Genomic DNA, 144,179 nt, shown 5'->3' with positions numbered 1-144,179 from the left:
CCTTGTAGTCCTGCCCTTGTATTTCTGCCCTGCTTCCTGTCCCTGTGTTCCTGCTTTGCTTCCTATCCTTGTATTCCTGCTCTACTTCCTATGCTTGTATTTCTGCCCTGCTTCCTGTCCCTGGGTTCCTGCCCTGCTTCCTGTCCCTGTGTTCCTGCCCTGATTCCTGTCCTTGTTATCTAACTAGTTAATTGGTTGTTATCACCAAGGATAACCAAAAAAAATGAATAGGTAAGATTGAATAACAACTGCCTCTATATCAAAATATCTGACCCCAATCCAATCCAGGGATGAAAGGTTAAATATGACGCATGCTGTTAACAAAGAATAGAATATACTTCAAACCCTTTTCAACAGTCAACTTAGTGATTTGCATTCTTGTCTATTTGCTCTTTAAATCATGGCAAAAACTTAGCCCACCCAGAATCATAATTATAGTGCTAGAGGTAATTTTATGAAACGTTTGTGTACTTGTCATATTTCAATGGCAATTACTAGACCAAATATGCTTATGAAATAAAGCAAAAGACAAAATATGAAGTTGGTTTCCTTTTTATTTTCATTTAAATTAAAAATTTGTTTTTGGAAAAGTCCTAATATTTTTGGAGAAAATCCTGGAACCAATCAAAACTTTATAGCACACGTGCTATAATGTACAGCTACTTTAACAATATAGCACGATGATTACTTTATAGCACGGTGTTATAATATACAGCTAAGTTACCTTTATAGCACGTTCATTTTGAAATTCACAATGAATTGAGTAAGCATGATAAAGTTCAAAATAGTTTCATAAAATCTCTTCCTATGTTAAGTTATAAAAACTTGGTCATCTAAACATTAAACCAAGAACGAATAACTCCTTGATGTATAATTACGCAGAGCAGTTGCATTATGGTTAAAAAAGAAAATACAGGGTGTCCCTGAAAAGCATTATTTTTTTCTACTACAAAATATCTATCTACAGGGTGAGAAATAGATAAATTATTGGTTAAATTAATTAATGTCGGAAGATTAATTGTTTAATGAGAACTTAGATGCTGGCACGGGAAAACGCAAACGCGTGTGGGGAAAGGCTAAATTAAAGTTAAACTTTATGTTTATAAATTTCTGATTAAATAAGTTTAGTTTCTCAACAATTTTCTATCCCTTATTTCATCAAACCAAACTATTTTTAATCTTCCTTGACTCTCTGTACTCCAACCTGTACTGAAAAAGCCCTTATTTATGCGAAATTACTGGAAAAACCATGTAGCTTCCCTAGTTTCGTTTTTACGCCGAAGAAGGAGATTGCTACGTTTAATTCTTTTATAGCATTTCAACAAAAGATACCCCTGATTGAAAAAATGGGAGATTTTAGTCTAAAATAAAATTTACTTTAATTTGATGTGCCTTATAAGCATTTATCAATTTATCTAAAGTACATAGAACTATTATCATGCTATTTGTTTTAAACGTTTAAAAACTGCAAGTACCCCCCATTTTTTACGGGTTTGCCAATTAAGCGGAAGCAATAGCTGAACCAGGCTATTAAGATTTACCACGCCAGGTGTGGAGCCTCTTTCCTCATATAACTTGTCTAGGATAGAATCAGCTGTTTATTACTGACTTAATTTTTACTAAATTCCTCCCAGTCCCCACCAGTATAGAGCTAAATATAAAAACAGCTAATAAAAGAAATTACATGACGGACAAAAATTCCAAATGGTTTCTTTGCTTGGCTCTATATTTAGTCTAACGTCTAATAAGTTTAATTTTAGATGTTCCTCGTTTGAAGGAGTGCTGGATTACGATATATGATTGTTTTCGACTAAATTTGTTGACATAATTAATTTATTTAGGTGCTTTGTTCGTTCTTTGGGGTTACAGTTTGTATAGTCCTGTTTTACTTTAGTATATATTACTATTTCAGACTTGTTAACGTTAGAGATGGGCATCGTTTTGTCAACTGCAAAAAAAAATTCATGAGACGAATGAAATGTTTCGTAAACCAACGTTCAGAAGAAAAAACGTACGATGGACGATTACAACTTGGATTGTTTAACGAAAAAAACGAATGATTTAAACAATTGATTTTGTTGGTTCTTTAAATTATCGTAAATTTTCCATCTATTTCGTTCGTTTTTAATCGAAAAACGAACGAAATGGGTCGTTCACAAACGATGAACGAACAAAATAAAAATAGCCGAAAACACTCTATTAGACGTTGGACTTTACATACAGCACATTGTAATTGTAATTGTTAGTGACCCTCTATTTACGGAGGGACATGTCTGATTCACAATGGCACCTTTTAAACCTTTAACTGTATGTCACTTTTCTTAGAGAAAATAAGTTATACATCGGACATGCCATTCTATCAAAGCAAGAATTCTTAAAATAACGTCTTTCATGTACATGAAAATGGTTACGAGACAATTGAAAGAACCGGATTTTTTAGCGCCAAACTTTAGGGTTTATCTAAACCAAAAGTACACTCAGATTAAACTTTGTAAATAGCCTTCACTCCAAAACTTGACAAACATCCAAAGATACATATATGCAAAGCATACACTGTAAAACCGTGTACTTTAAAGCGTCACATTTTAATATTCGTGGATATATTTAAAAATTTAAACTTTTTGAGAATAAATTATTAAGAATTAGTATTTGACAAACATTCAAAGATACATATATGCAATGCATCCACAGTAAAAAGAGTCACATGGAAATATACATATCTTGATATATTTGAAGATTTTCAGCGAAACGTTCATAGATTAATAACAATGCAGATAGAGCACTGTCGTCTTTTAATGATTTAAGGGTTATTCGTTCGCAATAACCCTGAGACAAAAGCCTAAAGGAGTTACGCGCAGTCTTCATTGAATTACAAGCATAGAGAATAGAATATATAGAGAGGAATTAAAAGAATCTCTCTGTATTTTTTTAAATTATTAAATAACCACAATAAAGTAAAAATAAAGTAAAAATTATACAGTAATCTAATTAGATGGTTAGGAACATATTTCTCAAAAGAAATTTGTCAATTAATCAATGCTAAAATCGATTATTTCGTTTGCATTATGATATTGAATTTCTTAATTTCTTTGAATTTATTCGCAGATTTCTTTAAATTCTTCAAATTCGTCTTTTCAATAATAATTTTAGAAAATCTGCGAAAATCTTTGTGAATAATGAGAAACCAGAATAATGAGAAAATAGAAACTAATAAATAAACCAAAATAACTTATTTTCGATGATAAGATTAATTTTTATTTTCTCAACATGTTCCAATGCATGACGTCTGTAGTTTATTGTTGAACTTTTTTACATTATATGTCGTCGTTATTTAATAATAAAAAACAAATTCTGAAAACGTATCCACCCCCAAATTTGGAGTTTTGAACGTCGAATTTGCGCTCAAACTCAGGATTTACAGATCTTTAAAAAGTTTAATATGTCTCAAATGAATCCGAAAGAAGCTTTCCATCACACTGTATACTTAGTTCAACTACCTTACATAGCCGGTCACTCCCTTTCAGTGCATTTAAGTAAACATTTCTGCAAATATCATAAAGCAGAAGTGCGTACAATTTTTATTTAGTTTTATCATCTAATGGTAAAGCAAGTGTTCAGGAACACGTAACATTTTTTATCATAAGTCAAAGATTTGCATGAATGAAACAAAGAAATTGAGTTTTGCCACCAACTAGAATTTTCTAATCCCTATTAAAACTGATAATGTTAACTTTTTAATTTTGTACTTAGACTACTTAATTCTAACAGTATTCATAGTTTAAAATATCAATGGTCTACAAAATTGTGTCTCAAAGATATAAAGATTAAAAAATCAGGGTTTGTGGCAAAAACTCAGTTTTTGTGTTTTTAACAGAAGACACATAGACAAACAGCATACAGAGATGTAAACAAAATTGCTACACTTACTCTAATTCGATAGACAACCCTCTATACAACAAAAAAACAATTTGAAAAACTCTGATTTTTGCGAACAATCCCTTTTTTAATTAAGGGGTCGGTTGGATATCCTCTCTTTAATCACCGGAGCTGTGAATTCAGAAATTGATATTTTCATGGAGGCGACAAACTTTCTCAACTCTTTGATCAGGTGAAGCAATCTAGTAATACTTAAATTAAAGTGATAAAAGAATTGAGGTTTTGTGTCAAACCTGGTTTTCTAATCCTTATATTTTTGCAACCCTATGTCGTAGACCTTACATATTTTCCATGGTGTGCTCCTTGATTGGAAAATAAAATTGAGTTCCGGTTTACGTTGATTCATTTATCGATCCAGGTTTAGTACGCACTTTAAGATCATATTCACATACAGACTTACCCACATAATATTCGATGAACATATTCAAATACAGACTTACCCACATAATATTCGATGAACATATTCACATACAGGGTTACCCACATAATATTCGATGAACATATTCACATACAGGGTTACCTACATAATATTCGATGAACATATTCACATACATACAAATATTCTATGATATTTAATGACGACCGATACTTTTTTAATAATAACAATCTAAATGAGTGCCTTTTGTCTTTTAGCCTGAAAAACCTTTTTGTGCTAAATTGTTCGGTAATTAAAGACTTCTTATACTTTTATTCATTTCATTTTTTTTTTCAATTTGACCATAACAAGTATTAAATAATAAGGTTAATTTTGNCATCATCATCATCATCATCATCATCATTTTTATCATATGTATATCATCTTCTATGTCTATATATATTTGACTTGTAAAACGTCTGTTTGTCTGTGTCTGTGTGTTCGTTAATTTTCAATAAACTTAAACGGCTAAACCGATTAGTTCCAAATTTTGTGTGGTAACTCATATAACCACAGGAAAGGTCTATGGCTAGGGATAGGCAATAGCCAGATTGGGTTTACAGAAGCTTTTAATGTTTTTAGGCTGCTAAAAGGTTTTACGACAATATGAGAAGGTTCCAACTTTTTAAAACTTTATTCTGTAGAAGTTTGATTTTATCTGTATTATATTTCAACTAGGATACCATGTTGGATGAAAGCAAACTTCTACAGAATTCAATTTTAAATCGTTAGACCCTTCTCAGATTGTCGTAAAACTTTTCAAAAGTCTAAAAATATTAAAAGTTTCTGTAAAACGAATCTAGCTATTGCCCATCGCTTTCTATGGCCCGGCAGAATAAAGATTTCTGAAAAACTGCTTTGCAAACTTCTAGCTACAATGTGATCCATTTTTAAAACTTTTTCCTAATATACTTTTTTTAACATTGTCCATTTCAGGGCCCCGGGACTGCAATTACAATAATCAACCAATTCTTCCAGGTTACATTTTCTATTGTGTACAACTTGTAATGTAAAACTTGTAAGCGTTAATTTAATCGTGACCCGTTCCGTGCAAAGATGACAATTTCCGATTCACAACGGTACCTTTAAAAGATTGTGTCTGCTTTGATCAAGAATGGAAAAGATGTCAATTTTTATAATTTTGTGATTTCTTAAATAAAAGTGACTTGCGCATTCCACATGCAGAAATATAAGTGAAATTTATCCGAATTAAACACATAAAAAGTGACAATATATTCTACATTCTTTTAGTGCAGGGCCAATTGAAATTACGCTTACAATCCCTTTAAGTGCAGTTTCATAGCTTTTCTTTTTAGATTGCTTCGGAATTATATCTAAAAAATGGTTTAAAAAATAACAAAATATGTGTATTATTTACTTAATATGCAAATACAATTGATTTTAAAACTTGAAAACACCTTGAAAATTTAGACTTATTGCGGTTACAATATTTGGAAGTGAGTTTTTGCCACAAATCCCTATTTTATAATACCGAAATCTCAACAGCCAGATGATCCACCAGAAATCATAGTTTGAAATATCAACGGTCTACGACATTTGGTTTTAAAGAAATTGAGATTTAAAAATCCGAGTTTGTGGCAATGACTTAATTCCTTTAAAAATATGTTTATATATGTCTGTTAAACTATATTCAGGTGGTTGAGACGATAGCAGGCATGCAGGACAAGTTTCTAGGAGTTTTCTCCCAGGTATTAAAAAAATACTGGATTTCCAATAACAATCACTCTCCGCTAAAACCCACTATGTATTCAGTCATATTACTGCACCGAAACCTTAGTTTAGGGTGTGCAATACTCTTACTGGAAAGAGATGATTTATTTGTTGCACTGTCCCGAGTTAACCATCTATAGTCCGTATTTGTTGCACTGTCCCGTGTTAACCATCTATAGTCCGTATTTGTTGCACTGTCCCGTGTTAACCATCTATAGTCCGTATTTGTTGCACTGTCCCGTGTTAACCATCTATTGTCCGTATTTGTTGCACTGTCCCGTTTTAACCATCTATAGTCCGTATTTGTTGCACTGTCCCGTGTTAACCATCTATAGTCCGTATTTGTTGCACTGTCCCGTTTTAACCATCTATAGTCCGTATTTGTTGCACTGTCCCGTTTTAACCATCTATAGTCCGTACGAATACTGAACAATTTTCCGGTCTAGCTTACTAAAGTCAGTCCGGTAGTTTATAGTCACACCACAGCGCTTTCATTTCCCGTGCCGGTACAACAGGTACTGTATATGCTTTCAGTCGCACTGTCCAGTCTGGCTATACAGTTTAGAATCGGCCCAGCACGTGTTTTCTTAAAACTTCCTTCTGTTTTGAAGGTAAGATAATGGCAGACCACATTATTGAAAACCCAAGATTAAGATATTCCGTTAGTGATTGTTTTAACCGGAATATTATATATTTTTTTCTTCCGGAAAAAATGCTTCGTGGATCAAAAACGATATAAAAGTCGTCACTGTTTTCCTTAGTTTTTTTGGGATAAATTATAGTTTCCACTTTTTGATATTTGTTTTCAGGAAGGGAATCCTATTATGAGAATTACAGAGGTTCTGGTCGCTAAATCTTCCAGGAAAACCAGATTCAAACATTTTAATTTCTTTTCAAATTTTCAACAAAAAAATGTTATCACTTTTGATAGGCAAACTCCCAGTAATTACTTAATAATTTTGTATTTTTATTTATTTCCCATCATTTATCTGGTTTTGAACCATTTTAGCCTCTCCAGGTAACTGTAGTCAAAATAAAAATGTTTTTTAAAATATCAAACATTTAGATTTCATTGTTTATTTCTTTTAGAATCATTCCTGCTAAACTCAAACTAGCGATGCGTATAGAAGAAGAAAGCAAAGACTTGGGAAGGTGAGAAAATTACTAAACAAATTAAAAAAATATGAAAAATAGAAAAAAAATAATCAATTAATTTAATTATTTTTGATTTGATTTTCAGTTGTTTTGTGGTTTTTAGGTTTCACACTTTTTTAGTGTGTGTGGGGTAAATATCTAGAATGGGAGAGGAAATATTCGAGTGTATTGGAGAACTTATTGAAGCAAAGAAGGATCTTTTAGACAAGGAACTAGATTTAATCAAGGGAGAGAAGCTAGTAGTGGAACCATATAGACAAAGTTGAACCACATCTTACAAGAAAAACGTTAAAGTGCTTCTCTCTGTTTATTATATCTGGTTAAAGGTTACTGAACTTCTTACTTCTACCTTAGAGTTCCTTCAGAACCTGTCCCCTGAAGGGGTCAATTTATTACAGGTTATAAAGATAATATTAGAAATAATAATGAAATAATAATAATATTAATGATGAGAATAATAATAATAATATCAATTATGTTAATGATGATGATAAAAAAAATAACATCAATTTTAATTATGATAATTATGATAATGATAATGATAAGAATGGAAACAATAACAATGATGACAGTAATGATACTAATAATAATAGTAATATTAATAAAAATAAATAATTATCAAATCATAATAATAATAATAATAACAATAAAAATATTCAGTTAATACAAACAGTAGGGGATGGAGAACTATATAAACTATTAAACCTTGGACCAATACAGTTTAAGGTAAACCAATTTATGAAATTTTTTATCAATAATTTTGTTATCTATGCCATGTTTAAATTCCATCTTTAAAAAGTCTTTGTATAAATGTCTTAATATTCCCTTTGTCATTGTTTATGAATTTTCTCTGAAAAGTTAAAAATCCAAACTCTGGTTGAGAGTAAGAATACCAAATTTTTTAAAATTTTAACGAAATGGTCATTTGTTTGGGTAATTTTAACTGATATATAATAGAAAATAGTATTTATGATGTATTAGTCCTACTTTTTGAAAGAAAGTTGTGGACAGAGAAAACAAATTTGAATCATGCCTTTTTTCTTTAAATTAAAAATATTAATATTTTTGTTGTTGTTTAGGGTTCCGATATAGGTGGACAAAATATAAACTCCGCTCTTACATCTGCTTTGAGAAATAATAATCCAGGGTATTTTACTGTTTCATGTTTAAAAGTTGTTTGAACTTTTTCAACGGAACCGGATAGTTTTCTACGACCCAAATCAAACGCAAAATCCACCAAAATTATGAGCCAACATTATAAATAGCAGGCCTTTAACTAATTACATATGTATTGTAAAATATCAACTGTCAAAAAAAGTTCAATTTATAATTCTTAATAATAAAGCTTTTTATTTTTATTTTTTATAAGTTTTTTGGGAATATCATTGAAATCTCTTCTAGTTGATACTTCCAGTCCTAGATACTCAGGTAAAATTGTTTAGAATTTTTATTTTAAAATTGTCCGCAGGATCTCTAATTTTTAAAGATTTTCAAATCTTGATTTGTGTCTTTTTGCACTTCAGTAAATATATTCCTAATTTATATGTATGTTTTCTTTAAATTTATTTCTGAGCATTGTCTTTATTTTGATTATGTTGGTCTTGTTCTTATCCAAATCGATTTTCTCCAGTCGTCAATTGACTTTCTGCATGATAACGATAATTTTGGCGCTCTTGTAATTCATATTTAATTCATTTTTTATACATTGTATTTATTATTGATTTGCAAAGTTCTTTTTCTTATTTTTGTTCAAATTTCATTCTTAAATGCATGTTGTCTCTAAGTCTTATTTATTATTTATCTGCTCCTATTTTAGCTACTCTTCAGGTTCTAGGACTGGACAAGTGAATTCTGCTTTGGCAGGAAAACTGAAGAATGCCATCTTGGGAGTTCGGAGTACACTTGTTGCACGACAAGGAGAAATCATCTTAGATACATTTCTCCCTAATTTAAAATTAGGAACTAGGTAATCCTTAAATACAATTATACTGAAATTAAACATTTTTTAGATTTCTCGTCATAAGTTCTCATAAAAAACCTTTAGTTTTTTATTTTGTTTAAGGTGTAAGAATGAGATTAGGATAGAAAAATCTCGGGTAGTTGCGCGGGTGCGCAGAACCAGTTTAGTGTCCAGCACTGTAGGGTTCACTGTGTACAACAGGTACAGTTGGTTCCGTTAAAACTAAAATTTCTTTGTATTGCTTAAAGTAACTGTTGTCGGAGTTTCAAGTGGCGTGGCTCTCCATTTATGTCTGATGAAGAATAAATAATATATTCATGCTTGTTTCTTATTTTTTTCAATTGTGACTCCTCTTCAAAAGTGCGCATTTCTGTTAAGAAATTTATGTGGAGGAAACAGATTAAAATTCAACATTTTTTAAGGCAGAAAAAAGACGATTTATTCTACATTATTGATCAAATAAGGATAGTTAAAGAGTACCGTGGTTTTGATGCCCCTCTACATATAACTCATATAAGTGTAGACTCATTTGAAATTACAGGGTGTCCCAATAAACATGGGAATTAAGTGACGAATTAGATATTGTCTTTTTAAATAATTCTTTGATTTAGTATAATGATACCTACTGAGAAAGCTGTAATCCGTAAAAGTTTCGTCTGCTATGTTAACATTGTGTTTGTTTATGTTTTGACTGCATACGGTTGTACTTAGTAAAACAAGAAAATTACAGTATTCAAACAAAGTAAACTTGTCAGTCTTCACTGTTCATCTTGCGGAGACATTATAGACTCATCTTTACAGTCTTTTACCCTTTTCATAAAATAAACTCTAGCAGACATAATGACATCATGGTTTTTGAAATTTGGTATTACAATGCTAATTCATAACAAAGACGCTATCGAATTCGTCACTAAATTCCCATGTTTTTTGGGACACCCTGTACAAGGATACTCTCTGTTTAAATACTAGTTTCTATGATGATTTTATGATATATGATTTTATTACTCTCTTTTTGTTATTGTTTGATTTGTGGAAGAAAATCTTTTCATAATTTGTATTTTTATAATTTCCGTTAACTCAACTTGAATAGTTTGGTGGCTCAATCTGTAATGTTTTTGTAGAGGTCAGCCGACCCTGGACATAATCAAGTTTGGACATTTGCACACCGACCTCTTCCTTAACGGAGGTCTTCATCTCAGCCTCGGGCAACCTGTATTCAACAAGTGTCTTCAGAAGGTAAAACAAATTTATCATTGAAAGGGATTTTATAAGTAAATCAAGATGCCATTTTATTTTAAGATTTTTAGATAAAACGAGTCAAAATATACAGTGAGTACAGTTTGATAAAAGTATTTTTTTAATGTACTGTATAGATCATTGATAATCCTGATGATCACACTATTATTATTATTTTGATTAAAAAGTCTAATTTTTGTTTAGGTTGAGACTAGAATGCCACTTGTTGTATCAGGAGATGGTGAAGCTGAGATTAGTGCTAAAATAATACTCAGTAATATTAGAATACAGGTAGGTCAGGTACTACAATCAGAACAAGAAAACTGCGGAATAGAAGACGACATTAATATTAATCATCAAGTGTATATTTTATATATTTGATTTTAACAAACCCTTACAGTCCGTTTGATTTAAAGAGACTGTAAGCATAAGTTCAAGTGACCCTCCATGATATACAAAGAGACCCTTTAAAGCTTTGGTTGATCAAGTATAAATTAGGATGTTAGGTACTATCCCGGCCCCTATAATGGCCTTTTCCAAGCGGCAACTTCCCAAATGTTCAATTTCCCAAGCAGCAAGTCTTTCCTAGCTGCAGCGCTCGGCCCCTAACCTTATATAGCCGCATTGCTTGGCCACCTTCCGAATACTAGCCGCATTGCTCGGCCACCTACCGCATACTATAGCCGCAGCACTCGGCCCCCCATTGCAGCCTGCGGCGACTTAGAAGGCCTAACCTAACCTTTGGGAAGTTTGCGCTTGGGAAAATACCTATTTGGGAAGTTACCAATTGGAAAATTGTCCTTTGGGTAAATGCCTTTGGTATATCACCTAAATTAGATATCCGGTAAATTAACCGGTTATTCTCAACTGTGGTTCCACGCAGGAAACCTGGAGAAATTAACAGAAACAAATTATTATTATTGATCAGATGAATTGATGTCAAGGGCACGTAAACAATATTTTAGTCTTCTCTTCACATTATATTTTGTCTTTTTATCTTCCTTAATGACTGAATGTTTTTTTATGATAAAGAAGTTTTTTAAAAGTGTAAAATTATTTTTGGTCTTTGATATCAAAGCTGTTTTACAGTTATTAATGCAATAATAAATCATGCATGCAGCTTTATCATTCTACATGTAAACATGACAATGCCCGATTTACAACGATTTATCTGATTAATAATGTGGATGTTATTATCGTTTTATTAGGGTTAAAATTGTTTAATTGTGATAATTTCTAGGCGTTTTCCTGCAGTACAAATGCACAGGTCACTTTTGTTGAGAAACCAAAATTTAACAATTTTCAAAATGATAAATATTGGTGTCTATAGTTCATGCTTGATGAGACAACGCTTTCAAGGGTACCTTTGTAAATGGGTCAAATTGGCTTCTTTGCACGAGAAACACTTGAAATATCGCGCACTCCCTGTAAGCCTATTTACGAATTATCAAGTTTATTGAAACGCCCTGCACTTTTCAGATGCGACCTGTGGCTGCCGATATTGTCCCGGGCATTAAAAACCCGATCAGAAACCTACCGATAGGCGAAATAAGGTCATATATCTACATATTACATGAAGTTGTAATCTCTTTTTGTTTGTTTGGATGTTCGATCATAACTCATAAATCCCTTGACCAATTTGCCTAAAATTTGTATTTGGAACTCACGGTGAAGTTAACTTGGTTTTGAGATTCTTAGTTAACTGACGTTTTTTTCAATCAATTTTTTTTAAAGTTCATAAAATATTAAAACAAAAGTGTAAAAAATTATTGCAATAGAGTTGCAGTAGTCCCTTTAAAGTCCGCCCCCAAAATAACAATAAAAACGTTATACTGAAAAAGTTTTGATGTGATAAGACGACATTTATAAATGTCACCAGCAAATTATTTTTGATTCCTTTGATAACAACAATGCCTCCTACAAATTTTTATATATAAAATATAAACTGCATAGATCCCGTCTTGTAGTTGGGTACAACTGTATATAAACTATGTACTATATAGAATAGATCCCATCTTGCGGTTGGGTATACACTATGTACTGTACAGACCCCTTCTCGTGGTTGGGTACAGATGTATAAAAACTATGTACTGTATATAGATCCCGTCTTGTGGTTGGGTGCAGCTGTATATAAACTATGTTCTGTATAGACCCCATCTTGTGGTTGGGAACAGCTGTATATTTTAACTATATACTGTATAGACCCCATCTCGTGGTTGGGTACAGCTGTATATAGACTATGTACTATATATATAGATCCCATCCCTTGGTTGGGTACAACTGTATATAAACTATGTACATATATAGATCCCATCTCGTGGTTGTGTACAGCTATGTATAAACGATGTTCTGTATAGACCCCATCTCGTGGTTGGGTACAACTGTATATAATCTATGTACTATATAGACCCAATACCGTGGTTGGGTACAGCTGTAAATAAAATATGTACTGTAAAGACCCTATCTTGTGGTTGGGTACACCTGTATATAAACTATGTACTATATAGATCCCATCTCGTGGTTGGGTACAGCTGTACATAAACTATGTACTGTATAGGGGGTTCAGGTGTATATAGACTACGTTCTGTACGGACCCCATCTTGGGGTTGGGTACAGCTGTATATAAACTATGTACTACTAAAGATCCCATATTGTGGTTGGGTACAGCTGTATATAAACTATGTACTCTATATAGATCCCATCTCGTGGTTGGGTTCAGCTCTATATAAACTATGTACTGTATAGGCCTCTCTTGTGGTTGGGTACAACTGTATACAAACTATGTACTATATATAGATCCCATTTCATGGTTGGGTAGAGATGTATATAAACTATGTACTGTATGTAGATCCCATCTTGTGGTTGGGTACAACTGTATGTAAACTATGTACCATATAGATCCCATCTTGTGGTTGGGTACAGAGCTGTATATAAACTATGAACTATATAAATCCCATCTCGTTGTTGGTTACAACTGTTTATAAACTATGTATTTTTAAAGATCCCATCTCGTGGCTGGGTACAACTGTATGTAAATTATGAACTGAATAGGCCCCATCTTGTGGTTGGGAACAGCTGTATATAAGCAATGTACTGTATATAGATTCCATCTTGTGGTTGGGAACAGCTGTATATAAGCAATGTACTGTATATAGATTCCATCTTATGGTTGGGAACAGCTGTATATAAGCTATGTACTATATGTAGATCTCATCTCGTGGTTGTGTACAGCTGTATATAAACGATGTTCTTTATTGACCCCATCTTGTGGTTGGGTAAAGTTGTATGTAAACTATATATTGTATAGACCCCATCTTGTGGTTGGGTACAGTTGTATGTAAATTATATACTGTATAGACCCCATCTTGTGGTTGGGTACAGCTGTATATAAACTATGTATGTAAAGACCCCCATCTTGTGGTTGGGTACATTTGTATATTAATTATGTACTGCATAGACCCTATATTGTGGTTGGGTACAATAGTATATAAACAATGTATTGCATAGACCCCATCTTGTGGTTGAGTACAGACTGCGTCTCCAAGGAACTCTAGAAAGTGTGAATGTTCACAAATTCAAACTCAGGAAAATAATTTTATTTTACAACTTTATAAAATTATGGCAACAAATTTGCGGGAAAAAAAGTTTAAAAGGCTTTAAAGAACACATTTGCGAAAAGAAGTGTTTATAGAGCTTTAAATAACGAAATTTGCAACAACAACAAAAAGTATTAAAAAGGCTTTAAAGAACAAATTTGCCAAAAAAGTGTTCAAAAGGCTTTAAAGAACAAATTTGCAAAAAAGTGTTTAAAAGTCTTTTGAGAACAAATTTGCGAAAAAAGTGCATAAAAGTCTTTAAAGAACAAGTTTGCGAAAAAAAGTGTATAAAAGTCTTTAAAGAACAAATTTGCAAAAAAAAATGTTTAAAAATCTTTAAAGAACAATTTTGCGAAGACAAAGTGTTAAAAGAAGTCGTCTATCCTGACGGTAGCTTAAAATCAAGGAAGGTTGATTTGATCAAATAAAATCCTTAAACAAATAAAAGTAAACATTTATCTTCAGTGGAACCCATGAAACTCTGGAAAGACGACTATTGGACTCAAGTCATGATTTTAAATAGTCCAAAGAACATGAAACAACGTAATTGAGCAATTTACTCAGACTCACTTAATAATTGTTGATAATGATAAAGATAGTGGCAAAATATGTGTCAACTTCTTATTCCGCAATTTTATAGATTTTATATATTTTGAAGAAAAAAAAGTTATTTTCAAAGCGGATGTGAAGTTAAACTTCTTGGGCTAAATCTCTTCTCCTACTGTTCGTTTATAGGTAAAAGGAAATAATAAATTTATTTCATTTTTTTATCTACTCAATTTCTTCAGCCGTCGCCCGTCGTTGTATATATAAATACTATGAATACGAATATCGATTTCAATTTTGATTTCTACCAAGCTTTAAACAGCATGAATACACGTAAACTTTAATATAAAAGTCGTCTCAATTTTATTTATATAAATGCCGACTCCTGTATCCTATATTATTATTTTAGAGAAAATTGTTATGAGTGAATTGAAGAAAGGAATAGGGAAAACAGTTCCAATATCCGCCAACCCTGCTCTAGAAAATATACAGGAGATGATCAAATCCAGGTATTGAACCCAGAGGGACAGAATTTAATGAATTTGATCTGCCTAATGCTGGTTCAAATTTAAATAACCGATTTGAACCGGCAGAAGATAGTTCAGCGACGTAGATTTATAATATAAATGCAGAAACCAGGAAAAACAAGATAGTAAAATATTGAAAATAAACTTTCTTTCAAATAATAATAAAGTAGATAAAACAATAAGTTTCATATATATATAGGTTTGGAACTGAGTTATATCTTCCACTAGTGTTTTCTAATAATAACCTATTTGAACCTGTACAGAGAGTTATCAGGAAAACACAGAAGTTAATAAATCTTAATAGACAGGTAACACAAATCACAAATGCCTTTTTTAGAGGGTAGGGACCGGGGGGGGGGGGGGGCATGAATTTTGATATACTTGCACATTTCAAAAAAATTGTAGCATGCCATAATTAAATTATACAGTTACAAAGTTTTGGCAAAATAACGAACCAGAAGTTTTACACAAAAATGGTAAAAAAAATTATAATTTTAAATCCTTTGTTTAAGATTGGCTAATTCTTGAACTTAAAAAAAATTAGCTGTGACATTAAGAAATTGATGTAGGACATGATATTTTTAAAACTTTTTAATTTATTTCTCTTGTTTAAAATGCTCAGAGAACAAACTTAATAAATTTAGCTACGTCGGTAAACTACGGCGCCTGTCGGTTCAAATTTGAACCACCCATTCAAATTTCTTAATTTCCAGGAATCGTTGATTAAAATTTGAACTAGCGCGGCGTAGGCATTTCAGGGACCCCTCAAATTTATTAAATTATTTCGTAGAAACCTTTTTTCACAAGTTAAATAAAAATGGACACATTGAATGGTTCTTAAATTTAAAAAAAAATTGTTGAAATTTTCTGTAGAATATGAATTTAAAAAATTATTTGTTTTCAGTTATTCGGACGGGTGTCAGGTCTTGCAGGAGAGTTTAGAATTCTGGATGTTTTATAATTCGTTTCAGAATAGTTTACATCAGTACTTTTATATACTGTACTGTACTGTACAGTGTACAACCTTTCATCAGAGCTTTTATTGTACCGAGCTGCCAAACTGTACTGTCACGTCCTTTGTTCTTTTACGTAAATCATAAATGAAGGTTAATTTAATTGGACTCATATTTAACGACTTTTACAACGTTGCCTTTTTAAGCCTTTATGTGATCAACTACAATCCTTTCTCTATCTTAGATAAATTAAATTATTTTCTTTCTCTCTGCTGCATCAATATCCAAATTGGTATTTTTTATCATTTCGACCCAGAAAATGCAGGTTTTAACGGTTTTTCACTGGAAATTACGTCTACAGTCGTACATTTAGAATTTTCAGAATTTTTAGAATTTATAGTATGTTTGTGCATACTGTTATAGGGACCTTTTTGATCGGTCTGTTGTACAATCAGTTTTTTTATGGAATTGTATTATTGTATCACAGGACCTGCTTGTTAGAGCTTAGTTGGGGTTTTTAAAGATCTAATTCATGAGAATATATTTATAATAAGAGGAAAATTGTTTTATAGCATTTAAACTCAAATTTTTTTAATGGAATTTGTCTTTAATTTTTTCAAAAAAAAACTTTAATTTGGAGCAAAGAATAAACATAAGTAGATCTAGATAACAAATAATTAATATTAAATGATACATATTTACTATTTATAACATATCAATCCTGCCATAATATTAAATGATACTATTTTATTCAGAGATTTTATAAATCTAAAATACAAGTTTAAGAAGTTATTTTGGGACCAAATTCGTTGATTAAACGAAAAGATTTTTCTTTTTTTATTAATACTACTTTTCGTTAAGGACTATGAGGATATAAAAAGACACATGAACATTGATTTCCAAACCTGAATTTTTCTATCTGCAAGAGTGAAAAAGACAATTAACGATTTTTCTTGTATTTGCTACAACAAACGATATAGGATAAGCCAGAAATGAATCATCCAACGAAAACAATGTTTAATCTTAATATTTTAATATCTACACATTTTATTATCTTGTTTAACAGCCCACTTTCACACTCCATAGTCCACAGATTCTATTTAAACTATCATCCAATACCTATTAGGTTTTCGCGGACGCTTCTTTTAAATAATATGATAAAGGGTTATCTACAAAGGATGAGACTGTAAAGACGACCCAAGTCTCTAAAAATATAGCAATTTAAAGCTTGATATTTGGTTTCTGCATTTGATTAAGTATTGGATGGTTTACTGAACAATTAATCACAAAAATATGCCAGTTTTGGCCAACAAGGAACCCTAATTGCATAAAAACGAACTAAAAAATTCTGTGCAATCAACTATAAAGTCTCATCCCGTGTGGGTAACCCTGTTGTAAACCCATTGAAAAGTTATCAAGACGACATTTGATAAACTCTTTCGATGACTCCCGAAGTTCTGGGTTAACTGTATGTAGTAATATCGAACTTATCAAAAGTATTTTTCAATTAAAAACATTTTGTCAAAATAATGAGCAAAATGTTAGAAATTTTTATGAAATAAAATTAACATTTTTTTATTCGAACAAAATGTGAATAATTTCGAAATTCTTAGGGTGTTAAATAGCTGTGCAGTGCGATTAGAAAAACGCATTCTTGGATTTTTTACCTCATGATCTGAGTTATTCTTATATGATAAAAAATACTTATCATATTTAGTACGTTTTCATATAAAACATTAACTGCAAAATTAGCTAGTTAATAATTACCATATTTTGAAGATATCTTGTCATGTATTGTATTTTTGCAGTATTAGTTATTTTTTGTTAAATAACCTTATTTGTGTTTAATGTTCTAAATGTATTATTTATTTTTTGATGAAATAAATGTTGAGGTTAGAAATTCATGTGAAGATTAATTAAGAATATTTATGCTGTGGGGCGTAAAATAAAAATAAAGAATAGAGACATAGAACGATTCTTCCTAATTGTCATGAAAAGTCGTTAAGGATAAAAACAATTTCAAATTATTTACATTCTTAGCTAACTTCATGCTTAATTTAAATAGCAAAAAGACTCCAATTCTTACAATATTTTATGGTTCCCACTGTACTATTCTAAATTTTATATTTCTCATTTCAAGAGTTTTTCACAGAGCAGAGAATCTGTATTTTTTTTTATCACGCAGTATGTGTTTCAAATTTAATAAACTGGAGATTTCGCTGAACTATCTAACGCTCGTTCAAATTCTTAATCACCGATTCAAATAATCATGAATTTTTAACTTAAAATCAAATTCAAGATTTGAACCAGCGGTAGGTAGTTCAGCGACTCGACGAGCGGGGGGGGGGAGTAACAAAGTCCTAAATTGGTAATCACAGCCACCTAAACGTGTTCTGCGGTATGCGCGCTCCTCAATTGGTAATCTCCACCACCTCAATTGGTAATCAGACAAAAAAGGGTAACATTAAATCGTAAACTTCTTAGAAATAAGACCATATTGACCTCTGTTAATGGCCCTATGGTGTGCAATATTCGTAAAGCTTTCTTGATTGCACCTCAGTTTCGAAAATAAACCTATAAATTTGCCACATGAAGCGCTAGAAATAAAATTACGTTTTTGAACCTTTGCGCATGCGCGCTCCTCAATTAGCAATGGATCTCTAGAAATAATTAGTGAACAATTAATACTTCATTTTACTAGTGGCCGCGATGAGACCGATTTTTCTAAATTTTTTGTTCTTTCTATGCATGTAATAAGTTTTGTTGTAGATGTTGATCTCGAGTAGGCGAATACAAAAATCTAAACACTGAAAACGTTTTTTGAAAATATCTTCTAAATGAAGATAGATATTTCTTTGTTCGTGGTGAGTTAATTTTTAGTAAACAGGCAGCCCTACCTTTTAGTATCTTAACTCCAATCATGAAATGTAGTCATTTAATTGGCGAATTTAGCATTTAAAATAGGAACATAATTTTAGGGTAGGATTGTCACAATCGTCAGCTACTTTGTCGGATAAAAAAATGTATTTAGATTTGAGCATATATTAACTATTTAAGTTATAAAACCATTTTAATTTTGGCCATACAAATTATATATAAAAACGTGTTTAATAGAGTAGACTATAACAATTTTTTTGCACAATGAGCATAATCAAAAATAGATTGTAAATGTTAAGTTTGGCAAATGTTTCAGGAATGACTAGAACTGAAATTCAAGGCGACAATTGAAATCTATTATCCCTCGTCCGCTATGCGACCTAGCACTTGGCCTGGGATCAGTTTCTGGATCCGGCATGGGTTCTGGCCTAGGATCCGCCCTGGGAGTTGCCGAGGGATCCGCCCTTAGATCCAGCCTGGGATTTGGCATACGATCCAGCCTGGGATTCGGCATAGGATCTAGCCTGGGGTTCTGCAGAGGATCAAGCCTGGAATTCTGCATAGGATCCAACCTGGGATTCGGCATAGGATCTAGCCTGGGGTTCTGCAGAGGATCAAGCCAGGGATTCTGCATAGAATCCAGCATGGTATTCGGTATAGGATCCAGTCTGGCATCCGCCCAGGGATTTGGAACTGGATTCGGCATAGGATCCATCCTGGGATCCGTCCTGGGATCCACCCTGGGATTCGCCCTAGGGATCCGCCCTGGGATTTGGCATATGATCCGGCATTGAAACCACCCTGTGTTCGGCTTCGGGATCCATCCTAGAGGTGGGATCACGATTGACGGACATTCCAACCCGTCTTGATACAGGATCTGGGTACAGAGGACCACCTTCTTGGAGTGGTTCTCGAGGGGCAAGATTTGCATTAGGTCGAGGACGGATGGCTCTATCCTCATGATAGTTAGGCTGGTTCCAAACTTGAATGCGTCTGCCATTATTGTCAACTGCCTAAAGATTTTAAAATGTTAGATATTGTTTTAGATATTATGCTTATTTGCATGTTTGCATTAAAGGGAGAGACTGGCTAGACATGGCAGTTGAGCTGAAAGTGCAGTATTGAAAAGAAATCTTTCAGGGTTCATTTAAGGCCTATGACACATTTTACGGTGTATAATTGTTTACCAAGAGAGCAATTTTAAAGATTAATTTGCGCCTTTGCTGAACAATCATACAAAATAAAATGGGCTCAAATGAATCCTGAAAAATGTTCTCTAAAATACTGCACCTTTTGCTCAACTTTCATGTTTATTGTCTAGTTAATCTCTTTCTTTAAATAATTTAAAGTTTTGAAAAAATCAAACCAAAGTGTGGTTTCTTAATCCATTACCGTTGAAGGATTTCTTGGTAGTGGAAGGTCGTTGTTCTGAGTAAAATTTCTGAGTTGTGGATTTTCATAAATTGGACGATTAAAGACCACAGTTTGGCTTAGAGATTCATGTTCAATTTCACGTTGATCATTGAGAAGATGATCATTGAGAAGATTATCAGTTTGAGGTTTAAGATCAATGAGCAAAGGAGCAGAAGGATCAGTGTTGTGAGGACTGATTGTAGGAGGTTCGTTTTCTTTTACCATAACAGGAACATAGTCATTTTCGTCTTTGTTTTCATAAGTTGGATGATTTTCAAGCTTTCCTCTCTTTTTGTTCTTCTTCCAACAACAAAACAACCCCACACATGCACATACTAATAGAAATGTGCCAAGGCCAACACAGGACAGGATTATTTTCATAGTTTCAGGGTTGGCCAAATCTCCAGGAGAACTAGTAGAAGTTGATAAAAGCGGAGTGGAAGAACCAACCTAAATAAAAAACAATGCAAAAGTAACTGAACTAATTATAGATCAAGGCTGTTATGAAAAGTTGCTTCAATTTTTTAGATTTTTCAAAAAAAAATCGCGGATTTTCAAGAATTAAAATTTTTTTTACAAAATTAAAAACCTTTGAAACACATTTTTTTAAAATTTTTATCATTCATAAACCTTCCCTGGAATAATGCGAGGTGCCACAAAAAATTTGGGCCCGATCGGTTTAGCCGTTTTGACGTTTATTGGATACAAACAGACAAGCCAAATTTATATATAGATTCATTGATTTTTGCGTTTTTGAAGTCTTAAATTCTAATTTTCAAATTCATAAAATTATATTTTAAAGTTATAGTTGTGTAAACCTTTGATTTTTCAGGCGTTCATTTTTTGATCTGGCAAAATTCTTCATTCTAATTTTAAAACTTTTAAAGAATTAGGATTAGGACATAAGGATTAGACAATTATAGTTTTAGGTAAGGATTAGACAATTATAGTTTTAGGTAAGGATTAGACAATTATAGTTTTAGGTAAGGATTAGACAATTATAGTTTTAGGTAAGTGTTCAAACAAAAATTAAAACTCATTTTGATATTAAATAAAGAAGTTAGATAAGGGTCGACGAGATAAAGCAATGTTATGACGTGTTTAATGACTTCATACAATTTCTGCGAATTTTGTATAAAACAGGTTTTCCTAGTGTGTAAAATGTGGTAAAATATATGAACGTGTAAAACCGAGTTCAATGTGATTTTTGTGTAATTAAGACAGGATCATGGTTTCACGTAAAACTAACTGCAAATATTTTTTCAAATATTTTTTTCCCACGGGCAACGCCGGGTCCTTCAGCAAGTAGTTTATACAACGGGTACCTTTGTAAATCGGACATGTCCCTCTTTAAATAAAGGGTCACTTGAAATTAAAACTGTAAATCCTTTTGGATTACTTTGTATTTTTTATTTGGATTGTCCTTTAATGTTGAATAATTGCATTTCATTATAGAAAATTTTTCTTCTTTATAAACTGTTCTTCGAATAGTAACTTCGTAAATAATAAAAATATATCAAAACAAATAAGCATCAAAAACAAGAGCGGATCATATCTTCTATCTATTTAATGAAACAAGATATTCGTATATTCCAAACGACTGGACCGAATGGGCTGACATTTTTTAAGGGAACCCAGGGGTACACTGGGGGTAAAATAGGCTAAACAAATCTAATATTTGTATTTTTCAAAAATCAAAATTTTTTTTTCAAATTTTTTTTAAATACCACGGGCAACAATTGGAGCTAGTATATATATATATATAATCATAATATCATAAAACTGCATTTATTAATGGGACTTTGACCGTCATTTTAGGTGAATTTCAATTATGTGTGGTATGTCCGATTCTCGCAAACACTGATGTATAAAGTTTATATATAATTAACAAAGAATCAGATATCCATGTTTATCTCTTTATTTATTGATTATTTTCAAATGTGGTTTTTATTGAAAAGCGAATTGCGTAAACGAAGAAATTGTCAGAATTTAACTCTACTTTTTAAGCTATAAAAACAACGATGTTTTTTATTTGGTAAACGTTTATATCGCTCTTTACAAAGGGTACCCCATTGAGAATTGGTAATCCCCGAAGATCACTTAAAATTACAACCATAGTCCTTTTAATAGTAATATTCACATTCCTTTATGATCAAAGCATAAATACAAAAAGAAACTTATAATTTCAAGCGGAGTCAATCTTTTTCTATCTGTTTCAATCTGTTTCTATCCGTTTTCCATCTGTTTCAAACAGTTTCAATCTGTTTTTAACAGTTTTAAACAGTTTAAATCTGTTTCAAACAGTTTCAATCTGTTTTTAACAGTTTTAAACAGTTTAAATCTGTTTCAAACAGTTTCAATCTGTTTAAAACAGTTTCAATTTGTTTAAAACAGTTTTAATCCGTTTCAAACAATTTTAATCTGTTTCAAACAGTTTCAATCTGTCTCAAACAGTTTCTATTTGTTTCAAGCAGTTTCAATTTGTTTAAAACAGTTTCAATCTGTTTCAAACAATTTTAATCTATTTCAAACAATTTAAATCTGTTTCAAACATTTTTAACCTGTTTTAAACAGTTTCATTTTGTTAAAAACAGTTTCAATTTGTTTCAAGTAGTTTCAATTTGTTTAAAACAGTTTCAATTTGTTTAAAATAGTTTCAATTTGTTTAAAACAGTTTCAATTTGTTTAAAATAGTTTCAATCTGTTGCAAACAGTTTCTATGGTTCAAACAGTTTCAATTTGTTTCAAACAGTTTCAATTCGTTTTAAACAGTCTAAATTTGTTTTAAACAGTTTCAATCGGTTTAAAGCAGTTTCAATTTGTTTCAAACAGTTTCAATCCATGGAATAAAAATTATTTTTGATTTTATTTGTTTTTTACCTTAACACATTCTCCCTGTATAATCCTATAACCAGGAATACAGTCACTGCACAAGCTTCTGTTCTTAGCGCACCCACCTTCAGGGACCTTTCTTCTGTAGTAACCATAACAGTCGATACAGATATGGCAGTAGGACAGATCTGCGTAGAACCTACAGAACTCATTTTCATCACAATCAGTGTCTTTTTCACAATAGGTTAACCCATATGGCAAACGGTTGTAACCGGTTATTTTTAGTTTGGCATTGGCGGCACTTTCAGTTTGGTTTGGATAACAAAAAAGTATGAGTATTATAGTTCTAGTACACATGGTGCAAAAATTATGGCGGAACTGCGAACAATGTTCCATCTTCGTCAAGCAAATTCCGGAATATTCTTTAGTTTGTATACATGGGTGTGTATAAGAAGAGATAACCTGTTCAACTAACTAGCACAGCTGTGACTTCTATGAGGGAGGAAAGGCACATCGCATATTTTTTTTCCGTCAGGACGGTCAAAAAGTCATCTTTTCGGAAGAGAGCTAACCTTTTTTTGTGTCAAAAATCATTATATTTTCTAATTTTCAGCCACTTCATACCATTTGTTATTGTTTAGAATATTTCATTCTATATTTTAGAAAGAATTGAATAATTGACAAATTTATTTACGGTTCAGACAAAAAACGGAAAAACGGTTGCGTTGTGCCTTCCCTCCCTATATGTTGAAATATTATAAAGTGTTGCAATATAGGAAAGGAAATTTTCGCGGGCTTATCGGACATTTTGTATAGAAGTAAGGTTTTATAAGAAATATTATCTATTAATGATTTTTATTATTTGTTATTTATTATTTCTGTACAAAAATGTTAACGGCACATTTTCGGAGAAAGACAATTTTCGGAATTCAGCAAAATTTTCAGACTATGATTGCTCTGTGCTTTCAAGTTTAAAATAAACCTTCTTTGTATATCTTCTAAAACATATAGAATTTTAGTCAATCTGGGCCAACATCATTCTTTTTCATTATATATATGGAATATTAAATGAATCATGCCTGTAAAACTCGGTTCACGACAATTTACCGCAATATCTTTTAAGAAGACGAATTATCTTTCTTTACTTTGATTTTATTGTTTTGCATGCTTAAGGTCAATTTCAGTGATTTCAATTTTTAAATGAAAATATTAAAATTTGATTAGGATAGATTATTGAATGATAAATCAAACTACTTCTGATAGAAAAACTTTAGTAATATACTTTTAGGACAGTTTTTGTTCTGTTGCGAAAGGTTAAAGTCGCCTTCGTTTACACCCGATTGTTAAAAGTTAATTAATATAAGAACACATTTATTCTACTTTATAGTATTGAACAAATGATTTTAAACCTTCTTACACCCGGTAAGAAGAAATCCCAACTTTCTTTCGTTATATCAACTTATTACAGTGAAAATCAAAAAACTCTAGAATAAGAAGACAGCTTTTTAACTCAAGTATGACGTTTAATAGCTTAATCAACATAAGGCACACAAATTGTGCATTTTAGATAAACCCATTTCACTATCAAATTGATTTGATAAGCTACAAAAAACTATTTGGGTTGTATCCAAATCAAATACACTTATGTAAAGATTTAATATCGTATTCCTATTCCATTGTTCCTGGTCTCCACTGGTCTCCAACCGAATGTAAAATATGTAAGATTAAAAAATCTGCGAGATCTCTACTAATCTGTTCATAATTTCGATTAAAATGCGCGTAATTTTGGTGTTCGATATTACGCACAAAATGTTAGTGATTTTTATGACAATTTACACAAACATAAACTTTCTTTAAAAATTTCTCTCTTTTTCTTTTTATTATTTTTTGTTTCCCTTTTTTACTTTCCACTTCCTCTTTGTGACCGAGAGTTGTGATAAAGGTGGGAGCGTGTCGTTTCCAGTGAAAATTAGACTGAAGGAGAAAGAAAAATTTATGTGACTTTGTGACCTTGTAACTTCTCTAGTATTAGAAAACAAATTTATTCGGATGCTTATCAAATATTCAAAACATTTTTGTTCTACTTAATGCCCTACAATTAAATTGTGATCGAAAACATTTAAGATTCCAATCTTACGTGCAATTTTCTTTAGTTAGACGTGTGCTTTACAGGGCGGCAGGATCTGCTCATACTAATGCAACGTTTGTTGGGTGAATTGATTTCTGAGGTTCTCAAACATCAAAAACGTAAATGTATCTTTATTTTAAACTGTTTAATAATAAAATAGAAACATCACAACGTTTAAATAAGATAAAAATACAATTTTTCCATGTAGTGTAAACAAAATAATCAAATTTAAAATGTTAATTTGATTATTTTATTTTTTTGCACTGTGGGCCATAATGAAATCTGTTTGGACTAGACAATTACGCGAATAAAACTATCTACAAGAATAAAATACATTATATAAATAAAAAATCAGTTTTGGGGAAATCAGAAAAAAAGATTTTTCCAAGAAATCTTGGTACATGTTACATTTATCAGCTCATAAGGATATTATTATTTAACTCATGAATTTCTAAAAAGTTTATAGATCTCACGTGAATTCTATGGGAAAAAAAATATACAAATGTCAAAAATGCGCTATTTTCACAAATCCACAAATATTGTTTTTAAACTATTTTAGATTGAGAAACCATTATGTCTGCATATGCTTGTTTGTCATAAAGTGGTGGAAGAACATGGTTAGCCGGAACCATAAATGCCTTGGGGTCTAGGTCGGCGTATGTCACATCACCGTGATGTAAATTGTCAGAGGCGGTTAGATGGTAGGAGTGGCGTTTCTTGCTTGGAGGGCGGGGTGGCAGTTCCGTAAGGTATTGGGATTTAGGACGGCGATCCGAGGACGGGTTCTGGGTGGCGGAGGACGCAGAGGAGGATGAGGATCTGAACTGAGTGGATTTGAGGATAGGAGGAGAGGGAGAGGAGGGAGGTGTCTGGGAATCTATTCCGGAGTCGACATGGATCGGTTTAGTCTGAAAAAAAAATCATCATTGATAACAGTAAATTTTTCAATTATAATCAGTTATTTACTGAATTTTAAATGAACAATCATTGAACAGTGGTTGCTAATTTTGGATGAAATAGCGCTAATCTATCACAATATCCACAATGATAACTTTACATTTGACAAATCCCTCAGTTATAGCTATCTCTGGATTCAAGATTTTGTACCGGCTGCAGTAGTATTTTAGCGATCCCTCTCCGGTTTCTTAAATTCTTAAATTTCCTAAAGAGTACGAATCTGTAAGATCGATGCATCATATGATATCCAAGAGGGATTAAATGAAACTGTAGATCTGCATTAGCGCTAATCTACAACGCGACGCTTGAGCTTGAGTAACAACTTTTAAGTGTTTAATGAATAAGGACGTGTTTGATTCCTCGAATTTAGTTATCCCTGTAATAGAGTACGATCAACCACCATGGGATATCCAAGAAGTATTCATCTAATCCGTAAATTGCAAAAGATAATCGGGATTTACTAATCAAAAGTTTTGATCTCAGAACTTTTTATAAATGTGTAATGTGTAATGTGTAATGTGTAATGTGTAATGTGTAATGTGTAATGTGTAATGTGTAATATGTAATGTGTAATGTGTAATGTGTAATGCGTAATGTGTAATGTGTAATGTGTATTGTGTAATGTGTAATGTGTTCTGTGTAATGTTTAATGTGTAATGTGTTATGTAAACCCCATTTTATATTATGAAAGATTTTTTTTTAACTCTTTGTTTGGAAAAATTTAGGTGTTTATTTATTTCTTTGAGTTAAGAACAATGATAAGTAATGTTTTATTCATATAATGTTATTTTTAAACGTACAAATAGATTTTACATGACCATCAAAAAAAATAATGCCTTCAACAGTTCACAAAACGACTGATAATCTATTTGGAAAGATGTAACAAACTTTAAAATGTTGCATTTGCATTTGATTAACAAAGGGTAGGCGGTATATCTCTCAGATGATATTGTTAAGCACTTTCACATAGGCATTTTCCCAAGCTGCAACTTCCCAAATGTGAAATTTCCCAAGCTGCACTTTCCAAGTCTGTCCTAGCGCAGCGCTTGACCCCATAGCCTCGAAGTTCGACCCCCCCCTCCTCCTTTGCTAAGGCCTAACATAACCTTAGGAAAGTGGTCACTTAGGAACTTTCATATTTGGGAAATTGTTCCTTGGTAAGTCGCCTTTGGGAAAATACCTCAGATTAACCATTTTGACGGAAGAGGTCGTTTCCCAGTTTGTGAAATACTTGAAACTCCACGGGCAACGAACCGAGTATTTGAGCTAGTATTAAAGTATATCTACATCTTGTTAATTAACAAATTCAAGTTGAATTCCTAAGAGGTTCAAATTCAATTATCTAAATAGAAATAATCAAATTATAATTTAACATTCAACAATTATGCCACAAATTGAGCAGATAGGATATCATGGGTGTCCTCGGGCCAAAATTAATAAATAGCAAGAACTTAGAAACTTTGAAAATACGTTGACAAAGGTTCAACAACCACTGCTCTTGTACGACGGAAGTGGTTCACGATCAATATACCTTGTCTCTTTCCCAGGGTTATCCCCAAAGGATTAGACTTGAATCTTATAATCTGGAGTAAACATATTCTTGAATCTTATAACCTGGAGTAAACATATTCTTAGATCTTATACCTGGAGTAAACATATTCTTGAATCTTATAAACGGGAGTAAACATATTCTTGAATCTCATAAACTGGAGTAAACATATTCTTGAATCTTATATCTTGGAGTAAACATATTCTTGAATCTTATAAACTGGAGTAAACATAATCTTGAATCTTATAACCTGGAGTAAACATATTCTTGAATCTTATAACTTGGAGTACATATATGTAATTTAACAATGAGTGAGGTAATTTTCCATGGAGAAAGGTTTATTTTCTGTGTAAATTGGAAATTTTATAGGCCACAATAAATTAACTTATACATCAGCTCTTGATAAACTGCATTTTACAGCGAAGAAGCAAGGGGAGGGGGATTTCTTTTGTGCTAGAAGTGGTAGTGGGGGGCGGGAATACAATTCAATTCTGTTTCCATCTATATTCTGTGGAACTGGCACAAAATTAAGTAAACACTGAGGCATGCTTAGAGTAAATGTAGAGTTTACATTAGAAATACGATGCAGCCATTCTCAATTTTTCTACAGTCTCAGAAAAAAATACAGTGAGGCACATAAAACTGTGGAATAGGGGGACGACTGTTAGACTCGAGTTTTTAGAAATCCAATGAACTTAAAACACTGTAATTGTGTATTGTACTCCGTCAGACCCATTTCACTTAACAAGTTGATGTTAAAGCTACTGGTGAAACTTCCTTGGACATATAACAATTTTCGCGGTTTCTCTGTAGAAGGAAGAGACAAAGGTTATATTAAGCGGACGGAATGCGTAATTTCAAGTGATCTTCATTTAAAGAGAGGCATTCCCGATTTTCAATGTTACCATTTCAACTTATGCTTTCAGTCCCTTTAAAAAGCAAAAGTCCAAATTCATATTTTTTTTTTTTTTAGTTTTCTGACATTATTAACAAAGAAGCCATGGACACTTTCCATAATCTCTAATTTTTTAATCTGAATATATTTAGAAATTAATTGTGTAAACCTTTGATAATTCAAATAGTTTTCAATATCAAAGAACGGCATAGGGTTGCAAAGATATATGAGAATAAGAATATTTGAGTTTGAGGTAAGTGTTCCTATCATGTTATTTTAGTTCTGTTTTCTTTGGTCCAATTCATTCAGTCAGTTGCAATCAGAAAGATAGTATTCACAATCACGGATCCAACATCAATATTAAAGATTTATGTAGAAAACACTGTTCACTGCATCATACAATATCACAAAGCCATCAGAAGAAACTAGATACATTTACTGATAAATTTGTGAAAAATGGACTGGATTACCACCCTATGCAACAACTGCCGCTCTACACTTGAAACCTGCCCTAGAAAACATTTCAATATCCACCCTGTACAAAACAACTATGACGAAAGCATATACTAGGATAAGAATACTGGGAAATGAAACAATTATAATCTAAATTAGACAGGGGAAAAAAATTGGCTCCGCAAAATTTTCATCACAGACTATGCAGAACAAATGTTTCAACAACCAAATTTAGAGAACTATGGTCACGCAGAAATGCCTGAGTGGGACGACAAAGCTTTTTAACATCAATGCTACAAAAAATGATAAAAAAACTGTCAATGAAAAAGTATCTTTTGAAAATGAAACTTTCTGGAAATAACATACAGAAACAGTCGTAAAACAAGGACATTTACTCTGCCTGGCAGTGCTTGAAAAATCTGACATGATCTGCAGGAAATCTTACATGTTCAATCTGAAGAAAGGTACACTGAAACTCAACTCCTGTTTGGACACCCTGCCAACACAAACTAACCTTCTACAATGGGGAATACTAAGTAAAAGTATTTATTCATTACAAAATGTTTAGAAACATTTTAGATTCTATCTTTTACATAAAACATCTTGATTATGTAAACTTTAAATGATTAATATTCACATAGTGATATTTAAAGTTTACATAATGTCCAACAATGTTGTTGTGTCAATGATTAAAGGTGTAAAAAAAGTTTTAAATAACAAATGTAAAAAGATCTTCATTTAAGAAGTGAAAATGGGTTCCAAAGTTAATGCTCGATGACTTTAAAACCTGGACAGTGGACCCTTAGTTTTTACTGTGATGGGACACTCATTATTACATACTTATCGTTAACATAAACTAGAAGTATTTATTTAGACTTGAGCAGTAAAACGTTGTTCTTGTCTCTTCTGACAATTGCTTGTTAAAGGTATATAAAAAGAAAATAGATTTATTTTAGAACAAGTAAAAGTATCCGTCATTAATCAATATAGTCAGCAGTCACAATTCAGAAGTCCCTATTCAGAAGTCACTATTCAGAAGTCACTATTTAAAAGTCAGTAGTCAGTAGTCACTGGTCAGTATAGTCACTAGTCAGTAATCAGTAGTCAGTAGTCAGTAGTCACTAGTTAGTGGACTTTTAAAAGGTTCCCATAAGATTTGACAACGTTCACTAAATTTTTTCTTCTAAACATTTGCTTTTCTGAGCTGCTCTAAACAATTGTCTTTTTTGTTTGTTATTCTATGTATACAGTGAAAACCATAAAACTGTTAAATAGGAAGAAGACTATTAGACATAAATTGTAATTTTCAATCTTCCAGTGAATATGTAACACAGCATTTTTGCATTGCTTCAATGCTTAGTGGATTCACAGAGCCACTTTACTTAAAAAGTAATTAATATAAGCCAACATGTAAATTCTTTTGGTTTGTAACAATATCAAACACACTGCAAGGTCGTCTTTCTATTCTCTGCAGTTTTATATGGTTCTCTTGGAATACAAATCTTGCGCAGTTTGATAAAATCAAACTTTTGCAGAATCTGAATACAGTTTTGAAATATAAAAACCTTTTAATATTTTGTGATGGGTATAAAACCTTAAAAGTTCTAGAAGAACGAAGTATTTGTTATTGCCCATCACAATTCACAAGTCATGCTTTTTACTCTTTGAAAAAGTGTGTCTGCTCAATCTGATTTCCAGTTTTATATAAGGAAATTGGGTTGTGATCCAATAGTATGCAGTATGGTTAAATTTAAAATGTATTGAAATTTCCTACTTCCTGCTTTATTTGCATGCCTGAAGATATTCAATCAACATGTTTTTCTATAAATGGATTAAAATTTGAGGAACAAGTTTTCAGAAGCAAAAATATAAATTTCATGAGTTAGTGAAAAGTTCAAATTATCATATTATTTGAGTACTATCGGAGACCCGTCTACTCTTAGACTCCCTTTGCCATCTCATCATAAACTACTAACTAGGGTTTCCAACGTAATGATTATTCACTTACGCGAAATTACGTGTAGTTACGTGAAATAATTTTCATTTTGTGTAATTTCGCAGGATTACGGGTAATTTTGGCGAAACCAAAAGTAATTTGGCGAAATTTTGCAACAATTAGGCGTAATTAGCAAAACTTTATTTTCGCAAAATTACGCTATATTCAGGGCAATTTCGCGAAATTTTGTAATAATTACGCGTAATCTCGAAACTTCTATTTCGGGAAAATACAGCGTATTTCGCGTAATTTCTACAAAGTAATTTAACGAAGTTTTGCATTAATAACGCCTAATTAGCAAAACTTTAAATTTGTTGACGGAAAACAGCAATACGCTAGACAAATCAGAATAATAGGCCAGTTAGGATTCTGGTGGGGATGTTTATTTTCCCCGGACAATTCTTTCCCGATAGGCCGCACAAATACACACAACAGAGTAACCCCGTCTCAGAAAAATCGACAACAAAATCTTTAATTCCTAAAAAATAACATAAATTATAGGTCATGGTTATTTGAACAATGTTATAATGAATATTAATGATAGAAAAAATCTTACGATTTATTAGGTTGTGATAGGGGGAAACTTATTGTTGATCAGTATTGAAATAAGTTTTTTTAACTTCTGAAAAAATGACAGTTGAATATTTAACGAAATTCACTGATGCTTCTTATGAAATATTCTTGCTTAACTTTAATGATTTCACAATAACAAAAAGTTTTCAAGCTCCGTGAGATGGAGTACAAAGGAATTTGCGGGCTGAAAATTTGGTTTGGCTGTCTCCGACAGGAGATTCGAGTTGAAGACGACATTTTACAGAGTTCTTATAATTAATGGTTAACAAAATTATAAGCATTTAAATTATCCAATCAGATTGGACATGGTTGTAGCCCGCATATCCTTACATATATTTTTCCGCTATTTTCATTTCTGAGAATTAATATGTTCTACTAATCACGGAATGGTTTTCGTATCACGTATTTTTGCGTAATTACGCCTTAAATACGCGAAACTAGACTTTCCTTTTTGTATACATAATTTTAACATGTAATTTCGCGTAATGCTCCTGTGAAAGTGTTAGAAAGTGTTACGCGTTGTATACGGGTACTGGAAACACTATCGGAAACCCATATAGCTTTTCATTGGAGACCTCCAGATTTTCATCGCAGATCTGTTCATTTTCATTGAGGACACCTTAACAATTTAATCAGAGAACCCCAGATTTTCATGTCAGAGCTACCAGCCTACCCACAGAATGAAAACCAACTATTTAAAATTTTATCCAATGAAAATTCTGGTGAAAAGTTTGGGCGCTGCAATAAAAATCCTGGGTTATTAATGAAAACCCTGAGTCTCCAATGAAAATCTTGTTCTTCAATGCAAATCTTGTCCTTCAATGAAAATCTAGTGTCTCCCATGAAAATCTTGTGTCTCTGGATAAAAATCTTGGATCTCCTGCAATGAAAATCTTGTTCTTTAATGAAAATGTTGTATCTCCAATGAAATTCTTGTGTCTCCGACTAAAATCTTGTATCTCTAATAAAAATCTTGTTCTTCAATGAAAATCTTGTATCTCTAATGAAAATCTTGTATCTCTAATGAAAATCTTGTATCTCTGATGAAAATCTTGTGCTTCAATGAAAATCTTGTATCTCTGATGAACACCAATTATATCCACAATGAAAATATTATATCTCGACCAATGATAATCTTGTTCTTCAATGAAAATCTTGTATCTCTAATGAAAATCTTGTATCTCTGATGAAAATCTTGTGCTTCAATGAAAATCTTGTATCTCTGATGAAAATCTTATATCCCCAATGAAAATCTTATATCTCGACCAATAATAATCTTGTTTTTCCAATTATAAAATCTTGCGTCTCCGATGAAAATCTTGTTCTTCAATGAGAACTATGGATCTTGGATTAAAATCTTGTTCTTTAATAAAAGTATGAAAGTCTTCAGTGGAATTTTAAAATTTTAAATAAAAAAATGGCGCCGGTGGCAAGACTCATTTTTCCGCGGCATTTGATCCTAAATATGTAATATGACATTATGAAAACTCTTGCTATTTATTCATATATTTGGGATTCACCTGTACATATTTTTCGGCTCAATTGAACTATTGTTTTTAATAGTTCAAATGAGCAAAAACAATTTCAAATGCGCACAGAATTTTTTTTTTGAACTTTTGGTCGCTTGAACTACTACTAGTGGTACCACGTGCAATAGTTCAAACGACCAAATGGTTCAAAAAGTTATGAGTTCAGACGGGGTAATGTTGATCCGCTCTACTGCCCATCCGTCCTATTGCCCATCCGCTACACATGCCCACCCGACCTACTGTAACATCTGACCTACGACAGCTGCAGGTCGGATGGGCATATCTTCTTGCCCATCCGTCTTCAGACGGACGGTAATATAGTTCAAACTAAATAGCACCATCAAAAAATTAGGTGCTATTTCATTTGAACTACTGCCGTTTGAACTATGGCTCATTTGAACTATTGTTCATTTCAACTACTGCACGTGGGACCACGTGAGTAGTTGAAATGAACAATAGTTCAAACGAGTAAATATATTACTCATTTGAACTATTTTTTAGTTCATTAGAACTATTTTCATTTGAACTATTAAAATATTATTAATGAAANAATAGTTCAAACGAGCAATAGTTCAAACGTACCATAGTTCAAACGGCAGTAGTTCAAATGCGGATCCACCAAAAATTACTTCTCCCGAATTATTGAAATAATAGACGACATTTAACATCTTCTGTTTACCGCTTTTTTCAGATATTATATTTATCAGCGGCATTTTGCGTTCAATTATGTTTTTTTTTGATAAAATAAATAAATGCACGCTCCTTAAAAACTTAATTTACACTTTATTATTTAATTTTAACACTGGGAAATTTTATTTGAAATTTATTTGCGTGTTAAGTAATTTTTGTTTGGGGACCAGCTTTGGACCCCCCCCCCCCCGGGCGGCCCTCCACTACCTATCAATGATTTTGCATGACTGACTGCATATATTAAAAGTATCGCATGGGCATATTCATGCGTGTAGCCCCTTTACCTGCTCGAACCGCTGAGCTCGGNTGATAAACTACGATATCTACTTTATTTTTACTCAGACAGTGGCTTACTGAAGGGTGTTATTGTAAAACGGGCATTCAACTTGTTAGAAGGAGGAGGGGGTGAACAACCATTTCAGATCAGTTTATCAGAATGAGTCAGGATTTCTATCTCCGGTATTATGTTGGACACAAGGGGAAGTTTGGACACGAGTTCCTCGAGTTTGAATTCAGGCCTGATGGCAAGCTTAGGTAGGTGGAGCTGTTAGGATTGAAAAAAAAGACTTACATTCAATTTTTGTTTGAGGTTTGGCATTTCAAACATTTTTAGATTAACCATACATGACAGAGTAAACTCTGTTTGATTTAATCGTAAAACTAAACAAATATAGAAAACAGATGATTAAAAATAAGAGAATTAATTCACAATATCTATGAAGAGAAGTCTCATTCTTTGTATTTTCTTTTTTTGAAATTTTCTGTCTATGAAATCTTGCTTTTATAATAATATATATATATAAATATAAAATCGATCATATATTATAGAATGTGTGATTTATTTTTGTCAAAGTCATAGTTACTATCGCCGCGCTGTTTACATGCGAATGGTAAAAAAACATTATTTTAGCTAAAGCGCCCGGCGTTTTTAACCTTTGTCACCTACACCCATGGGCGCCCTAACAAAATCAGTCAATTTGGCCCGGTTGTTTTGACAGCTTTAGATTTATAAATGTAAATATGCTATAATACTAGCTGTAGGGCCCGGCGTTGCCCGAAGAAAAAAATCTGAATTAAAATTTTTAAAAATACGTTCGATTTTTCTTAGCCTATAACACCCCCTGGCCTTGGCCATTTCAGGTACGCCAACAACTCCAACTACAAGAACGATACAATGATCAGGAAGGAGGCCTTCGTTCAAAGCAAGGTATACCTCTCCCCTTAGAAAAACAAAATTATTTTCCCTGTTCTAAAATAATATGTTTCATCATTTTTTTTTCACCGAAATGGAGGACATCTTTTTTGGACAAAATAAATAATAATGGTGAAGAAACATAAGAAATAACAAAGTTTGTTTCTTTTGTTTTATACTTCAAGAATTTTTTTCAGAATCCCCCCACCCTGAACTGAAATCTATGAAAATCGTTTCAAGAGTTTGTCCTAGGGTTTTCCCTATAAAATCTATTCTTAGAATTCTTTTTTACTTACTGAGATTTTAAGCAAGTACTTATTTATTTATGAAATGTCTATAAAAAATCTCCAAAAATAGAGGTTGTGGGAATATTTTATCAATGATTTTGATTTTTTAACTTTTTAATTGGTGAAATATCTAAAAGAAGTCAAAAAAAACTTGCTTAGGGAACTTATTTCAGAACCCACCATTCTGATATCTTTGAAAATCTTTTTAAAAGTTGATCTGGCGTTGATGTTTTTTCCCTCTAAAATTCAGTCTCAGATAAATGTATTGAGTTTTTAAGTTAAACATAATCAAAGAAAGAAACTTAGAGCTTAAAAGCTCGGTTGTCATTAATTAAATTTAAATCAATATTAACCTTTCACCTAGGTGATAAACGAACTCCGAAGGATTGTCGAAGACAGTGAGATCATGGCTGAAGATGACGCACTCTGGCCGCAGCCTGATCGTGTTGGCCGGCAGGAGCTCGAGATTGTGATTGGCGACGAGCACATCTCATTCACGACCAGCAAAATCGGCAGTCTCGTCGACGTCAACCAGTCCAGGGACCCGGACGGCCTGAGGTACATACAGGGGATCGGGGAATTCATTTTTGAGAATTTAAAAAGAAAATTAATTTTCCCTTAAACATTTTATTTCCCCCGGTTCAGCGAATTAAACCCTTAATGAACATAAATAACATCTCAACGAAAATAATGATTTTCTAAGAGGAAGTGGAGGGGTTCTTAAAAATATAAACATTGGGGGTAATTTTTTCTCATTTGATAGAAACAATTAAGAATTAATTTAATGTTATATTTCTATTTTCAGATGTTTCTACTATCTGGTTCAGGATCTCAAATGTATTGTATTCTCTCTGATTGGTCTACATTTCAAGATTAAGCCTATCTAAACTCCGAAACCGACCACTACTCTACTCAAACTCCACCGTTTGCCTCATTAACTCTTGTGTAACTCAAACTCAAGTTGAGTCTCTCAACTGTTTATTTCCTGAGAACATTTAAAAAATCTTTGTTTTTTAGTTTTCAATTTTTTTTCTGCGTAATGTGAGTTGGAGTCTGAAAATCCATTTTTCAGAGATGATGCTGAATTTATAGTTTTCACGGAGGGAGTTTAGAGGATGGGTTCATTACTCGACCTCGCCCGACAAACGAGGCAGGGGATTTGGGCCTCGCTTACTGGAGGCTGGTATCATGATTCTTATCACAAGTAAGACCATTTAATAGTTCTTTGTTACGATATTCAAATAATCTGGAATAACCACCATTTTAAACCTCGAGATAATAAAGCAGGGTTTTTCGAATTTTGATTTTGTATGTCACAAACATTTTTTTTTATATGCGACACAAATCAAAGTTTTCAATCGCTTCTTGTGCTCATTGACCAAAGATGGATAAAAAGCTTTGAATCCTTGTCCAGTATAAATAGAAGTAATGAGAGGGGTAAAGGGGCTGTTGAAATTTATCAAAACAGCTCAGGAACTATAGTTATACCAGAAGTGTGTATTTTCGAAAAAATAGTTCATTCAGTAAAAAACTTGAGTTTTTTTAAAATTTTGTTCCAAAAAATCGTTCGTTCAGTAAAAAATAGTTTTTTCCCCCGTTCGTTTTTAATAAACGATCATTTTTTCATATCTTTCGTCCATCGTTCTTTTTTTTTCTGAACAAAAACATTTTCCTCGAAAAATTTCGTTCCTTCAAAAAAGCGATGCCCATCTCTGCCTGCACTGAGACTCACATCTCATTATCTCAGGGGGTCCTGACGGGTCGGGTCACTCCTTTCTTCTCAGGCCACGCAGAAAAGATAAAAGGCTCTTTGTTATAAATAAATTTTGACAAAGGCTTAAACATTAACTTTTTTAGGACATTTACAAACACAGTTCATCTCTATCTCTGGCTGTTCTTCCTTTGCTTTCCTTTCTCTATTCATCTGGTAAGGAAACCTTTGATATATAATTGCCAGAATAATATACATATTTTTTTTTCAAGATAAACTACGATATCTACTTTATTTTTACTCAGACAGTGGCTTACTGAAGGGTGTTATTGTGAATCGGGCATTCAACTTGTTAGAAGGAGGAGGGGGGGGGGGCTTCTGCAATCACGTAAATTTTTGCGTTAAAATTTTTTTTTTTATAAAGTGAATTTCCCACGTCAATGAAAAAACACTCTTGACTCTAAAAAGTCTTTTCCGACACCTGAGTTTCTAAAAATATTGAGCTGACAATTAATTGAAATTATTTTAGTATCTTCCTGCCGGATCCTGGTTCACCTGGATCTACAATGGATCCGTTTTCCTAGTTTTCCTGCTCATCAAATCCTTGAACAGGATTCTTCATACACTCTTCGATACAGGAGAGGTTTATCAGGTTAATATTAAAGATAATGCGAAAAGGTTTATCAGGTTAATATTGAAGATATTACCTCTTCATATACTCTTCAATACAGGAGAGGTTTATCAGTTTGATATTGAAGATATTACATCTTCACATAATCTTCAATACAGAAGAGGTTTATCAGGTTGATATTAAAGATATTACATCTTCACATACTCTTCAATACAGAAGAGGTTTATCANTGTCTGCACTTATGCAGGTTCTCTTATTCATGCTACCCTTTGCCCGTCCATTTATGGCGCTGCTTTTGAAAGAATATTTACAAGTTCCTGTCTTTGCCCCATTACCCTTAAATAGATGTTCCCCTCTCTGTTTTGTGTTTGTTTTTCTTAATTGTAATTGCAGCCTCAGCACTGCACATTCTGTGTACTTGCATTTTCTAGAACTTACAGTTAGTTTTTATTTGCTGCGAGGGAGCAATAGCTTCCCTGCTTTGGACCGCACATTTTTACTTTCCTTTGAAAGGAGGGTTGCCATTCCAATGAAGGATAATCATGTGACCACTCAGAGGTAGAGGTGTGCAGGATCCAACAGAGAAATGTCCTCGAGTTTTATTTCACTGTTTGTGAGAAGATTAGACGGTAGGTAGAGGAGAGTTGTCTCTTTTTGTCAGCTGTGAAGCAGGGCCCTCCCAGAAAGGGTTCTGTCGCCAAGTGGAGTGGGTAAAAAACCGGTTTAGTTTTAGACATATTAGCTCTTTGTTATTACTATTTTTTGACTTAGTACCCAGCCAGGGGTACTTTCTGAGCAGAGCTCTGCCCTCTAAGGCTTTAGGAATGAAACTGACGTTTTTTCATTTTAATTGATATTTTTTCCCTCATAATTATTTTATTTTCCTCTAAAAATCATCAGCTGTCCCCGAATGTAGCAAATAGAAAAAGAGGGGCCGAAAGGAAGTGTCAAAAACCTTTAAATTGGGACTGTCCTGGGCTTCGGGGACAGTCCCACAGTCCTGGGATTGTCCAGGCAATTGGGTCTCTGAGATAGAGAAATAAACCTCATGGTGTTGGGACTCTGTGTTTTTAGGACAGTCCCAATGTCCCAGGACTATCCCGGGCTTCTGGGACATTCCTTAAGTCCAGGACTGTCTCTGGCTTTTAGGTCTCTGAGATTAAGAAATAACCCCCATGGAGTTGGGACTATGGGTCTTTTGGACAGTCCCAATGTTCCCATCTGGACAGTCTCACAGTCCTGGGACTGTCCAAGGCATTTGGGTCTATGAGATTGAGAAATAACCCTCATAGTGTTGGGACTCTGGGTCTTTGGGACAGTCCCAGCATTCCAGGAATGTCCCAATCTTCTGAGATTTATGTATGTTGTTTGCGCTTTCCTGAATGAATCTTGTTTAGGAAATGTCTACTCTGGGAGGGGGTAGAGCTGGTACTCCAGACCCCAGGAGGAGATCCAACCCTGAACCTGATCCAGAGGGAGGAGAAGGAGTTAGAGATTCTCACAGGAACTCGAGCAGATTTGGTAGGTTACATCCCCTTAGCTACTTATCAGCAGTGCATAGGACCCATTTCATTTTGACGCGGATCTGTTTCCTGGATCCGCCCTGAAATTAATTGGACCCGGATCCAGGTCACACATCTTTTTAAAAGATTTACTGATTTTACTGATTTTTTTTCAAAGTAAAGAATTCTCAAATATTTCTTCTTCTTTCTCGGTGACTTTTAAGCTAACATTTAAAGTTCAGGGTTTTGGAGCAAAATTATTTTTCTATAGTTTAAGGTTGATATTTATCCCTTTGGGTCCGGGTCCGTGGACCCCTATCACTTCAAATAATGAGTTTTTTTGGGACACTCTAGTATAAGGGGGGTCGATCTTTCCAATTGCGCTTTGTCACTCGGAATTGGAAGAGAGTTAGTTATACAAGCAACATACAAAGAAGACTGCAGGGGTCGAGATTATTCCATTTTTTTAATCCCTAATACCATAGGGGTTTTAAAGTTCATTTAGGGGCATGAAAATTACATTTTCGGCGTCATTGTGAACGTTGGCAAGATTTTTGTGTACGTGTACTACTCTTCAGAAACGTGTACTGCATTTGGGGTTAAATAACAGTAATAAAGAGAGATAAGAGATAAGAATAAATCATGATTTATGAAAAATAAACACTCCCTTGTAGTTTACATTCTGCAGTATCAAATGTTTTTCTACAACTTGACATCATACTTCCAATTGTTTACAATAACACTGGTTAATTTCTGCCCCTAATATCAATCAATCAACATTTGGGATCGTATTGGATGGAATTATATGGACCCCTGTCAAGGCGGTGTAATTCTTCGAATATATATACCTGCTGTTTAGATTTGAAGGTTGATGTTCACATGAAGCCAGGGGGAGCAGTTGGAGGGGAGGAGACTACAGACTCATTACCCTTGCCTAAACCTGACGAGGTAGAAAAGAAGTTTTTATTTTTCAAAATTAAAAGCATTCTATTTTCGTTTCATGCGGAATTATGGGAACTTTGTGACCTCGTTACTCCAGACCTAAAAAGGATTGAAAACTTGTTTATTTTTATTTATAGCACTTCAGAATTAGATATGTATTTTAAGAAATGCAAGATTGTTCTCGTTGTGATTTTTTTTCTATAGATCGTTTTTTCTTGTTGGTATTATGGTTATTGTTACTATTGTGACTATTGTTGTTTTTGTTGTTTTTATTTTTTTTCTATTTTGTTGTTTTTGTTGTTTTGTTGTTAATGTTGTTATTGTTGTTTTTACATATTGTTGTTACTGTTGTTATTGTTTTTATTGTTGTTATTGTTGTTATTATTGTTTTTTTGTTATTGTTGTTTTTGTTGTTATTGTTATTATTGTTGTTATTGTTGTTATTGTTGTTATTATTGTTTTTGTTGTTATTGTTGTTTTTGTTGTTAATGTTTGTTATTATTTTTACTATAATTAAGGTGATAGATATTGATAGTAAGAGTGGGGATGTTGTGATACTAGTAGACGAAGAGACTAAAAACCACAAAGCCCACGCTCAAACCATTCTTGACGAATCCAAACAGTCAGCAGGTAAATCTAATATTTTCCCGCATTTGTAGTTTTTGAGATTTTCTCGGTCTTCTCTTAACATAATTGATGAACAGCTTAAGGGACTGTAAACGTAGTTTAATCCATTAATAAAGCGGCACGTCCGTTTCACATTGGTACCCCGAGAATAAATCATATATTCATTCTTTTTCCTTTCTATGATTCTCTTTGAAAGTGACCTACGCATTTCTTTCTTCGGTCACAATTGATAAATTATCAGAGTTTTCAACCCAGACAAACAACATTATCTTTCACATTATATAAATCAGATTCAGATTTCAAGGGTACTGTTGTGAATCGCGCATACTCCGCTTTTTTATGGAGTGTCATTTAAATTTATGACGACAAGTCCCTTTAATAAAGAGGTACAATGGCCGTTCTTATAATTTAACTTGCACTAAACCACTAAAATGTTGTTACTTATTAAAAATTTTAAAATGTGTATGTATTGTAGTCTTTTGCTGTTGCCTAGGTCCTTATTTCAAAATAGATTGACAGTGGTGTATATTTCCCCAAAAAATTTTTATCCCCCCACCCTGTTAAAAAATCATTTTTAACTCCCACCCTGTTAAAAATCATTTATTTTACCTGAAGTTATATTTTTTAAGGGGGTTTTCGCTGAATAAGGTAAATTAAATGATTTTTTTTTGGGGTTAATAGGCATTTAAAGAAAGAAAAAACTTGTAGAAACTGAAAAAAATTTTTGATCAAAAATGAGAATGTTGAAAAATGTTGAATGTCATGAAAATAAGAAGTTTTTTTTCCTTTGGACAAGTTTTGTTCTAAATGCTAATTACTGTACCATTAGTACAAAGTACAAGACTGTTTTGATGTTAAGGATAGGGGAAAATGTCCCTTATGCACTAGGGTTGATTGTCCTAAGCCCAAAACTCTCCAAAAGTTATTATCTTCGGATTGTATAGAGTAAATAAAATAAATGACTGGATAAATCTGCCGGTTGATGTCATTATCCAATCCTTCCTTTTGCCGCTAATTCTGCAATCGTGATAACATGCACAAAAACAAGTATATACCAGGACACCAAAATTGATGAATTTGAGCCAAGTCGCTGAACTATCAATTGCCGCCGGTTGAACCACTGATTCAAAGTAATAGAAGTTAAGGAAGGATTTGAATTTCAGATTCAAAGTTAAACTGGTGATTTTCAGTTCATTAAATTTGGTCCTCGGACCCCAGGAACGTACTTAACAAATTCTATTTAAACGTTGCAATTCCTGAGTCCTCAATCAGAATCGATCTTTCACACAGTTCTTTTAGAATTTCTTCATCATGTTTTTAGGAGTTTCTTTCGATGCATCGCAGGGAGAAGTATCATTTTCTAGTACAAGTAGTCAGCTTACGATGCCAGGTAATCAGGGGTTTACCAGAAATATTGTTTTTGTTAAATTATCTGTTTTTTAAAAAGTTTATTTAACATTTTTAAAGTTTATCTCCCATTTGTGAAATTTGATCTCTTATATTGTCAACAAATTGCTTCAGTTTGAGTTATTTGATTGATTGATTGATTGATTGATACAGGAGCTGGAAGAGTGGATGGTACCCGACGGTACTCCAATATCTCTAACCTGGCTCAGAGTGTGCGGAGTGAAGCCGGGATAAACCCTCTACAGCCTGTAACCGGTAGCTTGGAGATACTTCCAACCCTGGATCCTAACCTAGCTCAGCTGGGAAACAGGAGAAGGTAAAAACCTGAACCTGGAACAGCTCTCGCCATGATTGACAGAATGTTCCTTTAACCTACGGAAAAAATTAAGGAGGGGGGGAGGGCGAGGGGTTTGTGCGTCTGAAACTTTTTTCCCCTATTTTCCGAAAATTTCTAAACTTTTTTTCGTCATATTAGTCACTGTGTACTAAATGATATTTTTTATGTTTTATTTTTATCTGCGTCTTTTCTTTAATAATTTTTTTTTCTTAATCTTTATTCTTTTTTTCTATCCCTAGGTTGAATCAGACCAAGTCTGGGAGGAACGTACGTCGAACCAAAAGTGTTCTAGATACAGGTAATTTTGGAGACAAGTCTACACATTTTTCATTTCCTTCTCATCTTCTAGATTTTCATGTTTTTTTTCTGCTTTTTTTGCATGTTGCAACTTGATTTTTTGTAAGTTACCACTTGAATCCGGATCCGTGTTTATGCATTTTTTTGGCGGATCCGGATCTACAGCACTAATGTTTTATGATCCGTCCTGTCAAAAAAGGTTCATGAATATTCTATTTAAAAAATGGACAAAATTTCTTTTACTCATTTTTTTCCTCTAAAAAAGTCTTGTTGTCGCCATTGTTTACTACGTAGAAAATTGATTTACCAGTCAAATATTTGAATTTTTGCCACTTGATCCGTAGATACCTAATGTTGCAAATCAAATGAAAAGTTTGTTTAACTCATGTTTAGGAATGGGTTGTGTAGCCCCTATGTCCTTGTCCAGCTATCCTGTCAGCCTGGAGGCTGGGATGAACACAGATTTCTCCAGGAAGGGCAAATCCCTAACACAAGCATTCAAGAGCTTGGACATACAGGAGAGTCAGGTAGTCAGCGGATTTCCTTATTTTGCTAATTCAAAATATTATGTCCAACCTACTTAGAGTTCACTATTGAAGTTGTATGACTGAAGTTAAACAAAGAGAATTTAAGAAAAATGGACTTGTATCATATTTCACAAAGAGTAAAATCCCCCCCACAGCAAACCCACTATTGTAAATATAAATCTAACCAGAATAATGTTGAAATATTCTTCTTATTGTAAGTTAAAAGTGAAAAGGAAGGGGAAATGTGAGGAAAGAGGAAATGTAAAGAAAAAGGATGTGTTCAGAAAGTGGAAGTGTAAAGAAAGAGGAAGTGTAAAAGAAGAGGAAGTAAAGAGGAAAAGGAAGTTTAAAGGAAGGGGAAGTGAAAATGAAGGGTAAGTGTAAAGGAAGGGTAGTAAAGGAAGGGTAAGTGTAAAGGAAGGGTAGTAAAGGAAGGGTAAGTGTAAAGGAAGGGAAAGTGTAAAGGAAGGGGAAGTGTAAAGGAAGGGGAAGTGTTAAGGAAGGGAAAGTGTAAAGGAAGGGGAAGTGTAAAGGAAGGGGAAGTGTAAAGGAAGGGTAAGTGTAAAGGAAGGGGAAGTGTAAAGAGAAGGGTAAGTGTAAAGAAGGAAGGGGAAGTGTAAAGGAAGGGTAAGTGTAAGTAAAGGAAGGGTAAGTGTAAAGAAGGAAGGGGAAGTGCAAAGGAAGGGTAAGTGTAAAGGAAGGGGAAGTGTAAAGGAAGGGTAAGTGTAAAGGAAGGGGAAGTGCAAAGGAAGGGGACGTGTAAAGTAAAGGGAAGTGTAAAGGAAGGAGAAAGTAAACGAAGGGAAAGTGTGAAGGAAGGGAAAGTGTATAGGAAGGGGAAGTGTAAAGGAAGGGGAAGTGTCAAGGAAGGGAAAGTGTCAAGGATGAGGATGTGTAAATAAAGAGGAAGTGTATATAATATATGTTAAGATATCTGAAGCGAGTGTGGATGGAAGTGTATATAAGCTATGTTGAGATATCTGAAGCAAATGAGGTTGGAAGTGTAAAGGAAGGGGAAGTGAATCTTAACTATGTTAATATATCTGAAGCGAGTGAGGACGGAAGTGTAAAGGAAGAGGAAGTGTAAAGGAAGGGGAAGTGTCAAGGAAGGAGATGTGTAAAAGAAGTGTCAAGGAAGGGAAAGTGTCAAGGAAGGGGAAGTGTCAAGGAAAGGGATGTGTAAAAGAAGGGGATGTGTAAAAGAAGGGGAAGTGTATAAGAAGGGGAAGCGTATATAATCAATGTTAAGATATCTGAAGCAAGTCAGGACGGAAGTGTAAATGAAGGGGAAGTGTATAGGAAAGGGAAGTGTAAAGGTAGAGGAAGTGTAAAGAAAGGGGAAGGTCAAGAAATGGGAAGTGTCAAGAAAGGTGAAGTGTCACAGAAGAGGATGTGTAAGGGAAAGGGAAGTGTAACAGTAGATGAAGTGTAAAGAAAGGGGAAGGTCAAGAAATGGGAAGAGTCAAGAAAGGGGAAGTGTCACAGAAGAGGATGTGTATAAGAAGGGGAAGTGTATATAAACTATGTTAAGATATCTGAAGCAAGTGAGGATGGAAGTGTAAAGGAAGGGGAAGCTGCTCTGAAGGAAGCATCTGTTCAGCTCACTGCTGAGGTAAATCATTGGAAGAGCAATTTTTTCCGATATTTGCCGACCATATTGATTCTTTATCAAAATTAAATTTTTTGTACTTGATTTTTAATTTGCTGCAAAACTAATGCTAAAACTGTTTTATAATTTATTTAGAAATGGGCTTTATTAGATATCTAAAGTTCTTTTTTTTAGAGGCTCAACATAAAACTAAAGTGATCCTAGCTCCATTTGTAGAGTGATGGGTCTGATTTTCAAAAGTCCCCTGTAAAAGCTTTTGCTGATAAAGTATGAATTAGATATTTATATTTGTATTTATTAAAAATGTTTTGTTTTTCATTTGTTGTTTCTCTACGGAAGTGGCTTGCCCATTTCTTGCATTGGCGGGAGTGGGAAGCTCAATTAATGAGCCTGAAACGATTCAAAAACAGAAATAATGGTGAAAATAACATAATTAAACACTTTTCAAGCTAGAAAAATGTCGTTTTGTTTAACATGATTAATCAGATTATGGTTTTAAGGCTTAGAGTTCGCGGATTTAATAGTTGTTCGGTCCTTGTCCCAGCAAGCTGTGACTTTTGACCACTATTTGACCTATTAAGGCATACATTTTCCCCCTTTTTTCTTTCAGACTTTTTTGTTGACATCGGTTATTTTGAAAATTGTTGAGTTATCGACCCAAACGCGATTTATTAAAAAAAGAAGAAACCGAATGGATCTCTCCTGGGGTTAGGGTAATTTCGTTATTTGTAAGTCGTGCATTTCGCTCTTTAAATGGTTGTCTTAAAAAAACAAAGACAGTCACTTTAATATTCGTGAGTGCTTTGTTAAAGTGAATTAAAGTATTAAAATATCATAGTTTTGAAGGAGGCACTGATTATAGTTGTTAAAGGACATGGGAACGTGTGACGAGGATTCAGCTGAAACTTTAGAAAAACATCTAGATAAAGAACCTAGAAGTAGTACCAGGAGGAAAAGTGTGGACTCAAATATATCAGGTGGAACATTTTACACTTTTCCAAAACGTTTCCCGAAATTTTTAGATTTTGAAATTTGTAAAATAATTTCTGTTAGATTGTCCAAATTTGCTAGGATTGTATTTGAAAATCATGTAAAGTGTAAATTCAAATGATCTACAATCTACATACTATTTGCCATTTTTCTATGATCCTGAAACTAGAAATAACCTATTCAAAACTGAAAAAATTTTGGATCTATCTTCAAAAACAAAAAAGTTAGAGCCGTTTGAAATATAGAGGCCGTCCTCGAAATCTCTAAATATCGGAAAGTTTTCCGGAGCAATATCTCCGGCCTCGGAGGTCTCAGAACACTCATCTTTGGGTTCCGGGTTTTTTTTTCATATCCCAAATTGTATGCACAATTTTAGCAACATTTTCTCGAGACAATTTTTGGTAAGTTATAGACAGTGTTGGGATGAAAAAAGTTGTTAGTTTGCTTAAATTTAACTTAATTCTGTAGAAGAATCTATATATAAATTTGGCTTGTCTGTCTGTTTGTTTGTATCCAATAAACGTCAAAACGGCTGAACCGATCGGGCCCAATTTTTTTGTGGGACATCACGTGACCACAGGGAAGGTTTATGAATGATCAAAATTTCAAATATTTGTCTCCATCAAAATTCGATCTTTATTAAATTTTTGAAAATTAAAAACAAAAAAGTTAGAGCCATTTGAAATATAGAGGCCGTCCTCGAAATCTCGAAATATCGGAAACTTTCCGGAGCAATATCTCCGGCCTCGAAGGTCTCAGAACACTCATCTTTGGGTTCCGGGATTTTTTTTCATATCCCAAATAGTATGCACAATTTTAGCAACATTTTCTTGAGACAATTTTTGCTAAGTTATAGACAGTGTTGGGATGAAAAAAGTTGTTAGTTTACTTAAATTTAACTTAATTCTTTAGAAGAATACATTAAAAACATGCTGAATTTGAAATATAATAATTTTAAAGTGTCTTTTTCTCTATCCAATTCAACAGTAAGTCTCCGTTCTACAGGGGTGTAGATTTTCTTGAAAAATGTATGTATCTTTTTTTTAGAGTCTTAATCACTGATTTTGGGAAAATAGGTAAATTTTTGGGTTAGGGGTTTGAAAAAAACTTGCTATTTGATGTCCAATTATACATTTTTCCCCAGGGGCTAATCCTAAAAATAATACACACCCCTGCCCTCCTGCAAACCAACTTATCTTGAATTTTCTGAAATTATTTTGTTAAGGATTGATTGTCTGCTCTACTCCATCCGGCAGTAAGGATACAGGGCTAGATATCCACCAAACAGAAAGTGTATCCAGCTCACATAATGCTGATATCCTGGATATCTCAGAGATAGGTAATTTATAAAAAATCTGGGTCTAAGGTTTTTTTATTGGTTATTTATTTAATACTTACCCTTTTTTAAATGGAAAATGTGAAAGTTTCAATGAAAAATGTGTATTTGAATTAATTTTTTCTGAAAAATCAAGCCAAAAAGGTGTAAATCATGCTGTATTGCAAGAAATAATTTTTTTAGCAACGAAAACCTTTAAAATACAAAATGTATCTATAAACTTTAGTAATTTGTAACAAATTTTGTAATAATAGAGACAAATGGTTAACTTTGCACAATGCACATACATTCTTCGAATCCATAAGAGAAAATATTTATTTGGTCAATATATCATTTTTGTTTCCAAGATTTTTAGGATTTTTGGCCATGACTGAAAAAGCCTAACATTATAGATTTAGTATGGTGTAAGGTTCAGGGGCTTAAAAGCAATCTGTCAGGACTTTGAATTCCTTGTGGTCTCTCTTTAATTTTGTTTCTCTTGTTCAGGCTCTTCTAATGATTGGGATACAAGAGAGAATACTGTTGCTGTTCAAGTTCAGCTCTCAGATGATAATATGGAGGAGGAAGAAAAGGAAACTCATCAGGAGCAGGAGCAAGAGCAAGAGAAGGAGGAGAAGGAGACAGAACAGGAGCTAAAGCAGGAGAATAAGGAGATTGAAGGGACGGATAAGAAGGATAAGAAGGAAAAAACGAATATGAATGATGAGAATGATGATAATCATATCAAGAATGAGACTGACGAGAAAAATGAAACAACCTCCACCTTGAGCCCTATAAGGCTTGAGAACGAGGTTACAAGGACTGAAGAGATAGACAGGGATGAGGTTGAGAAAACGGCCTCTATTCTAAGTAATGTGAGGATGGACTGGATGTTTTCAGACTCTGAACCCGATGAACCACCGAACTCCCCAAAACAGGTTAATTGTTCATAGTACAAGACAGAATTAAAATTCGAAAGATTTAAAGAAAATATTTAGCCCTGAGTTATATCCTTACAAATACTGAAAGAAAGGTGAAGAATATTGAACAACTCATTTATCAGCCAACTGTCAATTCTATAGAAATTGCATCTTGGATTTCTAAAAATATTTTACCAAACCTTTTGTTGCTGTTTTCCTGTCCAATTTACCCTTCTATGTTCCATGGTTTACCAACAAAGGATGAGACTTGAATAACGACCTAAAGCTATTTAAATTTTACCGAGCCGAGGGTTGAACTTAGGCGTATAATTGGAATGTAGTCAGTTATAGATTTATTAAATGATTTACCAAAGAACGAAACCAGTTTACTGCTTTAGGGAACTACGATTTTAACGCAAAAGAATGACAAAATTCTGTACAGTCGTCCCTGAAGTCTCATGCTTTGTGAGTAACACTGTAGCTTAAATATCCATATTTAGTTTCCTTCCTAGGGTTTCTTTTTTTACTTCCCCCGTTTTATAATAATATTGTTGAAGGTACCAGCTGGGAGTCATGAAGAGCGGGTGGTTAGACAGCTGGAATCCAGTTTACAAACACGTGATTTACCACGTGCTCAGGATTCTTTACCAGTAAAATCCCGGGACTCAAGCCATGGATCAAGTGGGACTGATACCGAAACTAGGTAAAATTATTTATTATTTTGAACAGTCCCTTGGAACTTCTAAGGACACTTAAAAGAATTTTTTGTGTGAATTATTCTGGTAGAAATTTAAGAATGTATAAAATATCGACAATTCTATTCGATAGTTTGTTTTTGTAATTAAATTGACATTATTTACCAGTAATGGACAGTAAAGTAGTTAACTTATCTTTTATTGTATTGCAATGTCAACTAAACATGGAAAAACAGAAAATTCGCTTAGGGACAATTTATCAACTTTATTTGCAGATGGTGGGGGGGGGGGGGGAATTTATCAGGATTTGCCTTTTAATCTTAAAAACTAATTATGTTATTACAGGGGCAAGAGTCGAGTAAAGGGCAGTTATTAATTAAAGGGACTGTTATTAATTAAAGGGACTGTTATTAATTAAAGGGACTGTTATTAATTAAAGGGACTGTTATTAATTAAAGGGACTGTACGCGAAATATCAAGAGATTCTTCATGCAAAGATGGCAATTCACAACATCGTTTTCTGTCATTAGTGTTAATAATTCAAAATTGTGAACACTGATTTATATTCAATGGTGGTTTGAGGTTTCTCTACAAAAGTTTTTTTCCACTGTAGAAAAACTTATTGAAATTATCAGAATTAAACGCCTTTAAACCTAGAAAAACGACACAATCTTCCACATTATTGCTCAGTTAAAGGTTTCAAAGGGTACCGTTGCAATTCGGAGAATGCCAGTACTTGCAGTTACTCTTTAAGTGATGGCTCTACGCTTGAGACATAATTGACCTGATAAAGAACGAGTCGCGGCCGGGACCATGCAAATAATTTTCAATGTCAAGTTTTATTTTTAGAACATTGTTGAATAAACTGGAAGAAGTTGAGGCGAGTCTGGGGGCTTGTGGAAACTCTTACGGCGGAGCAATTCCTAAACGACGGGTTCGGAACTCTGGAGGCCGGGAGAGGAGGTTCGAAGCCAGAGATACAGTGGATAGGTAGAAACAAACCTATTAAACCAACCCATAAAATTCATATTAAATTTTGTTATAATTTTCCCTGATTTCATGATTTATCCAGAAGAGATCTGAGGCCGAATTTAAAGAACTTAAACCGCGTCACTGAACCGCCTAAAACCGGTTACAATTGAGCGCCGGCTCAAATCTCGAAATACTGAAACAATTTCAAGTGGAACCAACCATGTTTGAGCCGGGTCTTAATTTTGACGCGGCTCAAATTCTTTTAATTCGGCCTCTGGGTGAACACTCTAATGTTTTTTTTTGCTACTTAAATCCGATCATCCTTGGAATTTGAATTCGGAAATTTGTTTTACGGTTCCAAAGTATGGAACGCGGTTGATTATCACAGGGCTAAAGGCCGCATAATTTCTGGTTTCAACGCTATGTAATGAATCTTATTCTCATTTCTATTGTCTACACATGTTTTTTTTTTCTGTGTAGAATATTTAAACTTTATATGCTGCTTTAAATAAATGTAGCCTTATATAAAAATTCGAAATGTAAATGTTACGAAATTGGGAAGATAAGTTGTGACTGTTTTTATATCCCCTTAAACTAAAAATAGAGGGGGGGGGGGGGTTGGTATGATCAATTCCCACCACGAGTACCTACAAATACCCTCCACCCCTCGCCGGGATTAATGGGCTTAGGAAATTCTTCCGTTATATGGACTTCTTAACCCCTCCCCCGGACAATAAATCCTTTGGACGCTCCTAATTGTTTGTTGTTGTAGGGATGAAACTGATCTGCCAGTACGCAGTACACTCCACGAAGATGCTGCCGGACTCAAACTCTTCCTAGATTTACTTAACGGACATGAAACTCAGAATCCAGAATCAGAGGCAGAACTCAGGTTATTTTTTTTAGGGATTTTTCAGTATTGATTAATTATCGATTGATTTCATTTATTGATGATATTGATTAGTTTGAATTGATTATATTGATTGATAATTGATTATTGATATAATTGATTGAACTGATCGATTATTGATTCATAATTGATTCATAATTAATTGATAATTGATTTATAATAAATTGATACGTCATTAATTCGTAATTGATTCATAATTGATTGAACTGATTGATTATTGATTCAGTATTGATTCGTAATTTATTTGTAATTGAATCATAATCGATTCATAATTGATAGATTATTGATTAATAATTGATCGATAATTGATCGATAATTGATCGATAATTGATTGATAATGGATTGCTTATTGATAAGAAATTTATTAATAATTGACTGAACTGATTAATTGATTATCGAATAGTAATTGATTGATAATTGATTGATAAATGATTGATAATTGATAACTAATTGATTAATAATTGATTGTTAATAGATTGCTAATAGATTGCTAATTGATCGATAATTGATCGATAATTGATCGATAATTGATTGATAATTGATTGAACTGATTGATTGAACTAATTGATTGAACTGATTGATTGAACTGATTGATTGAACTGATTGATTGAACTGATTGACTGAACTGATTGATTGAACTGATTAATTAGACTGATTGATTATTGATCCAGTATGGATTCGTAATTTATTCGTAATTGATTCTTAATCGATTCATAATTGATTGGTTATTGCTTGATTTATAGGAAATTGATTCGGAAGAAAAGGAACCGGATTGAGGAGGAATCGGGAACTAGGGATCCGGAAGTTCATGTAAGAAACAAAACATAAAACATTTTTATATCGCAAAAAAATGAAATTGGATATTCCCACAGAACAGAGATTATAATAGAAGGGAAAAAGACTATCCCTCGGTATGAATTTTGTTCCGTCCCTGAAAAGGAGTTCAAAGTGTAAAATTCACGTAAATTTTCACCAATTATACGCCGTACATCACAATAATACAGTTTGATCCCTTGACATATCCGTTATAATTTCTTCTCTTTAAAAAGTTTATGCTGAAATGAACTCGAGAATTTAGAGTATAGCTTATACTGAAATGAACTCGGGAATGCATTACAGGTTTTAAGAGAATTTATTTAGATAAAATGTAAAACTTTTCTAAATTTTTTTCCTTTAAAAGATGTTCCAAGGCCCAAGGCACAAATGTGTTAAGAAAACTTGCAGTATGGAAACAGTAAAACAAAATAGCAATTTTAATCTTCTTTCGGCGTAATTACACTTATACTTTTATATATCTAATCTCTTTTGGGTATTCCTTATCAAACCCTTTAAGAGCTGTTGTGGCAGACCTGTGTTAAACTTTTTTTTTGGCAGGTTTTTGGGACCAAGATAGTTATTAGTATTAAAGGCAATTTGACTGTTACTATGTGGTATTTTTATTGTTAAAATGGGTGGACAATAATTAAGATAAATAGACATTTCAATTTAAGATTGTGAAACTGAAAAATAGCCTTCATTTAACTTCAGTACTAAATTAAGGGTGAGGTGAGAGGAAAACGCCGTTTGGCCTCTCGGCGTAAACGCCGCCACGCCGCCGAACCGCAGACAGAGGAACATTTTCCTCCGACGGAGATTGAAGAGGAGAACCTGAGACTGCGCGGAGAGGACTCTCTTAAAACCAGAATCATGTAAGTTGATGTTTAATTCCACGTAAACCGGCCAAAAGGAAACTAACCTACGGGGGTTTTAACATATTTTTCAAAACTTTTTCAACCTTAGATTATTCTAACCTAATCTAGTTTACTTCATTAGCTTTAAGCAATTTAAACGTGTACAAACTTTTATCCTTAGTTAGTTCATACATATTTTTTCTAAAGTTCATGCCTCATTGCGCCACTCTTTCTGCGCTACTCAACCTTTTGTTGTTTTTTTTGGCAATTTAATTATTTCTTGAATATTTAATAGAAATTGAATTATTGAAGATGTAGTAATAGTAAATCTTATGGACGGGAAAGAAAATAAACACATTTTTATAGCTAACGGCAAATGGCAAACGTCTCATTTGATTCAGCCAATTATTGAAAACAGACAACGGATCAGCATATTAGATATATTTATTTATTTACATAAAAAATACAATCTAACAGTTTGATCCAGAATGGAGTAGAAGGACGTCACTTGGACAAAAGTTATTGTTTGTAAAATTGTACATAAGCCACAGTAATTGGTTAATGTGCAGTGTGTAGTGTGCAGTGTGCACTGCACAAACCATTATGTTTAAGATACTAAAGCTATTTCCGTTGTAACCACATCAAATACACTTAAATATTGCTTTAATTTCGTCTTTTATTCTACAGTTTTCACTGATAATCATAAATTTATATGTAGTTTTTTACTAATCTTTTTAAAAATCTTAAACAAAATTTAATATTTTAAATCAAAGAAATAGGTATATCGGAAAATATATTTCTCTTTATTTTTAATTCTTGAATCAAGACATCCATTTAAATCGGATCGTCTTTCATATATCAACATATTAAATATATTTATTTACATAAATAATACAATATAACAGTTTGATCCAGAATGGAGTAGGAAGACGACTTTTGGACAAAAGTTATTGTTTGTAAAATTGTACATGAGCCACAGTAATTGGTTAATGTACAGTGTGCAGTGTGCACTGCACACTGCACAAACCATTATGTTTAATCAGTGGTTTTTAAGATACTAAAATTATTTCCGTTGTAACAACATCAAATACACTTAAATATTGCTTTAATGTCTTCGCTTATTCTACAGTTTTCACTGCTAATCATAAATTTATATGTAGTTTTTTACTAATCTTTTTAAAAATCTTAAACAAAATTTAAATCAAAGAAATAGGTATATCGGAAAATATATTTCTCTTTATTTTTAATTCTTGAATCAAGACATCCATTTAAATCGGATCGTCTTTCATATTGTCTTACACACCAAATCTTTGACGTAAGGCTTCCATTTGCAAACCTTTTGCGAAAGAAAGCGCAAATTTTTGCTTTCGGTGCGCTACATTTTTGCGCGAAAAAATATTGCGCTATTCCGCTTTTAAGTTATTCTGTTTTCCGCAATTTTGCGGAACAAATTCTCAGTAAAAGGTTGAATGAAGGTGTAAACTGTATAAAGTAGTTATCTATCAGATTGTACTTTTTTCCATATAATTGTAATGCTTACAAAAGGAAATGATTACTTGCCTAAAACTCAATTTAAAACCTGATGCACGATCTCACACAAAAGTCGAGAAGTATTTTGCCAATTACTCATTTAAAACTTGAGATAGAAACAGACGCCTAGCATTTTTAAAATGCATATGTCTAGACCTACAAAGAAAGTATCACTGAGTTGTGACACTTCAAAATCGAGGCTGTTATAAAATGTATTTACTAAGTTTCAGTGTTATCTTTATCTTGGTGAACATGGATTTGATATCTCAATCATATGCATGTTAAATTCCTTTTTTACGACACATATCGGGAATAAAAAAGCATTTAACATACTTTGAATTTATTCAGAGCTGAAAACTTTAGATTGGGATATCCTTAATCTCGATCGGTAAATTAATCTCAAGATTAAAAGTAAGAAGAGAACAAGCAATATTTAATCTCGAGATCAAGAAAAAGAGAGGATCAAGCATTAATCCCGATATCCATCATTCAAAAGTTCCCAGCTCAGGTTATTCAAATTAGGTTATTATTGATCCATAATTAAATCTTTATATACAGAAAAACAAATAGTTAATAATTTATCTTTAAACATTAAAAATTGAAGCTGTTCAGATGAGTTATCGTCTTTATGCAAATGATGATAATTATTTTTAACATAAGCCTTAAAAAAAATCTAAATAATATTTGCATGGCTTTCCAAAAATACAGGATTGGTAAAAAAAAGCAGAATTCATATTTTAGATAAAAATGAAATCAAATTGCACTTGAAACAATCTTTCTATATGATTATAAGCCAAGTTAAAACTTATATACTACAGGCTAAAGCACAAATTCCGTAAGTGAACAGCTGACTTAAGCAAAATTGAGAGTTAGTCCATTCGACCATTAGTCCAATTGATATAGCACCAGATAATCTAGAGATGATTTCAAGGATGTACAAAGGAAGGCTGAAACGAGTAATTACCCCAGAAGAAATTCTGCGTCGGATCATTTTTCGAAATGTTTCCCGCTAAAACCAAAAATTAAATGATACTTAAACAAAGTCAAGATTTAACATTGTTGTAATTAAGTACATTTGTGCTTGTAAATTTTTGACACTTAGCGTACAAATGTACATTTCATGTGAAAATATTTGCTTCGAAAAATATTTTTCTGAGTTATATAAAAAAATCTAAAATAATTTTTAGAAGTTATTCCTAAATCTCGTCTTTTATCTTTCAACATCATCCTTAAACAGTAGGAATTCATCTATATAGGACAGAAACACAATGCGACCACACACAGATTCAGACATCTATATAAACTATGCAACAATTTTCAATTTTCAAATTTATAATTTTTGTTTTAGAGTTTTTGTCCCTCCATTTGTGTAACTAAAAGTAACCAATTGAGATCAGCAGAATCATAACTTATTTCTGTGTAAATTTTTGAATGAACCTTCAGTTGTTGATTTCTCTGAAACTGTCAATTTTGGTCAATTTGCAATAGCATGTTTTGCGTAAAAATTTACGTTTTGCGCAATACTTCCGGTTTTGCGCAAAAAATAATGCGCTAAAACTCGCAAAGCTTATTACACTTCATGCACTACTGACCGTAAAAAATTTTTATTGTGTTTTAATACAACATCAGAACTGTCTTTCAGACGTTATTAAAGGGGCTGTAAGCGCAATTTTAAGCGACCCTCCATACAAACTAAAAAAGATGGCAATATCCGATTTACAACGGTACTCATAAAACCGTAATCTGCTCAAAACTGTGGAAGATAACCTCGTATTTCCGACTCATAAAATGTATATTAATTTCTGTAAATTCCTTCATTTCTATGCAAGAAATGCGCCAGTTACTTTTGCAGAGATTGAAATTTCGCTTTCGGTGTTTTTTTTCCCCTCTCCATTTGCTAAGAAATCTTTCAAAAAGTCCTTAATGCGTATTTGGCAGTTTCATCTAAAAATGTCTACCTTCTAAAATTTCAAAAAATTTCACTCTTTGATCAATTAAATATCATTAATAATCAAACATAATAAGATAAATACTTACTTTTGTAACCAAAGCTACAAACATTATTGGGAATGAAATTGTGCATTTTTCAGCTTTCTGCGTCTCTGAATATATGTTTCAGCTTCAGAACAATAGAATTAAAATTTCCTGATGTCTGAATGGTTAATCAAGTTTTAGCCTAAAAATAAGTGAAAAAAAACAGGACAAAATTTGAAAATTCTGCTTTGTGTAAAAGATTCAGTAAATGACCTGGATCCGGATCCAAATCCATTTTTTTATATGTCGAAACTTTTTCCCTAGTGTTTCTAAAATTCCACGGCAACGCCGGGCAATTCAGCTACTTATATAATATTGGAGTAAAACAATGGTTTTTCTGTCTCACCCAGTATATATCAATACGTTTTGTTTTGTTATATATTTAAAATCAAGTTTAAGAATAATTCTCAATATTTGTGCACGCACTCTATATAACAAGAATGAATGAATATAAATTATAAAGCGCTCTTTTGTAGATCTGTGCACGTTCGTTAATTTTAAATCCTTTAAACTACTTAGCAAAAATGTAATCCTGCCTTTGCTGAAAACGAATAAATATTTATTTTTTAAGAATTTGTTGGGGAGAGGGAAGGAATTTTAACGAAAATGTTAGGAAAACGTGACAATTTTGATTTTTTGTCATACGTTCTATTTTGTTTTACCAACAAATTCCGGACAATGTGCCCTTGAATTTCGATGCTGAATACTGAGTGTGTGGTGAGGGGGGGGGGGTCAAATTCCAAACTAGACTATTTGTTATATGGTCTTAGGTGGACCTAACATTGGCCTAAAGCAATGTAAATCTTGTTGAACTATCCGCCCATCCATCTTCCTAACTGTTAAATATTTTACTGACCAGATATATCCAGTTTAAAGAGAAACAGGGTGGTTCATTCTGGGTTTGTACTATATTGTTTATTGCCATTTTATTCATAAAGTATGGGTACAAACATTTTTAGGGAATATTGTACTTTTTTGTAAGAAGTACACAAAATCTATCAACCTACGCGCATTGAAATAACTGATCAAGTACCAGTTTTAGCTTTTAAATTTTACTTCTGAAAGGTACTGTAAATGAGAAATGAAAGGGGGTAAAGGCTGAAACCTAAGCTTTTAGGAGTTGATAGAAACCCATGAGAGTTCTGTCTGATGTTTCTGTCTCGAAAAGCTGATATAAAGCTGTGTCAATATTATACGAAAATCTATATGTATACAATTTGGTATAAAATTAGTAGGTTTACACAGATCATATTCATGAAATAAAAGTCGCGTACGAGAGTATTTGTGCCCCGCAAAAAAATATTTTTGCCCCCCCTCGGCAACATTGTGCCCTCCCTTAAAAAAACCTTTTTTGAAAAATATTGATACCTTTTTAAGTATGTAAACTATTCTATCATATACACAACTTTCATATTACAAGTGTTAATAAATTATTTATGGACTCATTAGACAATCTTATTAAAACTGTGGTGTAAACTTCAAGGGATAAATAGAGATGGAAACGTTTCTAAAAAAATATCAATCTAACCAAAGTTCCATTCCTATAATTATTTAAATAACTCCAATCGAAGTACAAGCCTCATTAAAACCTAGGATGATCATTTTAGGAAAGTTTGTTAAACGAGACAATTCAAAAATTTATCATCTAAAGAGTTTGGAATCTTTGAGTTTTGATAAACCAGTTGGCCATGATAAGCTGGGAGCTGCCGACCATAGCAGTGTTGATCAGGATGCACGGTTGAAGCTAATACTATCCATCTTCGGGACTGAGTCCTACTGACTATATACTTTTAGTTATAGTATTATTAAAATCAATATTTTCATAGGATCGATACATATTGTATTATAAATTATTATATCAAATATATATTTACACTGAAGGCAGTATTGATTAAAGCTTTTTTAATGAGTAAGATACTAAAGCATTTTTTTATACGATGTAATTATACTTAAATGGAATACATGCGTAATTTCAAGTAACCCTCCATTTATAGAGTGGCATGTCCGATGCACCTTTGAAACCTTCATTTATCCATCGTTTCTGAAGCAAGAAATGCATGAGTCACTTTTGTAGAGAAACCACAAATAAAAATAATCAGTTTTCCAATTGGGAAACATGGATATTTTATGCAATGCTTAAACAGACAAAGCTTTGAAGGGTATATTGTTGTGAATCAGAATATATTTTTTTCTTTTCTTAATCTTTTTGTTTGGGTGAGTGCAATGCAATGCTGATTAGAATGTAGATTGCCTAAGCAAGGAAAAGGCAAGCAGATATAATATTTAAATAGCCCCCCTCCCCCCATGAGTGCCCCCCTCAGGGGAATCATGCGTAAGGGGGGGGCTCCCCCTAATACGCCCCTGGTATGCAAAAAATCTGAAAATCACGATATCCCAGAGGAGCCTAAGAAACTTAGGTTTGCTCCCATTCTTATTTGAATTTTATAATTTTTCATTTTTAATCGATATAATTGATAATTGATCCCAGGGCTCCCACCAATATGTTCCCCAGAACTCTCACCAATGGCAGTGCAGTATACTGGTCAAGTGTCTCCGTCTGTATCACGAGACCAGTATACGGTACTGCCATTGGTGGGAGTTCTGGTCATGTGATACGTTTAGAGTAAAGATCCCAAGGTTTTCGTATAAATTTGATACAGCCTTTTATCAATTTCTCCAGACAGGAACATCAGACAGAACTCTCATGGGTCTCTATCAACTCCTAAAATGCTTAGGTTTTAGCCTACACCCCTTTCATTTTTCATTAACAGTCCCTTTAAGTCGCCTTTTTTCATTTGAACATTGAAAAACACAAAATTTCGCGGACTTTTTTGTTTGCATCGATTTCCAAGAAATTTCAAATCTCTTTTTTTTTGCAGGAGATTTAAGATTGTTTCTTTACATGCCATTTTTCTTATTTCATAACTATTTATATTTTGCATATTTTTCGTTTACATTGTGAATTTCCAAAAAAATTGAGTCTTGGCCACAAACTAAAATAGTCTGATCCCTATATCTTTGCTACCTGATTGTGTAAACCTTTGATTTTTCAAACTTGTATTATTAAATCTAATTAAATCATATTTTGAAAAAGTTTAGGTTTGCGGTAAAGACTTCATCTATTCTTTAAAACGGCTACAGATCAGATATGTTGAAAAGGGACTGTCTGATTAAAATGCAAAAATGTCCGATTCGCAACGGTACCTTTGAAACTGTTATCTGACTAATAATGTAGAATGATGTGTTTTTAGGCTAGTAAGTGTTAAAATTTTGTTATTTCCCACATGTTTTACTATAGTAGAAATGCGGAATACTTTTTTTGCAGAAAATTCCAGGATTTTTGGCTTTAACATGTTTAAATCTTCTGTCAGAGTCAATATTTCCATAGTGTTTGGTCACAGCAAACTTTAAGAAAATACAACTTTGAAAAATGTCCAAATTCTCATAATTTTGTGGAGTCTTCTGAAAGTCTAAAAATCAGATATGTTTTAAAACCAGATATTAATGTTTCAGGTCGTAATTGAATTTTTATCCAATGGGTTGTACCAAGTGCATAATTATGATTTTTGTAATTGATGAACAGCTTGTACTCTTGAACCTCTTGTTAACCCCCTAATTCATGAGTTGATTTGCACTTAAGTAAAAACTATAAAGTATATTTACCAAGAGTTGTCTCCACGACGTAGTGATTAAAAGAGGCTAAATTTCATGTCAAAGCCTGGGGATAATTGGTTAATTGAAAGGATGTTACCCAAGAAAGATTCCAAATTTTTGGAGGTCAGTCTAAAAAATAAGCTTCAATACAATTTATTCTCCCATATTAAAGATTCTATAATTCATTCTCCCATATTATAAATTCCATAATTCATTCTCCCATATTAAAGATTCTATAATTCACTCTCCTATATTATAAATTCCATAATTCATTCTCCCATATTATAAATTCCATAATTCAATCTCCCATATTATAAATTCCATAATTCATTCTCCCATATTATAAATTCCATGATACACTCCCATATAATAAATTCCATAATGCATTCTCCCATATTATAAATACCATAATCATGGCATTCTCCCATATTATAAATTCCATAATTCATTCTCCCATATTAAAGATTCTATAATTCATTCTCCCATATTAAAGATTCTATAATTCATTCTCCCATATTATAAACTCCATAATTCATTCTCCCATATTATAAATTCCATAATTCATTCTCCCATACTAGAAATTCCATAANAAATTCGATCGTCATTAAATTTTTTAAAATTTTGAAAATCCGCGAAATTTTTTGTAAAAATCCGCAAATTATTTTTGTTTAGTTTTACGATGTACACAAAGAGAACATGTTTACAATTAATTTAGAAGATGGGCGCGAAGCGCCCTCTAAGGCTAGAAAGAAGGGCGCGAAGCGCCTTGAATTTCTAGTATTATAAATTCCATAATGCATTCTCCCATATTAAAGATTCCATAATACACTCTCCCTTATTATAAATTCCATAATTCATTCTCCCATATTATAAATTCCATAATACACTCTCCCATATAATAAATTCCAGAATACACTCTCCCATATTATTATTGCCAAGATTTGAGTTTGTGAGCCATAACATTTGTGAACATTTATCAATCCATGTTTAATCATTATTAATCCATGTTTCATCATTTTAATCCATGTTTTAGCATTATCAATCCATGACATTATCAATCCATGTTTTAAAATTATCTATCCATGTTTTAACATTATCAATCCATGTTTTAACATTATCAATCCATGTTTCAACAGTATCAATCCACGTTTCAACATTATCAATCCATGTTTTAACATTATTAATCCATGTTTCAACATTATCTATCCATGTTTCAACATTAACCCAATTTGCATGCATAGTTTCAACATTATAAATCCATTTTTCAACATTATCAATCCATGTTTTAACATTATCAATCCACATTTCAACATTATCAATCCATGTATCAACATTATCTATCCATTTTTCAACATTAACCCAATTTGCATGCATAGTTTCAACATTATCAATCTATGTTTCAACATTATCAATCCATGTTTTAACATTATCAATCCACGTTTCAACATTATCAATCCATGTTTCATCATGATCAATCCATGTTTAAGCATTATCAATCCACGTTTCAACATTATCAATCCATATTTCAACATTATCATTCCATGTTTCAACATTATCAATCCATGTTTCAACATTATCAATCTATGTTTTAACATTATCAATCCATTTTTTAACATTATCAATCCATGTTTTAACATTATCAATCCACGTTTCAATATTATCAATCCATGTTTCAACATTATCAATCCATGTTTTAACATTATCAATCCATGTTTTAACATTATCAATCCATGTTTCAACATTATCAATCCATGTTTCAACATTATCTATCCATGTTTTAACATTAACCCAATGTGCATGCATAGTGTACTGATCATTGATCAGTACACTATGCATCCCACCCATTTTTGGTTTGATCTTTGGCGACGTGACTAAGATGAACTACACCCATGCATTTATGTCTGCTTAAATGCATTTTTATATGATCAGATAAACACATAAAAAATAAAGAAGATATAAGTTGAAGGGGCAGTTAGCGTTAAACTAAGTTAGGATCATGTAAATTCATCAAGAATTCTGTCTATTAAAGGAACTAAAATAAAACTAAATATAAAGTGAGCCTCCATTATGTGACATTTCAGATTGCCAATAGTAACTTTAAAACCTACATTTGAACAACAATGGGGAAGAGATCATTGTTATCCATCTGGAAAAGTACTGAGTTTGACAATATCCGTTATTTTTTCTGCTTCTTAAATGCGTAAGTGTCTTTTTTATGGAGAGTCGCAATGAGAAATATTTAATTTATTAAAGATAGACAAATTTCACTCATCGAAAAAGATAAAAGAGCACATTTCTGAATTCGACATGCCACTTTTAAAACAGAGGGTTACTCGAAATTACGTCAGCAGTCCCATGTCTACATGTTTGTAGTTTAAATATGACGCAAAATATACGTAAACCGTTCAGATGGATTCATAAGTTTCAAAACTAGAAAAAAGAGTCTGCGACATTGTTCAGTTTTTGCTAGAAACTTTATTGACAATTGTTGTTATCACTTACTGTTGAATGACACAACTTTATGACAGGGCTAAATTAATGACCGATTAAGGAACAATGCAGATTCTAAATGTTTAAATGGCGCGAAATAAAGATTGATTCACGACTATTAAAAATGCAAATATTTCAATGAAGATAAAGATGCGCTTTTGCAAAACTTGAAATAAAACAGAATAAAAAATAAATAAAATACACTCCCTGTTTATGATAATACTCGTGGTTAAACTACCAAGGACAAAACATGAATAAAACAGGTTAAGCTAGCGCAGAAACAAAGATATCCGCTTCGGTACAAAGTGGGAATATTTAGAGTGAATGCATGCAAATATAGACCTTACGTAGTTTAACAATATAAACTGCTGCCGTTATATTGAACCGTATGTGTTCTCTATAAATGGGCCGCAACACTTGTTCTACTTAATGCCTCTGGCGTAATAGGTTCAAAATACTTCGTTGCCCTAACATTTCCCTTCATGATGTTACGTAGGTGGTATATCAACTGGTCGAAGGTTCATCGGAACTTTGAACTGTTGCCCTAATATTGCCCTTCATGATGTTACGTATTGAAAACAAAACAAAAATTAAAAAGAAATTAAACTTCACCATTAATTTGTTGTTTCAACTTGTATGTCTTGTTTGTGTATAAATTTTTACAATAATGTTAATATTTTGGGTGAGGTTAATAAAAGACGACCCAGCGCTAGGCCAATAACGTGGACCAAGCAGGGCAGCAAGGCAACATGCAGGGTGTCCCATAAAACGATTGGTTCATCAATGTTTAAAAGTTTTTGTTTAACATCTACTAAAAGCTTCTCATTTAGCAATGTTATCTAGTAATTACAGTTTTAAATTTGAAAATTATATTTTTCAATTTTCAAAAATAATAATTTACAAATAATGTTTTTAAGATAGTGAGGCGTGTATTCGAAATGAAGTATTAATTTGATAAATATTGCCGTGTTTTTTTCATAGTTTATCAATTCAAATTTAACATTTTGTTATAGATCAATTGAACATTAAAGTAAAAAAAATTCAGAATATTTTAAAAACCTCAGAGATGAATAAATAGATCAGCAAACTATAGTAATAATAAAAAATGTCCAAAGTATCGAACAACGATAAAAAATAAGGCTGTCTTATGGACCAACAATTTTTAACGTCCTGTAAAATGTCGCAAATGTTTTTGTCTTATCAAATTATAATAAACTGATCCTTTGAAAATCCGCGGAACTGAGTTTGATTTTATGATCGATCCGACATACCGAATACCGTTGATACAGCAACCTCCCCCCCACTCCATGCACTGGATAAAATCAAGGTTAGTTTGAATGAGAAGTGGCGGACTAGGCGAAGAAAACCTGTCTGGTCAAGTTGCAATAATATCCCGGGGACTATGTTTCGACGCAACCGACGTTTGCGCCAGTATACGCCGATTCGTTTTTACGTTGCGCGTAGAATGCGCGGTCAGTGCCAGGGGGTGGGGTGGGGAAAAAAAGGGGGATTACAATTTTAACATTTTTCGGTGTTAATAATTTACTTTTTTATTTTAGATTTTCTATACGTTATTGGATTTTTTTTCATAATTTTCGAATTAATTTTGTAATCCCCCCCCCCCTTTTTCCCATGTTAGGTTAAAGTGGTCTCATAAAGTCAAATGTATAGCCTCGCCGCTTGTATATTAAGTGAAACATTCGCGTACTTGGACATCAGTCTCGAAAGGCAACTGAATACGCACACTCATTCAGTATGAAGGTAGAATATTTTTAAAACTTCTTAATTCCTCTAGAATTAAATCATGTGTTTTCCACTGAACTTTTTATACAGTCATTTCCCTCAGGATTTTTGATATTTCTTTCTTTATCGCATATTTTTTTTCCAAGTACAAAAGTTATATTAGTGAACAATTCTTTTGTTTTTATTATATTTTTAAAAAACTTTATTTGTATTAAAAATAATTTTACATAATGGATGTTTTTTTCTATTAACATTTCTTAAACACTTCGTAAATCTAAATCTAAATAAAATTATATCTATATACCACAAATTGTATTGACATGCTATGTATCCACCCAAAACATATCTTTCCTCTTTTTTTTAAGGAACCGAGTCTTTGTTACAAACTCTGGTTTTCTAATCCCTATATCTTTACAGCCCAATGTGGTAGACCTTATTTTTCAAACTATCAGCTATGTTAATGCAAATAATCTTAAGTTTGAAATATAGAAAGTTTACACAATCAGGTTGAAAAAAAAATTGGGATAAGAACATTTAAGTTTGTTGCAAAGACTCAAATCCTTAAAAGGGATGTAGAAAACATGTAGGGTTTGAAAATCTGAATTGTCATATTCAATGTGTTTATTTAGACTTTTTATGCATATTTTGGGAGAAAACATCTTCAGATACAAGATAATTTTCTGTCGAAACATTTTTCTCCATGATGGAGCATTTTTATACCTGTAACATCTTCTTTATTTTCTAACCATGTTTTTGCAGTTTCTGGCTCTGCTTCTCTCTCTCTCTGTTCTGCTGTCAGCGGTCAGTTCAGCACCTCAGCGTGGAAACCCTATTATTCCAGGAGCTTTCGGTTATGGATCAGGTACAAAATCATGGCTCAAGTTTATCTATATATAAATTTGGCTTTTCTGTCTGTTTGTTTGTTTGTCTGTCTGTCTGTTTGTATCCAATAAACGTCAAAACAGCTGAACCGATCGGGCCCAAATTTTTTGTGGGACATCTAGGGACCCCAGGGAAGGTTTATGAATGATCAAAATTTCAAATATTTGTCTCCATCAAAATTTGATCTCCATTAAATTTTTTAAAATTTTGAAAATCCACAAAATTTTTTGTGAAAATCTGCGAATTATTTTTGTTTTGTTTTACGATGTACACAAAGAGAACATGTTCACAATTAATTTAGAAGATGGGCGCGAAGCGCGCCCTCTAAGGCTAGTATATTAAAACTCTGAAAAAATAAAATCATTTTTTTGACTCAAAATTAAGTTTTAAAAATCGTCAATTTTTCTTCAGGTTTAGTCGCCCTTGGGGTTGCTGGAGGTATTGTAGCACCTATCACTGCTCCTTTAGCTAAAGCTGCTATTATTAAGGGACTCATTATCAAGAAAGGTAATGCTTTAAATCCACTAGATTATTTATGAACAAAAACTAAAATTAATAATTCATTTGATCAACAATGGATAAATAACTCTCCAACATGATTTCTAGCATTTATATGTAAACTTTTTTCAGGTGCTGTCATAGCTGCAATTCTTGAAAATGAGGGTCAGCAGTCTCAGAGTTACCACCAAAGTGGATAGATTTAGAGATAGACAGAGATTTTTTAATAATTTTATAAGTTACCGTACAATAAATTAAAAATCAAATTTTTGGCAGTTTAGTGTGTGAGAAGAAAACAGCATATTTGTTTAGAGTTTCATTAAATATGTGGAGTAAATTTGGAACAGAAATAGAGGAAGTTGATTTAATAAGGCGTTATATCCTAATGTGGTACAATTTGATAGATTTACTATTAGATCTTTACTGGTATCAGAGTCTAATATTGATTCTAAATATAATTTTCAACTTCTTTCTAAAGTATGGTTTGGATTTATTTAAATTTGCAGATACTGTAAGTTTTTAAAATGTGTGTATTCTCCACAAACCTTGCTAATAGGGAGATTATGAAAGGCAAATTGTTATATAAATTTATGAAAAATATTGTGTACTTTATCATTCATGCTCACTTCATGGTAAATTTCATCACAGCATAAATTATAGTATAATAGCATAATCATTAACCATTGTTTGAATTAAGATAAGTATACATACAAACATTTCAAAGAACCTTCTTTTCACTATTATTATGACAAGAAATAAGTTTCAGTACTTTAATTTTTACTGTCCAAGCATTATTAATAATAGTGTCATAACTTGTTGTTCTAAACCAATTTTCTTAAAAATATAGTTATTATTAGCTAACCAAATATTTTCAATTTTTATATATCATTTTTGGTCATGCTTGATGGTTAATGTGCTGGGTACCACTTGAATGTCAAATGATCATATTGGTATTCAATAATGGTGTATTTTTTTGAAAGAAGTCCCCCTATCCATTTTTCAATAATTACTTACAAAATGACAACATTCTATTGATCCATACCTATCTCCCTAGTTGTGCATCCTAATTGTCATAGGTGTGGGGGGGGGGTCCTTCTATTTACCACATAGGGGGATCTTTGTAAATCCATTTCCCCTCCCACTTCAAGCAACAGCTGTAAATGTCAATTGAATCTTGTAAAACAACTAGATAGGTTGGTAATATGAGATTGCTTGCTGTAAGAGGAAGCCCAATTTAGTAAATTACCCAAATTTATGTATATTAGCCAACTGCAAAGGAATATAAATTAGATTTGTTCTTAATTTGTTGGTTTCCTAAATATATTATATATAAATATATATGTATAGGAGCAGAATTTAATGAATTTGAGAGAGGTTACTGAACTACCTACTGCCGGTTCAAATCCTGAATCACCATTTAAAAGTTCAGGGTTTGAACCAGCGTTAGGTAGTTCAGCAACCTCTTCAATTAATTTGATTTGTTCTCTTTATTTGTTTTTTAAATAAACATCTGTTGTTTAATGCCTTCATCTTACAAGCATTATCAGTCTAACATAATAATGTACTGAAATAATGTATTCACAAAATAACTGTGAATAACCAACTATCTGGAATGGAAAAATTTTAATATTGGCTCCAACCTCAATGGCCAATACTATTTCTAATGAATACCAAGCACTTCTATTCTTAGATCCATTTAAGATGGATAAAAAATGTTGAGAAAAATATTTATCTGGCCTGATAAATACTCTCGGAAGAAAAGCAATGAAAAAGCAAAAACATGCACAAAATCATAATTATGATTATAAATATTTGTTTTCAGGAGACGGAGAGATCGTCAACAACTTGAGATAGAAGATAAAGATGATAAAGACGCGAAGGAAGGGAAAGGAACTCATTTTGCTGAGAATCATGAGGATACCACTGCAGGTAGACAGACACCTTTTAATACTTGTAAATTAAATAATTTTTATTAAGGGTCACTTTCTTTAGGTGCTGTGCATTGTTACCAAGATGAATACGGTAATTGGCACTCTTACACTTTTGGAATAGATGGTTGGTTTGGATTATGCCCCGATCCTGCCCAGGTTCAAGATCTACAGGCTGGGATAGGTAGACAGTTCTCTACAGAAACAGGAGGGTCTAGGTAATCCATCCATAATAACGATGTCATTTTTCATACAAAGATGATCATTCTGGATTACAGGGTGTCCCACAAAACTTGACAGTATGAAGCAGTGCTAAGGATCCGGTTCCGATCCGAAACATTTTGACTTACTGGATCCGGATCCGCAAAAATATGCAGATCCAAGGAGCAAACTATAGACCAAAAACTGCAAACAAAAATCTTTTTACTCAAAACTCATAAACCTGAACTTTTAAAAGAAAGAGAGATTATCAAAAATTTCCTGATCTCTAAATGCTTCATCAAGTTTTTGCATAAAAACCCGAAAAAAATGTAGTAACAAAATTAGTAAATCTTCAGGAAATATTCATGACCAGGATCCGAATTCTTTTTTTTCCAGTGCGGATCCAGGATCCGGATCCGTATCAAAATTAAATGGATACTATTCCTAAGCACTAGTAACAAGAAGACTTGAAGATCATTTTTGATATTTCAAATAGTAAAACTTTAGAGTTGATAATCATAATATACAATATATATCTAGTCCTGCCATTTCCTTAATGACTTCTACCTTTTTTGTGCTTTCAATATTACCGGAGACATGAACAATTTTAGATTTCAACAATTTTGCTTTAAATCTAAACAAAATTCTTATTTGCGCTGGTAATTTGACAGCACAAGAACGGTAAACAACATTTTGGAAAATGTCAGACAATTCTGAGATTATTGTTTTAAGAATCCTACATGCAAAAGTGTGTTGACGAACAAATGCTGCAAATGATTTCAAAGATCAAAGACGACCTTCATGTTGTCGTGCTACTATCTTGTTTTGTGGGACACCCTGTATATTTAATGTTCATAACATGAATCTTAAATTTCATGTAGAAATTGGCACGAGTAATTTTTTTACAGACTGGGAATCCAATTATTTTTTACAGACTGGGAATCCAATTATTTTTTACAGACTGGGAATCCAATTATTTTTTACAGACTGGGAATCCAATTTTTTACAGACTGGGAATCCAATTATTTTTTACAGACTGGGAATCCAATTATTTTTGTTGAAAATTCAAAATGAAGTCTCTGGAAAATCCAAATAATTATTAAATATGTTGATACGATACATTTTCCCCTTTCAATAGTTTAATGATATGCTGATGGCTGGTGTGTTCAAAAAAAGTTCTTGAAATATCCAAATGATAATCAGATTTTTTGATACAATGATACACTTTTTCCTTTAAATATTTAAAATAATCTGATTATCTTAAAAATCCTAAATATTAAAAAAGTATTTAATTGATTATCAGATTTATTGATACTTTTTCTTTTAATATTTTAATAATCTGCTGATTTTAAAATATTAAAAATTAGAAATTCTCAGAAATATCCCAATGACAATTAGATTTGTTGATACTTTTTTTCTTTTCATGTTTTAATGATATGCTGATCTCTAAAATCCTAAATAACCAAATGACAATTAGATTTGTTCATATAAAAAAAAAAAAATTTTCCTTCCAATATTTTAATGTTATGCTGATATTTGAAGACCTAGATCTTTAAATTCCTGAATGAAAATCTATTCTAGACGAACATCTCGTGATGATGAGAAGGTACCAGGAGGAGGTTGGAATACTGAGAGTACTGCTGCAGCTTCAACTGTTCTTCAATCCCACTCTAGTTCAGATTCAGGATTAACAGTTATTCTTGACAGTCCAGCAATGGTGTTCCAACCTACAGCAGAGCGCCAGCGTTCCAGAGACTCAAATGCCGAAACTTTCAGGAACACTTGCAATATTTCTTTAAATAGTTCAATGATCATGAAACACAGCAATAGAGCAGTGTAAACAGTCCAACTTAATTTACATAAGTGAATTAATAAGTTACTATTATAACTATTTGCTTTGTAACAACATCAAATACACTTAATTATTGCTTAAATGTTTTCTTCTTATTCTACAGTTTTCTGGTTCTCATTGTACACAGAGTTCATGGAAAGATGGGGATTCAAAGACAATTTCAATGTCGTCTTAAATTTCTAATGATAATTTTAAATCTCAAGTTTTTTATTATCAGCCGCAATTGGTTTGTTTCAATAACTGTGTTTTACAAAAAAATGACATGTAGACAAAAACAACTATTTCTAAGACGTCACATAATTTCTGTGTTTAATGGGACAAAATGGACAAAAGATATTTTTTTCAACATATTAAGTAAGCTAAAAAATCAGGGACAGAGATGCGTTTTGGACTCGGGAAACCGGAAACAGTGGAAGATACAATGTTGCTGCTTCAAGCCAGGTATACTTTCTTCTCATCGAAGACGGCAGGGGTGGGGGGAATAGTACATTTTGTTTACTATTTTTCAGTATTGTATAAACTTATGACGATTTTTTTCATCGCTTCAGGCTGAAATTGTGCATGCAGCCTCTAATTTAAGAAGATCTCAAAGAAAATTTGAGATCGAAGGTTCATGACCTCCATTTTGATTTTTGACCTCCATGACCTCCGCCTCCACCTCCACTTTTTTCATTCTAATTCAATTATTATAAGTTAATAAGACAAGTTTTCATATGTTTTGTTGGCACATAAGTCATGTGCTGAGATCATTGATATCTGGAGATCAAATGCCTTTAGTATCATCTGAGGTCAAAAGAGTTTCAGAATGGAATTGGAATACCAAAAAACCTACGATATACCTCACATGACTTATTTTTGTTAATTCATATTTTGGAGACCACGACCTGCAGGATAATCTGAGGTCAAATAGGGGTATCAGAATGGTATCGGAACACCGAAAAACCTATATTTTCATACCGCACATAACTTATTTACATTTATTTAATATTTTGGTCATTTTTTGAGGTTATTATCGAAAGGAGGTCAAAATAGAGGTCGGACATATGTGTCTATATCAGCGTATGACTTGTGTAGTAGCAACAATATGAAAATATGTCTGATTAACTGGTAATAATTGAATTACAGTGAAAAAAGTGGTATTTTCCCTTATTTTCTGAGTTCATGGAGGTCAAAATAGAGGTTAATGACCTCCGATTTCAAATTTTCTTCATGATCTTTGTAGATGACCAAAATTTGAGGCTTAACTTTAAAATTTCAGCCTTTTACCTCAATTATGTGGACCAAACATAGTCTGTACAAAATTTGGTTTCACTAAGTCTCGAATTGGCCCTCTCCTAAATGGAAAAAAATTATATGAGAGAAACAAAAAAGTTAAAATTCTAAGCCTAATTGCTTTTTGGGTGAGGGGGGATTTAATACTTCAGAAACAACTTCTCCTGGCTGATTGAAGTTTTCTTTTATCAAAATTTATTCTTCCTGACACGAAGATTATTTTGCGTTAAAAATTTGAATAATATTATCGGACAAGGCGTTCTTATCTCTTATTGGCTCTATACGTGCATACATTTCTTTCTGGATTTTAACAAATTTTGAAAACTCAATTCCATTTCAAACCCGAACCGTTTAATTACAATAATTGCAGCAAAATAAAACATATCTTATGTAATAATGTGATAACTAGAACGTGTGTTTATTATTCAGGCATTCCGAAGATACAACCCTTTATCAATGTTCGCTGAGAACCTTTTTGACCGTCTGCCCGGTCAAACATTGACCGCGGCTGTCCCTGACCTCCCCTTCCACACTCCAGAAGGTCAGAAGATGATATTTTTTAAAGAATTGATTTGTGATTTTTTTTAGCAAACGAGTGTTTTCTGTGTGCCTATTTGAACATCTAGATTGAATGTTTGATCATTGGTTGGATTTTGATTGATTGTTTTTTATTGATTGATTTAAGACTGATGGAATGAATCAAATTGTGAATAATAAAGTGAGGGGGGGGGGAGGTTTTGTACATATTTTGACTAATCTATAAGAACCGTTGGGAACTAGTTTTATTAAAACAACTAGCTGAAGGGATTGGCGTTGTCCGTGGAAAAAAAATGAAGAACATTTTTTTCCGAATTTTCTTCTGCAAAAGACACCCCCGGCTTCACGTGAGTGTCCACAAAAATTTCTTATTTATTATATAGACAATACAAAGATTGTATACCTATATCGGAATTAATAAATGTGGCGGATTAAATGATTTGATTTGATCTGATTTTAGTATTTATGGGTTGGCTTAAAAGGCAGAACTTGGTTAGTAAATGTTGTTTATTTACCTTAAACCAGTTCCTTAGCTGTTCTATTACGTCACAGTAAAATGTACACAACCTCTTTCTTTTATCTCGCCTTTAGTATAAAAACTAGAGTTGACATCTTGGAATGTATGAATAGAAGTTGTTAATTGATTTTCTGATTGATGTATTATTCCATTGATCCATGATTTGATTGTTCAGGGTCAGGTCAGTTGACCCGCCTAGAAGAGAGTAGTATCGGACGGGTCAACTTATCCACTAACTCAGCACACCTCGGCAGTATTCATTCAAACACTCCAAAAATAAGAAAATACCATATACTCAATATTCCAGGTAATGTTTAAATATTGTATAATGGGGTGTACCATTTTTACAAGAAAAAGTGATGTCTGATTTTTTTCCCCTGTGAACAAAAATACAAAAAAAATGGTGATGTGAACGTCAGAACAGCTTTTTGTAATTTTTGTTTTCCTTCATTATTAAATATTATTTGTTTGTGTTCTTGTTAAGATACGAGTACATTAAAATAAAACATTTTGTTGAATAATATGCTTATTGCAGTCCAGTTTGATTAGAGGGTGAATAAAATATATTTAAAAAAATTATGAATATTGATTATTGATAGTCATAATAAAAGTATACCCTAAGATTTAACCTACTTGTTTTAAGTTACTAAACAAATGTAAACTAATTTTTTATAGTAATATTTATAATCTTAGTAGTTATTTACAATTTTTAACTGATTCTGAATTCAAAGAATTTGAGCCGCAGCTTAAATTTGAGACGCGCATCAAATATGGTTTGTTCTACTATTCAATGTTTTAAGATTTAGGCCGCCGCTCAATTGAAACCAGTTTTTGGCTGAATTGAGACGCCGCTCAAATTTATTATGTTCGGGCTCTAAATATTTTTTTGCTATATGTATAGAATAAGGGAAGAAACAATGGGACATAATACTGAGAAATATTTTTGGGCAACCCTAGACCTATTTTATACTTATGCAAATAGGAATAAAATTTAAATTCAACATCAGATGGACTATTGATTTTAAGTATTTTCCCAAAGGATTTTTCCCAAGCGGCAACTTCCCAATGGTATTTTCCCAAGTGGCAACTTCCCAAATGTACAATTTCCCAATCGGTAACTTCCCAAGTCTGTCCTAGCCTTAGCGCTCGACCCCCTAGCCTTTTCTAGCAGCAGCGCTCGGACCCTTTGCGGCCTGCGGCGCCTCAGAAGGCGTAACCTAACTTTTGGGAAGTTTCGCTCGGGAAATTTACATTTGGGAAGCTGCCACTTGGGAAATAGAATTCGCCCTTGGGAAAATGCCATAGGGACCCTTATATCCTTTGTCTTGGCTAATCTGATTATTATCCTTATTTTCTATTTAAAAATACAACGATATCTTCCTCATTGTTCCTCATAAAAAGGTGCCATTGTGAATTTTACGTGCCAATCTATTTATGACTGGGTCATTGAAAATCACCTTTTATCTTATTTCTAGGAACTAAAGGACTGAAAGTTTGGTTAGATCGTCTTACACTTCTTAATATATTGGATCAGGATCCTAGTATGCTACATACAATCATATCCATCATACTTGCTACTGCAACTGCTATACTAGGCTCTCAAGGTAAGCTGCTGTTTCTGCTATACTAGGCTCTCATGGTAAGCTGCTGCTACTGCTATACTAGGCTCTCAAGGTAAGCTGCTGCTACTGCTATACTAGGCTCTCAAGGTAAGCTGCTGTTACTGCTATACTAGGCTCTCAAGGTAAGCTGCTGCTACTGCTATACTAGGCTCTCGAGGTAAGTTTCTACATATAATCATATCCATCATACTTGCTACTGCTATACTAGGTTCTCAAGGGTAAGCTGCTACATACAATCATATCCTTCCTACTTGCTACTGCTACTGCCATACTAGGGTCTCAAGGGTAAGCTGCTACATACAAGCATATCCTTCCTACTTGCGACTACTGCTTTTTCAATAGGCTTCCAAGGGAGGTTTATGCTATATTGCCACATATAATCTAGATATTTAGTAGTAACAACAGTTTGATCAAGAATGTAATCCAAGGAAAGTTAATTGCAGTTTCGTATTCTCTGCGTACATATTGTAACCAGTTTTCTCTGGACGGAATTTTTAAACAAGAAAAGATGCCTCAGTGTTCGTTTAGTATCCGAGGAGGTTAAAAGCATTGAATTTTGATAATTTTGATAATTCACGTAATAGTTTCCTATGACCAGAATATTTCATTGATTTTTTATGTGAAAGATTGATCCCATGTCAGGCTTCGACATCCGTCTTGTGTTTACATTACCGCCCAGTGACATTACACTGCAGTACACAAGATGCGTACACCTCTGAAATAACTTTCCTTGCATTAAATTCTTGAGTTTGATCAAGTATTACTGCAAAAAAGTTTGACTTCAGAAATGGATCAAAAATCAACAAATTCATGAACTTTTTTACACTTGTATTTATTACTAGCTTGGGAACCCAGCACTGACAAGGTTACTAAAAGTTACTCCCACCGTTTACCCGCACTTGAACAATTTTACCGGGAAACTAAATTTTCGCTATTGAAGTCAACCCACTCAACTTAGAATCTAAAAATCAAGCTAAGAACATTCCTGTGGCTCTCCCAAGTTCCTTTGTCTAAATTTGAGGCAAATAGGTCCAGGGGTTCTTCAGTTATGATCGGACAAAAAAACGAACAGAGATTACAACTTTATATATATGGATACAAAATAACATTATATTAACAAAAAAGATACTTTGGCGATCAGCTAAATAACTACAAAGGTTCACGACTAACTGATTATATATTTTTATCTAAGATACGTGGTAAAAAGTTATAAGGTATATTCACATGGTTTTATTATATTACGTGGCTCTTGAAACTCCCCCTAGTCTTCTCAGCTGCCGCGGAGAATTATCCAAGAAGGACGACTTTCATAACCGTGGAACCCAGCACTGACAAGGTTACTAAAAGTTACTCCCACCGTTTACCCGCACTTGAACAATTTTACCGGGAAACTAAATTTTCGCCATTGAAGTCAACCCACTCAACTTAGAATCTAAAAATCAAGCTAAGAACATTCCTGTGGCTCTCCAAAGTTCCTTTGTCTAAATTTGAGGCAAATAGGTCCAGGGGTTCTTGAGTTATGATCGGACAAAAAATTGAACAGAGATTACAACTTTATATATGTGGATACAAAATAACATGATATTAACAAAAAAGATACACTTTATGTAACACATGTTCGAAGTGGCCATACGTAATTCAAGCTCTCTTCCTGTGTATGGCGAGCCATCATCTTGATGAGGTGATCGTTGCTGATGTGCTTGTATAGATGGATGGACGGAGTTAGCATTGTGAAATAATGATTTTTTATGAACATCAAAATGTTCTATTGTAATTGATAGAAGAAAACTGAATTTTTAAATACATTTTAGTATATTTCTGTAGTCAAACTTTGTTGTAGGTAGTAGGTCTGGGACATCCTTTCGTAATTACATCTGTAAAAGTGGAAATAGAGTAAAATTTTATTAATATCTCAAAAAGTACTTTTTTTTCTTGATTTATAAGCTTATTTTTTTTCAGTGATCCAAGAAGGATATTTCAAGGACCTTCAACTGGTTTTGTTTTGTTTAGGAAAGCAAAACTCATTAATCAAAACAAGGGTTTTTTTTTAAATTTTTGACAATATTTAAAAAAATGCAATGCTACTACAGGATCGTTGGTTAAAATGATATTACTTGTGGACTACTTAAAGGAACTGTAGACGTTATTTTAGTAATGGGTATGTACGAAATACAACGGTACCTTCAAATGTTTGTCATGTTCAAGAATGATATCTTTTATCTTCTGCTTGAAGATTGATTATTTTCAATTGTGGCTTCGTTTCAAAGTGACTTGCGTAATTCTGCTACAGAAACATGGAAGGAAATAGTCCAAATTTAACTTTTTTAAATTTATGAAAACGATTTATCACCATTTATGATCAGATAAAGGTTTTTAAGGCTAACAATGCCAATCGCGCATAAATTACTAAGGCGGACCCTGATACGAATCTGAATTTTCAAAAATTAGGATAAAAAATAAATGAGTAATGCTTGTTTTCTTCAGTGTTATGCTCAAGCCAATATAGTTTATTAAAATCTGTTCAACCTGACGCTAGTTCTCCTACACATGGATTCAACTCAACAACTGTTTACTCAAGGTAATTAAGATAATAATAATTACATCCCCTCCACCCCCTCTCCCCCTGATACTTGGATGTAGTAAATGCCGTACTCTTAAAAGTTCGTCATATAAACTGTATCATTCCAGGTTCAACCAGTCCACGGTTCAATTCTAACTGGACACGGCTAGACCTGTATATTTCATTATACTCTGCAGTATTGTTATTGTCTTGTTTGTTTATGTTTAGAGTTAGACCTGTATATTTCATCATATTCTGCAGTATTGTTATTGTCCTGTTTGTTAATGTTTAGACCTGTATATTTCATCATACTCTGCAGCATTTTTATTGTCTGTTTATGTTTAGACCTCTATATTTCATCATATTCTGCAGTATTGTTATTGTATTGTTTGTTTATCTTTAGACCTGTATATTTCGTCATATTCTGCAGTATTGTTATTGTCTTGTTTGTTTATGTTTAGACCTGTATATTTTATCATATTCTGCAGTATTGTTATTGTATTGTTTGTTTATCTTTAGACCTGTATATTTCGTCATATTCTGCAGTATTGTAAATGTCTTGTTTATGTTTAGACCTGTTTATTTCGTCATATTCTGCAGTATTGTTCTAATCCTTGAAACTGTTCTCAAGGTAAACTTTTATCATAGTTTTTAGTTATTTTTTTATAAAAAAAGTTTTTATACAGGGGCCGAATTTAATGAAATTGAACTGCCTACCACGGGTTCAAATTTGAAATCACCAATTCAAATCTTTTCTGAAATTTAAACTTTGAATTAGTGGTTTAGATTTGAACTGGGAGTAGTAATTTGAGCCAAGTAGCTTTAATTCATTAACTTCAGTCCCATGCAGGGCTGATTTTATTTCTTTATTTCTAGTTTTTTCCCAAACGCCTGTGGGGACATTTCTGCCTGTGATATTCTTCTTGAATTTCTACTTGTTTAAATATGGATTTTTATCACAACTGATCTACGATGATGATGCTAAATCAAGAATAAAAACTTAACATACTTTATTTATTAATGATTTAATGGCGGACGAAGATTTTTCGAAAAGGAAAAATAATCGATTTTAAGTTTTAAGTTCTTGATGGGGGACTCAGACTAGATTTCCACGGAATGATGGTTGACCGAGTATTATTTTTATTATTGTTATCGATATTATATTATAAATTAATAAACATGAAATAACAAAATGAGAATTTAAAAATTGGTATTTTTCTCAGGTGATTCTTTTCATTTTTAGGGCGAGGTTACTCCGTTCCGTTTGTATGGAATCCTCTGGGGTGAAAGGTTTCACCTTGAAGTGATCAGAAACACCCTGTATATTATTCTGCTCGCCTTTCCGGTCATATTCACACTTGGACTACTCCCACAGATCAATACAGCTGCTATGTTCGTCTTGGAACAAATAGATATTCAGGTAAACATTGTCTAATGTTTATCAATCTTCATCTTATCATTAATCAATCAATATACTGTTTCCCGCTAAGGATAATACTAGAAAGACGACCTTAGTCTGTTTGAATATGAAATTTCCAATGTTAATGTTAAATTAGGTATTCTGCCATAACTAATATATTTATGGCTTTTTAATGACTGGGCAATGGGCAACGAAAGAAAACATGTACATGGAACTATAATGCAAGGAAACAGACAGCATTAATTTCTTATAGTCGTTTTATCTTTTGTGGGTGACCCTATATCATTCATAACTAATTAATGTAAGAAGAAGTAAGGATAAGGTTCGCGCACATGATTAAATATGGTTTCTTTATAAAGCTTAAGAACTAGCGGAGCACTCAAGTTTTATTTACACTTAGCAGCATTTTTTAGAATTATAATTTCACAAAAAAAGTTCAAGCTTTTTTGTTATGATCTTTAAAACTACACGGCATGATAATATAAACGTTTGTAAATTATTTACATGAATAAATATTAAATATTTTCAGATATTTGGTGGGAATGCAAGTAGTTCTATACAGTCTAGTGTATACTGTGTATCCAGATCTATCCTAGCTAATGTTATTCTAGGAACAAATAAAAATAAAACAAGATTCTATATTTCAATTTTAAATTTCCTTTGAAAAATTAAGCACTTGTTTCGTTTCTTTTTATATTAAGTAAAATTTTATATTTCAATCTTAAATTTCCTTTGAAAAATTAAGCACTTTTTTCGCTTCTTTTTATATTGAGTACAACTTTTTATCTTAAGTCTAAATTATATTAAGCGGACTGTTGACAGCAATACTCTTAAAAGTGAAAACCTTTGCCTAAGCAACAATCATTTAGATGAAGGGGGGAAGGTAATTCGATAATTTGTGACGCTAAATTTTGTACAGGCTGCGTTTGATCCTAATGGTTCAGATAGAAGGCTGAAATTTTGCATGCAGCCTCTAATTATAGTCATCTACATGGATTACGAAGAAAATTTGAGATCGGACCTCCATGTTGACCTCCATGAACTCAAAAAATACGAGAAAATACCACTTTTTTCACTCTAATTCAATTATTATAAGTTAATCATACATGCTTTCATATTTATTACAACCATATAAGTCATGCACTGTTACAGACAACATATCCGACCTCCATTTTGACCTTCCTTCGATAATGACCTCCAAAAATGGTCAAATATTAAATCAAGGAAAATAAGACATCTGTCAAGTCTGTTAACTGCAGTGGGAGTAGATCAAAACAAAGAATTCAGGAGAATCCCATCATTTGTGTGGGGGTCGGGGGAAATATAAATATATTAATATTGTATGCAAGAATATCATGATTTATGATTATGATACGCACTCTGGTCTAATTATTACTTGCCTCATACCACTTATTTACATTGATTTAGTATTTGACCTTTTTTGGAGGTCATTATCGAAGGGAGGTTAAAATGGAGGTCGGATATATGTGTCTATATCAGCGAATGACTTAAGTGGTTGCAAAAAAAAATGAAAACATGTCTGATTAACTTATTAATTTATTAATTAATTTATTAATTTATTAACTTATTGATTTTCTTATTGTCTGAATAATAATTGAATCAGAGTGAAAAAAGTGGTATTTTCCCGTATTTCCTGAGTTCATGGTGGTCAAAATGGAGGTCAATGACCTTCGATCTAAAATTTTCTTAATGATCCATGTAGATGACCACAATCAGAGGCTACATGCAAAATTTCAGCCCTTTTATCTCAATTATTAGGATCAAACGCAGCTGCAGCCAGTACTAAATTTGGTGTCTCAAAGTGTCGAATTGCCCCCCCCCTTTTTTCATCTAAAGTTTGATAAAATTCTATAAAGTTCTCTTCTCTATAAAAGTCGCTTATGGATTAATGCCGCAGATAGAAGGAGTGAAATTGACAGAATTTATCTCTTTTCAGGAAATCAATAAATGATATTTTCCTCATTGTTACTCAGGTTAAAAGGGTACCCTTGTGAATATGCAAACATTTTCTATTTTGTTTTGAACAGTTGGGTTTGCGTATGGAGGATTAACGGAGAGAACTCATTCAGTTCATGCTCAGCAGGTAAGATAGATAAATAGACTTGATATGTGATCAACAATTTCGTGTGTAATAGCGCTAATCTACAACTGTTAATCTTCATATCTACTCAGACAACTTTAAGATTTGAGGGATAAGTATTTAATCCCTTAGTTTTACCTGCATAAAGTGTTGACCTCATTAGTTCAGATCCTGTATTTTATATTCTCCTCCTGTTTGGATCCTGTTCTATGTATTCTCCTCTTATTTAGATCCTGTTCTCTGTATTCTGCTAAGAAAAATCATAGTTTTCCTCAGATATCTCAATAATTTGATGACTTTTGGTATATTGCGGGCCATATAAAAGGCTCTAAATTTAACATAGAATAATTTTTATTTCGTGACTGTTGAATAAAAACGCAGTTTTGAATGGCACCAATCAATTTAAGATTTTTTAAGGCGAAAAGTTGGATTTTTCTGAAAAAAAAACTTTGAAATAAGATAACTTATAAAGATGTTGAGATGTATTAGACCAGCTCAAATGAAACCTTTAAGAATCTAGCTAAAAAAATCCTTTTTTTACATTTATTAATAATCTATAATGTACAAGCTGAAACAAATGTTGTCAGTTTGGCTAATCAAAACTATATGATCGCCAAAGGCTATTTGGACTGAAATTTGCAATTTTTTTTTCTGCAAATATCTGAACAACGACAGTAAAAAAGGGGTCGGTTTTAAAGTTTCCTTTTTAAAGGACTTTTCATAAAAGGTTGGATAAATTTTTACATGATACTTCAAAACCCTGGGAGCAGCCACCCCTCCCTCCTTGTTCCCTATATTCTCCTCCTGTTAAGATCCTGTTCTCTATATTCTCCTTCTGTTTAGATCCTGTTCTCTATATTCTCCTCTTATTTAGATCCTGATCCCTATTTTCTCCTCCTGTTTAGATACTGTTCTTTATATTCTCCTCCTGTTTAGGTCCTGTTCTCTATATTCGGCTCCTGTTAAGATCCTGTTCTCTATATTCTCCTTCTGTGTAGATCCTGTTCTCTATATTCTCCTCTTATTTAGATCCTGTTCCCTATTTTCTCCTCCTGTTTAGATACTGTTCTTTATATTCTCCTCCTGTTTTGGTCCTGTTCTCTATATTCGGCTCCTGTTAAGATCCTGTTCTCTATTCTCCTCCTGTTTAGGTTCTGTTCTCTATATTCTGCTCCCTGGCTGTTCCAATGTCGTATCATTTATCAAGATCTAGCGGAGACCCTACTGTTATCCTTTCCATTCTTAAAAGGTATTTTAAATGATTGAATCTAAAACAATGTATTTGTCCTGTACGTGTACACTGTACAGTGTACACTGTAGTACAGTGTACAAGCTAAAAAAATGAAGAAATATATTACTTCTGAATTTCAGCCTTCTTTTCTCAGGATGATTGACCCTTTAACCTTTTTTTCTGTCAATTTTCTTTAGTTCTTAAGCATAAGTAATGCCTATTATTAATAATTCCACCTTACGTGGTGGTTGGTTCTGTGGAGGAAAAATGTTTTTAAGAACGTTCAAATAGGAAGTTCCCGTGCCTAAAAAAGGTATATTTTAGCTACTAGTTGAACATTTATTAAGTTAGAGGAAGTAGAACTAATTAAAGATTCCTTGGCAATGTAGTTAAGCAATTTGTTTGTTTAAAACAAAGTTGGTCCGATTTCCTGACATCCTATTGTTATTAAGGTGATGCTGGGGTGGTTCAAGATTTAATTTCATTATGTTCCATCTCACATTTTCTATTCTCTAGACATATCCTGGCTATCCTGAGTGAAGATGTCCCCCTGGCTCCTCATGCTCCAGGTACTGAGTCTCCTAGTGAACCAGAGCTCCAGGAGGAGTCTCCAACACCAGGGGATCCTTTACCCAAGAAACTACGTGATACCGTCAACTCCCGGCTCAAGAATGATATTATTGTTTGTGTTCTGTTAGCTGTTGTTGTTTTCCTGGTTGTTCAGGGATAAAGTGTTTTATAATAATACTAGTCTGCGATACTTAAAGTAGGGTTTTAAATTTTGGAAATTCTTTTGAATTTTCTTCGATTTAATAATTTCATAAGTAAAACCAAATATCAAAGTGTATTAAAACATTTGAACTTGTAGTCTGACGTGTTGGATAAAACCTTTCCGCATATTGATATTGTTCTGTGGTCCCTGGCTCTTATTGTGGGAGTTGTTCTTCACTACATCATACCACATCTCAGGTATACCACATTTTGATATTGTTTTGTGGTTCCTAGCTCTTATTGTGGGAGTTGTTCTTCACTACATCATACCACATCTCAGGTATACCACATTTTGATATTGTTCTGTGGTCCCTAGCTCTTATTGTGGGAGTTTTTCTTCACTATCTTATACCACATCACAGGTGTACCACCTATTAAAAAATGTTGTCCCTAGCTTGTATTATTGAAGTTATTCTTCACTATCTTATACCACATCTCAGGAATACTACAAATTGATTAATGTGGTCCCTAGCTCATATTATTGAAGTTATTCTTCGCTACCACATATGTATACAAAAACCACTTGTTAATATTTGAAGTTGCTTTTTTTATGAAAATTCCAAAGAAGGTCTCAATTCTTAGTTATGTTTTTGTCCTCATTCAAAACAACCAGCAATGGTAATCTATGTCTATCTATGTAATCTGTATTAATAAAATATTTAGTCATATATATTTATCTATTATCTATCTATCTATCTATTTGTCTATTTATCTATCTTAGCATGTGCGTCCCCCACCCAATCGTGTCGAGTGACAAGTGTCCAATTTCTTGATTAGGATATAGACAAGAGACATAGCCTTAGTTAGAGTTGCTTTCATATCATAATAAGCTGTTGGCTATTTTTGATTGCTTGTGATGTTTTTTTTGCATAGCAGTGCGTATTTATTTTTATTTTTTATTTTACAGGAAAGAGAATCCATGGAAGTGTATTGCCTCCCCAGTTCTCAAGTCTCATGAACACAGATCATTCGAGGTGAAGCTTTTTGTTTTAAAAGTAGCTGAACCGCGCAGTCGTAGTTCAACCAATTCTCCTGTGCGCAGAAGAGAAGTGATTGAACAACATATACACGGTTCAACCATGTCTCTCTAATCATTACAAGTGGTCCCAGATATTATAAAGATATGTGTCCTAGCTTAGGTCACTTAAAATCACTCTTTTTCTTTAGTTTCATTCTAACCCCCCCCCCCCTCCCCCCACCTCATCCTCTTCCAGTATCTGAAGTTTTGGATAGTTGGATACACTTCAGTGGGAAGGAGCGTTGAACCCTATTAATGGAATGATGGTTTGTCTGCTAACTATGATAATATAATAATAATACTAGGTTCGTCAGCCAGCTAAGGTGATGTGGTGGGAGAAATTCCTTCTGTGGGCCGTCATCTTGGAGAAATCCGTCCTGTATCCTCTCATCTTCCTCTCTGCTGTATACCAGGACAAGGGGGTCTTCTCCGACCTCTTCGGACTCTGGGGAGGATCAATGCTCATGTCAATATGCCTTCTCAAATCACTCAGGTTGGTTTTTTGGAAGGAAATGTAAAAAAGACTTTAGACAAGGTTAATAATATCGTCAACTTTGCGCATGTTAGATTAGCCATTGCCATTGTCATTGTCAAGGGTGTATGTTATCTGGAAAAGTAATCCCTTTTTGGAAGAAAAAAAATTCGCCTCCTGAAGGTTTTATGGGTTTATTCTCTAGTAAATAATGTTTTGGGTAAAAAGTATAGAAAAAGGTTTAACAAACTTGCCTTCTGAATTCTGATGTCCTTTTTTTATTTTTTTCCCCAAATCATCAAAAATTCTTGAAATTATACATTCCTCTGATTATTGCATTGCTAAATTGTTTAACTGGTTCCCGGATTTTCTTTTATTAGATATTTTAGAACATTCTTTTCAAATAAAAAGAGATGAAAATTTAAAAAATATTTATTTCTGCTTTTTATATTCAACCTCATTTATCAATAGAAAACTTTTGAGAATCTTACCTACCACACTGAGATTTTTGCACGACGCCAAACAGAATAATTCTGTCAAAAATTAAAAATTATATTTTTTTAGGATTTGCTTTTCTGACAGTTCCCGACAATATATGATTCTTCTGTTCTCCATCCTACTTTTTCAATTCAATCCAACAAACTCATCAATTACTAATATAGGTGATTCTTCATTTTATTTAATAAAAGGACTGTTCGCCTATTTTCAAATAAGCTTAAATACGAATATTTTTGGGATTGATCACAGTGCTTTGAATCCGGATCCGCATACTTTTGGATCTGGATCAAAAAAATTATCCAAAAACTAAACAAAATTGGCTCTCAACTATCAAAACTGAACATAAAAAAGAGAGTTTCTTAAAAACGTCTTTATTTCTGAATAGTTCATCAAGTTCTATCATAAAAATTAGCGAAAAAAAGGTGAATTAAAATTTGAAAATTCTTTTGTTCAAAAGAAATATATTCATGACCTGGATCCGGATCCTTTTTTTCTGAGCGGGTCCAGGACCCGTATCCGCATCAAAATAAATGGATTCTAAGCAATGAATTAACTGAGCATCATCACTTTAAGAAATATCCAAGTTCGTGGATTTTATAGATATTTCAAGTTTATGATTTATGTACGTAATGAAATGAACTTATTCGTTTTAAATGATAATGATATGATCATTTTAAATGTAATTAATAGTTGTTGTCATAATCCCCAAATTTTGCTTAATAATTAGCATGTATTCCATCAGGGTTGGCAAAAAATAATAAACATATTGTACAATGTACATTTCTATTTGTCCAATGTACATTTATAGCTGGGAAAAAACATAATGGACGAAAACTGAAACGTTCAAAAATGTTTCCCTAAAAATCAATTATGAAAAAAACGTCTAACTTTGCAGGATTTCTTTTTAAGAGAAGGAAAATTTATTTTTTGTTTTCAAAGGGACAGACCGGCTATGTAAGGTAGTTAACTGAGTATGCAGTGTTGTGGAAAGCTTCTTTAGGATTCATTTTAGACATATAAAACTTTTTAAAGAACTGTAAATCCTAAGTTTGAGCGCAAATTCGACGTCCAAAACTCCTACTTTGGGGCGTGGTGGATAAATTTTCAGAATCGTTTTTTTTTAAATTATTAAATAACGACTACAAATAATATAAACAAAATTCTACAGTAAACTAATTAGTTGTTTAGGAACCGGTTGAGAAAATAAAAATTAATCTTATCATCGAATATAAGTAATCTTGTTCAATTATTAGTTTCTATTTTCTCATTATTCTAGTTTCTTATTATTTACAAAGATTGTTTGCAGATTTTCTGGAATTTTTATTGAAAAGACGACATTTGAAGAATTGAAGAAATCTGCGAATAAATTCAAAGAAACTAAGAAATTCAATATAATGAGGAAAACAAAATAATTTATTCTAGCATTGATTTATTGACAAATTTCTTTTGAGTAATATGTTCATAACCATCTAATAAGATTACAGTAGGATTTTTACTTTATTTTTCGGCGTCGGAGTTTTGAACGTCGAATTTGCGCTCAAACTCAGGATTTACTTATCTTTAAAAAGTTTTATATGTCTGAAATGAATCCTAAAGAAGCTTTCTACAACACTGCATTACTCAATTTAACTACCTTACATAGCCGGTCTGTCCTTTTAAGAAATATTTGTTTGATATTTACACCTTTGCCTTGTTCGCAGTGGTTGGAGAGGTGCGTCAGTCCCCGTTCCTGCTGGACTACTTCCTCACCTCCATCCTAGTTCTCAAGATACTCGAACTCTATCTCAAGTGTCAGTTCGTCATCACATATACAGGGGTGTAATCAGTTACGTTTAAATTTTTTTCAAATATGTATTCTGAGGTTAGATTTGATGATTAGGACTAAGTGGTTCAATGAGGTCTGTGTTGATAAAACTTTCTAAAAAAAGTTGTTCAAATCACACCATTTCAGAAAATTGAATTGATAATTTTATTTTTATTTTCTAACATTTTTCATCAAACATAATTAGATTAGGCATACTTAGGTATACTTAAGCAATAAGCATACTTAAGCATACTTTGGAATAATTATGCATACTTAAGCCAAATTAAGCATGGTCAAGCATGACAAAGCATGATTAAGGATAACTAAACACACTTCAGCATACTTCAGGATACTTACGCATACTTCAGCATACCTGTAAATACTTCAGCATACTTGGCAAACTTCAGAGAATAAGCAAACTTAAACTAACTTATGCAAACTTAAGCAAAATTAAGCATGGTTTAGCATGATTGAGCATACTTAATTAAGCGGGGTTAAGCATACTTGAGCATACTGATACATGATGCATTCTTAAGTATGATTAAGCATGATTAATAATTTTTTTTTTTTTAAACATTACACCAACCTGTCACATGTCTAGCTCCTCATCAGATTAACTGGGGATCTGCTTTTCATGCGTTTGCTCAACCATTCTCAGTTCCTCACTCTGCTATGCTCTTTCTACAGGTAAACCAAGCATCAATATATCCCTTCTTAGTTCCTCAGTCTGCCATGCTCTTTCTACAGGTAAACCAAGCGTCAATATAAGCCTTCTCTATTTTGGGGTTCAAAACTCTTAAAAGTCTGTTTGTAAGAGTTTTTCCTTTAAAAGATATAAAAGTTTTTTTTTATAAATGCTAGGTCATTGGTTCTTTGGTCTGGATTTGATCTTTTAGGATCCATAGATCTTTATTCTCATTTTTTGTTGTCTACTTGTTTCTCTGTTCCCTTTGATCTCTTGAAGAACTTGGATCTCTATTATGATCTCAAGAGATCCTTGGATCTATAGAGACCTCGTACCATATTTTAAGAGAAATTGGTATCAATAACCGTCTTCAAAAAATTGTTATCTTCAGGATCACAGGATCGAGAACTTTGTGAAAACAGCTCTAAGCTATCAAAGCTCTACTGCTGTACTATTTTTATACATATTTAATGTACTAATGTTTTGCTGTAGTAAAATATCATATGATTTAATATGATTTGATTTGAATAATATAAATATTAGGCTGCAGTGTCTAGCGCACTGTCCTCCCCCTTGAACCCCTTCCTGGGGAGCACCATCTTCCTCTGCTCATACGCCAGGTAGCAGTTCATCATCCAGTTTATCCAGTTCATCCAGTTTATCAAGTATATCTAGTTCATCCAGTTCATCCAGTTCATTTAATTTAAATGAAGATCCGGACACAATTTATTTTTAATGTCCGTGACGACAAAAATACTTTATACATCTAAGAAGGGATTACCGACCGAATTTGTGTATGTCTCAAACCCTTTTTTTGTCACTGTAAAAATCAACGAGCTTTTGGAATTGTGAACTTGTTTCTCTTTTGGTCAAATCAATTGGTATTCCAGGGAAAACGAAGCACATCAAGCTTTAAATGAGAAACCCTGGAGCGATAATAATCTGAACAATAAACATCTAGGTTGAAATGAGAAACCCTTGGGCGGATGATAATAATCTGAACAATAAACATCTAGCTTGAAATGAGAAACCCTGGAGCGGATAATAATTTGAACAATAAAGTTCTAGGTTGAAACGAGAAACCCTAGCGCGGATAATAATCTAAACAAAACACATCTAGGTTGAAATGAGAAACCCTGGAGCGATAATAATTTTAACAATAAACATCTAGGTTGAATTGAGAAACCCTGGAGCGGATAATAATTTTAACAATAAACATCTAGGTTGAATTGAGAAACCCTGGGGCGGATGATAATAATCTGAACAATTAACATCTAGGTTGAAATGAGAAACCCTGGAGCGATAATAATCTGAACAATAAACATCTAGGTTGAAATGAGAAACCCTGGGGCGTATGATAATAATCTGAACAATAAACATCTAGGTTGAAATGAGAAACCCTGGGGCGGATGATAATAATCTAAACAACAAACATCTAGGTTGAAATGAGAAACCCTGGGGCGGATAATAATCTGAACAATAAACATCTAGGTTAANAATAGAGTTCGGAAACATCTAGGTTGAAATGAGAAACCCTGGGGCGGATGATAATAATCTAAACAGTATTTTCTACGAGCATTTAACTAGATCTCTACAACACAGTCTTGCCGGGGATATATTACTAGGTAAACTCTTTATCAGTGGAGAGAGGTCAGAACTAATGAGAGCGCCAATATAAAATCATTAACTTCCTATCCACAATGGAAACTTTTAATTGGAAACGGTTAATTACTCAATCCTAATTTAAAACGATTGATTACTTAATTTTAATTTTAATCGATTGATTACTCAATCCAATATTCTGTGACCAACCAGAGGTGAAAACTGTAGACTTGTGGATATCGAGATCAATGCTTGAACTTTTCTTTTTGTTAATTTCAAGATTGATTTAATCCAAAGTTTCTGTCATAAAAATAGTATTTAACTCAACCAATCAAGTGGGGCTATTGAGAAATCAGAATAGCCAATCAGAGAAGCCGGGAAATTTGAAATTTTGCGCGCCATTTAATAAATAATAATACAAAATGTCCGACCTCCATGAAATTTGAATTCCAGTTAAACATATTTATTTATTTTTGTTTTTTTAATTTTACATATAGTTGGTTCCTCAAAACATGACAGTTGGTGAATGGTTTTGAATGTTTTACTCCGTTTATTATATATTAGATATTGACGACTTTTTGCAGTTTATTTCGTTCACATAATCTTTACTCAAATATATTTTATTTTGAAATCAATTTAACTATAAAAAGACTGCCATGTTATATTTCTTATTATTCTCTTTTGTATTAAAGAATTCTTAATAAATTATGGAAGAAGACATTTAAATCTATTTTCCAACTGTTATGTTGGGTTGGACATTCTGTATTTCAAGTTCAAGCAAGTTTCCAAACCACTTATGTTTCGATCTTACTTTATCCTTTTATCACGAAATTTGTTTTGCTACCAATTTATAATGATTTTCTTCTTTTTCTCTTTTCACGCCACTTTTTATAAAGCCATATTATTTGACCAATACTTGTTTTAATTTCAAATGATTTTTATCCAAATAATTTCAGGAAGATGGGGGGAAGTACAACAAGGAGATTTCTTTGTTCTTGCATCTGATTATTTAAACTGTTTAGTTCATATTATAGAATTAGGAAACGGGCTCTGCACATTCCAGGTTAGGATTAATTAGTATAATTTCAAGTGACTGTAAAATCTACATTTAGAGAGGGACATGTCCGATTCACAAGAGTACAAGTGTCTAATTCTGATAATTTCTATTTGTTTCACGCAGCAGAAATGTGCATGCCACATGAGTAGATTTCTAATTCATAATTGATCAGACCAAGCTGTTAAGGGTACCGTAGTGAATCGGGCAATTGTCAAGTTTGCACGGCGGGTAACTTGAAATACGCTTACAGTCCCCTTAATAAAAGTAAAAACGGATCTCTGTTTTAAATTCTGATTTTAGGTTCGAGGACTTGAGTTCCGAGGAACCTACTGCCACCAGAGGGAGGTCGAGGCTATATCCGAGGGTGTAGAAGATGATGAAGGATGTTGTTGTTGTGAACCTGGTCATCTACCTCATCTACTCAGGTACCAGGGCTCTTCAATTTTACCACATTGTCCCTACTTTTTATTTAGCTTCCTAGCTGTCCATTTAGCTTCCTAGCTGTCCATTTAGCTTCCTAGCTGTCCATTTAGCTTCATAGCTGTCCATTTAGCTACATAGCTGTCCATTTAGCTTCCCAGCTGTCCATTTAGCTTCATAGCTGTCCATTTAGCTTCTTAGTTGGTCATTTAGCCTCCTAGCTGCACATTTACTGAAAGGGCTATTGCAGATCTTCAGGGCTCGACTCCCTATAAAAATAACATTCTGGTGACAGAAAGATTAACATACTTTCTGTGAAAAGCAATTTTTGAACAGAAGCTCAACCCGAAATCCCAAAAAATGATAGTGGACTGCAAGTGCAAACATTTTATTATTATTTTTTAACTCTTTAACCCAAACTCTCTAGAAGAAAATTCAGTGGCAGTACTTTCTTCGGATTGTAAACCATAAATAACATAATTGTATTCAGCCTGAACGCGGCATTGAGTCAAAGATGGTTGGCCTGGGAGGTGACAGCAACAAGATATGTTTTAGAAGGATATAGTATCTCAGATAATTCTGCTCAATCTATGCTTCAGGTTTAGATTAGAAGAATATAGTAGCATAGACTAAAAAATTGTTAGACTAAAGTTATGATTTTAAATAGTCCAATGAACATGTATACTGCACAATCCCATTTTACTTTAAAAGTTGATTTTCAAACAATTGGGAAAACTATTTGTTTCTTTACAGCATCATACACACTACACATAGCCTTCGTTTTCCGCAGTTTAATGGGTCTCATTGTATCTGCAATGGTTTTATATTGTTCAGTATTTTTATGATCTTGGCATTTTTAGAACAAATTTTTTGTTATAATCGACTTTTTAAGTGAAAACCTATTTTAAATTCTTATTTCTCAAGATTTGTAAAAACTGGCAGAAATAAAGATTAATTTATTTTCAATCTTGAAGGTGTACGATCTGAGAAAGATCCTTGTCTCCTACTACATCAAGTCCATTATCTACTACACTGTGAGGTCCCCCAAGCTGCAGGAGTGGTTGGAGAACCCTTGTATCCGGGATGCGATCAGGAAAGTGAAAAAAACGTTCTAAATACTTATCTTAAGCTCTGAAAAAAGTTTGCTGGATGTTTTTTTATCGTCACTTTCATTATACAAAGGTTCACATAGTTGCCAAGACAAACGAAGAAAAAAAGAAATAAAAATTTGATTCCATATTGTTGTACTTGATGAAATTAGAAAATACAGTTGCCGCTTTTAATTGTTTATCTTGCAGAATTCTTAAGGACTGTGTAAAATTATTCAAATTATTTTGAGCTGACGTAATTATTTTACCATTTATGTTATGTCTATTTTATCTCGTAAAAAGAAGATCTCAAATTCCTCACGGCCTGTAAAAACATCAAAATAAATAAAAAATTTATTTTATTTATTTATTATTATATATTTATTAAATTTGAATGAGAAAAAAAGAATAAAAGTTGCCTTTATTTTAAAAAGTTTTTTTCGTTTTACATATAAACGTCGTTTTTTTATTTCAAAATTGACGGTTTTGCCGATGGAACCTTGCCCAGCCCTAGTTCACAGTTCACAATATTAAGCATATCGTTTATTTGTTCACACTCATCCAGGATCACTGCTTCTAAGAACTTTGTGGATTTGGATCCTTTGTTCAACAGCAACATCGACGAGGATTTTGATTTCAGATCATCAGGGATTAGAAATTAATATATAAAATAGTATTAAGTGCTATACAGTATACAAGCATACGCATTGCGTATCTGCTTTGTGCCCGATCAAAATTGTTGTATAATATGGTAGTTATTGAAGAAAACTTGGGAGTTTTCCAAGGCAATGCTCTTGGTCCATTTTATTCTAGGAAATGTATTCAATCAAATATTCATTTAAATAGAGTTCGGAACTTATGTGGAAAGTATTGTAAATCTTGAAATCCGTTGTGGACACTATTGAATTTAATTATTTTAAATAATCCATGTACCACGGAATAAAGAATAGTAATCTAGTAAAGTATTGATTACAAAATACTTCTTTTGCCTTGTGAATAACATATTTTTTGGAATAGTATGAAGAATATATAGTTCATCTCTTTCCATCTTAGTTTTCTTTGTTTAATTTCTTATCTTGTTTGAGAAGGGATCTCGAGGAATTCCTTTTGTAACATCTATCTCAGTTGGATTCAACATTGCACTAAATCTAGGGATAAGACGCTTCCTGCAGGTCAGTCTGGGGAGGTTAAGTATATTTGAAATTAATCAAATGGACTTCATTGAAATTTTAGATATTCTCAATGACAAGCAACTTGCTTCTATATAGCATTTATTGTGTGGCTTTAAAATTAGGTCCATTCTTTGGCAATAACTCTTTTCCTATAGTGATTTTGCCGTTAAAATAGCCCCTTGTTTTTAGAGATTCTGCAAAATTATAAAAATTGATTCTTCTTTTATGGGTGAATTAAATTGCGAGTCCATGTAATTGAACCACTATGTCCCTTTAAACCTTTATCTGATCAATAATGTTGAAGATGTTATCGTTTTTCTAGATTTAAAAATGTTTAATTCTGACAATTACTTCCATTGTATCTGTAGCGTAAATCCTAAAGGTACTTTGAAAACAAAACCATGGATGTCTAATTTATTACTGATTAGACAGAGCTTTTAAGGGTACTTTTGTGACTTGGACATGCCACTCTATTACTAAAGGGTCACTTAAGTTCTTAACAAATTTTAAGTTTTGTGAATGATATATTTTGAATGTTCAGGTAAGGATAGTGACCTGGTTTCCTTGTGTTTATCACTGTCTGTGCTGGGTCGTCGAGCGCTTGGAGCTGCTGGTCATAATGCGCTTTCTACCGTAGAATTCTTCTTGGTTGGGCTCCACGCACTTTTTAAGGTGAGCCCTGGGGCTGGGACAACTCTGAGAGAGGACATTTTTCTTGATCAGACATTTCCAAGATTATACATTGACATTTCATAAATCAGGCAAATGGGAATTTTCTTAAGACAAATTTGAGTTCAATCATGGGTCACTATTTAAAGGATATTATTATTCAACTTTGATTGATCTTTATTGTATCTTTACTAATTATATATGCCATCAACTATACCGGGTATGTACTTCATATTTCTATATTATAAGGAGATTCTAGTCTAACCTATAGTATAACATTAGTAAACAGTTGAAAGTGTTTAGTACTGCTAACTGAGCACCCCCCCCCCTGGTTAAATTTAAATAATATGAGACTGGAATAATTTCAGGGAGACTTCCGTATAACATCAGTCCGAGATGAATGGGTTTTCTCCGATATGGAACTCCTCAGGAAGGTTGTTGCTCCCGGAGTTAGAATGAGCTTAAAACTGCATCAGGTTAGTCCAAAAAAAAGTTTAAAGCGGTATTTTTCCTTGTTTTTTGCTAATTGATTGCTGAAAAATTTGCCTGTTATGTGAATTGGTTGGTTTTCCGTCATAATTAATAGGTCCCTGTTCAAAGGAATTGAGTCTTTGCCACAAAATCTAATTTTCTAATCCCTAGATCTGTTCAACACTATATCGTAGACCTTAGATATTTCAAACTTTGAAAATTTTAGATCAAATATTGTAAGTTATAAATATCTAGGTGTACGACAACGGGTTGCAGATATATTGGGATTAACAAATTAGGGTTTGTGACAAAGACTCAATCCCTTTGCAGAACTGTGTCCAACTGGAAGCCCACACATTGACCCCAAAGAGCACAAATCTGTGCAAAGGGGGATTTATTTTTGACGAGTCAACAGGTTATTTGTAAGCTGTCATGGGGTATTTTAATATGATATAAAATGTATAAGTTATCCAGAACCAAGTTTTGTTCAGGACCATTTTATGTCTCCAGATGAATATGAAGACCCATCTGTTCTTTATGAAGCAATTACTTCTCATGAAAAGGTAAGAAATTTCCTGGTACTAATTTTAGGAAATTTGTATCACACGCCACTCCTCTTACTTAAATGGGAAAAAGTAAAAGGAATACACCCCCCACCCTCTCCCCAGGGCAGGGGGAAACTGAATTTTAAATATTTTAAGGTGAGACGGATCCATTGGGGTGTTATGGAAACGCCTCAACACGGAAATGCCTGAAAAAGGAACTCATAAAACTAATTTAATGTCGTCTACTCGCAACTTAAAAAAAATCTTAAGTGGGTTAGGTTGCGCCACAAGCTACGGAGGGGGCCGAGCGCGGCGGCGAGGACGGGCTAGGAAGACGAGCGCTCAGGCTATGACAGGCTAGGTAGGCCGAGCGCCACGGCTAGGACATGCTAAGGGCCGAAGGTTGCGGCTAGGGCAGACTAGGGGGCCGAGCGCTGCGGCCATGGCTGTGAAACTTGTTGGAATTTAGTCTTTTTAATGTCAAGCTGAGAGGAAACGACATTAAATTAGTTTATGAGTCCCTTTTTTAAAAGGCATTTATGTGTTGAACTGTTTCCATAGCACCACCAATTGGTCGAGTTTTAATTTCTAATTTCTAAAATTCATTTGTATTTCATTTAAATTATTGTTTAACCCATTTCTGCTCTTAAATAAATCCATAAACAATAAACATTCATGATTACTGCTTAATATTAAGGGGAAACTTAATAATTTATTTTTAACAAAATGTGTAACCCATTTTACTACTTACGCCATTTCCCCGACGTTTCTGTAATTTGGCACAATGTTAAATGCACGTTGCTAACGGGGTTAAAAATAAATCTTCAAGTACGGTTCATTTTTTCATTCAAAGAAAATATTAAACTCGGTATTGTATTAAGCCACAAAATAAAATTGCAAACAATATATGAGAGCGATAATACCTTTCTTCCGACCTGATTTAGTAAAGTCACTTCGGGTTTTGAGAGTGGGAGAAGGGAACCCTGAAAGTCTTGATTCTATTTGACTTCCCTAGGATCTGGTAATCTCCCACGAAGGCGACCCGGCGTGGCGTACTGCTGTACTGTCCGGAGCACAGTCTCTGCTAGCTCTACGTCATGTAATGTACGACGGAGCAGATGAATACAAGATTATAATGCTCAATAAACGGTAAGAGTGTTTAAAGGGACTGTTGGTAAATTTCAAGTGACCCTCCATTTGTAAAGTGTCATGTCCGATTCACAACAGTAAAACTTTTTGTCAGCAAGTTGTTTTATATAGAAGTCGGAGATAGTAAATATTTAGTTTCGAATTTTGGAAATTTGTTTTAAAGGGACGTAAACTAACAATTTATTTTTAATGTAAAAACTTTTTTTAAATTTGAAAAGAGCAGTGCATTTATATATTAAAGTATATTTAAAGCTGCCAGTAGCAAAACTGGATCCAGCTAGGTAAAAAAAAACCTCCATTCTTCATGTTAATTCTTTAAGTTCCGTTTATTTCTTTTCCATTTCCTATACACCCCTGGCTAAAGTTTTTCTAGTTTGTCATTTTCTCTCTCTCACCCTGTATCTCTAAGTACTAATTTAAGCGCCGAGCCAGAGCCAGTTGTTGCTCGTATTTTATGTACCGGGACGGAATATTTGTATTGTCAGCTGAGTTGAGTTCACACTGTACGTTAATGTACACTCTGGATTTATGGAAAAGAGGTGGTGCTTCTCCGGATATGGGTATTTTGTTCTACTAATTACTTTCCAGGACTGTATTTGTATTTAAACGGCAGGGTTTGTACAGGAATATATTATCATTTTTAAAATTATATCACTTTTATTTAAAATAAGATTTTAAGTTAAAAATGTGTGTAAAATTCGACAAACATTCAACAAAAATACTTTGAATTCAATCATTTAAGAAATTCAACTTGTAATCACTAATATTTCTGTAACAAGGGTGTACACAGGGGGGGGGGCACTCCTCCCTATACCTGTAAAAGGGGGGGAGTAGCCCCCCCCCCTAGAACTCAGAGCTATAACAATTTTTTAAATCTGAAATAAAGATCGAAGAGCATAATCAATCAGTTAGGTAAGGAATTTGATTTGTCAATTTACAACTCTTGGCCAAAAATGAAAATAAAAATTGAAAATAACTTTATACGAACCTAAAATCAGTTTTATCTGGTGAGGTATATAGTTGATGGTACTGACGATCAGTTCAGCTAAAGCAGTGTTTATAGAGCTAAAATAATTACTTGAAAGAGATAGATATAGACTAAACATTTTAATAATATAAGTTACAGGTAGTGCACAATTTTTGCAGTTTAATTTTTCAAGGACTGACCTCTCTAACCAGTGCTGGTTGTTTTGAATGAGGGCCACCGTCCCGAGGGAGTAAACAGAAGTTAAGAGCATAAGAAAATTAGTTTGCTGTTTTTTTTCTACTAGTTTTATTTGAAGGAGAGATAAAGTAGTACTTACAAGGTAATTGGCCTGTATGTGTACCTTTAAAGTATCCAAGGAGCCAAATGTTTTGAATTTACAGTTCAAACTTTGCCACCCCCCCCCCCCAAGGAGCTCCTAGGGGAGGGGGCAAATAAATTCACTTCGCGCATATTTGCCGCCCCCCCCCCCCCCCCCTAGATTTATTGCTGTGTACGCCCTTGGTCGCTGTAATACCAGTTTCAGAACATTTGTATTCATGCACTTCATTTAAAGTCTTATTTACTGGCCGACTTCTACTCGAGCACAAAATGTCAAATAACTGATTAAAGCGTGACATTTGCGAAATTCTCACATACAAACACTTTTTTATTTAAAACGTAGATTATTTCATTATCCAACAACTAAAATTCTTATTTATTTTTTTCTTTAAAATATGAAAAGAAGAAATATATTTTTATTGTAATTTCAATCATTTATTGATTTTTAAATTCTAAAGTGAAGTCTTTACACACCCCTGGGACCCCTGGTCTTCTATTCTTATTTAAAACCACAATGAAAAGTTTTATTTAAAGTACAAATACAGTCAAGGAAAATAAAAATTAGAAAAAATGCACAGATAGGCACTTATAAATACTTATGTGTTATTAATCTATATTTTTGGTTCGCTCTGAAAGAAATTGTGTTTTATTGTAAACCTGTGTAGTGTGTATTGAGGTTGGTTAAAAACATGTCAACCTCAATAATATCTGAGCGAGGGGGGGGGGGGTAAAAACATATTATTCTCAAATTGGTTCAATAACAACGTTGTTATCTAACTTCATATCCTTACATCATGGGAAACAGCATTTTTTTTACTTGTGGTGGGTTTTCACAGTGATGCTAACATTTTCGCGCAGTTCATAGTATTTTTACTAAAAACTAAAAACAATTTTTTTGTAACTTAAAATGACAGTTTAGAAAAAAAAGTCAAAAAACACGAAGACGAAAATTTTTTGAATTGTTAATGAAACATGTATTGACACAGTTATTTTTTCTCATATTTTCATCGTTCTATGCGGGGGGTCGAACTCAGGCCCTGAGTACGCCTCTGCCTAATTAAATGTCTTCCCGAGGCATAATTTTCAATGCAAAAATTTGTTTTTGTTTATTTGGCTTGTCTAAAAATTCAGTCCAATTACCTTGCAAGTACTACTTTATCTCTCCTTCAAACTAAACTAGCAGAAAAAAAGCAGCAAAATAATTTTTTATGCTATTCACTTTACAGTTTCAGATTTGAAAAGTGTTGTAGCTGTGAATTCTGAGGAGGGCACTGCCCTCCATTGTGTACGTCCTTGACCAGCCCTTTTTCAGCGTTAAATACGTGTTGAAAACCAAATGAAACTACGATAATTTAGAAATAAAGGAAAGCATATTGAGAAGGAGTTGAAAGAAAAGATTAAAAAGGACTAGGGGAAAGGTATTGAAGAATAGAAAGGAAAGAGAAGAAAGGAATGGTAGGGGGCACGAAACGCACAGAAAGCCTGGAATCCCTGGAAATGCCAATTTTTCATAATATCTCTGCCAACTCCAATATAACCGTTTGTTCAGGTTTCTAAGTTTCCGTGTCATTAAATTGAACCGTGAATGTGTCCGGGGCCTATGGGCCGGTCAACAGCAAGAACTCATATTTCTCAGGTAGAAAAATAAACCGTCCAGACGCCGAATTTATAGAATTTATAGAACAGCGTCGCTGAACCGCCAAAAACCGGTTCCAATTGAATGCCGGCTCAAACTCGAAACACAATACAATTTCAAGTAGAACCAACCATGTTTGAGACGCGGCTCAAATTCTTTAAATTCTGCCTCAGTTTTTAAACTTCACATTTAGAAATTAGAAATTAACACTAGGGACGGAATGGAATACTATCTATATTCTGAACTAAATCCCATATGTTTAATGTAATGACTACAAGCTATATTCTGAACTAAATCTTATCTATACTGCACTAAATCATATCTTTGTACAACTGAAGGATACATATGTATTGTACTGAATACTATCTATATTCTGAACTAAATCCCATATGTTTACTGTAATGACTACAAGCTATATTCTGAACTAAATCTTATCTATACTGCACTTAATCATATCTTTGTACTACTGAAGGATACATTTGTACTGTACTGAATACTATCTATATTCTGAACTAAATCTTATCTATACTGCACTAAATCATATCTTTGTACTTTACTGAATTTTACCTATAAACTGTATTTGATTCTATCTATATTCTGAACTAAGTCTTTTCTGTTTACTGTACAAAATCATAACTATGTAATATAATAAATTATCTCTATGTACAGTACTTCAATCTATTTAAGTGTTTTATTAAATCCTATCCATGCACTGTAGTGTACAGTGTATAGATCATACATGCATGCAATGTACAGAATCTTAACCATGTACTTTACAGAATCTAAACTATGTGCTATACAGAATCTAAACTATTCATTGTACAGAATCTGAACTATATACTGTACAGAATTTATACTATGGACTTCAAAGAGTCTAAACTATGTACTGAACAGAGTCTAAACTATGTACTATTCTACAGGAACCGGAACCCAGAGCGAGGAAGTATACAGAACGCTAAACAAGCACTTAGAAATATTATAAACTCAAGCTGTGATCAACCTTTAGGAAAACATTCAGAAAAAAATAATTAACCAGCCATTTTCTGTAGAATTTTTGATAGTAATTTTTAATTTTAGATTGTTTCTGGAATGTTCAAAATTCCTATTTAATTACCGTTTATCTCCTAATTTTCATTTAATCTTCTTTCTTACTTCCCCATTGTATAAAAGAATGATTAAATATGCAGGGTATCCTATCTACGTATCCCCCCTCACTACCAGCTATAGTGACACCAATAAACAGGTCAAAATTCAAAAAAGTGGAAACAGAAATGTTTTGATTTTTTCCATTTTTGTACTGAGACTTCGTATTTTTAGAATAAAATAAGAGGACATTATTGTCTATCTCTGTGTTTTAAACGAAAGATTTGTACTTTTTATGTGGATCCGATTTTTTCTGTGGAGTGGTTGTAGGATCTAAGTCTAGGAGTGTTTTAGACAGCTATATGGGAGTACATAATATATATATTCTAGGTCTGTGGAGTGGTTTGAGGACCTCTAAGCCTAGAAGTGTTTAAGACTGCTCTATGGGAGTACATAATGTATATATTATAGGTCTGTGGAGTGGTTGGAGGTCCTCTAAGCCTAGGAGTGTTTAAGACTGCCCTATGGGAGTACATTATGTATATATTATAGGTCTGTGGAGTGGTTGGAGAACCTCTAAGCCTATGGTGTTTAAGACTGCTCTATGGGAGTACATAATGTATATATTCTAGGTCTGTGGAGTGCTTGGAGGACCTCAAAGCCTAGGAGTGTATAATACAGCTCTATGGGAGTGCATAATATATATATTTTAGGTCTGTGGAGTGGTTTGAGGAACTCAAAGCCTAGGAGTGTTTCAGACAGCTCTATAGTAATACATAATATATATATTCTAGGTCTGTGGAGTGGTTTGAGGACCTCTAAGCCTAGGAGTGTTTAAGAAAGCTCTATTGGAGGACATGTATATATTCTAGGTCTGTGGAGTGGTTTGAGGACCTCCAAGTCTGGGAGTGTTTCAGACAGCTCTATCGGAGTACATAATATATTCTAGGTCTGTGGAGTGGTTTGAGGACCTCTAAGCCTTTGAGTGTTTAAGACAACTCTATGGGAGTACATGTATATATTCTAGGACTATGGAGTAGTTGAAGAACGTTTAATCCTAGGAGTGTTTAAGACTGCTCCAGGGGAGTACAAAATGTATATATTCTAGGTCTGTGGATTGGTTTGAGGACCTCTAAGCCTAGGAGTGTTTAAGACTGCTCTATGGGAGTACACAATATATATATATTCTAGGTATGTGGAGTGGTTGGAGGACCTCTGAGCCTAGGAGTGTTTAAGACTGCTCTATGGGAGTGCTGGAGTCGAGTACGAGATAAATGTATAGGATCCTGCACTACTGGAAGTTCTGGAGTAGAATGTGATATCAATACAGGTAAAGAATTGGAGGATGTAGATTGAAGGTAAAGTATTGCGCTGATTTTTTTGATTTTATCGGAAACTTTTGGGGAAGAGAATCATTTTATTAAACTTTATAATTCAATTTTTTTTACAAAATACTGTTCAGTTGACGGTATTCTGCCAGAACATCTTCGTGGAGCTAGTTTGCCAGGTAAGAAAGCTAATAATACCTCTTCCCTTTCGTAAAGAGACTGAGCTGGGAACTTTAGAATGGGATAGCTTTAATCCCGACTGCTTAATCCGAATATCCAATGTGGACACTTTTAACTTCTTGCTTAATCCACTTTTTTTTAATATAATCAAAAACCGGTTTTTCAAAATTAGAGAGTCTCCCGTTTCTGTAAAATTTCAAATTTCTCAGCTTCTGATACGGGACTCTGATTGGTTGAGTTTTATACACTTTTCAGGATACAAGTACAAGATTAGGTTAGTCTCAGATTAAGAAAAACATAAGATCAAGCATTGATCTCAAAATTCACCATTCTAAAATTCTCAGCTCTAAACCCTTAATTTCAAGTGACCCTGAAAGTCAAAATGACATTGCCCGATTCAAAACGATACCCCTAAAGAACCTTTATTTAATAAAAATTTGTACGATATTGTTGTTCTTCTAGGTTTATAAGTATTTATTTCTGATAATTGTGCTATGTTTGCCTGCTGGAGAAGCCACATCTTTGGATGGAGGGTCACTTGAAATTACGCGAACAGTCTCTTTAAACATAAACTTTTTAATCTAGTAATTCAATTGTTTATAAATCCTACCGCATAATCATTATCATTTTAATGTGAATACTTTAATATTTTGGCGTTTAAAGTTCACAACTTTTGAACCTTGTTATTCAATAGTTCCTACCTGTTAAATATTCCTACTTTGACGTTTTTAGATTCCACCTTTTCTAACCTTGCCATGTAGTTAATTAATCTTGATCCTTGAAATTTAATAGTTGATAACGTATTATCCTTGACATTTATAAGTTCCTGCCTTTTTAACCTAGTTCATTAGTTCCTACCTCTTACCACTTGAAATTCGATGATTAATAACTTTTGATCCTTGGCATTTAAAAGTTCATGCCTCATAGTCCCTGCCACGATCTGAGAAAATGAAAGATATATTTTTTAATAAGACGATTATTAATCTTAGAGAGAATCCATATTGTATATTTATCTTTAATTTCATGAATAGATAAATCTCGGAATAAAAACAGGGTTGCAGGGTTGGACATTGGACAACAAGTATAATTTATATAATGAATGTATACCAGGATTCTAGGATAAAACATTGTTAGTTTATTTGTTCTTCATTGAAGGGACAACGTAACTTCAGGTGACAACTTTAGCCCCTTTTTTATTAGCATTGAAGAAAAATTTTACTTTTTCGCTCCTATAACATAAATCCGTCACCCACTCTTACTTGAAATCTGAAATAACGAAATTTCATCAAGAAAAAGAGAAATAACCTATAAATGTTTACTTTGACAATATTCATAGTGCATTATTGTGAAGCGGAGGCGTCAGAGTAAATTGGGTCATTGGAAATTACGTATTTAGTCCCTTCAAGCTAAAATTATTATTTTTTTGGGGGGTAGGGGGGGTTGTAATTATTAAAAATATATTCCTACCAGACATAATGCCGTAAATATATTTAATGAAGTCATTTTTGGGTCGGAGGTATAACGGGTGTGCTCAGACACCGTGAATATGGGATATGAAGTAGATATATTGATGAAAGGACCATGATTACTCTTTTTTTCTTTTATACATTTTTTCTTTCATTCTAACTAATTTCCCCCAAGACGCTAGAAAAAGAGAGAATATTTCTGTTCTCAAAAATATTTAGAATTTATATCTTCTATTACTATAGATAGATTAAAGAAACACACATTGAAACCTTTCTTTCTCAGGGAAAACATTACTTTAAAGCATCATGACTAATGTAAAAAAAAATTGTAAAATAATTAAGTTTAATCGGAATTTTACAGAAATTATTTTTAGGGAGGATTTTGACATTTTTGTTATATTCCTGAACAAAAGCTTTTTTGTATTGTTAAAAAAAATATTATCTTGTTTTGTTCAAAATATGTTATCTTGTTTTGTTCATGAACATATGGGATGTTGTTTGTTTATAAACGTTAACCATTCTGTAATCCTGTTTTATTCATAGATATATACATTATACACCATCCTGTCCTATTCATAAACATACACCATCCCGTTTTACTCATAAATATACACAATCCTGTTTTGTTCATAAACATCCACCATCCTGTTTTGTTCATAAATATACACCATCCTGTTCTATTCATAAACATACACTATCCCTTTTATTCATAAACATACACCATCCTGTTTTGTTCATAAACTTACACCATCCTGTTCTGTTCATAAACATACAATATCCTGTTCTGTTCATAAAAATATACCATCCTGTTCTATTCATAAACATACACCATCCTGTTTTGTTCATAAACAAACACCATCCTGTTTTATTCATGAACATACACCATCCTGTTTTATTCATAAACATACACCATCCCGTTTTATTCATAAATATACACTATCCTGTTTTATTCATAAATAAACACTATCCTGTTTTATTCATTGATATACACCATCCTGTTCTATTCATAAACATACACCATCCCGTTTATTCATAAAAATACACCATCCTGTTCAATTCACAAACATACACCATGCCGTTTATTCATAAACATACACCGTCCTGTTTCGTTCATTAACATGCACCATCCTGATTTATTCATAAACATACACCATCCTGTTTTGTTCAGTAACATGCACCATTTTGTTTAATTAATGGACATACACCATCCTGTTTAGTTCATAAACATACACCATCCTGTTTTGTTCATAAATATATTATCTTGAAAAAGCGCCATTAGATAAATAAATGAAGAAACACCTGACAGGAACTGAATATTTACTTGGCAGGAAATTGAGGAAATTACTAAGATTTTTCTCTATTCAATATTCTCTGTTAAAAATTTTACTGCCTTTTAAAATTACTCTTTGAAGGAAAATATCTTTAAATTTTAAAGCTCCTTCGCTCATTCATATATATTACTGCCTTTTAAAAATACTTTTTGAAGGAAAATATCTTTAAATTTTAAAGCTCCTTCGCTCATTCATATATATTTGTTTATATATTTATATATATATGGGCCCTATAGAAGGCCAAATGTTTAAACAAAATTGGCTAAAATTTTTAAGGAAACCCTTGGGTATCCCGGGTATAACAGAGACCAAGAAGTTTTGGGTATTTTAGTACAAAAATATCGACTTTTTAAAACTCGTGCAATGAAATTGAAAATACCAAGAAACACTGAGAATAATAACATTAAAATGTTTAAGACATTTTTCCCAGTTAAAGGACTTCTTTCGGTATAATCTTGTAGTTACAATAAACAGCTCGAACAGAACAGAACAGCTCGTTTTTAATAATTGAAAAATATTTTTTATATATTTTGCTTTTATGATAAATAATTTCCTCTTGGAAAATAATTGTCTGTGGAGGACATCCAATTATAAGTTATAAAAATATTTTTATTAAAAAAATGGAATTCATTCTTGTACCCTGCGTTGATATTAATCGGTCCTTGTTCAGTAATAAAGGGATCTTTAAATACAAATGACGAAGACTAGTTAGTGCCCAAAATGGCGTTGAGCGACAAAAATTTACATGTTTATATTGAGAAAAAATTTATGTTAATTTGTAAGAGGATGTAACTTGAATTGGCCTTTTAAGATTTTCTACATTGTATATATTATTTGATGAACGATATGCTTTAAAATCCGCAATTCTCTCTTTTTAAAAGTTTCCTACTTTTATTGCCAAGTTAGCTTCTTATATTGCCAAGTTATTCACCTACATATATAGCAAAATTTCGTTGCCTATATTGTCAAGTTAGCAAGTTTCTTTAAATATCGCCTAGTGTTTTTACCTCAAATTTGATAAGTTATCATATATTGCCAGGTTTCCAAAATTGGCAAACTATCTTTAATTGCCAGGTTATCATGTATTGCCAATTTTTCTAAATTACCAAGTTATCTTGTATTTTTAAGTTTTCTTACATTGCCAGGTTATCTTAAATTGTCAAGTTCTTAATTCGCCAAGTTTCCTAAATTCCAAAAATTCTTATAATTCTAAGTTTCCTGAATGGCCAAAATATCTTATATTGCCAAGTTTTCATATATTGCCATATTTCCAAAATTGCCAATGTATCCTAAATTGCCAATATATCCTAAATTGCAAATATATCCTAAGCTCCCAATATATCCTAAATTGCCAATACATCTTAAATTGTTTAGACATCTGAAATTGCCAAGTTATCTTGTATTGCCAAGTTTCCCAAATTGTCAAGTTTCTAGATTCTCAAGTTACCTAAATTGCCAAGATATTTTTATATTGACAAGTTTTCTAAATTGTCAAGTAAAATTGTATTTCTAAGTTATCTTAGTTATCAATTTATCTTATATTGCCAAGTTATGTTAGAATGCCAAATTATCTTTTATGTCAAGTTTTCTAAATTGCCACGTTATTTAAATTGTCATGTTACCTAAATTGCCACGTTTCCTAAATTGTCAAGCTAGCTTATATTGTCAAGTTTCCTAAATTTTTAAGATATCCTAAATTGTCAAGTTATCTTATATTGACAAGTTTCTTAAATTTTCAAAATATCCTAAATTGTCAAGTTATCTTATATTGTCAAGTTTTCCAAATTTTCAAATTTCATAATTTGTCCAGTTATCTATGTTGCTAATTTCCTTAATAGCTAATTTTTTTTTAAAATGGCAAACTTATAAGAACTAGCGATGTAATCTGTGTCTAGGAAACCGTTCCAGTGTAGTAAGCTCTGTTAGTAAACCTAGTTCTGGAACACTGGTCAGCCTGGCTGGACTCTTGGGCTCACAATCCTTACCCTCGGGCTCTACCCCGCCCACTTCACTCTTCGGTCCATCTACGATAGGTACGTTATTGATCGACGCAATTTGTTTATTTACTCAGCGTACTCACATACAGTCATAACCTGAAAACTCCGAAATCGGAAGACGACTTTACAGCAATTCGGAAGTGTATTTGATGTTATTTGTTATAAAGCAAATAGTTTTACGAAACACTTATTAAATCACAAATCAAGTGAAATGAGTCTAATTACACTGAACAATTTCTGTTTCCCGTTCTCATTGGACTATCTAAAGTCATAATTTGAGTTTAAAAGTCGTCTTCCAATTCCAGAGTTTTCTGGTTATCACAGTAGATGCAGACTGTTATGAAAAGCTGCATACATTTTTTAGACTGGGTTAACTAAATATTGTTTTTTCATTTTATCTCAGTTATACTTTTTACACCACTAGGCTTGTACATTTTAGAACTATGAAGTACTTGTTCATAGCTTTAGTTTTTGAAACGTAATTAGCAAAATTCTTTATTGCTTGAGAGCTTACAATCTTTGTATACTCTCTAAATAACCTGAGGTATAAAGTTTTACATGAGATAGCGCTCATCTACAACGCCTGAGCACGATCTCCTCGACGAAAACTTTAGAATTGCAACTGGTATTTGCTTAATCCAAAGAAAAATGTTATGGATATCTCATTCACTCTTGATCAGACAAAGCTTTTAAGAGTACTGCTGTGAATCGGACATGCCACATGAAAGTCACGTGAAATTACGTTTTTTGTCCCTTTAAAAGCACTTAAAAATGGCATTTGGCTAGTTGCCCCATTTTGAATTTTTATATATTAAACGAGAATTTTGTCAAAATTTTAACGACCTTCAATTTTAAAAAAAAAGCATGCACCATTCCTAACGGTACCTTTGAAACCCTTAACATGGTCAATAATCTTTAAAAAGCGTTTTTTTGGCTTAAAGTGTTCACTTCGCTTTTTGTCACTTTGTTAAAGAAACTGTTAAAAAAAAAATTTGTTTTTGAAAACAAATGATGAATCAGATCAGCTCTGAGCTGAAAACTTTAGAATGGTGGATATCGAAATCAATGCTTAATCTTCTCTTTTTCTTAATCTCCAGATTAAATAATGCTTGTACTCCTTTGTAATTAATCTCCAGATTAATTAACCGATCGGGATTAAGGATATCCCATTCTAAAGTTTTCAGCTCAGATCAGATAAAGCTTTAAGCTTTCAAAGTATCAAGTTTCTATCCGTAAAAATATGTGTGCATATTTGTTGTACACTGTATATAATCTGTACTTGATCTGTAGGCGGTCCGGGGCCTGTTTCTAGTATTCAAGGAACACCTTTACCCCCTCTCCCTCCAGATAGACCTACACCACCACCTGCAGCAGGACAATCAGATTCTTTAGGTAAACAAGGTTTATTGAGATATAGACAACTCTAAAAGTTAGTGATACATTTTTTTGACGTACTCTACTTGAAAGTGTCGCAACGCCTTGGCTTTACCTTACCAACTTAGCTATACTTTTGTGTATACATTTTAGAAATACCTTGTATTAGGACGATAGTACCTTGTAATATGGTATATTATGACGAGTATACCTTGTATATGGTATATTAGGACGAGTATACCTTGTATATGGTATATTAGGACAAGGATACCTTGTATATGGTATATTAGGACGAGTGTACCTTGTATGTGGTATATTATGACGAGTATACCTTGCATATGGTATATTAGGAAATATGGTATATTAGGACGAGTATACCTTGTATATGGTATATTAGGACGAGTATACCTTGTATATGGTATATTAAGACGAGTATACCTTGTATATTGTAAATTATGACGAGTATACCTTGCATATGGTATATTAGGACGAGTGTACCTTGTATATGGTATATTAGGTCAAGGATACCTTGTATATGGTATATTAAGACGAGTATATCTTGTATATGGTATATTAAGACGAGTATACCTTGTATATTGTAAATTAGGACGAGTATACCTTGCATATGGTATATTCGGTCGAGTTTACCTTGTATATAATACATCAGGACAATTATACCTTGTATATGGTACATCAGGACAATTATACCTTGGATATGGTATATCAGGACAAGGATACCTTGTTTATGGTATAGTTTACCTTGTATGTGGCATATTATTCGCATGCAAAAAATCAGCGTTCTACGACAAGGCTAAATTATGAAATTATGTTTAACCACTGTTTAAATTTTCCGGAGAGTAATAAACATGTTGTAATATGCGTTGATATTTGTTGCTTACACCCCCCCCCCGCTTTTTTAAATATAGTTATTCTAACAAGTGTGTAAACTATTTTGCATAGGATAAAATCGCACCCTTATCTCCAATAGTTCTCCTTAAATCTATTTAATTGAAATGTTTTGTTATCAAAAAAATAAACTCGACATAAAAAAAGAAAAAATGTCCTTTATGTTTAATCTTGGTGCACTAGATATTCGTAAATATTGAATATAATATTTTCTGCATATTAATGTGATATATGCACCCTTATGAATATCAAGACAACAATCTAAAATTTTTATGTATACTCCGCCAGGAGTCCAGAAAATAATCCAAACATAAACATAAACATTTTTGAAGTTAGGTGGAATAAAATAATCAAACAGCCAAGAGCTATTTTCCACCTAATTGCTTTGTACTTGTACTGTTAAAATAATTATCAATTTGTGAATTGTAAACTCGTTCTGTTGTATACACAGATACAAGTATTTTAGCAATAAACGTTGTCAATCAATCAAGAATTTGCTAAGATCTTGTATCTAAAACCAGCACTATGGAGGGGGGTGGGGGGACGGGGGTATATCTAAATCCAGCACTATGGAGGGGGGTTGGGGGATATCTGTATCTTAAACCAGCACTATGGAGGGGGGATATCTAAAATGAATGATCTTGTACTGATTAATCTTGTATTGAGGCCCCCCTGCGGTGAGAGTATCCTCTAGGAAACAGTATCCCGTGGTGCGGATCCTGGATCCTCTCATGGTCTACGACAATATCAATCTAGGACGGAGAATAGATCCGATCTGGCCGGAGCCAGAGTGGAGAGCTAAAGGTAATAACACAAAGTGCAATTTTTTTTTTTAGTCTTTCAGATTTGGAATTATTATAATTTTCTTTTCATTGACCCCTGTCAGATTGTTGTTAGTGTGCAAAGTGTCTCAGACCAAAAACTGCCACAAAAAGCACTTTATTCCATAAAATCTGCCACAAAAATCTGTACTTAAACCCCTGCCCCGGTCGTATTTGTAAATTCCATTCTTTGTGCAGGTGGAAGAAACTCTTGGAATACCTGGATACCTGATGTAAACATGAAGGTAATTATCTCGCATTTAAATATATTGATAAATGTTCTCAGTTCACCTACTAGTTTTTATTGAACAAAAACTCTTGACCGATTTGCCTCAACTTTTTGGGAACTAGGTAGAATTAACAATTTTAAGCGCTGAGTTTTTTAATGTTTCTTTTTCCAATTCATGTTTTTTGCGATTAGGTAAACTCACAAAACAATCCCTTTAATCTAAATTGTTTAGGGGATTGTATTGCATCGTTGGATCCCGATGCATCCTCACTCTATGTACCGCAGTCACACCGACAAGACAATCCTCTTGGTTCAGATCGAGGACAAATATGTTCCTATTGCAGAGCATGCTGTAGAGATAGTTTACTCGGTATTATGTTTATATATTATATATTTACAATATATATAGTTTCCTNGCGCACATTGTGCCCCCCCTAAACAAAAGCCCTCGTACGCCCCTGATTCGTATATTGATAATATTTCATAATTTTTTTTATTTGTTTTATATACATTGCACTTAAAACGACTTTTTCCGCTAGGTGTCTCTGCCACGTGTAAGCATTCAAAGCATAGAGAGCAGAGACATATGGCGGCCAACTATTTTTGCGTTTTAAGAGCATTGTATACAAAACGAATGAAAATATTATTAACTATTAACTAAATACGAATGCGTCGAAAAAAAATGTATTCTAAGATTATCATGTTATTGATCTAGGACCAGGATATAAATGAAGGGACTCCTAAACCGAAGACAAGTAGCTCCTCCAATAGATCTATTGTAAACGCCTCCAGCGCCTCCAATAGATCTCCCGCCAATGCCTCCAGTAGATCTCCTGCTAGAGATTGGAAGGAGAGTAGAAGAACTTTAATCAAAGATAGATCTAGAACTAGGCTCGCCAGAGAGGAGAGAAGCACGTCTAAACTAGAAGTTGAGATTGAAGAGGAAGAGTTTATGGACATGTCGGGGAATAAAAACCTTCATCCTGTCTCCAGAAGTGGTAAGAGTACTGGGTATGGAGATGGGGGAGAGGAGCTGAAGGAATTCCATCCTGTCTCCAGGAGTGGTAAGAGTACTGGGTATGCAGATGGGGGAGAGGAGCGGAAGGAAGTTTATGTCTTTAAAGACGAGACTAATGAGGATGTAGAGGAAGAGTTCACTGATAAACCTCAACTCACTCTTGTTGAGAAGGTTTACGGAGAAAGATATCCTGGTGTCAAAAATCCTGAAACTCTAGTTGAAGAACTCATCACCAGGGATCAGCCGGTACAAGATGGAAGTACTCCAGAGGCCAAGGCTAAAAAGGTAGCTGACATTTATATTTTTACATTTCTTTTGTTTTCTTTTTCCATATTTCAAAACTAAATGCAACCGTAGATAGATGCTGTAATTACTTTTGAACTCTGGAATCTTGGTCCTAACCAACTGTTTAATACAAATATTTTAGTTATCTGGTCGAGCTCGCCGGGAATCTGGAACTCAAACTGTGCACGACGTGAAACCGAACAGAAGCAGACGTAACTCTAGAACCCCCAAGGTCCGTTCTGCAGGTCGGAGTCGATCTAATCGATCCACAGACTCAGACAGGGCTAAATCATCTAAAAATAATAGTCCAAGATCTCTAGAATTTTACGATGTAAGCGTTGAACCCCTGAAAGATTCGACTGGCAATTCCCAAGAGAGTCTTGAATCCGTCCCTAAGCAAAAATCTAAAGAAAAAGACATGACAGAAGATTTAGTTTCAAGGAAAGATGTTCTCCAAGTAAGACAAAGTGGAGGCGAAGGTTGTCTGGATGAAGAAGGACCAGGAGTAGTTTGTAAGGGGGATGGAGTACAAGGAGAAGGAGGTGTACATGATAACCTTGATATGTTGAAGAAAGCTTAAGCAAATGATGAGGATAGTGAAGATGTTTCTGAAAATGATCAACCTAAAATATTAGCCGAAGAATATCTGTAGGTGAAAAATCAACACAATGTGGAAATGTTAAAATCTGTTAATAAATTTTGTAATATAATTCTTATATATTTATCATGAAGTTATTACAATATATTTGAAATATTAATTGTAAATAAAAAAATCGATGATACAGAAATTGATTAAATACAAAAAAATCTATAACAGCATTTATTAGTTTCAGCTATAAAATATTCAATGACCAGGATTGACAATTGACAAATTAACAATATTTTTTTGCCAAAATACTGTATTGGTTCACCCTGTATACTGGTGGACGTAGTTTATTGATATACCCTGTATACTGAAAATACTGTATTGGTTCACCCTGTATACTGGTGGACGTAGTTTATTGATATACCCTGTATACTGAAAATACTGTATTGGTACACCCTGTATACTGGTGGACGTAGTTTATTGATATACCCTGTATACTGAAAATACTGTATTGGTCACCCTGTATACTGGTGGACGTAGTTTATTGATATACCCTGTATACTGGTGGATTATGTGTATTGATTCACCCTGCATGCTGGTGAATACTATATATTGGTACACACTGTATACTGGTGGATACGGTATATTGATACACCCTGTAATTACTGTTGGATTCTGTACATTGGTACACCCAGTATACTGCAGGTGAATACTGTATATTGGTACACCCTGTATACTGGTGGATACGGTATATTGATACACCCTGTAATTACTTTTGGATTCTGTACATTGGTACACCCAGTATACTGCAGGTGAATACTGTATACTGTTACACCCTGTATATTCCGTATATTGGCACACCCTGTATACTGGTGGATTATCTGTATTGATACACCCGGTATACTGGTGAATACTGCATATTGGTACACCCTGTATACTGGTGGATACTGTATATTAGTACACCCTGTAATTACTGTTGGATTCTGTACTTTGGTACACCCTGTATACTGGTGAATACTGAAAATTCGCACAACCCTGAATACTGTATATTGGTACACCCAGTATATTGGCGAATACTGAATACTGTTACACCCTGTATATTCCGTATATTGGCAAACCCTGTATACTGGTGAATGAAAGAAGAAAGGATCTCTGAAAGCAGTTGAGAATGAAAAATGAAGTATGCTCCATCCATAGGCCAGAGAGTTATAGGACTGTGCAACGTTCAATTAAAGGGACTGTAAGCGTAATTTCAAGTGACTGTTTGCAAAGATGGCTAAATCCGATTCACATTGGTACCCTTAGAAGCTATTTCTGTCAAATCTGAATTTTAATCTGAAGGGTTTAAACTTTGTAAGATGATTATTTACAACAATGGGAGCCTGACAAAAGTGCCTTTTGCATTTTTTCTAAAGGAAAACACTTCTAGATATAGAAAAAAAGGCGAATATCTCACAAGAATATTATTTATCAGACACAGTTTCAAGTGAACCATTGAGATTCGGGTAAATTACCNGTTATCTTACTATGGAAAATGGACAAACTTTATTAATCTTTTATAAACATAATTAACAGTCTCTAAAAAAGAGATCGTAAATCCAATGAGACATTTAAATATGTATTTTACAAGGGGGATGATAGTTCTCTACCTCAGCCCAAAACTTAAGACAGGGTATCGTTATAAAAACCAGTTTTAAAACCCGGGTTTCACGAATGGGGTTAGGCAGTTATGCAGATATCAATATTTTTGTTATGAAATATTATATTATTTAGTTTCTTCATATTCTCCTTTTCCGAATCTCTTAATTTAAAATCTACTTAAATGTTAAGACCCCGAAATGGAAACTCGGGAGTGTCTTTCAAAGATACTCTTTAAAATTTCTGGCTCTGAGCCCAAAACTTAAGACAGGGTATCGTTATGAAAACCAGTTTTGGAACCTGGGTTTCACAAATGGGTTTACCCAGTTTTGTAGATAACGATATTTTTGTTTTGAAATATTATTTTATTTAGTTTCTTCATATTTTACCATTTTTTTCTAATCTCTTAATTTAAAATCTACTTAAATGTTAAGACCCCGAAATGGAAACTCGGGAGTTTCATTCAAAGATACTCTTTAAAATTTCTGGCTCTGAGTTCTCAGTTAGCTGTACTGTTCACTTTCAATTGTTAATGTTAACTAATATTAATATACTATAGGTTAGGCCAGAATCAACTTAAAATAAACAAATATGCAGTACGCTCTCGGTATAGTTGATGGCCTATAAAATTAGTAAAGGATTAGCGTACATCATCACTCTATACACTATAACCTCGTTGGTATTTTCTTTTGTGCAATATGGTTTTGAATGTTGAACTCTGTATTTTCTTTGAATTTAAACCCAACATCCTTTGATAAGAACAAAGTAAACGAAAGCCGTTAACGAATACTGAGATATCGGGTGTTAACGTCGTTAAAAAAAAAATCGCTAACGAACGGAAAACCTGTTAACTGGCGTAAAAATCCAATAATTGGTTAAAAACGATAGATCATTTGATGATCCCGTTCATTCTGTTAAATTACAGTGAAACCCTTAATAACGAATACATCAAAAGAATTCATCAAATGTCGTATTCTTCACTTTCTGATAATGGAATGTTGCAGATATTTAGTTTTTTAATTATATGATTATATGGAACTCTTTAAAACTGTTCCCGCATATTCATGGCTATTTTTTTCGCAAATACTGATATTTACGTAATATAGTATAAAACTCATTGAAAAATTGTCAAGACGACATTTGATAAATTCTTCCGATGTATTCGTTATTAAGGGTTTCACTGTATCTAATTTCACTCACGAACATATTGAAAATGTTGAAAGACGCCCAACCCTAGGGTGAGTGGAGAGAGAGAGAGCTTCAATCAGAAAATAACAATTTATCAGAAATTATCTTTAAACTTTCTTTCTTATAGTAGACACTCAATTGAATCCCATTCATATAACTAGGCTTCTACAGTGCACTGTCACCAATTACCAGAGTAAATTAATCAAGGTACTAATACAAGAAAAGTTATTTCAGAGGTGTAAGTATTTTTTGTACTGCAGTGTACTGTCTTTGGGCGGAAAAGTAAACACAAAACGGATGTCAGAGCCTGACATGGAATCCATTTTCACAAAAATAATCTATGAAATATTCTGGTGATAGGAAACTATTATGTGAATTATCAAAATTAAATGCTTTTAACCTCCTCGGATACTGAACGAACACTGATGCATATATTCTTGTTTACAAATTCCGCCCAGAGAGAACTGGTTTCAATATGTACGCAGAAGTATACGCGACCGCAATTAACTTTCCTTGCATTAGTACCTTGAAATGAATCATATTTTCTACAGTGTGTATTAAGAATTTATATCGAATGGGACAAACCAACAATATTGTATTTTGTTCATAGCAAAAATTAATTCACATTTGTTGTTTTGGAAAGTATCTAATTTGTGTTTTAGCTTTTTCTTTTCGACGCCAGAGCTTCATAATTGAAATAATTGTTATTCAAGTTCTGGAAATCCTTCGATGTTAATACGGAACAAATAATATAAATAAATTATTGTTGATAATCCAACCACATAGATTGGGATTTTTAATGAAAGAGTAGTAAAGTTCAAAAAATTATTTCAAAATTCAAGCATTTTGTAAAAAAAAAAATTTAAATGCTGATTGCTTTCAGTCTTACATTTATACGTGTTGTTACGTACAAAATATTCGTTTTTTTCTTAAAGTGGATCTAATTGTAAACATTGAACAATATTGAATACTAGCTTGGGAACCCAGCTCTGCCTGGAAACTTAGTTTTCCCTATAATCTGCTCAACCTAGAATCACAAAACTAAGGCGCTATGTCATTTGTCCTACACATCAATCGTTCTACAGAGTGTAAAAAAACATTCAATTTTATCCTAAACATCAATTGTCCTACAGGGCGAAAAAAACATTCATTTGTCTTAAACATCATAAAATACATAAATCCTTATCTGTTATATTCTAATTATATTGGACTGGTGAATATATTTACTAAGGGTTAAACCACATAGGGTCAAAAAGTGTGACACACAGGAAAATTGTTTTTGAGAGACAGCTGCACATTATTTAACATTTAACAGGCTGAAGCGCTCGGCCCCCTAGCCCATCCTAGCCGTAGAGCTCGGCCCAGAAAATATCTTAACCTAGCCTAACCCAAATTAAGGTGAGAGATACATATTATTTTTCATTCAAGATGCCGCAACGCTCGGCCCAGAAATAATCTTAACTGTGTCTTAACCAAAAAAAAGATAAGATGATTGCATATTAAAAGAAATTAAATTTCAACCTTTTAATCATTACTAAAGAAAAAATGATGTTATCAATTGTAGGACAACTCATTTTATCCCCTCTAAATAAGACAAATAATGTAAAGTGCGATTAGAATTGTATGACAAATGATGTTTCTCTCTCTCTTTAGGACAATAGATGTACAGAGTACAATTAAAGTGTAAGGACAAATGATGTTTCTCTCTCTCTATAGGAAGAGTGCAATTAAAGTGTAAAGACAAATGATGTTTCTCTCTCTCTATAGGACAATAGATGTACAAAGTACAATTAAAGTGTAAGGACAAATGATGTTTCTGTCTCTCTATAGGACATTTGATGTACAAAGTACAATTAAAGTGTAAGGACAAATGATGTTTCTCTCTCTCTGTAGGACAATTGATGTACAGAGTACAATTAAAGTGTAGGACAAATGATGTTATCTCCTCTCTTTAGGACAAATGATATGTAGGAAAAATGGTGTGTAGGCCAAATGAGGTGTAGGCCAAATGAGGTGTAGGCCAAATGGTGTGTAGGCCAAATGAGGTGTAGGACAAATGAGGTGTAGGACAAAGTAGGTATAGGAAAAATGAGGTGTAGGACAAATGAGGTGTAGGCCAAATGAGGTGTAGGCCAAATGAGGTGTAGGCCAAATGAGGTGTAGGACAAATGAGGTGTAGGAAAAATGAGGTGTAGGACAAAGTAGGTATAAGACAAATGAGGTGTAGGACAAATGAGGTGTAGGCCAAATTGTGTGTAGGCCAAATGAGGTGTAGGACAAATGAGGTGTAGGACAAAGTAGGTATAGGAAAAATGAGGTGTAGGACAAATGAGGTGTAGGACAAATGAGGTGTAGGATGAGGTGTAGGCCAAATGAGGTGTAGGAAAAATGAGGTGTAGGACAAAGTAGGTATAAGACAAATGAGGTGTAGGACAAATGAGGTGTAGGCCAAATTGTGTGTAGGACAAATGAGGTGTAGGACAAAGTAGGTATAGGAAAAATGAGGTGTAGGACAGATGATGTGTAGGGCAAATGATTTGTAGGACAAATGCCCAAAACCAAGCTTAGAACTTAAACGTTAAGAAAATGAAGGTTTACAGGAATTCAAGCGGTTTTCAATATGTTTACACATACACAGATCTCTGTACTCAATGGACAGACAACGGTTTAAAGGGTACCGATATTAAACGGGCATTGCCATCTTAAAATTACGCGTACAGTCCCTTTAATAGTCTCTTCGTGACCTGTTTATCATGAATTTAATCAACAATTTCATTGAGGCCTTGGCAACATCAACAAATCTAGAGTGACCTGAGACACGGCCCGCTATATACGGTGGATATAGAAACTCTCGTCAAATATAGAAATGTGACATTTATTCTCCCGAGGGATTTTTTTTCTGATTAGACAGGATATAGAGAAGGTTTAGATGGGATTCTGTCAAACTTTTCAAACATTATTTCAGCCTGAATCTATATTAACAACATGTAGGAGCCAGGGTAGCTCTCTGAGACTGAGTTGTGATCATCTCGGGTGTTTTCGGCTGACTGAATACCGGGAGCTGGGATGAGCGGGGATTTGACATGTGTGGTGTGCTTGCTTCATTGCGGAAATGGATCCTGTGTACACACACATCTAGAGAATTAACAGAGGCATTTTAGTCAGTACAATCGTTTTCCTTATAGTTCGAATTTATGTTAACAAATATGTTCTGAGAGTATAGAGAATACAGATGTATCGAGTTCAGTGCCAGTCATAAAACAGGTCTAAGCGCTTCAAATTCATTTAGCAAGTCCTCAATATCTTGTCTATGGTTACTCTCCCCCCCCCCTGAAGAAATTCCTGTGTACGCCCCTGACTTTATATATTCAGTTTGGTAAACATTTCTTTATATTTACATTTCAATTCATATCATTTTCAATCATATTCTGCAAACACAGAAAATATTTATCTATATCCTAAAAAAGGACACACTTAGGACACTTAGGACGTAATATAATAATGAGAACACACTTAGGACACTTAGGACATACTCTAATAATGAGAACACACTTAGGAAATTTAGGACACATTCTAATAATGAGAACACACTTGGGACATACTCCATTAATGAGGACACACTTGGGCATACTCAAATAATGAGGACACACTTAGGACATAGTCAAATATTGAGTACAGACTCAGGACACCTAGGACGTACCCTGATAATAAGGACACACAAAGGACACAAAGGACATAATTTAATAATAAGGACAAACTAAGGACACTTAGGACATACTGTAAGGACAATAAGGCTATATCATTTTGGGAACAACGCATAAACATCGCAGCTATATACGTATATCTTATCTATATATCAATATATATAAAGTTGGTATAATATCTTCTTGTCTGTATGTCCGATTACAACTAATTAACCCACTGACCAATTTGTCTCTAGTTTTGATTAGGAACTCAGGTGAACCAAAGAAATATTCTTTAAGTTTTAAAAATTCTAAGTTGAGTGGGTCGACTTCTACAGAAAAAAAAATACAGGCAAAGAATTAAATTAATCTATAAGTCTGCATAAGATGGATGTCAATTCTAGATCCAGGGACTCAAAACAATACTTTAAAATAAACCTAAAAAAATTTAATTATCATTGACCAAATTTTGATTTAGAAAAATATCTGTTTCTAATCCAACCTTGCATCTACCATTGCTCACAAACGTTATCTTTAAAAACTTATCTTAACTATGATAATGTAACATTAAACATCTATGCATGGATGAAAATTAAATATCTAAATATCTAGAGTAAATAACTGTAAATTTTGTGTACGATCCTTAAATGCACCATTTTAAATTACGCAGACAATTTCATTAACTATATATACATATATACATATATGTTGTTCAAAGAATTGTAACTACTGAGGATCGTCATGATAGACGTGAAACATTATGTTTAGTATAATTCTTTTTTTAATAAAAATGTGAAGTTAAAAACTGAAATATATACATATATATATATATATTTTTAGGGATTTAGGAAGAATCAAATAAATGAAATATCATTTACTGTAATTGATACTTACTTTGCAGCAATAATTGTACAATTAGAGGAGTGTGAGGAATGGGGGCCGGAAGAGTGAGGAAGGGGGTCCGGAAGTTCATGAAATATTGCAGGCTTTTTTGTGAGGGGGGGGGGATAGTTTGTACAGGGTTACCCACAAAGGATGAGACTTTAATGACAACATAAAACTGATTAACTATAATTGAACTTTAAACTGCAATAAAGCCTTTAACCAATCTGTTAAATGGTTTGCAAAGAAAAAAAAACTTCTAGTTATAGGCATACAAGAATATACAGAAATTCCGGACATGGTACAGACGTGCGGATTTTATGCAGTAGATCAAACATAGAATGTAATTTACAGAATTAAACTCTAATCAATTAACCCGATTATATCTTCCACATTTTTGATCGAATAAAATTTTAAATTCAAATTCAATTTCTTTTCTTTGGATTTATTTGGGGGTCAGAGATTATGAAAGAACACAATTTTATAAACTTATTTTCCTTTTAAAAAATAGATTTATTAGTACAGTAATGAAAGGAAGTTTGCTTGAAATTACTTGATTATTCATAGACAATTATTTTTGACAAAATAATGCCATGCAAGGTCAAATAAAATATTTTAAAATTAAATTTCGTACAAATTAAATTATTATATCCTTCAATGTGATATTTTTATCCGAAAGATTATTGAACTATTTCAAAACTAATAAAAATCAAACCCGATTTTCAAATTTAGGATCAAATTTGGTCTGCCTCCTCCTTTATTTCAGAATTAAAATTTAAATTTAACGATAACACATCGTCGCAGGGTTGTAAAAGAAATTTGTCCGGAGGACGGGAGTGTTTATTTATTCTTTCTAGGAGGAGGGAGGCGAAGCCAAAAAACATGCATAGAAACCATAGATTTAATTAATTAGGGGGCTGTGCACCCATAGCCCCTCCTGAGTACGCCTCTAGTCGTCGATCAATCATTTCGTATTGCTTCTGAAATATTCGATATTATATTATATATCTTTATATAAATATTCTGGTATAGATACAGAAACCACTATTATGTATATTCCATAGTGTACATCATTAATATACATTACTATACATGCATTCAATAATACAGAGGAATATATGTAATATACCTTCTTCTACATTTTGGAATGTTTTAATTTAAAAATATTTTTCTTTAAAAGTTTCTACACTCTAAATATAGCTTATATGTTTATAAGTTGTTCCCAAAAATTATATTGCCTTATTGTCCTTACTACATACAGTATGTCCTAAGTGTCCTTAGTTTGTCCTTATTTTTAAAGTATGTCCTAAGTGTGTCCTCATTATTTGAGTATGCCCTAAGTGTGTCCTCATTATTTGAGTATGCCTAAGTGTGTCCTCATTAAAGGAGTATGTCCTAGGTGTGTTCTCATTATTAGAATATGTCCTAAGTTTCCTAAGTGTGTTCTCATTATTAGAGTATGTACTAAGTGTCATAAGTGTGTTCTCATTATTATATTACGTTCTAAGTGTCCTAAGTGTGTTCTCATTATTAGAGTATGTACTAAGTGTCATAAGTGTGTTATCATTATTAGATTATGTTCTAAGTGTCCTAAGTGTGTTCTCATTATTAGAGTAAGTCCTAAGTGTCCTAAGTGTGTTCTCATTATTAGAGTATGTCCTAAGTGTCCTAAGTGTGTTCTCATTATTATATTACGTCCTAAGTGTCCTAAGTGTGTCCTTTTTTAGGATATAGATAAATATTTTCTGTGTTTGCAGAATATGATTGANCTTCACACACTAATATCAATATTAAATGGTCCCACTAAAGGCACTGGTTGACAATGACGGATGAGATATTCTAAAAATATTTTTCTATTTTTGGAAAATATCTTTTTTCGAACTTTTAGTTGGAGAAAGTGGAGAAATAAGTTTTAACAACCTGCACCAGATTTATAGAAAGGATATATTTGGATATTTATAAAGAAAAACATCTTGTGGTGGCAGAGTATATATTAATTATAGACAGAATAACATGAATAAAAAAACTTTATTTTCAGTAAAAACTAAAGTTTATTTTCTCTCTCTTTCACCAATCTTTCATTTGTTAAAATGTTTGGTTATATATCAATAAAAGGTCGGGTTGGAATTTTTCTCATTGCTATAAATTTATTTAGCCCTCAACATAAACATGACATGACACGGTCAAAATTAAAGCTTATTTGTAGTTATAGTATTTTGCAAAATAATGATTTTGTATGAGAGCCTGGACATCTTGAAAAAATATCAAAATATCAAATGCCAAAAGATCAATTGCCTAATTATGGAGTGCAAATCAGAGAAAAATCATAACAACGGATCGTACTGCATTGTTCGTCTCAAAACCGGTTAAACGTCAACAACAAAGAGAAAACAAAGAGGAGACTCTAAGAGATAAGGGAAGAGAAAAAAAGAGATACGAGAACAGAAGAGTAGAGAAGAGAAGAAAAGATAGGAAAAAAGATAAGAAAAAACAGAAGAAAAAAGAGAAGAAATAATAAAAGAAAAAAAGAAGAAAAGAGAAGAGAAGAAAAAAGAAATGAAGAAAGGAGAAGAAAAGAAAATAGAAGAGAAGAGAAAGAAGAAAAAATAAAGAGAGAGCTTGTATTTTAAAGACGTTTTATCATAAAAAGATGTTTAAGAATACCTTAAAATAATAAAATTAACTTTATTGTAAAATTGAATGATAATTTAAAAAAAAATAGTTGTCCTAACTGTTCAGGGTAAAATTTTTTGATCATTTAAAGATTTTTGATCATTTGGCATTTGATATTCTGATATTTTTGCGACATTTTGATTCACTGATGAGGATTTAAGTGCAATTTCTTTCTGAATATTTTATGTGGAATATCCATCATATTTCTAAATAAACTATTTATAACATTAGTTTTTGGTTAACAGTTTTTTGACAGAAATGTTCTCTGTAATGAGAAGGTTCACGCTCAGGACAAAATAAAATCTAAAAATGCAAGAATTTTCGAGATAAGAGAAAATCATAGTCCAAAAACGTCGTGCCAAAATAATAGTGTTGTAGTTAATTTTATTTAACATTGTATTTGTCTTATTGCAATGGATATTTCTAAATAGAATAAGCTTTTTAACAAAGCAGTAATACAAATATAAAGTCAATTTAAATTTTATTTTTATAAATAGAATAAGCTTTTTAACAAAGCAGTAATACAAATATAAAGTCAATTTAAATTTTATTTTTACATAAGTTTTAGAAATATTTGGAAATATCCTACCTTTTTTTAAAAATTCCGGGAACCAATCAAAACAAGCACAAATTATTACCATATAACACAGTGTTATCGTAAACATCTAATTTAACTTTATAGCACAATGATGAATTTAAAACACGGTGTTATCATATACAGCTAAATTAACTTATGAAGTTAGTAAGAATGATAAATTATACAATAGTTTCAAAAACATTTTGTATTAAAAAAATGTTTAGATTCTTGATGGAATATTTTTCTAATATTATTCTATTATTTTGGCAGAAGAGGAGAATATTTTGTCTAAATCTGTCATTTACAGAGACTAGGATATCCTGAATAGTTTAAAGATTCACAGTTATTCAAGGGACTGTTTTCTATTATGCAATAGTTGAGGACATTTACATGTAGATAGTCCAGGACAGCGTGGGCGTAATGGGCGTAACGGTTGATGTGAACTTTCCTCAAAAAACCATATAAAAAAATTACTAATTATACCATTATAAAATCTATAAGTAAAAAAGCAACAAACTTTAAAAAAAAATATTTTATTTTTTTGAATATATCATATATCATTAATTATATCAATATCAATCATATTATGACTAGGTTACACTGAAGACAGTATTATTTTAAGTTTAATAAAAATCTCTGCGTCAAACATCTTGCTCAGAGAGACAGAAATGGATTTTATATGAAACCCCGCAAACAAAATATTTTAATTATTTTTGTAAAATTTTGAAATTGCACGAAAAAAATTTTATGAAATCCTCAATTTATTTTTATTTTTTTTTAGACTGCACAAAGAGAAGTTGGTCACAGATAAATGAATTCGAATGTGGGTGCAAAGCGCCCTGAAAGCCTAGTCTACATATACATTTAGCTTGTCTGGGTGGGTGTTTGTTTGTTTGTATCCAATAAAAGTCTAAACGGCTGAACCGATCAGGCCCAAATTTTGTGTGGGGCCTCACGCGGCCCCAGGGAAGGTTTATGGCCAATCAGACTTTACATATGTAATCTTAAAATATTTTTATCTTAAATTATTCAATTTTGTAAAATTTTGAAAATGCGCGAAAAAATATTATGAAATCCGCAAACTTTAAAAAAGATTTTTATACTGATACCCTTAATAAATAACAAACATGATTGTCAGGTTTTCAAGTTTAAAGGGACTGTAAGCGGAATTTCAAGTGATCCTACATGCAAATATGGCAATCCCAAATTTGTAACGTTACCTATGATCATGTCTGATCAAGTATGAATTAGATATCCTTGGTTATTTTCAATTTCATGGCTTCTCTTCAAAAGTGACTTGCCCATTTCTTACTGAAGCATCAATAGAGAATTCAACACTTTATCGAGTCAGAAAAACAACAATAACTTCCATATTTTATCTGATTCAAGGGTATCGTTGGAAATCGGGCATTGCCATCTTTGAACGTCACTTGAAATTACGGTTACAGTCCCTTTAAGTTCAGTTTTAGCTGTTTAAGAAAAATGCAGGAATGAAGGTTAGGGGATAGGGCACAGTTATCCAAAGGTTGCCAGCTCTTACGCTAAAATAAATAAAAGTGTTCCAAACTACTTCTTTCAACTCAAGTTAAAAATGACAATAAAAAAATAGATGCCAGATTCACAACGGTACCCTGTAACCTTTATAATTTTACAATTAATATTATAAAATTAATTTAATGTTTTTCTTCCTAATGCTCTTCCTCTGTCAATAATTTAGTCAATTTTTTTTTTGAATACTAAATACCAATAGAAAAGAAAAATGATTAAAAAATTATCCTCTTTATTGACAAATTATGCCTTACATTCTAGATAAATAATAAATAAATAGATAAATAAATTAATGAATAAATAAATACACAAATAAATAATTGTTGGATTCACATCTTCGTTGGTCAGTTTACATATATAGACGCCACTAAAATACATAATTTAAAATACATAAATGAAAAGTTTTACTATTTATAAATTCAAATTTTTACTACAGTGATAACCAGAAAACGCTGAAATAGGAAGACGACTTTTAGAATAAAATATGACAATAAAAAGTGCAATGAGCATGAGAAACAACAAATGTGCAGTGTAAACAGATCCATTTCACTAATTTAGTAAATTTAATAAGTGTTTCGAAAAACTATTTGCCTTGTAACAACATCAAAAATGCTTAAATCTTTTTTTAAACTCGTTTTCTTATTTCATTGCTATCTGGTTCTCACAGTATTTTTCTTTGCAACCTGATAACTATGACCTCAATCATGACCTCAACATCAATCTTGACCCAAATTTTCACCATGACTAGCGACCATACTCTTAAGGCTTAATCTTAGTCCATTCTGGGTAAACATCTTTACCTGTTCTCTATGGCACATTGGCTAAAAACCTCTTCAAATATAACTCTTCTAAACTCTCCCAACCTCTATATTAACTCTAAACAGAAAATAAACAGTAAAATTGTCTCAAAACGACTGAACCAAATTGAAAATCTTGACGTTATCTTGAACTGCCTAAAATTCTCATTAATAATTGTACGATTAAAAAAATGTCTGTAGAAGAAAAAAATAGGTTATTACTTGCTGTAAAAGAGGTTTATTTGCTTTGGCCCGGTGGCGCGTTAAAAAATCGCCCAGGTTACTGAAATTCGGTTTTTAACATTTATTTTATTAGATTCTTTTATATATCATGATATTACATAGTTTAAAATATATATCTATACTAGCCTTAGAGGGCGCTTCGCGCCCATCTTCTAAATTAATTGTGAACATGTTCTCTTTGTGTACATCGTAAAACAAAACAAAAATAATTCGCGGATTTTCACAAAAAATTCGTGGATTTTCAAAATTTTAAAAAATTTAATGAAGATCGAATTTTGATGGAGACAAATATTTAAAATTTTGATCATTCATAAACCTTCCCTGGGGTCCCTAGATGTCCCACAAAAAATTTGGGCCCGATCGGTTCAGCCGTTTTGACGTTTATTGGATACAAACAGACAGACAAACAAACAAACAAACAGACAGACAAGCCAAATTTATATGTAGATTTGTATCATTAAAGAGAAATCTAATTAATATTTTCATCTTTTAGTATCGTTACATTTATCCTTTCATGATTTTATATTGAGAAAAAAATGTCCAAATTATTAGCAAGCACCACGCTACCCGGGCGAAATATTACCCCGGGAGCTTTTTAACATCACACCGGGCCTGAAGTTCAGGAATGTACACTGTACTACTCTACTGATACAGGTGTTACAGGAAATAATGTAAGCTGTGCTTAAATAAAAACCTGTTTCTGTGGAACTTAGGTTTCGGATACTCCACCGGGTTTCTAGGTTTCAGATGGTGCCGGGGTCCGTGGATATTGTTGTACGAGTCATCCATTGGCTAAAAAAGAAATAAAACCGGTTTATATCAAGACCATTAGTCGGTTTATATCAGAGTTTATAAAGTTTAAAATCGCGCGTCAAATCAAAGTAAAAACTGATTACTTACCACAAACTCAGATTTCCTATATCTTTGCCTATGATATTTCAAACAATGATCAACTAATCATAATTAGAAGGTAAAGTCAGGTTTCAAAGATATAAGGGTTAGAAAATTGCGCTAATCTAATTTAGTAGTTTTTACAAATTTAAAATTGTTTATTTTGTAAACTATTTTCTTACACTGGGTCTAATTTTTCCCCAATGATATAAACTTCGGAGAAAAAAAACTCAGCAGAGGTTGAGATCTGGTTCAGACTCTACGGCGTAGTTGGTTGAGATCTGGTTCAGACTCTACGACGTAGTTCAGAATATTAATTGAAAATTCATTCAACGTCTGCAATTATAATCTATGTTGTGTGCTACAAAATTTGAAATTCTATAAGCGACCGGTTGAAACACAAAAGTTATATAATACAATATTTGTGGTATCATTGGTTGAGCATTAAAAATTTATTTTTTATTCTAATTTACTAAGAGTCTAAGCTGTGTCTCAATTCTCAACCGCTCGTTCAACCGCTCGTTCAACCACTCGTTCAACAGCTCGTTCAACAGCTCGTTTAACCGGTACCGCTGGTTTTTCTCTCCAAAGAGTAAACCAATGATTTTGCCCATTGAGAAAGTATGTGTACTCACCATTCCTGTTCCTAGGCCCATAAAAAGATTTTGAAAATACCTCCAGGGTGATTTACACATAGCCTGTAGATTTTCAATCTTAGGAATTATTTTCATACAGTGAAACCTATAAATCTGTAAAAAAAATGGGACGACTGTTTGACTCAGATTATGATTTTTAATACGTAACAAAGCAATTGTGCAGTTCCACTCTCAATCTATTTATAAAAAAGTTGCAAAACCATTTATTAAATTGTATGTAACTAAATCAATTTATGATAAAAATTACAGATCTATTCTAAATTATAGCTGACCAAACGGCAAGACCAAATTTGCGGATTTTTTTTGAGAGAGAAACCATGAGTTCCCGGGGTTGAAAGAGGCTAACAAAATTTTAGAATTTTTTAAAATTCCACAGACAACGCCGTTTACTTCCGCTAAAATCATGATTTATTGCCAGGAGCGGGTAAACGGCATGAATAACTATAGACTTCTTTTATTATATTTTTCATATAAATAAGTTTTTTTTTAAAGCAGTTTATTATTCTCCTTGAAATTAAGATTGCTTTCCTTTTTATGTGGACATTTGAACTCTGATAGACACTCCACAAATTCACGGTCACATTCACAGAGCTATTAAAAGAATTAACTTTTATTTTTTTCTTCAAAATTTAGAAATGAGACTTTTTGATAAAAAAATTCAGACACAATATGTTACATTTTATATTAAACGTTTTTTCTTTGAGCTAGATTTATATGTTCTGAAGGAATTGAGTCTTTGCCACAAATTCAAATGTTCTTATCCATAGAGAATAGAATATATAAAGAGGAATTTAAAGAATCTCTCGGTATGATATATATCATTAATTATATCAATANGACAAATACCATTGATATTCAGGGTGTCACTGAAATAAATTTTGTTTAAGCTTTTTTGCCAACAAAGCGTCGTTTTATTTTGCTCTTAAACGACATTTAGCTTAAAAATAATTTTTTTGCATTTCCCTTTTTTCATCCCACCCTGTAAATATTTTACCTGATGACCACAACTAGCAGTATTTGTACTCTTTGTATGCCCGGCCACTTAAAAAAAATGTTTCTCCTGAGCCCGAAATTTAAAAGAGTATCGTTGAACGAAAGATTCGAGTTTCCTTTTTGGGGTCTTAGCATTTGTGTAGATTTTGAATTAAGAGCTTAGAAAAAATGGAGAATATAAAGATGCTTAATAAAATAATATTTCATAACAAAAATATTGATATCCACAAAATTCTGCCTAAACCCATCCGTGAAAACCGGGTTCCAAAACTGACTGGTTTTCATAACGATATCCTGTTTTAAGTTTTGGGCTCTGGTGCTACAGTAAGACTAATAAAACTGTGTTATATGAAGACGACATTTTATTTATAATCTTGTGGTATTTGATGTTGCTATAGCTAAACTTTTTACCAAGATAGAGTAAAAAAAAACTAATTAAGTGAAATGAATCTGTGTACACTGGATAATTGATGTGTTTCATATTCATTGGACTTTTTTAAATCATAATTTCAGAGTTTTAAAGGCCCCAGCCCCATCGGTTTTTTAATTCAACATAAATCTCAAAAAAAGTACAGTTACATATCATCTCACGGAGTTGGAAGAAAAACGTTACTTCATAAGCGTCGCTAAAAATGTTAATAAAAGACGATATATAACCCAAATAATCTCGCATATGATGATAATAACTATAAAAATTCTAATAAACGTCAAAAAGACATTAAATTAGCTCCAAAAAGTCTCTCATGCGTTGAATTAACCAAAAATAAAAGTCCAAAGAAAGAAAAATTTCAAAATTAAAACTTACTGCAGTATGGTGCACCACCATTGCAAGTCCACTTGTACGGTACAAAATAGGGCAGATTGTATTCTGAAAATCATTGTTTTAATTTATTTATTATTTTTCATTTATATTTTATTTATCTTATTGATTCGTATCAAAGAAAAAATAATTAAATATTAAATAATTTCCTCTCTAAAAATACTGATTTTTCACCTAAGTTGACGCATGTGGTTGTTGTATAGCACCAATCATGCATCTTACAACACCTTAATTAGATATTCGAATTTAAAACACATTAATTGATAACAAATTAAGGGGAATGATAATAGCTTTTTTATCGCCTAGATGTAGAGTGTAGGGTCGAGAAATGTTTTCAATTGGTCAAGGATAAGGTCAATTAAGCCAAACAAACATACAAACAAACAAACAAATAGTATATGCTACTTTACATATATATTAGCTTGGGAACCCAGCACGCCAAGGATATTAAAAGTTACTACCGCCTTTTACCCGCACTTGAACGATTTTACCGGGAAACTAAATTTTCTCTATTAAAATGGACCCACACAACTTAAAATTTCAAAAGCTAGCTATATATAAGAACATTCCCGTGGTCTACCAAGTTTTCCAATCAAAATTTTAGGCAAATTTTTAAAACTTGGTAGAACCACGGGAATGTTATTTGTTTGGTTTTGAAATGTTAGTTGAGTTAGTTTTCTCGGTAAAATCCTTTAATTGCGGGTAAATATACATATAAATATATATTTATAAGTAGCAAGCGACGGCCAGGCACTTCCGCTAGTATATAGATAAAGGTATACCTGTCTATTCCATCCACAACACCTCCAGATCCAAGGAACCCACAGTAACAACCGTAACCCTGAACAATTCTACATCAACAAATTTCTAGTAACGAGGTTATAGTATATAGAGTGATGATGTACGCTAATCCTTTACTTATTGTACAGGCCATGTACTTCACTCCCAAAGGTCAATCTGTATATTACAGTACTCGGGGGTGGTTTCTGAAAATATTTAAATGGAGAATTTGTTTTCAATGTAACTACTTTACAACTCCTTTATCGTATGCAGGATTTCCTTTTCACAAGAAGACGTACATTTACAGTCTTATACAGAGCAATATTTCATCGTTAATAAACTGTTCTGAGAAAACTGAGTAAAATTCAAGATACAAACCTCCCTTTACGCTTGTATTCCGAAAGCGTACTGGATAATTGATATTTGTACTGTATGAATAGGCCATAATCTCTTAATATCCTTTATCAATAAACCATCCCAATTGTGTACACTCAGGCTAATACACACGGAGAGGTAGCTAAGATCCAGCCCCCCTTGAAAGGGACTTATAACGGAATTTCAAGTGACCCTAATTTCCACAACCGAATTCTTGAAGCTTTGGTCCCAACTATCAATCTGGGTTCAATCACGTGCACGGTGACTATTCAAAACCAATAGAGATTGCAACGGCGGCGGCAGGATATATATATCTATCTATCTATTCATTCAAATTTTATAACTTAATTAGAGATCCACATGTAAATTAGCGACAAAGACAAACCGGAATTCTTTACTTACTTTAAAACTAGGGTGTCTGATCAATTATGAATTATATAATACTAGCCTTAGAGGGCGCTTCGCGCCCATCTTCTAGCGCCCTCTTCTAAATTAATTGTGAACATGTTCTCTTTGTGTACATCGTAAAAAAAAAAAAAATAATTCGCGGATTTTCACAAAAAATTTCGTGGATTTTCAAAATTTTCAAAAATTTAAGGAAGATCGAATTTTGATGGAGACAAATATTTAAAATTTCAATCATTCATAAACCTTCCCTGGGGCTCCGTGAGGTCTCACAAAAAAATTGGGCCCGATCGGTTGAGCCGTTTTGACGTTTATTGGATACAAACAAACAGACAGACAAGCCAAATCTATATATACTAGAAATTCAAGGCGCTTCGCGCCCTTCTTTCCAGGCTTTTAGGGCGCTTCGCGCCCATCTTCTATTTAAATTGTGAACATGTTCTTTTTGTTTACATTTCAAAACAAATTAAAATTTTTTTACAAAATTAAAAACCTCTAAAACACAAATTTTTAAAATTTCAATCATTCATAAACCTTCCCTGGAGTCCCTAGATGTCCCACAAAAAATTTGGGCCCGATCGGTTCAGCCGTTTTGACGTTTATTGGATACAAACAGACAGACAGACAAACAGACAAACAGACAAGCCAAATTTATATAAAGATAAAATATATTATTTTTCATTTTTGTAATGGAGTAAGTAAGAGAACAAGAAATTCTGTTGGTAACATATTAGAAATTTAAAACATTTTTGTTCTTCTCATTAGCCCTTCAAAATGAGGAGTTATAAATGAAAATTTTAGTTTGACGTAGACTGTCATGACTCTTGATTTCACAATTTTGGGTTAAATTCCCCTGATGCGATGACAATTAGTTTTCTGTTGTTCGATTTTTATCCTTATATCACGATTTTAAACATGACTCACGCGTTTAAAAGATTAAGAAAAGTATGTTTACATTTTTAAATAGTAATTTTCTTAGAAAAATGATTAAAAATTGAGAGCTCATCTCAATTATATTAACGCGCGTTAACAATTGATACTTTAGAAATCCCTTAACGGTCCCTGTCATGAACGATTATGTAATTTATTAACTTCGCAAGTTTAGCAAAACAATTTACTAGGGTCTATGTCATATTCTTTAGTTTCTAAACCTTTTCTTCATCACGGTTATTTTCGTTCATTAAACATTTTTAAATTAGCGGTTTTCGTTAATGGAATTTCCCGCCCATTTTAAAAACCGCCGTTCGTTAACGGAGCGTTGTCTATTTCTAATTTTTGGACCTTTTAAATTAGTGGATTTATTAAAAATCGTATAGCTGGATTAAAAATTGATAAAATTTAATTAATCATTTTCATGATATTTGATATTTTCTTATTTTGGTTTAGTTGTAAAATTTTTGTAAAAATAAGTTTGACCAAATTTACTATTTATGAAATCTTATACGACGAGCAACACATTTAAACCATTTTGATACATACATACCTTTTTCCAATTTTCAGAAATGCTTTTCAAATTTGATTATCATATAAATATCGCATTCATTCTTAATTATACAAAATTCTGAATCGTAATAAATAGAGGATGAATCGAAACAATGAATCCAGTCCTTCTGAACTGAAGATTTGTGAAGGAATTGAGTTGTTTCCACAAACTCTGATTTTCTATCCCCATATCTTTGCAACCCAATATCGTAGATATTTGGAAATATGAATTCTGTTGGATCAAATAGTCTAAGTTTGAAACATCAAAGGTTTACGCCATTAGGTTAGATATTCAGAATAGAACATTTGAATTTGTGGAAATGACTCAATTCCTTTAATTAAGTTAATTTTCAAATAATATCAAAATATTAAATTTACCTTAAACACTAGAGGATTGCAACCTGTCCCGCACTAAGAATATTAAATTTACCTTAAACACTAGAGGATTACAACCTGTCCCGCACTAAAAATATTAAATTTACCTTAAACACTAGAGGATTACCTGTCCCGCACTAAGAATATTAAATTTACCTTAAACACTAGAGGATTACAACCTGTCCCGCACTAAAAATATTAAATTTACCTTAAACACTAGAGGATTGCAACCTGTCCCGCACTAAAAATAAAAAATTTTATTTAATCAAAAATTTAGATTTTCCGATATGTAATATGAAATCTTTTATTATTATCAACTATATGAAGTTGATGTGTAAATCGTGTTGAGTGGAAATTACAAAATTTAAAAAAATAATATTTATTAGTCAAGATTAAACAGCATTTCTAAAACGCAAAATCAATTTAAGCGGAAAGATACACATTAAGATTATTCCAATTTTTATCAAAATTGCTGCCTTTGGAAATATCTATACATAATATATTGACTTAGTCAGATACACAGGCTTAATAGGTCGTACAGGGTCCTAATATACGGTGCACAAAATATATTATCAAGTACAATAGGTGGCAACAAAGAAATAGACCAATCAAACATGACGTCACAAGTGTCAAATATAAAAAGAAAAACTAAATTTTCTCACAATAGTTGACATGTGTTCCAAGATAAAATAAAAAAGTGTAAAAAAAGAAAATAAATAACACAAATTGCACTTATTTTACTGTAAGTTAAGCACTTAATTATTACTATTATTAAAAAAACTGAGGACACTTGTACAGCTATGTACTGAGAATGTACAAATTCTTTATTGGGATTTATTGTACTTGAAACTTGATATTCTATTAAAGGTGTCTCGTATGGCAAAAGAAGGTACACTGTTGGTAACCAGGGAACAAGAACAACACACAATTTGACAAATACCATTAAATCTACGTAATTCTTAGAAAATATGATTTTTCAAAATTTAATTTTTTTTTCTTCATGGGCAACACCGGGCAATTCAGCTTGTGTGATATGTAGCATAAGCAGTAAATAAATGCTCAGGATTTTAAATTATTCCACATACTAGGTTGCCCACAAAAATTTAGACTGTAAAGACGACTTGAAACTTTTCAAATTTTACGATCTAAAATATAAACTAAGTCTTCTTTCTTAAATTGATCTTTAAATTGCTTTTTTTTTGATTTGTCAATGAAAGAAAAAAGTTTTTAGTTGCGGGGAAAAAAGAAATAAAAATGTAAATTGTAAAAAAAGAAATAGTTGCGGGAAACATAAATTCCGTACAGTCGTCTCTTAAGTCTCAACCTTTGTGGATAACCCTGTACCTTGATCATATTGTAAAGATCTGAGGCAGCTCGTTTACTATTATTCCTCTGTCCTTCCTCCAACACCTCCGACCAGATTGGATCTTGGAGGCCGGGTCCAGGTTGTTCGAGGCCAGGACCAGGTTGTTGGAGGCTGGGTCCAGGTTGTTGGAGGCCGGGTCCAGGTTGTTGGAGGTCAGTCTCATTGTAAGAGTTCTCCTTGGACCTTTCAATGAACAGAGTAAAGAAAATAGAAAAAGAAAATATTTCAATTGTTATCAAAATATAAACTAATTAAAAATCGAAATAGTTTAACTTTAAGTTACGTTGACAGTCTATCTAAATTTATACTTTGACTCCTAATTAGAGATGTACTTTTAGTTCCTCCGTTTTTGGCTAGATTTTACCATATTTTAGTTCCTCCGTTTTTGGCTAGTTTTCACCATATTTTAGTTACTCCGTCTTTGGCTAGTTTTTTCACCATATTTTAGTTGCTCCGTTTTTGGCTAGTTTTTTCACCATATTTTAGTTACTCCGTCTTTGGCCAGTTTTTCACCATATTTTAGTTGCCCCGTTTTTGGCTAGTTTTTTTCATATTTTAGTTGCTCCTTTTTTGGCTAGTTTTTTCACCATATTTTAGTTGCTCCGTTTTTGGCTAGTTTTTTCACCATATTTTAGTTCTTTCGTTTTTTGGTTAGTTTTTTTTCACCATATTTTAGTTGCTCCGTTTTTGGTTAGTTTTTTTTTCACCATATTTTAGTTGCTCCGTTTTTGGCTATTTTTTTCATCACAATTTAGGTTCTCCATTTTTTGGCTAGTTTTTCACCAAATTTTATTTGCTCCATTTTTTTGGCTAGTTTTTTCACCATATTTTATAATTTAGTTGCTCGATTTTTGGCTAGTTTTTTTCACTATATTTTAGTTGCTCCGTTTTTGGTTAGTTTTTTTCACCATATTTTAGTTGCTCCATTTTTTGGCTAGTTTTTTTCACCATATTTTAGTTGCTCCATTTTTTGGCTAGTTTTTTCACCATATTTTAGTTGCCCCGTTTTTGGCTAGTTTTTTTCACCATATTTTAGTTGCACCATTTTTTGGCTAGTTTTTTCACCATATTTTAGTTGCTCCTAAACGATTAGCAACGCTACTCATAAATGATTTTTTTGGTGTCGATTGAAGGGGGAGGAGGGAGAATGCTGAAAAAAGATGTTACAAACCTAGTATTTGAGTATTGATTAGAGTTAGGATTGAAGCTGGAAGAAAAAGACGACTGTTTCCTAAAATCAGAAATATTAACGCAGTATTGACGCATTTATACTGAAACACAGGGATTCGAAGGTTGCAAGCTTACACTCAAAAATCGATGATAATTTTTCCAAAAAGTCTTAAAAACTAAAGCTTAAGACAAGCGCTTTAAAATTTATAAAATGTATATGTCTGGGGCAACAAAATAAAGTTGAAATGAATTAGTAAGATAAAGGCATTGAAACACTTCAAAGTCGAATTAGGCTTAAAAATTGCATCTTTTTATAGCAGTCTGAATCTATGTGGTAAAAAATCAAATGCCTGACTTTTTAAATGGGGGGGGGGGTCACTTGAAAATACGTCAACAGTCCCTTCAAATGTTTTTTCGTAAACAAATATATTTAAATAATGTTCATTAGCTCAATGTAACCATCAAACCAACATTAAAACGTTAACAATTCAGCGAATTACAAAAAGTAGAAGCTAAATATTAGGTAGGCGCGTAAAAACAGAAAACAAAATGTATAATACTTACAGATCCAGAAAACTCGGCTTTTCCTAAAAATATAACTTACATCAGTTCTTGTGTCATTTTAGAAAAAAACATTGCCAACAACTTTCTCGATAGAAGGCTATCCGTGTGATCATTCAAAGCATCGACAGTAGAGACATCTGGTGGTCAACTATCACGGCGTTTTAAGTGCATTGTATACAAAACGAATAAAAAAATATTAGGAAATATAAACTATATACAAATGCGTCGAAAAATAATCGATGACTATAGATTGTAATATCTAATGATTTATTTGAAATTAAATCGATTTGTTTACGATCCGAGTTGAATATGGCAACTTTCTGAATTTGTATGGACGCTACATTCGTAATATATACAGGTTTACCAATATGAGGTTTACTACAATATTTATTACATATCTATCTACAAGAATATTGGGTATGAATGAAGACCTATCTATCTACCTGATGAATGGGTATGAATGAAGACCTATCTATCTACCTGATGAATGGGTATGAATGAAGAATGTAGGGAGGGGGAGGGGGGGATAGGATTTACAAATTTTACCTGAATTGACTAGGGTGAGGAATAGAACTACCTTGAAGCAACCTTCACTCAATTAATCAATTAATCAAATGATCAATTACTCAATATATCAATTACTCAATTAATCAATTATCCAATTATTCAATTAATCAATTATTCAATTATTCAACTAATCAATTACTTAATTTATTAATTATTCAATTATTCAATTGTTCAATTATTTAATTATTTAATCATTCAATTAATCAATTAATCAACTATTCAATTAATCAATTATTCAATTAATCAATTAATCAATCAATCTATTATTCAATTAATCAATTAATCAATTAATCAATTAATCAATTATTCAATAAATCAATTAATCAATTAATCAATTATTCAATAAATCAATTAATCAATCAATCAACTAATCAATCAATCAATTATTCAATTAATCAATCAATCAAATATACAATTAACTGAAATATTTGTTAATTAACTAATTAGAGGTGTATTAATGAAACTGTGGAAAAGAAACACGACAGTTAAAAGCTACAGTTTTGATTAATCAATTAATCAATTAATCAATAATTCAATTATTCAATTAATCAATTAATCAATTAATCAATTATTCAATTATTCAATTAATAAATTATTCAATTAATCAATTATTCAATTATTCAATTAATCAATTAATCAATCAATCAATTAATCAATTAATCAATTATTCAATTAATCAATTAATCAGTTATTCAATTAATCAATTAATCAATTATTCAATTATTCAATTAATCAATTATTCAATTAATCAATTAATCAAATATACAATTAACTGAAATATCTGTTGATTCACTAATTACAGGTGTATTAATCAAACTGTGGAAAAGAAACACGACAGTTAAAAGCTACAGTTTTGATAAATCAATTAATCAATTAATCAATTAATCAATTAATCAATTATTCATTTATTCAATTAATCAATTAATCAAATATGCAATTAACTGAAATATCTGTTAATTAACTAATTAGAGGTGTATTAATCAAACTGTGGAAAAGAAACAAGACAGTTAAAAGCTACAGTTTTGATTAATCAATTAATCAATTAATAAATTTATGAATTAAACATTTCATAAATTATTCAATGAATCAATTAAAAGCAAGAGCTTCTTTCACTCATTTCTGAAAATATTCCAAATCCAGATTTTCTCATATTCGAAATTAATTTTAAGAAATAGATTGGATTGAATGGATGGAGGGACCAAACCAATCCAAGCAAATCAAAGAATGAATTTTTTAAAAGTTTGAAAATGATTTCCTTCATTGTTTAAACGACTTCTATGCAACCTTATCCGTATTCATTATTGTTGTAAAGTTACTGATTTGAAAATCAACTTTATGAGGGGAAATGGTCTGCGTACACTGCGCAAATGTTGTTTTTCATTGTGATATTTCTCTTCTTGTGTACAGAAAATTTTAATAAAATCCGCGAACTTTGCCAGAAAACATAGGTTTAATAGGGTTCATACAGTTTTTGATTTTCAAAAACTGGATCGATCCCTGTAAAATTTTACAAATATTTTGTTACACCTTTAGAGTGTTAACTTTTATGTCTCGTTTTCTGGAACACCTAGTTCTTTAAGAGTGGGACGTTTCAATATCCTTGATTTTTAAACTCTACCCGGCCCTGCATGACTTGACAAATATATAAATATATTTTATTCCTGCAACTTGACGCAAACACAACCTAACGGTGACGCATTTCTACGCAATTTTCTGCTTGAAAATATTTTATGCCACTCATAGGGCAAAAAAAAGAATGGATGAAAGAGAATTAAACAATAGGCTCTGTTATCTTTATACCAAACTTTTCTTTATCAAAAACTTTAGAAGAATGTCCGAAGAAAATCAGAAGTAAAGAAAAAAAAATTTCTGTCCACACTGCAAAGTCCTCCTTTTCGAAGGTTTTCTTTCTATTTTGTAGTTTTTAATGTTTTTTATGATTAATTTAGTTAGTTAATTAATTTCCTGGGAGGATACTTCTAGAATGTGTGTTCTCTTCTTGATCAAACAAAAGAAGGGTTTTTTTAAAGAACTTTTTTTAAAACTTAAGAAAAGTTTAAAAGTTTTTACGAAAAAGATATTCATCTTCTTTCAGAGCTAGAAACCTCTTGTATTGTGAAAATCGAGATCAAGACAGATTAAATTAATCTTTATTTAAAAATTAAGAGTGTCATCTGTCACATAGATTCAGCCCATTCTTATAAAAAGTCTCATCATTTTAAAGAAAGGGTTAACTTTGATGTGTCGCAACGCCTGGGCTTTGATTTTTATGCTCTAACTCATTTATACTTTTCTGTAGCCCTTTACATGTACATTTTAGCACTGTAAAGCACTTATTGTTAGCTTTGGTTTTTATGAAGTAATTGGCAAAATTATCATTGAATTTGGCTTGAGAGGTTGAGACCTTTAAATCACAGTGCTGTGGAAAACGACCAGTCAATTCAAAACAGGAATTTTTGCGTTCAAATGAGAAAAAAGAGAAATCAAGAGATCAAACAGATTCTGCGTAATTCAAAAGTGCTCACAGTGGATATTGAGATTAAGCGATCGAGATTATGGGTTTCCTACACAATAGCTCCCAACTCAGGTTAGAAACCTAAAACAAAGGATAAATATAGGTAAGTGTGAAGATAATTGTGAATTGAACATGTCACTTTAAAATTGAAGGTTTTATCAAATATATGTCTACAGTCCTTTTAAATATTCCTTGAGATCTGTTTTGTAGCGATAAACGTTTATACAGAACTTCTCTATACATTTCTTAACATATTCATATTCATATTTTAGCAATATGCAGAATATTCAGTTTTCAGCTTTATCATAAATTTAATTTTACATTTATCAACAAAATAACCAAGACCTACCAAAAGAAGAAGAAGAAGAAGAACAAGTAGAAGAAGAAGAAGAAGAAGAAGAAAAAGAAGAAGAAGAAGAAGAAGAAGAAGAAGAAGAAGAAGAAGAAGAAGAATAACAAGAACAAGAACAGAAGAAGAAAATGGAAGTAGGAATGAGAATAGAAGGCGGAATAAGGAAAGGAGGACGTGAAAGTCGGAAATTGAAAGGAGGGCGGAAGAAGAAAAGGATGGCGGAAGAAGGAAAGGAGAGCGGAAGAAGGAAAGGTGAGCGGAAGAAGGAAAGGAGAGCGGAAGAATAGAACGGATGGCGGAAGAAGAAAAAGATGACGGAAGATGAAAAAGGAATGACGTCAGAGAAAAAAGGTGGAAAGGAATGCAAGGAAAAAAGGAAAGTAAAGCGGAAGAACACTTGTCGTGTAAAGTGTAGGAGTATTAAATGAAGAAGGAAGCTGGAATAAAAGCGAAGTTAAATCTCAACTTTAAACATTTACATGTCCCAAGGGCATGATGCAATTTAGAGAAGAGTCGTAGATAAAAGTTGCAACAACCATTTGAATTTAAAATCTTTTGCATATTTTTCACGTTTTCATTTTCGCAAAGTATTTTATTGCCTAAATCGATGTTTTCTTTGTGCGAGCCATTTCGGAAAAAAGAAAGGGAGATTGTTAGAGGGGGGGGGGGTAGGTATTGGACAGGGAAATTGAGGGTATGTTGTATTGTGGTTGTCAGTCATATATGTTTAAAATATTATTATTTCACATAGAATGATGACATATGATTAAATAATCTGAATAAATTTGGCAAAAGATATAGGAAACAGACTGAACTACATTTGTAAAGTAAATACAGTTCTTTTTATAAAAAAATGATATCGAAAATATTTGAATAAAAAATGCAGTGATATTTCCCTTGGAGACATGACTACTACTGAACCCTAAACAGATATCCGTAAAAATCTAAAAAAAGAAAATTATAATTAAATTATGTTTGATATGTTCATCTTAAAAAAACTAGTTTCACATTTAACTTAATTTTCAATACCTGTACTCTCTGCTCCAAGCTTTCTGCTGCATGTCCTAATTTCACAGAATATTCATTTTTTTAATATTTAAAATTTGTTTGATACTTTAACAATTAAAATTTCCTTCCCAAAATTAAAATATGTTTTTCTATTTTATAACGAAGAGTATCATTTGTGTTCTAATTAACCATGAAGAAAAATGAGTGTCCCTGTAGACTGCAATAATAGAAAGATATTTCTATCTGTAGACTGCAATAATAAAAAGATATTTCTATCTGTAGACTGTAATAATAGAAAGATATTTCTATCTGTAAACTGTAATATAGAAAGATATCTTTATCTGTAGACTGTAATAATATAGAAAGATATCTCTATCTGTAGACTGTAATAATAAAAATATATCTGTATCTGTAGACTGCAATAATAAAAATATTTTCCTATCTGTAGACTGTAATAATAGAAATATATCTCTATCTGTAGACTGTATATAAGAAAGATATCTACATATGTAGACTGTAATAATAGAAAGCTATCTCTATATGTAGACTGTAATAATATAGAAATATATTTCTATCTGTAGACTGTAATAATAGAAAGATATCTCTATCTGTAGAATTTAATAATAGAAAGATATCTCTATCTGTATACTGTAATAATATAAAGATATCTCTATCTGTAGACTGCAATAATAGAAAGATATCTCTATCTGTAGACTGTAATAATAGAAAGATATCTCTATCTGTAAACTGTAATAATAGAAAGATATTTCTATCTGTAGACTGTAATAATAGTAAGATATCTCTATCTGTAGACTGTAATAATAAAAATATATCTGTATCTGTAGACCGTAATAATAGAAAGATATTTCTATCTGTAGACTGTAATAATATAGAAAGATATCTCTATATGTAGACTGTAATAATATAGAAAGATATCTCTATCTGTAGACTGTAATAATATAGAAAGATATCTCTATATGTAGACTCTGACAATATAGAAAGATATCTCTATCTGTAGACTTTAATATAGAAAGATATCTCTATCTGTAGACTGTAATATAGAAAGATATCTCTATCTGTTGTTGTAATAATAATAGAAAGATATCTCTATCTGTAGACTGTAATATAGAAAGATATCTCTATAAAAGAGAAAAGAAATGAAAATAATTTTATTAATATTTCTAAAAACAATTTCCTTCGTTTTCAGTTCAGTCTTACAATTACAATACAATATTTTGTATCATCGACAAAACTTATTTTTCTTTATAAAATGTTCCAGTCATCCCCCTTGACCCCCCCAAAAAAAAAATCTTTGTAGACTTGATCGACATTGAAGTGTCGCAACACCTTTGGTATTTGGTTTTACCTTTTAAACTCATAAAAATTATTTTTAGCCTTTCAAGTTTATATTTTGCTTCTTCCTTAAGTTTTAAAGAAGTAATTGGCAGTTTGGTCTGCAAACGGTTTATAATTGTTAATATTCTACCCCGGTACATTTATATTTTCGAGCACAATCCTCTTTAAAGTTATAAAGTGCTTCTGAAGAATGCTCTTTAATCCCTCTTCAAGCTTCCAAATATCTAAATATTGAATTTAGAAATAAATTTTTTTTAAGAAATAGATTCAAAATTTTAAATCCCAGAAATATTTGCAAAATAGATCTAAAAACTAAAAATTAATTGAGAATTTTAGTTCAGGAAAACTCAATCAATGATATACAGGGTTACCCAAAAAAGATGAGACTTCAGAGGACAATTGTCCAAAACTAATACTGTCTGTTTTCTTGCAAACATGGTTCCCTGCGGCGTGAACTTGTTTCTTTCTCTGGAAAAGAATGAAAAAATCAATTAAAAGAATATATTTCAGACAGAAAGGATGATAAACCTTGGGATCGTTATATTTTAAGTCGTCTCGTCTTTACAGTCAAATTCTTTGTGGGTAACTCTGAAGGATCTAGAATCTAGATACTTTCTTAAATTTAAAAAATAATATTATGATTAATGAACATTGATAATGATGTATGGCTGTATTTATAATTTCACGTGACCCTCTAATGCAACCTTCATCAGATCATTAACGTTGGATATATCGTCGATTTTTTAGCTGGAAAAGTTTCTACTTCTGACAAGGATTTGCATTGTTTCTGTAGAATAAATCCAAAATTCATTTTTACGATAACCCCAAATGGAAAATAATTAAGTTTCAAAATTAAAACTATGGATATCTTGTACACTGTACAGTTTTGATCATACAAAGTGTTAAAGGGTACCGTTGTGAAACGTCACCTATTTTTAATGGGAGTTCTCTTAAACGTCTACAATCCCTTTAATGAGATAAAAATAAAATTTGTATCATTTTTACTATTATGCAATATAATCCGGAAAACAAAATGCCGGAAACAATTTGCGTGATAATTACCATTTTTAAGCATCTTTATTGTTTTAAACTATCGCTGTAGGATGTCACAGAAAATTGAAAACACGGGAATAGTTAATGCCAAATATACTCTAGTACAATAGACGGCAACGTAGAATTTGCATACTCTTGCAGTACAGCTGTATTATTACGTCATAAGTGTACACTTTGTGTCCAACAAAATTATTAATAATAGTGATAATTTTAGAATAAAGTGCTTATATCTTACAGAAAAATGATTGCAACTTTATGTGTTCTTTATTTTCTGTTTTTACACTTTTTTATTTAATCTTGGATAACATGTCAACTAATGTGAGAAAATTTAGTTTTTCTTGTTATATTTGACACTTGTGACGTCGTGTATAATTGGTCCATTTCCTGTTGCCACCTATTGTACTTGATAATCTATTTGGTTAATGCTAAAATATGTGCCGCAACTTAAAAAAATGTTTTACATTTAAAAAATAAAAACTGATTTTTTTGACACCCTGTAAGATAATATTCCAATGTTTCCGTACACTATTGACGCAACACGGATACAACATTGGCGCATTTTTCACGCTGTCTGACTTCTATGCACCTTCTAAAGTTAAGAGGGGGAGGAGGGATGCACTGTGCAAAAATGCATTTTTATAAATACACAAGCTTGGAAACCCAGATTTGCCTGGCCACTAACTTTCCCTGTAAACGTCAACACACTTAATCTAGAAGGGGGTCATAAGTTCTGATTCAATATACAAACATCATGACAGACAAACTACCTAGCTTTGCCTGGAATGTACGTTTTTTTCTACAAAAGTCATTGTACTTAATTTAATACATTTTCCCCATGCACTAAGAACATTCCCGTGATTCTACCGAATTCTCCAATCAAAATTTGATGCAAATCAGTCAATGGGGTTCAAGAGTTATGATTGCACATACAAACAAAGATTACTACTTTATGCATATTGTATATATTGTAAATACATGACGTAATTTAAAAACGTACAGTACAATGAGAACAAGAAAAATTCTGGAATATGAAAGTCTCATTGTACATTCATTATGCCAAGGTACTAATGCAAGGAAAGTTATTTCAGAGGTGTACACATTTTTTGTACTGCAGCGTACTGTCTTTTGGGCGGAAAAGTTAACACAAGACGGATGACACAGCCTGACATACTGGTTTCAATATGTACGCAGAGTATACGCAACTGCAATTAACTTTCCTTGCATTAGTACCTTGCAGTACGCAATGTGCAAGTTTGATGTTAATAGAGAAAAAGTTTCACCAAAAGTCTTGAATTTAAAACAGATACTTAAGTTCTTTTTAGATTTAAGCCTTTGTAATTAAATAATATATCCAAGAGCAATAACATGGCAGGGTGTCCAAGATTTCTCTCAAATGTCACGTTTCGGGGGACACCATGTACATAAATTACTTCCTGTTTTACGTGCGCACTGTGCATGTGCGTAAATCATCAAGATCTAGATTTGTTTGATCCCTAACCTTATCATTAAATACTGAACCACAGAATTACTCAGCAAACAGAACAACTTAATATTCAAATTTTCGGGACCGATATTATTTCAAAAAAAAAAAAATTCCTGGAGCAAATAGGGAAAATGTAATTTTAACCATTGACAAACTCTGAAAAAATGATATAAACAAAAATTACTAAAAAAATCATAAACTTTAAAGCGTTGCTCCAAAAAATGTCAAATCCTTGAAATTCTAAAGTCGAGTTTGTTCAGTGATTAAACATCCTCTCGGGCAAAGGTTTTGACTCGAGCAGGAAGCTATTTTAATATTGATGACATGGCAATTTCGTAATGGTAAGGGGTTATCAACTTAAGTTCAAAGGAGCATCCATATCCTTTGTGCCACTCTGCAAACTATACAGGAGGAGGAGGAGACTTTGTGACCTCGTAGCTCCTCTTGTTTTCATTTTAAGCATAAGTATGAGACAAGCAAATTTATCCGGTATCTAACATATCAAAATTTTAAACATTTTTGTTTTTTTTTCTCAATAGCTCTTCAATTAAAATAGTTATGATAAAAGTACGTATATCAGATTTCAATCCTGCGTGCAATTAGGTCCTTATATTATTTACAAATTGGACATTCTAACAGTTTGACCATTATTACCACATTGTATGCAATATACAATATAAATTCATACTGCTTGTTTCCAGGGCAATAACTGGGTATCACTGTGGGGGTGAGACTAGTGAACAGTTTGACCATTATTACCACATTGTATGCAATATACAATATAAATTCATACTGCATGTTTTCAGGGCCAGAACTGGGTATCACTGTAGGGGTGAGACTAGTGCATTCGAACAGTTTGACCATTCTTACCACATTGTATGCAATATACAATATAAATTCATACTGCTTGTTTTCAGGGCAATAACTGGGTATCACTGTAGGGGTGAGACTAGTGCATTGCGATTTAAAGCTTGAAAGCTCTGAAGCAAATATTGATGAGAATTCTGCCCATTACCTCATAAAAACCAAAGCTAACAACAAGTGTTTTATTGAGCTGAATTGTACATGTAAAGGGCTACAGAAAAGCATTAATGAGTTAGAGCGGTAAAATCATAGCCCAAGGTGTTGCAACACTTTAAGTCGACCCTGTCTTAATATTGATGACACTTGTTATTAGCAGCCTAAATCAATGTGAGCCAACAAGACCCCCCGTGGAAGGGGCAAACCCTGCATAGAACATTTTTATTGTTTTAGGATTAAACTAGATATTTTAGCTTGAATGAAATCTATTTGATGAAATCTATAGCTTTCATAGAAACTTTGCATATAAGTTTATTATTAAAACTGGTCATCCTTGCTTGATTTGTTTGCTAGTAATCTACAAAATATTCTCTTAGAACAATCTTTCTGACTTCATAATCATTGCATTATCTTTAAAAATTAATCTGTTATAGATTGGAGAATTTTTGGTAAACTTTGACATTTTAGCCTACGTTCTCTGGTATTACAACACCCCCCCCCCCCACATGTGCACTGTGCACTGTGCAAATGTTAAAGGGGTTTGCAAGCAAAATTTATTTAGACATATGCTTGGCGTTTGTAAGTTTTATGATCATTGGAATATCTAAAATCATAATAACACACCCCAGTCTAAAAGTGTCATGATCCGTGCCGGTACAACACGTACTGTACAGTGTACATATATGCGTTCAGTCGTACTGTCCAGTCTTGACTACCTAGTGTAGGGTCGACCCAACACGTTTTATGCAACAAATGTAGCCTGGCAAGATCTAAGTGAACAGTCGTCTTTATATTTCAGAGTTTCAATGTACATTGTACAATCACTACATATTTTGTAAGACATACAAATTTTGTATTTTAAATATTTAATTTAAACATAATAGGGATAAAAGGATATAAACTATTTAATTTTATTCAAAACCCAAGATGTCTGTCTATTTATTATGTTTGTGCAGGAAACTATACGGTAGAATGCGCTTGCATATTGCACAATAACTTTTAATTTATATTCTTTTCACAAAAAAATTAAATGTCAGAGTTTTGTTGACTTGCAGAACAAAGAAATAAAAACTTAACAATAAAGAGCCATTAGAATATTTTTAAATGTCCTACACACTCTTATATTTCTATTGTTAGAAAACATAAAGTGGAATAGAACCAAAATAATGTGGAATTCTTATCTGTCTCGTCTTCCGCATTAGTAACTGTCTAGAAGGGTCTTATTTATTTGGTGTACTGTCCCTGTTTGCCTCTACAGTTTATATTTGTACTGTACTACTTGTTTCAAAATCAGCCCGGTACTTGAAATGAACCGGAGTAATTGGCAACTGAACTTTTAAAATAAATGTGTCATGAACAAGTTCAGTGTTATATCAGTTGGATCATGCAACGATTTAAGCCGTGTGTCACAGTTTTTTAGTGCTCACTGTTTATCATCACATTGTAATATATTTTACTGCATCATACGAGGTTATCCAAAAACGATGAGACTGTAAAGACGACTTTTAACTCTTTAAATATGCCAATTCTAAAATAAAAGGGAATCATGAATAAAAGAAAACAAACCGTATATATTCCGTACAGTCGTCTTTAAACCGTATATATTCCGTACAGTCGTCTTTAAACCGTATATATTCCGTACAGTCGTCTTTAACGTCTCAACCTTTGTGTATGACCCTGTTGTATCAATTGTAAAATAAATATCTGGAATGCTACCGGCCATGGTCCGGTTTAAATTTATAGAACGTAATTTTGCAGGTCGCTGCAAATGCAATACTTCATTGGAAGAAGGTTTTTGCAAATTTTTGCATTGAATTTATGTTACGAACACAACTAATATGAAATAGCACAAACATATCAATGTAGATTTTAAATGATTAAATGTCGTAATAATTTTTTTGATTCAGTTTCAAAGTTATTTTTGCAAGTTTTTTAGTGTTTACATAAAACATATTTTTTTTAGACAATTCTATGAAAATTTTAAAAAATGTAGTGCATTAATGTATTTTAATTGAAAAAAAATAAAAATTATCTATGTCTTAAATGAATACATATTGTATGAAAATTTAATAGGAAGACGACATTTGAGAATAAATAACATTTTTGCGCTTCCCTCCTTTTAATACTTTAAAGTTGCTTTTTATGTTTATCATTGTGTTAAGATGGTTTAACCTTATAGAGGAAAAATACTA

At 32.7% G+C, this 144,179-nt stretch overlaps 8 protein-coding genes and 1 long non-coding RNA gene across 9 annotated transcripts in view; 5 read left to right on the top strand and 4 right to left on the bottom strand.

The window, feature by feature from the left end:
• LOC111706262 (uncharacterized) overlaps positions 1–4,112 on the top strand; it is a 9,785-nt gene extending 5,673 nt beyond the window's left edge. The window contains exon 8 of the mRNA XM_023479094.1: positions 4,013–4,112. Within this exon, the coding sequence (XP_023334862.1) occupies positions 4,013–4,112 (100 nt within the window). The remainder of the gene's footprint in view (positions 1–4,012) is intronic.
• Positions 4,113–5,290: 1,178 nt separating this feature from the next.
• LOC111706265 (uncharacterized) lies at positions 5,291–16,153 on the top strand. The gene is made up of 20 exons (XM_023479096.1): positions 5,291–5,329; positions 6,007–6,060; positions 6,892–6,944; positions 7,092–7,100; positions 7,172–7,234; positions 7,380–7,446; positions 7,564–7,635; positions 7,898–7,963; positions 8,317–8,384; positions 8,607–8,665; positions 9,065–9,203; positions 9,300–9,398; positions 10,319–10,433; positions 10,638–10,724; positions 11,913–11,986; positions 13,941–14,018; positions 14,709–14,764; positions 14,985–15,084; positions 15,302–15,410; positions 16,007–16,153. Exons 2-20 carry the CDS (start codon positions 6,028–6,030, stop codon positions 16,061–16,063), a joined length of 1,404 nt encoding a protein of 467 aa, XP_023334864.1. The 5' UTR covers positions 5,291–5,329; positions 6,007–6,027; the 3' UTR covers positions 16,064–16,153.
• A 3,013-nt stretch (positions 16,154–19,166) lies between these two features.
• On the bottom strand, positions 19,167–23,741 carry LOC111706266 (uncharacterized). Its single transcript, XM_023479097.1, has 3 exons — positions 23,226–23,741; positions 20,325–20,795; positions 19,167–19,945 (listed from the first exon to the last, which is right to left on the bottom strand). The coding sequence occupies exons 1-3, from the start codon at positions 23,571–23,573 to the stop codon at positions 19,685–19,687; spliced, it is 1,080 nt and encodes a 359-aa protein (XP_023334865.1). The 5' UTR covers positions 23,574–23,741; the 3' UTR covers positions 19,167–19,684.
• Positions 19,255–19,647, bottom strand: LOC111706261 (circumsporozoite protein-like). The gene has a single exon (XM_023479093.1). The coding sequence runs from the start codon at positions 19,645–19,647 to the stop codon at positions 19,255–19,257; it is 393 nt and encodes a 130-aa protein (XP_023334861.1).
• A 10,625-nt stretch (positions 23,742–34,366) lies between the features above and the next one.
• Positions 34,367–36,499, top strand: LOC111706263 (protein mago nashi homolog). The gene is made up of 4 exons (XM_023479095.1): positions 34,367–34,481; positions 35,088–35,154; positions 35,791–35,984; positions 36,232–36,499. The coding sequence occupies exons 1-4, from the start codon at positions 34,384–34,386 to the stop codon at positions 36,311–36,313; spliced, it is 441 nt and encodes a 146-aa protein (XP_023334863.1). The 5' UTR covers positions 34,367–34,383; the 3' UTR covers positions 36,314–36,499.
• Positions 36,500–36,524: 25 nt separating this feature from the next.
• On the top strand, positions 36,525–37,945 carry LOC111706260 (pecanex-like protein 1). The gene is made up of 3 exons (XM_023479092.1): positions 36,525–36,630; positions 37,284–37,353; positions 37,667–37,945. The coding sequence occupies exons 1-3, from the start codon at positions 36,542–36,544 to the stop codon at positions 37,943–37,945; spliced, it is 438 nt and encodes a 145-aa protein (XP_023334860.1). The 5' UTR covers positions 36,525–36,541.
• A 1,203-nt stretch (positions 37,946–39,148) lies between these two features.
• Positions 39,149–109,699, top strand: LOC111706259 (uncharacterized). The gene is made up of 62 exons (XM_023479091.1): positions 39,149–39,289; positions 40,130–40,218; positions 40,731–40,842; positions 42,161–42,229; positions 42,400–42,562; positions 42,823–42,881; positions 43,274–43,407; positions 44,939–45,019; positions 45,888–45,993; positions 47,232–47,345; positions 47,829–48,259; positions 48,799–48,944; positions 49,786–49,926; positions 50,681–50,800; positions 51,562–51,628; positions 52,358–52,506; positions 67,142–67,248; positions 67,312–67,465; positions 69,030–69,224; positions 69,672–69,741; positions 71,002–71,113; positions 71,802–71,933; positions 73,102–73,230; positions 75,208–75,258; positions 75,733–75,826; positions 76,382–76,439; positions 77,052–77,228; positions 77,758–77,839; positions 79,277–79,332; positions 80,481–80,578; positions 81,077–81,284; positions 81,429–81,529; positions 82,239–82,305; positions 82,655–82,842; positions 83,386–83,483; positions 85,020–85,133; positions 85,725–85,810; positions 86,352–86,428; positions 86,699–86,708; positions 87,328–87,433; positions 88,367–88,473; positions 88,768–88,892; positions 89,378–89,486; positions 89,862–89,980; positions 90,541–90,623; positions 91,064–91,147; positions 91,689–91,819; positions 92,185–92,292; positions 92,779–92,850; positions 93,848–93,981; positions 96,837–96,923; positions 97,844–97,929; positions 98,111–98,166; positions 99,198–99,336; positions 99,469–99,513; positions 104,207–104,344; positions 105,599–105,700; positions 107,255–107,392; positions 107,608–107,654; positions 107,871–108,008; positions 108,354–108,941; positions 109,084–109,699. Exons 1-62 carry the CDS (start codon positions 39,169–39,171, stop codon positions 109,519–109,521), a joined length of 7,746 nt encoding a protein of 2,581 aa, XP_023334859.1. The 5' UTR covers positions 39,149–39,168; the 3' UTR covers positions 109,522–109,699.
• Positions 109,700–121,931: 12,232 nt separating this feature from the next.
• On the bottom strand, positions 121,932–133,130 carry LOC111706257 (acidic phospholipase A2). Its single transcript, XM_023479089.1, has 14 exons — positions 133,114–133,130; positions 132,634–132,656; positions 132,071–132,130; positions 130,878–131,082; positions 129,742–129,774; positions 126,899–126,957; positions 126,291–126,343; positions 126,102–126,164; positions 125,298–125,344; positions 124,832–124,894; positions 124,283–124,345; positions 123,451–123,548; positions 122,517–122,592; positions 121,932–122,083 (listed from the first exon to the last, which is right to left on the bottom strand). Exons 4-13 carry the CDS (start codon positions 130,884–130,886, stop codon positions 122,565–122,567), a joined length of 516 nt encoding a protein of 171 aa, XP_023334857.1. The 5' UTR covers positions 130,887–131,082; positions 132,071–132,130; positions 132,634–132,656; positions 133,114–133,130; the 3' UTR covers positions 121,932–122,083; positions 122,517–122,564.
• Positions 133,131–136,968: 3,838 nt separating this feature from the next.
• Positions 136,969–144,179, bottom strand: part of LOC111706258 (uncharacterized) — a 7,881-nt gene continuing 670 nt past the window's right edge. The window contains exons 2-3 of the long non-coding RNA XR_002766195.1: positions 137,097–137,131; positions 136,969–137,011 (exon numbers count right to left, since the gene is read on the bottom strand). This is a non-coding gene — a long non-coding RNA (uncharacterized LOC111706258). The remainder of the gene's footprint in view (positions 137,012–137,096; positions 137,132–144,179) is intronic.

This window comes from Eurytemora carolleeae, unplaced genomic scaffold, assembly GCF_000591075.1.
Source record: "Eurytemora carolleeae unplaced genomic scaffold, Eaff_2.0 scaffold679, whole genome shotgun sequence".
NCBI lineage: Eukaryota > Metazoa > Arthropoda > Copepoda > Calanoida > Temoridae > Eurytemora > Eurytemora carolleeae.
Note: the sequence above shows the minus strand (reverse complement) of the source record. Positions and strands in the feature narration are given on the sequence as shown.

What these genes read in the sequence shown, in the direction of transcription:
- LOC111706259 (XM_023479091.1), top strand. Translation starts at nt 39,169, where the DNA reads ATGTCTACTCTGGGAGGGGGTAGAGCTGGTACTCCAGACCCCAGGAGG. An exon ending in TCATGAGGATACCACTGCAG is followed by an intron (nt 67,249 to 67,311) that starts GTAGACAGACAC and finishes CACTTTCTTTAG; the next exon opens with GTGCTGTGCATTGTTACCAA. An exon ending in CAAGAACTCATATTTCTCAG is followed by an intron (nt 96,924 to 97,843) that starts GTAGAAAAATAA and finishes ACTATTCTACAG; the next exon opens with GAACCGGAACCCAGAGCGAG.
- LOC111706260 (XM_023479092.1), top strand. Translation starts at nt 36,542, where the DNA reads ATGGGTTCATTACTCGACCTCGCCCGACAAACGAGGCAGGGGATTTGG. An exon ending in TATCATGATTCTTATCACAA is followed by an intron (nt 36,631 to 37,283) that starts GTAAGACCATTT and finishes TAACTTTTTTAG; the next exon opens with GACATTTACAAACACAGTTC. An exon ending in TTCCTTTCTCTATTCATCTG is followed by an intron (nt 37,354 to 37,666) that starts GTAAGGAAACCT and finishes AAATTATTTTAG; the next exon opens with TATCTTCCTGCCGGATCCTG.
- LOC111706263 (XM_023479095.1), top strand. Translation starts at nt 34,384, where the DNA reads ATGAGTCAGGATTTCTATCTCCGGTATTATGTTGGACACAAGGGGAAG. An exon ending in AGGCCTTCGTTCAAAGCAAG is followed by an intron (nt 35,155 to 35,790) that starts GTATACCTCTCC and finishes CCTTTCACCTAG; the next exon opens with GTGATAAACGAACTCCGAAG. An exon ending in AGGGACCCGGACGGCCTGAG is followed by an intron (nt 35,985 to 36,231) that starts GTACATACAGGG and finishes TTCTATTTTCAG; the next exon opens with ATGTTTCTACTATCTGGTTC.
- LOC111706257 (XM_023479089.1), bottom strand. An exon ending in GTTGTGGATGGAATAGACAG is followed by an intron (nt 126,344 to 126,898) that starts GTATACCTTTAT and finishes TATCTAATTAAG; the next exon opens with GTGTTGTAAGATGCATGATT. An exon ending in TGGTGGTGCACCATACTGCA is followed by an intron (nt 125,345 to 126,101) that starts GTAAGTTTTAAT and finishes ATTTTTTTTAAG; the next exon opens with TGGCCGGGCATACAAAGAGT.
- LOC111706261 (XM_023479093.1), bottom strand. Translation starts at nt 19,647, where the DNA reads ATGGATCCTATGCCGAATCCAGTTCCAAATCCCTGGGCGGATGCCAGA.
- LOC111706266 (XM_023479097.1), bottom strand. Translation starts at nt 23,573, where the DNA reads ATGGAACATTGTTCGCAGTTCCGCCATAATTTTTGCACCATGTGTACT. An exon ending in TACAGGGAGAATGTGTTAAG is followed by an intron (nt 20,796 to 23,225) that starts GTAAAAAACAAA and finishes TTTTTTATTTAG; the next exon opens with GTTGGTTCTTCCACTCCGCT. An exon ending in TACCAAGAAATCCTTCAACG is followed by an intron (nt 19,946 to 20,324) that starts GTAATGGATTAA and finishes TAAAATCTTTAG; the next exon opens with GCAGTTGACAATAATGGCAG.
- LOC111706265 (XM_023479096.1), top strand. Translation starts at nt 6,028, where the DNA reads ATGCAGGACAAGTTTCTAGGAGTTTTCTCCCAG. An exon ending in TTGGACCAATACAGTTTAAG is followed by an intron (nt 7,964 to 8,316) that starts GTAAACCAATTT and finishes GTTGTTGTTTAG; the next exon opens with GGTTCCGATATAGGTGGACA. An exon ending in TAATAAATCTTAATAGACAG is followed by an intron (nt 15,411 to 16,006) that starts GTAACACAAATC and finishes ATTTGTTTTCAG; the next exon opens with TTATTCGGACGGGTGTCAGG.